Raw genomic sequence first — 128,307 nt, forward strand, 5'->3', positions numbered from 1 at the left:
CAACAATTGTTTTTTTATGGAAATTTCATTATAATACACATTTGATGATTGTAATAATTTTGACTTACAAATCCAGTAAAGTTTCCTGGTGTGATTTCAGATCCAGTCTTGTGATTTCTGTTGATGTTAAGTTCTTCAACTCTAGCTGATCGTAGGCTGTTTTTTCGGCAACTGTCCCAAATGACAAGTGCGTTTCCAGGATTATTACCATCAGAATAAAAACGTGTCTGAAACTGATAATACTCAAGTTAAAAGCGTACCATCAAGAGAATTCCATTGCAAATTTACTTAGCCAAATTTTTTTCGCAGCGCAAAAGAATCTCCTGGTGACATTAGAGTTGACTGTTTCAGTAAAAACTGATAGGTATATTTAAACAGGGTTGCATCAAACAAAACACCAAATGTAACATTTCTTTCAATTTATATCTTATGCTTTCATTTAATACGTATATAAACATATCGAGGGGTTCTGGACCCATCGGTATAAACCGATGTACTTAAATAAAAACTTGATGGCAGGGGGATCGGTAGTGTATTTTATACACTATCTGAAGTCAACTATGATGTCATACTGAAGCTATATCATTTCAGTGCATAGATATGTGTACCGTTTCGTACGCTTCCCCTTGTTTCATATCGATGTACCTACCCAAAACTTGAAAGTGAGAGGTCGGTAGTGTATATTCGTAATCGCTTGAGAGAATTTATCTTCAAGTATACTGTCAAGGTGAAGGTATGACGTATTTATCTTCCTATCATAATCGAGGCCCAGTTATGTCCTATATTAGTTTGTAGATAGTTTACTGAAGCTTTCGTTGGAAATTATTTTGAATTTCGGCTTCAGTTCCTGGTTTATAGAGTTTTTTTTATTACCAAACTGGGCTAATATTCTGAACGCTCTCTAGGGGATAGATAACGCGTTACTTGCACGTATTTTACGTTCTAATTACGTGGTGGGAACGCTTTCTCTACCATCGCGGGAGCATTCAGAATCGCACTGCTGCTGAAGTAGTAAACAGTCAAATTGCTATTTTCGCAAATTTTTATGTATCGTATTATCGGCGCTATGATTTTTAAAGTTTTGTATTTCTGAAATTTTGCGTGTGACGTCTCAAGTTCTCTTCCGCTTCTTCTCGGTTACTTTCACCGATTGGTCCGTTGACGGTAAATAAATCGCAAATCTTCCACGGCTCTTTTATCATTGGTTGGATCAATACTTTTATTAAAATATTTTTTTCGTACACTTTCAAGAAACTCTGCCGTATAATTTGATGCTTTAATTTTTACCGCGCGTAAGAAAACATTTTTTGTATCTAATTTCCCGTAGGGCTGAAGTTCCTCATTTAATGTTTAATCCAATTATCCAGATTTCTGCATATCCGGATAACGTCTGGCGCTCATTAATCCGGATAATTTGAGACCTGTGAAGATCTATTGTGACGGGTTCCCGTGAATAGTTCTCGCTCTCCAAGCCCAGGTCTATACAGAGCCTGGCTACTGTGTGGAAGGCGAGAGTTTACATTTTTCTAAATCTCCCCCTCCAAGCCCAGATCCGTAAAGTATCGGGCTATTAGGTTGAGGGCGAGCTCTTTAACATCCTTAGGTTTAACCAGTGGTCCCCCGAGCATGAGGCTCTTTTTATGATGCAAAGCAACACATTCACATAGAATGTGTATAGGTGTTTCCTCATCTGCACTACAGAACCTACATCTAGAAGTTTCGAAAAGGTTCATTCGAGCAAGGAGTTTGTTCAATCTGCAGTGCCCTGGGCGGGCTCTAGTGTTAACCCTCACTTGATAAAGCTACGACACTACTGTAATTTTTCTACTGAAATTTGTATTACTGCGAAAATCGCTTTACTGAAACTTTATCAACTACTTTTGGTTTAAAATCTTCTCCTTATATTGCTTTTTCAAATTTTAAATATTACTTGCCATACCTGTTATTCCTTTTTTTCTCTGCTGCATTGACATGTTTTTATACTTTTAAACTACTTTTAATTACTTATATTGTATTTGTATATAAAATCAATATATTGCTGATTTTACTATGTGTCATTAATTTTGAAGATGCTTTTTAAATTGACATACATTTATTTTCTTATTTAAAGATTCTTTAAAGATTCTTCTCATCGTTTCTTTGAATCCCTTAAAATATGTAAGTGTATATTTTTGTTTTTCTTTTTTAAAAAAAATTTATTATTTTATTTTACCTTTACATCTAAGCATTTTTTCATTCTTTATTTTAATTCTTAACTTTTAATTACTTTTACAAATTTTCTTAATTTTTTTACTTTTAATTTTCTTTTAATTTTTAAACAATTTTCAACAATTTATGTTTATTTTCCTTCTCTTTTTTGTACTTTAATTAATAACCTTACATATAATTATTTTACAATATGGAAACTTCACTGGTCCATTAGAGTTAAGTCTAACTGTGTAAGATATTAAACTATGTAACTGTACTGTATGTTTCCTGAATAAAAGAAAATAAAATACATTTTAATTTAATTTTCAACTCAGGGGTGATATTCCAAACGATCTTGCGGCCGTAGAAAACACTTTTATCTCGCGTATTTACGTACAAAATACAATAAAAGTGTTTTCTACGGCCGCGAGAGCGGTTCAGAATAGCACCGCAGGGCGCTTGGCCACATTTAGTTAGGGATAAATTTTTCTTTTTTTATTTGTAATATGTATCTTTTCAATGAATAAATGCCGTGTTTTTCGGACCATAGGACGCACTTTTTTGCTCTGAAAATTCAAAAACAAATTAGGGTGCGTCTCATCGTCAGCAAAATACTGTTAATAAATAATATCTGTAACTTTAAACACCTATTGAAAATCAGCAGTGTCCATAAACAACAATTAGAATAGCTGCCATTAGACAACTGTCGTAAGTTTGTGGTAGATTACTAAATTACTGCATTCATGGCTGGTAATTACTTCTGCATTTACATATCATTATTGGTATTCACCTGCTATCTGCGGTCTCCATTTTGTCATGTACGATATAAACAAGACGGATCGGTAATGGAGGTATATTTAGGTTTAAGTTTCAAAACAGAACCACTAATCATTGATACGTGTAAATATCTCACGACTCGTGCCCGTCCAATTGACAACTGGGTGATAATTACCTCAGTGTCCACAGTTGACCCGTCAAACCATCTCTCATCTTGGGCCAAACACCGTACACAATACGCACGCTCCTTGTTTGCTAAATTAACTCAGACACTAAATTACAAACTCGCGATACCCAAAAATACGGCTTTAATTAATATATAATTAACGTCAGTTAACTGATCCAGAATTAAGATTCCAAACGTGTGTGTTAAACATGATTGACAATCTAAAAATACGACACAAATCATCCGACAAACTGCACGGGAGTTTTCCAACTTTATTTAATTATTTGGAAAAAAACAACAGTTTTTACATATATTGCATACAGAAAATAGAAATATATAAAAACTAAAAATGTTAAAACCGTCAATACAAATTTTCCACAGTGGTGTAAGCTATCGATTAAGTACATTATAGGTATCAAAATAAAATCAATTTAAAAATTGAGAAATGTTAGGCACTTAGAAGTTGCAAATAAAATAAAAATACATTTATTTATACATACTTCTGCAGGGTTGAAACGAGGAGAATGAAGGGAAGGTGTCTGATACTGCGCCGCGCTCCCCTCACTTCTCCCCTGCAGAAGTAAGCGACCATTTGTTTTTTTTTTAAATATTTTATTTACAAAAAATTTCTTTGTTCTAAATATTTTTTTAAATATGCTAATATGTCTTCTTGCCCATACTGATCATCGTGGTTTCGGATGTGACAGGGTTTAAAGAACACCCTGTATTGTAATAAATATAAAGTAAATGGAAGTAAAATTAATTTTAATTTAAAGTAGGTATAAGAAAAAAATATAGTTATTTTAAAATAATGTAAAAGGTAGAAAATATAATAATGAACATACATACATAATTACTGACATCGTATAACTAAACGCGTGTACTGTCTATAAGGAATTTTCAATATTTCATATAGGAGAGATGAAAAATGTCTGCGTGACCGGAGAGAACAGTATTATAATAATGACGTGCTTTGAAGAAAAAGTCGTTTTTCCTTGAGTTAGTCCTAGGTACTGGCAAATTAAATGTAGTATGGAGTCTTGTTCTGTTGGGGACAAGATATTCTAAAGAACTTGTGAGCAAATGGTTGTTTATACTGCTATTGTAAAAATATTGATCGCCCATTGAATTCTTACAGGAATATTTATAAAAAAATATTTTTACTTTTTTTGATAGCAAACCTTTGAAAAATGTTCTCTGTCGAAAAAATACCATTTTAATAATAATTATTAATTTCGAAACATTTAAATTAAAAAGCGTTTTTACCCTGGAATATTTCATATTTCATCCCTGGATAGTAATTATTTATTGAATCGGTATTAACTTTGTGGAATAATAAGATTAAATATTAAACACTTTGTTTCAAGACAACTCGAGTTTATTTTGAAGCACTGCTAGTTTCGAAAAGCACAGATTCTTCCTTATTATTATTCTTATTGTCATTTATTTATTTACGGACGTATTAAGTCTATTTAAAAACGGTAAATACATTTCTTTATAATATATACTGGTACAATTGAAATAAAATACAACTTAAGAAAATTAATTAAGGTTAAGACAAAAATGAGGAACTTTAGCCCTACGGGAAATTGGATACAAAAATGTTTTCTTAAAAAAACTTAGAGCATTCAATTGTACGCCAAAGTTTCTTGAAAATGTACAGAAAAAATAATAAAAAATATTTTGATAAAAACGCACTACTTTAAATGACGTCACTGGTTCATATGAATCAACCTATGATCTGAGAGCTATGGAAGATTTCCGGTCTGCTTGTCGCTTCTGGACCAATGGGAAGAACTGAATGAGAATAAGCGGAAATGAACCTCTGACGTTACACGCGGAGTTATTTCAGAAATACAAAACTTTAAAAAATCGTAACGCCGATAATACGATACATAATTTTTTTTTTAAAAATGACATAGTTTAAATTTAGAAAAAAATACACGAAAATTCAAATTCCACCTATAAACGAAATATTATAAACTTGGCAAATAAATGTTTTTCGCAAGAGGCAAAATTAGCAGTTCACAATGAAGCCCTGATCTCGACCCTGGTGTATGGGAGCGAAGTATGGACTTTGAAAACGGGGATGAAAGTAGGCTGAATGTTGAATGTAATATCTCAGGCGAATGTGTGGTAAAACTATGCACGATAGATGCACTATTATGCCTGTCCATTTATTATAGGAGCAAAAAATTCACAAACATTTCTTGAATACCCAAGAATAGGCCATGCTTTTGTGGGATTTTTTTGTTTACTATTTTTACTGTTTATATGTATTTCATTGCCATGTATTTATCCTTTATTTTTTGAATACTCTGTTTTACCTCTTATGTATATTGTAAAAAAAACAAAAAAACAATCACCGTTCCGCTTATGTTTAAACATCCACTTTTCATCATATCTTCCATCTGTTGACCTTTGTGATGTAAAAGAGCTGGTTGAGAATGATCTGGCTGAATGAGGAAGTTCAGTGTCTTTTATTATTTGTTAATAGACTATTATACTAAGCCAAAAAAATACAAAAAAATTGCGTATCTTATTATCAGCGCTATGATTTTTTAACGTTTTGTATTTCTGAAATAACTCCGCGTGTAACGTCAGAGGTTGTTCTCTATTAGTTCTTCCCATTGGTTCGTTTACGGTAAGCCAACCGGATATCCTTCCCAGCTCTCCCATCATTGGTTGGTTCATATGAACACCAGTGACGTCAAACAAAGTGTGAGATTTTTTTTTTAATATAAAAAAAATCGTACATTTTCAAGAAACTTTGCAGTCCAATTAAATGCTCTAATTTTTACCGCGCGCAAGAAAACATTTTTGTATCCAATTTCCCGTAGAGCTGAAGTTCCTCATTATTTCACCTACTACGCAACTCCTAAAACACTTTTTAATTTTTATTCTTCTTATATCAGTAATCTTATATTTAATCAATAATATTTTGAACATGTCAAAATGTTTGTAGATATGGCTGGAATCCACTGCATGGGGAGGAGTAAACACACTGACACTAGTCAATGACAGAATACATCCCCGTAAATGTCTACAGTTCCACATTCCCCTGTCACAAAAGTTTTCCATCTTTCTTGCAATAAATTTCATAGTAATAATGTGTATCCGAATAAGTTTATATTTTGTTTGTCTGTGCTCTATATTAATTTGTTAAGTATTATAATATATTAAAATGTAATTGCCTAGCTTGGAACGGGGTATGTACCCTTGTTAGCTGGGCAAAGTGAATATGGAATTGTATTTTGATAAAGAGTGTGAATAAATAAATAAATAAATAAATATTAATTACCTTGGAAAATGAATTGGTGATTTCTGTTCCATGTTTTTCTTATTTCGCCGGGATTTCGATGACTATTTCGCCCGATGATGACAATAATAGTTAGGAATCATTGACGGCGGAGAGATGTGCGTGATCGGGCGATAATTTCCACATTCTGAGGTATATCACCAGAGTAAGTAAATAAGTTCGACTTTTCCACCGTCATTGCCAACATTTGTGTCCGGCTAATACTTGTGATCATGTGACAAGACATGGGGCCATGGGGGATCAGTGATCGTGAATCGTGACATTCGTGACCATTGGCAAAAAGTGGCCATTTTTACCTAATGCATTAATAGAAAATAAACATAAAAAATAATGTAAAAATAGATCATATTGCTCCTAAAGGCCATAAACTTGACAAACTAGAAATTCTCGAAAGGAATAGATTAAAAAATAAACCCGACGTAGAATTACTTAATGAACAGATAACACACGTGCATTCTCCATTACTTTACCCATTGAAATATATTTTTGCTAATGACTTTTTACCCTTTGTTTTTCAGAAATCATAATTGACAAAAATCACACTCACGAATGATGGAACACTAAAAATAAAAAAATTAAACTCATTAAAATAGCATTATTTCAACTCATTAGTTAACCCGAAAAAAATTGATTATGATCCTTTAGATAAAAATAACTTTATTTGATTTACTTTCATATGATTTTGAATTATCTATCCCTTTTTTGTATAAATACATTGAACTCCTTAATAAAGATACCAGTCTCGAAGATGTCGCGAAAGCGATGAAACCGGTCATTGGATATTCTAAATTTGTGGATTAAAGTATCACTCGTCTTTTGTTTATATAATAAATTAATGCGTATGAAATTAATTTACACACTAGAGAAAGAATTTGAATTATGCTGGACCCATTAATAAAGGTGCAAAAGGCAATTATTAGAGTTCTATTCAAAAAAACATTTATGTTGTGAATCGGAATCATTATTTCATCCATCAAGTGTTTACAAAGAGACTTTTAGAAGACATTTATAAAAACATCACCATCCATCACCCATACGAAAAGCACCAGATGTAAAACTAATGGCAAAATAAATATTCCACAGATGAAAACTTATTTTGCCCAAAGTTATTCAATTTTTTTAAGCTCTCGTGTATATTTTTATTTTTTTTATTTTATAAGGTAATTCAACAAAGATACATGCTAGAAAACATACAATTTGAAGGTATTTGTCGGTACAATAATTTCACGAGCATATATATCTTCAAGTATAGAATAACACAATATAGATAATAATAATAATCATGGTTTATTAACAAAAATAACAATTACTTTATCTACTACATACACGGTTAGGTAATAGATTTCCCTGGATCATGTCTAGTCTGCCTAACTAGGTAGGTACAACCGCAAAATAAACAATAACTTTACCACCAACTAGTTAATTTATTATACAGTTATACAATATTAATTTATACCATTTATTATTTAAGAATGTTTTTTAGTAAATTTTCCGATTTTTCTCTAACAATTTTTTTACAAATTTATTTAATTGAATCCGGGTCATGGTTTTGCAATATTCGGGGAACATGTTAAATATTTTGGGGCCCAGAAACCTGAAATTTCTGTGCCCGAATTCAGAGTTTGTGATAGAATTACATTTGTTGTTTTTTATTTATTTCTTATACAGTATACAATAAAATAAAAAATAAGTTATACGTGTGTACTTATAAAATAATTAAGAGATTATTCGCAAAAGTTGGGTGAGTATCATGAAAAATAACAATTTTGTTTTTTCGGCTGCATTTATTATATTCCCGACACATGCGGGCCATAGGTGTTTGCCTGTTTGGTATGTAGCATTGCTTGAAAACAAAGGCAGTTTTCAATAAATAAAAAAATATGTTTCATCAGATTTCACATATTATTTCAATAGATTTGCGTTTTAATGATTTACACAAATATTTCAATTTAATTTTTGGGGCCATTTTCAACATATTGTAAATAACTCGCCAGTCAAAATTGGATCAGGGTGGGGTAGAGTGGGTTTGAACCTCGGACCTCTGATCCGTAAGTCAGTAACACTGGCTAAAAACGTGCCATGGTGAGTGCCGGGGGAAGGGATGGCTACTCTTATGTCATAAAAATAAAATACACACGGTTTTTCAGGGCCATACCGCGAAACTTCATAGGAGCATTCCTCGTGGTATCTAAGCTTTAAAAAAAATCCTAATATTTTTTTCCAAAAATGTTTTTTTTAATGATCTCAAAATGGAGTAAATCTTTAATTCCTCTAACTAGCATCCCTTCCACAAATCCCTACCCCTCTCCAACCAAAAAAAAACGTGATAAAAACGTATTTGACCAACGAAGCGATACGCACCAGACGCGGACAAGGGAAGAGGCTGGGTAGGGGTTTTTGAGGGGACTGCTTGTCCGAAAAATTAGGGATTTACTACATTTGAGTTTACAATTTTTTAATTTTTTTTAAATGACTTTTTGAAAAAAAATTATTACGTTTTTTTTTAAAGCTTACCATGAGAAATGTTTCTCTGAAGTTTCGCGGTCTGGCCCTGAAAAAACGTGTATTTCAAGAATTTTTAGAAGTTTTCCTGAAAAGTTTAGGCTGACTGACTAATGGGACTTCTCAAATGACCGATTATATTCTTCAGGCTTAAAAACAACAAACCATTTGTAATTCTCAGAATCAGATGACTATGGTTGTGATTTTTACTATAGTTATGGATTATTTCATTATATTCGTCAAGCTGTAATTAATAAAGTAAAATTGACAAATTATTATAGGCCTGTTAGGGAGAGCTGGCGCAAGCAACACATTTACACATTGCGAGTATCAGTGAATAAGCGCATGGTATGACGTCGAACGACGCACGACACACACGCATTATGAAAATACTCGAAAAGTCTCGTGCAAGACAATTACTGCTTTACTCGTTGCTAATGATATGATCATAAAATATATACCGGTTGCTCCTGCGTTCGTCCAAATTTCGCTGCTGTTCTTAATAGTAAAATTATAATAATATATACTCAATATATAGTCTCCGTGGTGTAGTGGTCAAGACGCTTGACTCACGCACGGAAGATTCCGGGTTCGATTCCCGGTGAGAACACAAAAAATTAAAATGTGATTTTTCTCAAACCTGATGAAATAGCCTGATGAAATAATAGTACCTATACAATTTATTTAAAAACACGATCAACATATAAGACATTGAGCTAACTTTTATGCCAATTCATATTCATCCCACACTGTGTTAATGGTGAAGAGATCTACAAAAAGCCAGAAGATCTATCTCAAAGAATACCAAGTTGTGTGACAAATTGACTAATGAACACATTCTGAATATTTTTGTTTTTTTTCTGTCAATTTTTGGCGTATAAAACGTATTTAGTCAAATTAATGCATATAGCTGGTTTTCAAGGCGCAACAACGATATCTTTGATAACTTCTTTATTGAAATCGTTTATTAGAAATACGTTTTTACACATACATAAATACCCATATTATAGGTTTGCCAAATGTGTATTTTCCATCCATTATAATGTGTGGAAAATACACATATAATTTAATTAATTTACATAGAACAAAATATAAAAACGTAATGGTAGGTAAGTACAGAGAACTTGTTTATCTATAAGTGTACTTGTAACTTGTATTATGCATTTTAATTACATTGTATTAATGTGTATCATGATGAACACGAAATATTAAATAAAAATGTACTCATGTAAAAATAAATAAATATATTAAATTTTCCAAACCCGTTGTTTTTTTTTGTATACACAACCCTCTAATCCAACAGAATGTTTTAAAAGATACCATATTTGGTTAGAATTAAATTGACCTCTTTTAAACCAACATGCTGTATATTACGTTTTTTGCTATAATTTTTTTTTAACTATGTCTGTTACTATGTTTCTTACAACGTATTTTGTTTTTACTACGTATTTTACTGGGTTTCAAATATGTTTTTAACTATGCCTTTTACTATGTTTCTTATTATGTACCTACTTTTTTTTTACTACGTATTTTACTGAGTGTTCAAATATGTTTTTCACTATGTCTATGTTTCTTACAATATATTTTGTTTTTACTGGGTGCTGAAATATGCTTTGAATTATACAGGGTGTTATTTAAACCCTGTCACATCCGAAACCACGATGATCAGTATGGGAAAGAAGACATATTAGCATATTAAAAAAAATACTTAGAACGAAGAATTTTTTTTAAAAGAAAATATAAAAAAAAACAAATGGTCTCTTGCTTCTACAGGGGAGAAGCGAGGGGAGCGCCGCCGCGTGGTTGACGGTATATCAGACTCCCTCCTCGTTTCTCCCCTGCAGAAGTAAGAAACCGTTTATTTTTTTTAATATTTGCTTTTGTAAATTTCATTCGTTCTAAAAATTAATTTTAATGTGCCAATATGTCTTCTTGCTCATACTGATCATCGTGGTTTCGGATGTAACCGGGTTTAAAGAACACCCTGTATATCTTTCACTATGTTTCTTAATATGTATTTTGTTTTTTCTATGTATTTTATTGAGTTTTCAAATATGTTTTTTACTATGTTTTTTTATAATTTATTTTACTATGTTTTTCACTGAAACATTGTGTCTACTACCATTATTATCAATTACTGTTTTTTTTTTTTTTTTTAACTGGCTTAAAACGGGTTAAATAACCGTAGTTAGATAGTCAAAGCAACTTTGTATAAATGTGTAATTTTATGCATATAATACTTATGATGATAAATAAAAAATATATAATAATAATGCATTTCCATGAGTTTTGCGAGCGTGCTAGCCCTTAATAATCGACGTATACGTGTTTGTTCGGTGTTTATCACTGAATTTATAGAGTTCAAATAAAGATAATATGTAATTATTGGGTATATTATAATTATTTATAATCATCGCTGTCAGTGTGTGTGCGTGTGTCGTGTGTCGTGTGTACGCGCTGTACGCAGTATACGAGTGTGTTACGCGTCCTTTAGCGTCGGAGGTCGTGATAAATTTATCAATTCCTGTTTCTTTGCACAGATTGCGCATAAGATTACTTTTGATGCAGTTACTCGATCACATTTCTCTTGTATTTTATTTTAAAACGGATATTTATCTAATCGGTGTTTGTGGCTAACTTATTTATCATTTCAGTTTCAGCTTCCGCCGGACAATGTGACAATGTATTCCTATTACTTGTTGGTTCTTTTACTCGAAACATTATTTTTTGCGAATTTTCTATCAATAACAGAGGCCAAATATGTAAGAGGTTCAGGTAAATGTTTTTAAAATATTGTTTATTAGTTATATTATCTCTCTGATATATTGTACTGGATTCTTAGTAAAAAAAAGGCAAAATATTGCATGGTAAAAAAACTCACGTTCTTTCGTCAATAGTGATGTTTTCAATATTTTTATTTATTCTATAAGGTAATTCAGCAAATATATGAGGTTTGTAAACAAGTTTGGCCAAAGAATACTTCATTATACAATTACTAAAATTTTCAATAAGATTCCTAAGCAGATCTTTAAAAAAATGTTGACAAAACTTTTAAGAAAAAAAATAAATAATGGCTAATATGTAACGAGGCTTTATATTGATTATTATTTTACGTTTAGTCGTCAATTAAAATTTTTGTAAATAAATTTTGTGTGAAAAAATACGTATTCTTTTAGTTCTTAATAATGTTTATATTACTTTTTTAATTTATGTATATAATTTCTGTAACTTTTTTCTTTGTTTAGTGGGTTTCATTATTTTCTGTTCATGTTAAAATACTTTTTAAAAAAATCTAAAAAAAAAATTTTCAAAAACATACAATTTTAAGGTAGGTATTCGTCGATATAATTTCACAGGCATAAATGTATATTAAATTATAGAATTACACAAAATAGAAAGAAATACTTTTTTAAAAAAAAAAATATTTAGGATTTATAAATTTGTAGAAAATAAAAATACAAATCCAAATGTCTTATACCATAAAATAGTATACAATACAATGAAAAAAAGTTGTACTTACATGTACACTTATTTACTAAAATTTATTTTTGAGAGATTATTCTCAAAAGTTGGGAACTTTTGAGAATTGTCTCAATATCTACTAAATTTTATAATTGGTAAATATAATAGTTTACACATATATAAAGCTCAGCCTCATCAAGTGAGAGAAGTCTCGACTTCCACACAGTAGCCAGGTTCTGTATAGACCTGGGCTTGGAGGGCGAGAACTATTCACGGGGACCCGTCACAATAGATCTTCACAGGTCTCAGTGACTTCAGGAGCTTAAAGCATAGCACTGACCCCCACCTCTAAGAATAAAAATGACGTGATTTTTCATAAAAAATGGCTACAAAAATCAGTCTAATATTAGTATTTTTAATGAATTATTAGATCTTATTATTAGTTGCAGATGGATGGAGCTTTCAGCCAAACGATCCTTGGGTGTTAGTGGGGGAAGAAGTCATGTTTTACTTCCATCCCTTGGATCCTAGGGCAGACCCCCCCGCACTATGCTCTGTTAGTTCCTCGAATCGTACTTTTACCGCAGATCCAACTTTTCCAGGAGGAAAGGTAAAAACTGCCTGAAAAATTTGTTCATTTTTCAAAGAAGTTACAGTGGAACCTCGCTTAGCAATCATAATTCTTCCCAGAATCTTACTCGTAATTTTAAACACACAACAATGTTTCCGGTATTTATTGATTTGTTTATTGTTCTATGAACCTTTTACAAAATTAGAATAACAGCAGTGAATAAATTACAAACTAAAAATGTATACATTAGTAGAAATAACATCTGTTAGATATAAAAATATCTACCTACATAATGAAAGGGTAAATTAAACAATATAACAGTTAAAAGCTGTTTACACGTGAACAATACGATTTTATTTTGTCTTGGGACTCAACCATTGTCCATGTGTAAACAGCAATTTGTAGGACAAAACATCGAGACATTGTCACCATGATAGATGGGTAAGTTATTTCCGCGGAACAACAACTACCTCCACTACCACGCGTGGCCCCATTGTCCTCGTGTGAACGCACACGGACAGGACCTTATGACAATAGCGATTTGCATATTTTTTAATATGATTAATAAAATGAAGGCAAAAATAATTCCTCTTTAACAATTCTAATACATCTTGGTATAAAATAAATAATGTTTTTCGTAAATTCACTTGTAATAATCACTGTAGTGTATTAATTTTCACTGAGCTCACTTGTGAAGTGCGACTGAATTTTCGTATTGTTCCAGCGTTCTGTCCTGCGCAGTCCAAGCTGTTCACCAAACTGGGACAAGACAATATTGTCATATCTATTGTAGTGTACATGTAAACGATACTTTATAAAGAAGAAGAAAATAAAACTTAGGTTTCAAATGATTAAAAATTACAATGTCAAAAATTCTCACAATTAATTCAGTATGCAGTAATAACAGCTTGCCCACCACATACCGCACACCGCATCTGAGGACATAAGTCTCCTTGGCGGTGCCCACATAGACGGAAAATTTGCTCGTTGCCGAGCAAGAAAAGCAGCCCGAAGCAGCTCTCTATAATCTGGTAGTCTTAGTATGCAGTAATTACTAATTAGTTATAAATATATGAAAGGGACTAAATAAAATGCTGTGAAATGCAATGCAAATCCATAAGCTTTTCGATAGTCAATTCCTGTCTGTGCTCTTCCATAGCTCATAATTTTTTTTGCTATCCATCTTCATTCCAATGAGGTTGCTTAAAGATAACAATATCGTTGTAATGTAATGTATTTATTTAGATAATTGTAAAAAGAAACTTAAACAACTAGTTATAACTTACATTCGAATCAATAAGTACAAAAATAATTTCAGTTCCTATATTTATTACAAATTATCAAATTCAGACACATTATATTTCCTAATTGGTTCGTATTTTCCATTCTTCATCTGATTGAATTATTTGAGCAACTTTGTGTGAGTCATCTCTCTGTTTCTGTTCATACAAGGGTTGATTATACCATTATTTTTTGTTAGTTTTCATAAATATTATTTTATTAGTAGGCATGCTATTGTCAATTACTTTCCTCACAGAATGATCTGCTCTATAATTCACTTCAGGTGTTTCATTAATCCAATTTTCTTTTTGATGCTCCAGACACATTTTCAATTCGCTGTAATTTTATTTTTGCCCATTTTATTGCATGTTTTTGACACCAATCTTCGAAGAAATCCCATAACAATTTCTCTCCAATCCGTGCCTCATGTCTGAGGATGGTGATTACGCCTGACTCCAGGCATGGCTCGTCTGTGGACAGTCTCCCTCCATCTGGAACGGTCTTGTGCTCTTCTATAGGCATTCGTCAGTGATGATTCTGATAACTCAGTGACTGTACCGCTCCATCTTGTTGGTTGACATCCACGCGACCTTGTCCCTTCGACCCTTCCCAGGAGAATAGTTTTCTCCAAACTATCAGAATCTCCCCTGGAAATATGCCCAAAGAACTGCAGGATTCTTTTCTCGCACATGGATATCAATCTTTCTCCTATGTCCATAACAATTTACGGTCTTGATTTTGAATGACACACAGCTGCATATGTTCCTGTTGACTACATGCTCAACATGCACAGTCTCAAACCAACCGTTCAATGCCCAAGGTTTTACGATCCGGGACTTCCCTGAGCCAGGTTCCACTGTATTAGTTATTAAGTGACTGTAAAATAGTAGTTCTAGGAATATATTTTCTTTATGGTAAAATAAAATGAGCAAAACAAGCAAAAAAACTTGTCAATTATATTAAATGTATTTATTTTAGATAATTGTACAAATAAAATTTGAACACCTAGTTGTAACTTAACTAATAAAAAATATATGTACAAAAATTATTTCAAAAACAAAACATTGTTATAAAATCCAGACGCTTTCTGATGACACTCTATCTACCTATATGGGTGTTTGTTTTTAACAAAAGTCATAGCCATCCCACGAAATGATGCAATAGACCCATCATCCTTGATCTCTTTGGGCAACGCATTAAACATCTTTGAGTCCTTTATGATACAGATTGTTTTGAGTTGCCTGGATTCTTGTTTTGAAGAGTCTGAAACCTTCACCTCCCCTTATTGGATAGCGACGAATTGCATTATTACGTTAAATATCGCAAAACATGTATTCAGGCAACAATTTATGTATTAACACTAAAGTACTTAAAATTACTGATTACTTTACAAAAAGCATGTTCAGTACCGTCAACATATGCTGAATCTTTATATATCTGCTACATCTCAATATTGTCCTCATTCCCCTATTCTGAGCTATCTGCGTGACATTATTTTGATTTTCAGTGCTCAGAAAGAGAACACTAGAACAATGATTTAAACCCGGCAAAACAATTGCCTTGAAAATTAAATTACTTGTATTTAAACTGAGATGTTTTCTTATTCCATTTAAAAATATAGCTACATACCTTCTTAGAAGAAAATAAGGGTCGATTCTTTAATGATGTTAATAATAAAGATTCAGTAAAGATGTTGGCAGCTTGAAATGCTGCTTAAGAAGTATTATTTTTGTATATTGTTTTCTGTTTTGTTTATTTATTTTTATTTTCGTCTGTTATAAGAGCATAAATTTACAGGATTATGAGATATTATCCGGATTTCCAGATAGAATTCATATCAGTGGAGACGGTTCTAATGGCTGCATAGCGAGGATAAGAAATTCTTCCCATATTAGTGATGACAAATGGAAGTTTCAAATAAAGGTGAATAGCAGAACCGACAAGGAAATATCAATAGTTAGTGTCTCAATTATTGGTAAGATCTGAATTATTGGTAATTATTCAAACGAACTTTCACACATAATGACATGATTTATTGAATATAACTATAAAAACGAAAAACTTTTTCAACAGCAGTTATTTTCAAATTCTACATGAGTTTGGAAATTATTGGATTGGATTATCTTATCACAAAAGTATAAAAACTGAAAGCAAATTAGATAGCTAATTAAAATGTAGATATGAATGACCGAGAAAAATTAAATAAAAAATAATGATTACTAAATATGCCCTTTTTTGAAAAATATTCCAATCGCTTTTTTAGATTCTCTTTCTTTTAGAAGAATACAGTTTTGTGTTTGAAAATGAACCAGAATTCTGGGCGAGTGTTTTTGACTCAATGGCTACTTTTTGGTGAAATTTCTGAAAATGGAATGAAGAGTCAAGAAAAGTCTGCCTTGTAGTATAGTTTATAGGTGCGTTTGTCTACCCTACTTGAAGTAAGTACCAGGATCAATTCCTGGGAATATCGACAATTAGTATTTTTTTGTAAGATGGGTTTTCACCGCAATATAATTTACCATACTTATAGTGAAAAGGGCAATAAAGGCAGTAAAGTTAAATTAAAATAAAATTTCAGTTTACAAAATTGAAATTTTTGAAAGAGTAATTTGTTTACTCATAAAATTCCCCGTGGTCTTCAAAACGGTTTTCGAGTGTGTGGAGAGTAATATTGCATTGCCCTGGGGGGCAATATTGCGTAAAACTGATCACCTTAACTTCCAGTAACAGATTATTTTTTCTTAGATAAAAAATAAATATTTGCGTTCTTATTATTAACCAAATATTTAATTTTGAGGGCCATTTTCACCGAGTTGTAATTAACTCAGTATTAGAAAATGGGAATTAAGTTGGGGTAGAGTGAAGTGGGATTCGAACTATGGACCTTTGATCCGTGAGTCTGAGACCCTAGCCACAGGACCACAAGCTGATTTTATAATGATCAAGATATATTACAGTATTTTAATGCAGTACCCTATGCACCATAAGGGTTTCATGATGATAATATTTTTTTTCTGTCTTTTTTAATTGTTTTTATTATTTTTTACTAATGAAATGTTAACAGCTTGGAATTTGTATTTAAGATCCGCCAGATAAAGAAATAACAGTGTCAGTTACAATAGGATCCCACGTTACCATAAACTGTAAGGACTTAATGAAGTATACAGCTCCGTACTATTGCAGGATCTATGGTAACAATGGAAAACTTATGAGTTCTGACTGTTCTACTATTGTGGATCCAGTCAAACCTCAACATATTGGCGACTGGACTTGCGCTATTGCTCTATTTGGTGCAATGCGAGAACTTAATTCCACCATCAAATTGATTGAACAGGGTGAGTTATTATTTTTTATTATTTATTACTGTAAAGAAAACACGCAATAAACTTTATCTGGAAAAAGTCTTGTATTTATTGTAAATAACTGTGATAAATATTAAAAGTTCAAATATTTAAGGTTTTAACCCACATTTTACAGCCTCCAAAGTATCACTTTGAACTTTTAAATCAAATAGAACCAAATAGATTTTAAATGTCTCAGCATCTCTTATAATCAAGTACATATATTTTTTGATACTCATTTATTTATCGTAGGAGTGTTCCCATTTAGATGTTTTTACTCATTTAAAAAAAATATGTATCAAACCGTAATGTTCGAAAAAGCGGTTTCATCATTTCAAATATGTTTTTAAAAAATGTGTGCATCTTATACACATTCTGGCAAAAGGATTTAACTCAATGGACTTAAATCCTTTTACTAGAATTGGTTTAAAACTCATTTGAAATAATGAAACCGCTTTTTATGTTTATGTTATTTATTGTTAAATCTCTTTGTTGTAATGAAGATGCTTGGAATAATACTCTGGATTATTTAAACTGGCTTATTGTAACTTAAATAAACAAATATACAATGTAATTCTAAGGTTGGAGGTGTTTAGTAGAAGAGATAAATCTAGAATGAGCTTACCAGAATATGTGTGTATGCATTCAAATCACTAGATATGTCTACCATACTCAGGCTTCCCGCCGTAAACGGGAGGCCACCTTCCCGGGCAGGGCCAAAAGGCAAAGCCAGAAGGTTGGAGCACGACTACGATTCAACCTCAATAGCCCCGAAAATGACTTTCCACGTGGTCCCAATTGTTTAAAGAGGCGAAGGTACTCAGCAGGCAGAGCGGAGCGAAGACCAGAGAGTGAGAACACACACAAGCTGGAAAGACGGAATAAAATGCCATGTTTACTTTGTCAGGGATCAGAGCTCAAGTGATTTATTAATATTAAAATATAACCTTTTAAAGTATCGGGCTCTCTGCGGTGCGGGCTGTAACGATGCCTGGTGTGGAGTAGAGTGGCCTGGAGTGAAAAGGGTCGTACTATAGGTACCATGTCAGCTATAGGTCACGTAAATACTAGCGCGCTCTGCTTGTACGGGCTATTTCGCAGATAGCCGCAATACGCAAAACTTATATATTTTCTTAATTTCTATATCGGCCTCTTTTGGGCTTATAAAATGGCAAATTATCATAATTTATTATTTTTATAATAGTTTCTAGACTATAATTTCATCGGTATCACTGAGACCAGACTCGAAAGCAAACCTTCATCTCTATTGAGGATCCACCACTTGGCTTACAAATACCGGGGTTTCTAGCTAATTTTTGCTTTAAATTTGCGTGTCCGGAACAACAAATGAATTCCGAATCGATAAATTCTATTGTAAAAATCCCTCTTTGTCTACTTTATTTTCTCATACTCAACCTGCTTACGGTGCTCTTCGTTTATTTTCTTTTTCTACTTTTATATTTATATTTGTAAAAATGTTTGACCGGATGTTTGTACTACATTTATACTTTCTTATTAATGTAACTTCTGTAGTTTATCCTAATAAAAATAAAAAACATTTTAGAAAGAGAAAGTTTGGTGAAAAATATTACATTACAACAAGACCATTTGGTGCTTGAATGTAAACTGCGCATGTCCTCTTCGAGTGTCACGTGGTGTAGAGTTCAATCTCCTCACGGTGACAGGATGCTGCTGTCTCCTGGACTGATACATGGAAGATACTCGGCTCTCTCTACACGGTACTACTATTTTTTCAATTGCTTTTTTCATTGATTACATTGATACTTATGATTTGGATTAAATTTCTGCTTGGATCTAGTGGTTAGATTATTCAATTCAACTCAATGTTACACATTTAAGTAGTAGAGAAATAATATTTCAATAAGAATATTTCCAATTTAACCCCAAATTGCTTCATGATTATGCCAGGCCACACATTCATTTGTTAGTTAAGGACATGGTGCTGCAGCTTGGTTGGAAAGTTCTTAAGTATCCGGCAAATAGCCCTGATCTTGCCGCTTCCGACTACGATCAATGTTCGTCGATCAGTCGTTATCTATGCAAATCGACCTGATAGGTACACACTTCCAAACAATCGAAGAGATATGAAAATGGGTTTATGATTTCGTCGTGTGAAAACTGTCATTATTTTCTTCGCACAGAATCCATATGCTCCCTGATAGATGCCGCAAAGTCATGGATAACAATGGCGAATATTTTTTTTATAAATAATTGACAGGTTTTTATTTACAAATCAAGTTTGAATATCGTAAAAAAAATACAAAATATATCACTATACTTAATGTATCTTAACAGAAACAAACAAATCACGAGGAAGATGTATCAGATATATCTAAATGGAGTTAAGGGAATATGGAAATCTCTTTTCTACAAACATACTCAAAATATATTTATTGTTTTCCGATTTTTTCTAGTCTGATGTCTGGCAGTTCTGTCAAGTTATATATAGGATATTTAGTATCTCTCTCTCTCTTCAATCTGTGCCTCATGTCTGAGGATGGTGATCACGCCTGACTCCAGGCATGGCTCATCTGTGGACAGTTTCTTCTGTAGGCATTTGTCAGTGATAGTTCTGATAATTTAGTGATCGAGCCACTCCATCTTGTCGGTTGACGTCCACGCGACCTTGTCCCTTCGACACTTCCTGTGAGGATAGTTTTCTCCAAACTATCAGAGTTTCCCCTAGAAATATTAATATACCTATGCCCAAAATATAATATTTATACAAAATATTGTCAATTTAGTAAGAAATACTATCATACATAATGCTTACTGCACCGAGTTCTCATTTCGTACATGTTTTCAAATATCTTTTTAGACTTGCCGAGAAAAGTTGTGGAATGGAAATCAAATTACCGCTAGATCCAGCTACGGATTATGGACAGTGGAGAATGGAAATTGGAAAGGCAGCCGATACATACACTGGATGCTTTTTCTACCTCCCCGACGACAAAGGTATTTTATTTTTATCTTTACCAACGTAATTTGATTTGGATCCATCATTCCATAACTGAAACATTTATTTCGATAATGTAGATACTCAAATTAGGATGTCTCCGGAGCGATTAATTTGCTTACTGATTAGAGTTAAAAACTAATTTTTTTTTCAACCCTCTGGATACTGATAATGTTTTTTACAATTATTATACCGTGTGTTGTTCTTCTTTCTTGCCAGTCTTTTGAACTTCACTGCAGCGTCCACCATGTCATCAGTATGGTCATTTTTTTATGATAAAAAATTTGTGCAAGAATTACCCATCTGTCTTTTCTATAATAATTTGTGTAACATTTTTTCATTCGAATGCATTACCTTTAAGTGCGGTAAATATTCTTCATACATCATGACCCTGGAGAAGTTTCATTTTCATGTATATTTCCTTTTTCTAAAAGCTTTTATGACAAATAAAAACATTGCATTTACATAATTCTAAAGAATGTGTTACTTGATAGATGTGATTTTGGAATGTACAAAAAGCTTTATGGCAAAATATATTTTTATTTAATATTTTTTATCATAGAGGTGTTTCCCAGTGCCTTACCTCCAGGATCAGTACAGCATGAGGTGGTAGAGGAAGGGAAGACCCTGACAATCGGCTGCTCGGTTCCATGGCCGGCCGCCTACTGTTATGCGCTTCAGCCCGATGGAACTCCCGTTCAGACCGGCAGCATAAAACAAGAAGGGTTACTGAGAGTCGGTGTCTGCTCCATCAAGGCTGCCGTAAGCTATATCCAAAACTGTTTTGCAAGAAGAGTTAAAAAATACAAAAATCCTATTTATTTATTAATGTTTCGCTAAACACATCAAGTTATGCCTGCCTCTTATAGTAGCTGTGGCGCACTCAAGGGTGCGGGGGTTTTGGAAATCATAACACTTTCCGAAATTAAAAAATCAATATCACACAATAAAAAAATCAAACCAATTAAGCTAATGATTGTTGATTAAAAATTATTGTTTGTTCTAGAATGTGACAATGCAACAAACGGGAATGTGGACATGTGGACTGTCCTCCAATGATGGAACTAAAGATCTTCTCTTCTATACAGATGTTGGTAAATTATATCAGTTTGCAACTCCCCATTAGGAACTTCCAAATGGGAAAAATTGAATTCAAAATTTCAGAAAAATATAGGTACACATATCTAGTAAAACAAAATATAAATAATTTTGATCTTTCACAGGTGGAGGTTTATAATAGAAAGTTTCAGGCTGAAAAGGGAATAGTGGAAGCTGTATCAGGACAGGTATTGACCTTGTTATGCCGTTCCGCTGTTCAGCGTCCCCTTCGATACTGTCGTGTAACTCCTCCTTCAGGGACGCCATACTCCTTATTTCCTAACACTACTAATTATTCCAGGTATCGTTTTACACCCACTGTTACAAATATCAATTCAAAAGCTTTGCAATAAAAACAATATTTTATATCTTATGAAGAGGTTGTACATGATAAAATTATTATTTCGTACTTGTAACATAGAATATATAAAGACTTTATTAAGTTTGTAATACAGAAATAATTCAATTGAAAAAAAAATATTTGTTAAAATATTCGATTTACCAAAATATTTCAATTTTGGGGGTCATTTTCAACAAGTTGGAACTCACTATTAAAAAACGACAATCAAGTTGAGGTAGAGTGTAATTTGAGCCTCGGATTTTTGATCCGTGAGTCCACAACACTATTCTTATTCTTAGTGGTGGGAGTCAGTGCTATGCAAGCTCCTGACTTCACTGCTACCTGTGAAGATCTATTGTGACGGGTCCCCGTGAATAGTTCTCGCCCTCCAAGCCCAGGTCCATAAAGAGCCAGCTACTGTGTGGAAGGCGAGAGTTTACATTTTTCTAAGTCTCCCTCTCCAAGCCCAGATCCGTAATGTATCGGTCTATTGGGTAGGTGGCGAGCTCTTTAACATCCTCAGGTCAAAACCAGTTGTCCCCCGAGGATGAGGCCCCTTGTTTACATCATAATGTAAACAATCACATTCACATAGAATGTGTATATGGGTTTCCTCATCTGAGCTGCAGAACCTACATCTAGAAGTTTGGGAAAGGTTCATTCTAGCAAGGTATTTGTTCAATCTGCAGTGCCCTAGGCGGGCTCTAGAGATAATCCTCACATGATGAGGCTGAGCTTTATTAGGTTGAAGGCAAACCATTGCGAGTACCCTTTTACCAGTTCCTTTGCATGGTTCTGACCCAGAACACTAGCCACAGAACCACAACCCAATTTATAGTAAAATTTGACTACACAACTGTTATTTATTTATTTTATTGGGTAAACAAACAGTACGTACATAATATATTGACAACTTCTTTCTACTCGTATATTAGTGTACACCAATGCACACACCAAAAAAATTGTTTACACTTTAGACAAGAAATAATTAATTAAATATCTGCTTCTCTCAATAGTTCTATAATTTTTGACTCTTATTATGATCTCTTTAGGCTATTTATTTTTTCAAGATTATCTTACTGGGGTGCGGGACTTGAGTTTGGAGAGTGCGGAGTGAGGATAGAACGTGCGTCACATGAAGATGTAGGGATGTGGATGTGTGCTACGTCCTTTGAACTTTTCAGCTCGGAGGAGTTTGCAACAATCACAGTGGGGAGTTTAAGTTAGTTTACCACATAAGTTTATTCTTAACTTCATTCACAACTTATTCTAATATGATTGTGATGATATGAAATATTTAAATAATAATCAGCCAAACTTAAATACCTTAGTAAGTGTAAATTTAAAGGTCTCATCAGATAACTATTTTATGTAGTCTTTGTATGGTAACTTTCTTAAATGTTAAAAATCTTTAAAAATGTGGCTTGACCCGAGTGCCGTGTCACATCTAGGAATATTAATAGTTTTTGCAGCCTTAGTGAAAGAGTTTTAATTTTGAACTATTTATTTATTATTATGAAAAGGCAAAAATAAATAATTATTTACATTAGTGACTTTTCTGTTGCTAAATTATTGCATTTGCCAAATCTTCGATTGAAGGTTGGTATTTTGTACATTTTTTTTTTTCAATCATTGTTCAAGTTTTCGGTAATCATTACAACTTACAAGCATTACAAATATCTTGTTCATAATGAGACTCTTCCTCATTCTCCAAATGATTTATTTTTAGATACATGAGTTTAAAGTTGGCGAACTCTCAAGCTCAGATTCTGTCTTGAAATTCTGTAAGTTGCAACTATTAATCATCACATTGCATACATTCGAAAGCATTTAATTTTGTAGTACTACAGACTATTATATCCGGAAATTTATACGTTTTAGTTGTTACATAAATATATGACCAAAAAGGGTGATTTGATTATTCTAGGGCAAAGATTTTCCGTAAAGAATGCGTGTCACCTAAAATATCTTGGCCACTTATAATATGATGTTACCAGTGTAAAAATCAGTTTTATTTATGATTTTTGTAGATTTCTATAAGACATTTTTATTGATATTCCCATAATATATAGTAAATGATAAATAACTTCTTAATCACATTTTCAGAACCTTCAACAGCATTTACCATTGGCATGAGTTTGGCGGGCGTGATTTTTATATCCATCATTCTGGGCATGCTAGTTATTGGGTATCGCAAGAGACAAGCACAGAGACTAAGGGAACAAGACAGGACGCCCTCTCTGTCTCCTTCTAGCTCATCAGATGCGCCCATAAATTCAACTCCTAACTATGCGCTGTATGGAGCCAGAAACTCCCCGGTCTGTAGATTAGTAAGACAGACTTGAAAAATATATGATTTGTGTGTTATCTGTCAATAGTGATATATTATCAATTTTATAAATAAATATGGTTGAATTAAATCAAACAATATTTTTTTATTATTTCAATACCCTTTAACATGGAATTAAAAATAGTCCAGAAAGAGCGTAAAATCATATTTTAATACATCGATCTGTGTCCAAAAATCCCCCACTATGCCCTAATTTCGCCGCACGCATTTGTGAATAAAAAGCAATTGGTTAATTTCTCTAAAATTTTATTGTGCACGCGGAAAAATATTTCCGTAGATATATATAGATTCCATAAAATATATATCAATAGATTGACACAACAGAGAAGATAAGTAAAGGGTCATTTAATAAAAGTAATTGGGTTAATGAACTTTGAACTTAAAATATAAAACAAATTTTATTTGACATAAAACGGATATTTTTATATCATGTTAAATAATATTTGATGTTTTAAAGATAATGTCGGTCAAATGTCCACCACAGAGTTGTTTAATCCGAGGTCTAATTTTCATTAGTTCTCTCATTAGATGAGCAAAGTAGGGTAAAAAAATTTACTACCCGGGCAACACTAACGAAATGCTCATTTTGTTTTCTTCGACAATCTGACAGATGGAAAAATAATTCAATTTTTAAGTTATGTATTTGCTACTTACACATTCACTTGCTAATTACATATGAAATGTGATCCCATCCTGTTTCTTTAAGATCTTAGAAGTATTTCTACACTTTAAAAGGACACAACACGGTATAGTTGAATTCAAATCTGGAGTTGCGTACTGAGCGACGTCTACAAAGAAACTAATGAGTCAAAACGTAAAACTACTCATTTATGAGTAGTTTAGTCACCTTCTGGTTGATGCTTGTATGTGGTTTCTGGACTATTCTTAATTCCATGACCCTTAATTATTTTTCATTTAAAGCATTTCAAGTTTTTTTCTGGCATGCATCGTTCACATTAAAATGCAGTATTTTGTGTAAATATGTTAGAATTTTGATTTGACAAAAAGTTTATTTATTCAGATAAGAATAACAAAAATAAGGAAGTTCAGTGGTTTTTTAAACATATATAAATGTATATATGTATCAGAGGAGGTTCCTTAGTATGTGCATAAGTGCAGTGCACTGCCTAGTAAAAATATGTGTAAATAAATTAGTAATTTTACTCAAAATATGTTATAGATACAAAGAAACAGGGATTCATTGCAATATTATACTCGTAAACATCATAATATTCAATACTAGCGCCAAAAGATCTAGCGATCGACTCTAGCGGACGATTTTCTCATCTTGTCTACGCATGCGCAATCGTCCCCGTGCATATTCTGCTTTGCACAATTCTTTACCCTGAATTTGTATGAAATATACCATATCTCCTAAAATTGTCATTTGAGGGAGACAGACAATGCTTCATACCGGTGAATCGTGCGTTAGAGAGAAAAGATAATATACACTCGGGGCATTGCCAACGCATGCGCAGATATGAAGTTTGAAGTTTGTTTGTAATGTTACTTTGAACATGTGTAATAACATGATATTAGTATGAATTTAGTTGATTTAGTTATCTATAACGTGCGTATAATGTTAGGCGAATTTAGCGTTCCTGGTTTCAATGCGCGGGCTGTCATACTATTGCTCGTTTATCACGTCAGACCTGTCATACTGTTATAATATTATTGAACTTAATATACAAGTTGACAAAGTGTAAAGAAATGCACTGCCAATGTTTTCGGTCAGGAGCCGCCAGTGATATGGATATATAAATATTGTATTATCAGCGCTATAATTTTTAATGTTTTGTAAATTTGAAGTATCTCTACGTGTGATGACACAAGTTTTCTTCGATGAGTCCTGCTGATTGGTAAATTGGCTTCCTGTAAACCGGAAATCTAAAACAACACTTTATCATTGGTTGATTTGGAAGAACTATTAACGTCGTTTAAAATAGTTTGTTGTTATTTTTTTTTTATGCATTTTTAATAAATTTAGCTGTGCAATATTTAAGCTTTAATTTTTACTGAGCGTAAGAAAACATTATTTATGTCCTTCTTCGTCATTGTAGGTTATTCATTTAAAGTCATATAAGTTCGTAAAATGTTACAAGCAATTTTATTGTCAACCAATGATTACCATTAATGACCTTTAGAATTGTATTTAAGGTCGGTACAGGGTTTTCTAAATGCTGATCACCATGTTTGAAATTTTCTTATTTATAATGTGTGATCCACATGCTTGCCACAAGCTGCTTGGCAAGCGCACGCTGCCAAACGCCACCATCCCCACGCTTCAAATGCGTAAATTATTCAAAGAAGATTAAAGATATATCCTGAGCGAATGTATATCAACTCAAGCCTACAGTATATATCTTTATTCTACAAATTCCTTTGATCTGTGCACAAAATACCGATACTGTCCCAAACTGTGGCAAGCCAAACCCCTAATTCACACTGCGTGTGCGTGTGCAACGGATTTTCAATTTGACTTTTTTTGTATTATTATACTAAAATAAATAGCTAAAATCATACATTATTTAAACATTTATTACAGCATTTCTTAATACAAAATTGGCATTTTATTTCTAGGCTTAAACAAACTATAAAAATACAAACAGGTAAGCAGTTTAGGTATGTTAAATGAGGGTCGTATTTGCGCAATTATGTTGCTGAACATCATCAAATGGAGCATACACAAGTTTTACAAGAAAGAAGGAATCCAAATTCTATTCAATTTGATAGTACCAAATAATTCATTTAATTTAACCAAATTAACTTGAGTTAATCTGTAAGCACAGTTTTTATGCTGTTACTTTTCTAGAATTGACCCTTGTGTGGCTATGATGTCACATGAGTCTACATATAGTACAAGACGGGACATTTAACGAGCCTAAATTATATGATTAGTTTTACATTGAATTTGGTTTTAAAATACAGATATTTAAAAACATAACATATTTTGCTCAATGTAATATGACATTACAGCACCGTCTTCAAAGGGATTTTTAGCACAACCTTTTAAAAGTGAAAAAAAACCTTTTTGCTGGTCAAAACAAAATCTTATCCTTATGCAGTATCTATATTTAAGTTTATCAGATGTAAGAATTCACATTGTATTTAGCCTTGCATTTCAGTAAACAGGTGGTTAAATATATTGAATAGATTTACAAATTACAATGGGGATGAAGAACACTTTAGAGAAGGAAATATGGAAGTCTAGGCATTTTTAGGGCTTATGACCTGTCATTGGCTGGTTTAAGTAGCCATTTTACACACTGTCTTTTGCCATTTTACCTATATTTGAACATCCATATTTCTTCAATTCTTCCATTTGTTCTAATCCTAATGACTCCCTAGGGAATAAAATCCAGTGTTTTGTCTACAAACATTTAGACAAACTCAAAATGTTGTAATATGAATAGATATTTATATATGTAAGGGACACGGTACAAACAGGCTCTTTAACAAATAACTAATTTTACAGGAGAACAAATAGAAGAATTAAAACCTTGTTTGTGGGACTCTGGGTTCGTGTATTTAATCTAAAGGGTTTTTAATTGATGCAATATATACTTTTACATACAATCACCTAAAAGAATAAGTAAAAACATCTGCCTTATATTTTTTAAAACATTTGAAATGGATTTATAAAAATTAATTGTATTTTCGAAATCAATATGGATATTGTGGAGAAATATTTTCGTACATAATTCTTAGAATAAAATTGTTCAAAAATATGTCAATGTGTGACGTCAAGATTAGTGATGATGTTCTATTTCAATATAAACGGTCACAAACAAAGGGGCGTGAATGCAATGAACCGTTTTTGCGGGAATTTAAAATTATAAATTTACACTAATAAGAAGAAAAACATATTTTTTTAATCAACAGTATTTCATAGACCCTTATTAATTTAAAATTGTAAAAAAGCGATATTTCCATATTGACGCATTTTGACATTACTTTGATGTTATTTTTTTGCCTGCTGTAAGATAGGGAGCCACATTTTGTTAGTTTTGAATATACCATTTTATTGAAATCATTCAGGAAAAAAAATGGCATTAATATCTCAAAAATAAAAAAAAATGCAATAAGATCCTTTTACCCATGTACCCTTTATATACGCAATTGATATTATATATATAGCGCCATTTTCGTAATAAAATACCTCAAGGGCGCTTTACATAGTGATTCTATTGTTAAATTAATTTAATTGAAGCTTTTAAATTTGTAATTTAATTAAAACAATTTATTTTGTTGTCACATGCTACGGATTTATTCAAATGATTTAGAGAACAAGTGGGTTTTAAGTTTTTTCCGAAACATCACTTCACTTTCATAGCCTCGCACCTCTGCTGGGAGAGCATTCCATGCCATAGGGCCTGCGACCGCAAATGCGCGTTCACCAAATTTAGTGCGCTGTTTGCGTAGAGGTGTAGTAACTTTTCCTCTCGCCGTAGACGTAGCTGATCTAAGCGTGAGACGCCTGTCAACTTGGCCGAAATTCAGTAAATTCTTTCTTAAGTCCATTTTATCAGAAAGATTTCTGTTTTTAGTAATATACATAATTGAACAAATTTCACAAAATGAAAATTGGTATCAATAGATAAACAAAAATAATAAATTGGATATATTTTACATCTCTTGAACAATTTGCATTTTAACATTTACACTAATTGAAGTTTCTGTCTACGACATATCTCAAATCAATAGAAATATTTACTAACATAAAGGTAATAACATAACATTGGTTGACAAGTAAGGTAATGGATTTGTAAAAATTAACTCTATTTGGTCAAATCAGGTACGGTTATGGATAACTATCGGGAAAATGAAGAGTTCAATGAACGCCAATCTATATACAACCGTAAACTGCAATACTTGCAAACCTAGTGGATTAAGAAACAATGGGGAAAGCAATTTTACAACCAATGATAGCTAAAGGAACTGTGGCCAGTAGTTATTTATCAACAATTGTTTTAACTTGTGAATAGGAAAGTGTTAAGTTATAAATAAATATGAATGCATTTTAATAAATATTTATGTGACCTCAGGTGACTATCTTTTTTACCTGTGCAAGCCTGTGATTGACGCTGATCGAATGAGCAGCCTAATTTTTTTTTAGGACACGGGGCTACTTGCCTGAGAAAAAATGTAGTTTGATTATTTGTGAATGCAAAATAAAAATATTGCAGATTGAACTTCATTTATAAACTTCCTCTAATTAATTTCTAAGGTATTCTCTATTTTGAAAAATAGTTTTTAGTACGCTAAATTATTTTAATTTGTTATTTTTCATTTTAGATTTCACGGCCATTCAGATGCTCAATGAGTTTTTCTGGATTATTATGTGCGTCGTTTGCATTATTTTACAATGTTTTGTATCGCATTACGGCGTCAATCATCAGAACTTTATCGACAGTATAAACAGAGATAGTGGGATGTTATTATTTAAAATTATCCTGTTACACAATTATAAAGAAAACACATAAAAGCGTACACTCTGAAACGCCTCAAATTTCAAATTAACAAGCTGCATATAGCAATGATTGCGACACAGTACAAATCATAAGTACATAATGCTGTATTGCGATCTGAAACATCGAAAAAAATCACACGACACACGGCATTATAACTTTAAAATCTCATTCTGAACCGGTATCATTGTTTATTTTATGCATATCATGTACAAATAACATTATGTTTTTTGCTAGGAATAAAGTTTGTTAATTAGGTACAAAAATAAAATTATTTACAATTATTAACCTAGTACATTAAATATAATATTACGTATGCATCATATTTTAAATTAAAATTAAATGATTAAAAAATAAATCGAATTTGAAATTGCATGTTTGGACTATATCCAAAAATCTTTATTCTATTTATTGTGGGCAAATGTTGATGAGGAAGTTCAATGCTACAGGAAATTAAAGGAACTACTTTAAGTGTCGTAAATTCAGGTCAACGCGTATTTAAAATAGCCAATTATGTGCTGAGATAGATTTTGGGTTTCCGGGTAGCCATGTTTTGAAGGGTACGGGATTTTCTATTTTAATGACAGGAAAAATCACCGACTTGAACTCGCGACGTCACAGGCGGTGTAATTTAGAAATTACAAAACTTCTGAAAATCATAGTAGTGTTAATATGATAAATAAAGATAATAAATATTTTAAAAATCGGCCAAGTGCGGTAATCTATTGACAAATAAAAAAATACAGCTTCAATAAGGAGACACGTTAATTTAAATAATCTCAAAAATGTAATTCTTAAAACGCTTTTTTGAAATTATAATAGTTCAAGTTACATATTTTGTGGGTAAAAAATTGCAGAAATTTTGATGTTTACTGTTGATTATTATGATACATACCTTTATTATTAATTTTATACTAAAATAACACCTGCTGTTAGCAAACCACTCCGACACTTTACAAAATATAATATTTAAATATAGTACAAAAGTTTCACTTAAATAAATAAGGTCACAATGTCTGCGGGAAGTTCACTTTTGGGTATTGTCTGTAAACATCTTACACTTCTTCAGTTTTTGTAAAAACAACTTATATTAGTTTTTATGAAGAAAAGTTTATTTTTGCGTTAATGAAAACACTGCAAGTTCTTGGAACTCGTTGCGTTCAGCAGGCTTTACCGGATGTCAGAGATCTGAAACCAAATACCATAGAATTTAGAATGAAAACCTTAGTTAATTAACTCCAGCTTTCAAATGTTTATTTATTTTATTAATGAACTATACAATCCATTGGTAAATTTTTTATTTACAAGTATTTTTTTTATTGCAACGAAAAAACTATTAAAACTAGGACCCCGAGACAGATCTGGTCTATTTTAGAGATTGTTTAAATCATGAAAGACTTGCATAAAAAAAGTTCAGATCCTGTCTCGAATTTACAATAAAGCTAGGGTTTCCTAGGACAGCGGTGCCCGTATCTTAACGACCGTAGTGAACGGTGATGCGGTGGACAGCCGTCGTGGCGGTGACTAGAGATTGGTTTCTTAGGAAAACGGTGTTGTTAAATGTTATCAACACCGTTTTCCTAGGAAACCACTCTCTAGTCACCGTTACGACGGCTGTCCACCGCATCACTGTTCACTACGGCCGTTAAGATACGGGCACCGCTGTCCTAGGTAACCCTAGCTTAAGACACAATCGAGACATGGGTGCATGCAAGCCGTAATTTGTGCTATTCTGATCGAGAAACAGGGCATCATTATTTTACAAACAGCAGATGGGAAAAAAAACTCAAAACTTTGTTTTAAGTACATATGTCCAATGTTGAAAGATTACTACTGGAGTTTTTCATGATGATAGATATTACAAAAGAGATGAAGAACGTGTTGTTTATTTATCTATGAAGTATGGAAATCAAAAAGTCTTTTCAGGCATTGAATACTAGATAAAATAATTGTTTGAATCTTACCCTCAATGAAGAGAAAAACAGTGAAAACTCACTGTACGAGGGTTTAAAATTGTGAAATAAATTACCCAAATAAAAGGAAAAAGAAGGTTTAAAATTTTGAATATGTTCTAGATAAGATTTTCACAGCTGTTCAGATGTACGATAGGTTTTTCTGCGTTATGTCATGTGTCGTTCGTGCTGTTTATCGATGTTTCTGATCAAATTACAGTATCCATCATCAGGATTAATGTTATTTGTGTAGATATATGTGTAACGTTAAGTACTTAGGATTTGTATCGTTTCACAGTCGTCGCTGTGTATAGCTTGTCAATTTGAAACCTGTGGCGCTTCACAGTCTACGCTTTTATGTGACCTAAATTTTATGATTATTATTTATAAACTATGGGAAAAAGATTATTGAACAGTATAAATATACTATCCATGTTAAATTGTTTTATTTAAACACCTGAATTCCGAAATATCTCTTCATTTGCTTTATGTAACATAACGTTGCAGCACCGTTTCGAAAGGATTTTTTTGGAACAGACTTTTATGATTTAAATGTGATGTGAATTAAATGTTTACTAATAGAAATAACTTAATGAAGCAAAGTAAGACCCGTTTCCATATTCCCATCATTAAAATGTTCTTCATTTCTTGCGTGTTCCTCGTAACAATCTCAATTGACTCTCTAGGGTGTAAAATCTAGCATCTACCTACATTTGGACAAAACATTTTCTAGTACGTTTGCTTACCCATAGTTTCCTGTTGCAGGTCCAGCTTGTAGGTGGGGCTGTCGTAGGGCGGCAGGGTGTTGTGCGTGCGCGGGGGCGCGCCGGGGGCGCAGATAGGGGCGGAGGCAGCGCGGTGGCGGCGCAGCAGCAGCAGCAGCAGAAGCAGCGAGCACATGGCCCCTAGAGCCGCTAAGATGGCCACGGCCACTAGCGAACTGTAGTAGTCCCCGCGGTGGCTGGCCGAGCCCTCCAGCAACTTGCCTGTAGGAAGAAACAAATATTCATCATGATCATTTATTAAATTCTTCTCGGTTGTTTGCTCTCGTCAGAGTATTCGAGGGCAGATGGTCACCCCCTACAATTGTGTTTTCAGAACTTATGTAACTTACGAGTTACTTGAAAAAGTCCAAAGTGCTATGAAAATCCCCAAACAAATAAAAAGGAACCTTAAAAACACTCGAAGAATTTGTATATCTGGGTAGTATGTTTACTAGAGATGGAAATATGGACAAGGATATTGAAAGGAGGGTTAGTGCCGGTAACAGAGTTAATGGTGCCTTAAAGTCTGTCGTAGAAAATAAGTGTCTATCGCAAGAGGCTAAATTAGCAGTTCATAATGGAGTTCTGGTACCAACCCTAATGTATGGAAGCGAAGCATGGAGTTGGAAAAAAAGGGACGAAAGTAGACTGAATGCTGTTGGAATGCGATCCTTCAGGCGAATGTGCAGAAAAACAATGTATGATAGGTGCCCTAATGTCAAAATTAGAGCAGAATGCAAGGCTGAGTTAAGCATTATCGACAAAATTAAGAAAGGTTTTTTGCGATGGTTCGGTCATGTGGAGCGAATGAATGATGAAAGAACGGCTAAAAAGATTTATGATGCGAATGTGTCTGGTTGTAGAAGTCGAGGAAGGCCGAGAAAGACATGGCATGATCAAGTACAACAAATTCTTGAAAGTGGTCATGTGAAAAGTCGGAATAATCGACGTGCGTGCATGAGAAGATGTATGAATGTGAAGGAAGCAAAGGAAGTGTGCCAGGACAGAGTAATGTGGCGTTCTATCCTCTCTGCCTACCACTCCGGGGAAATGGCGTGATGGTTAGTTAGTTAGTTAGTTAGTTAAAAACACTCGGACTCACGTCATTAAAAGAATGACAAAAGAGAGGAGACTTGATAGAAACTTATAAGTTACTTAACTATTAATATATCTGCCCCCTGCACAAGTTGTATCAATTAAATCCCAACATCAATTAAAGGGGTCATAACTGGAATCTCTATCGTCCCCAATTTCACCTCGATCCTAATAAAATCCTTTTCAGCAGGGTGGTTTCAGACTGAAATAAATTGCCAACCTAGTTGTCCATTTCATTTCAGTCAACCGGTTCAAAAACCGTTCAGATGCTATTTGAAGGAAGATGAACGCAGACAAAAAGCAGTACTTAGGATATAGGGGGCATCAGCAAATAATAATAGTAATTTACATAACTTGGAAAGGAATTCAAGATTATATACCTTCTTGCACTGAGGCCTCCTGAGGAGCTGGTTTCCCGGGTTTGGTCATCACATCCTTCACATTACTTGTCTTTACTTTACCATTAGTCAGGTACAACTCCAACCATATGCGATACCTGAAAAAAAATGGGTCGAATTTGATATTATATTTACAACTAACCCAATTATTTTAATAAATACATGCTGTGTCATTCTGCATGACATATTATTAAGCTTTTGGTTAAACCCAACGATTCTTAAAATACATGACAATATTTATAGTAAACATCAGATTTAATTTAATCTTGTGTGATGAGAGTTTTAATTGGCAAGTTCAAATGACATCATTGTGTAAATATATTCGTATATGCATACTCAAAAGAGAAAAAACCATGCATTCTTCTTTAGATTTGCTTGAAAGTCAAATCATTTTACATATTTTGTTTGACATACCAGAGAATGTTAAAGAGCTCGCCCCATACGCAATAGTCTGATACTTTACAGATCTGGGCTTGGAGGAAGAGATTTAGCAAAATGAGAACTTTTTCCACACAGTAGTCCGGCTTTTTATAGACCTGGGCTTGGAGGGTGATAAATATTCACAGTAACCCGTCACAATAAATCATCACAGGTCGCAGTGACGTCAGGAGCTTGTATAGCACTGACCCCCACCCTTAAGAATAAGAATGACATACATGCATTGCTTATCAGCTCATGGTTATCTTAAAGTACCCTCTTTGTTTCCATTGACAACTCCCCTTCATTTCCTTCTTTAGTATTTATGCGGCTCAACAGTGGAATCATCTCCCATCTGCCATCAAAGAAGTTTCTACGATACCTCTGTTTAAATCACACCTTAAAAAACATCTTTCTCTTCCTTAATTAATTAATTTATTATTATTAATTTCACCTCTTTTCCTCTCTTTTGGTTCACATTTCCCGTTTATTTAGGATAATTTATATGGCGCCATTTTAGTGACAATCACCTCAAGGGCGCTGAAAAATAAGCATCCCAACACGCCTGGCAGCTACAGAGGGCATAGGCAGTTGGGAATCAAGTTCCCCATTTCCAAGAAATTACATTTTAATAATTATATAGGAGCTAGATTACAACACGTCTTGCAGCTACATATCTCAGTGACATTTCGAAATCTACCCATTATTTACACTGTATAAAAAAATTATATTAATTAGTAGCAAAAGAAGCGTTTTTAATTTATGAATTACCATTTACAAATAGAATCTAGATTACACGTTCTGCAGCCACAGAGCTCATGGGCGGTTAATAATTTAGGCCCTATTTACAGTTAAAGTTTAATTTAGACATAATATGAAAGCTCATATCACCTAAAGTCTTGTCTTGTCACAAAGCGCATCAAGTGGGATTTTAGCATCTTATAAATTATTTTTTAAAGTTTACAATAAAAAAATACAATTATAATATATCGAGCAAAGTACCAGTGAGTTTGGATGATGCAACAGCATGAAAAGTTAACCGTAAAAAACTACATGAAAATAGCATTACTTAACATATAATGGTCAACGAGATGATGAAAGCGGTGACTGATAACCAAAGGGTGGGTATTTTAGGTGTACCGAGTATGTTATCCCCTTCCTAGTACATAACTGTAAAAACATTTGGCTCACAGTTGCTTGATTTCTGGGAGATGGTAGATGTGCATGTGTGTAAGTACTGTAGGTACCAAGGGATCTATTTGCTTTTTTGTCTATTTTGTTTGTTTTTATGAGACACATGTTTCATTCATTTTCATTTTTATACATATTGCTAATTCTATTTTTTTTCTATTTTTGTATCAAATTTTTAATAGCAAAATTTATTTTATTGGTTGGTTAGAAGAAATTGCCATTTGCCATTATTGCCAAATAGGCTTATGCCTGTCAATGTACAAAAGGTTAAATAAATAAAATGCCTGGCACCATAAAATAATGCACGTTATCCATGGCATATATTTTTTTTCAGTATGAGATGATGCTGCAGTGTTGACTTAAAGCTATAGTTTCCATGGTATTACCGTGTGCCTGGGATGAGCCCTGTGATGTTTGCCATGGGGGGAACGTTCCGAGCAGACACAGCGAAGGTACTGGAGTCTGAGCGAGCCGCCTCCGCCCTCCACACAGCGCGCCACACTCGCACGTAGCGCTCGGCTGGGAGGGGAACCCCCGTCCAGCGAAGGATCAGACCCCACGCTGTCACATCCGATACTTCCAGAGACACTGACCAATCGTACATATCTGAAACACGTAATTAGTTTAATCAATATTTTTTATAACATCAGCTGACAAAAGTCATGTATGACTGAAGATGGTAAAGATGACAAGGACATAGAGAGACAGAAAAAAGCCATCAATGTCCTCTTTATATTTTAGGTATACCACAGAACTATTGCTAATTGAAACTTTGAAACATTAAAATGGTTCAATTTCTTAATGCGTATGAAAACAAAAGAGCAGATAATTTTACCTGTTAGTTGTGGAGTGTTGAGTCTGACCATGACGGGACTCTGTAGCTCCGTGTGTTGGCCGAGGAAGGGGATGAAGAAGATACCGACTTCGTAGGATGTGTTTGGTCGCAGACCTTCTAGCTGGTAGGAAGTTACAGCGCGATGAATGAGAGGTGTTCCAGAAAACACTTTGCCATCGACTTCACGATACCTGTCAATCATTTGAATGATGTTAGAAATCGTTACATATGAAATGATAACAGCTCTTTTTGATATTGAAAACCATTTCAATCTTCAACATCTGTAATCTAATTTTATAAAACGTAAATTTAAATAAGCACCTAAGTTGGACTCCATCGATGTAAAGCAGTTCATCTTGAGTAAATGGTCTCCAAGTAATCTGAGCAGAGGAAGAGTTGACCTGACCAACTGACAGATTGGGCTCTATTGGAATAACCGGTGGCATTGTGGCTTCCTCCTGATAACAAATAGATACATTAACATTTTTTAAAAGTATATTTTTTTGGAACATTATACATCAATTTATTGAGTACAGAGACACAGTTGCTTATAGTGACACAACCAGAAATGACCCATGCCTGTGAACTTGCCCCGAATCACTACAAAATCCATGTTGAATCGAGGCATTGAAATAAATAAATAAAAAATGTATATTCCAGCTTATTAGATTTCTAAGCATTATGCTTTGTGTGATTTTCTAGTAATATTTCTAGAAAAAAACATAGGCACAAAACGTATCAGAAACATTAATCAGTCAGCAAAATAAATGACTACAGTGTCATATTAACCCTGGACACCTAATATTCATACAAATCTCATTGAACCTAACCATTCGTCGATTCGGCGAATGATTTTTGTGGTGGATATTTCTAATTAAAAACATATATTTTTGTTATTTTTATTTTACACATATATGAAACAAACGTCGCTAGACATAACTGTATCTTGAGAGACCGTGACATGCGCTAAGTTGATAAGCGACAACACGATCATCGTCATGCGCGGAAAAAAGATACAGCGTATTTGGTATCGCGTATTCATCGATGTGACGAAGGTTAAGTGTCTAGTGTTAAATATACACATGCATCATCAATTGCTTATCTACGCCCAGTTGTGCATAGGGCACTGTATTTTTTAATCAAATGCAGCATCTCACAATCATCTTTTACAGGAAGATAATATGATCAATCTTACACTTCAAGTGCCAGTCCAGTGACAATGAAATACTTTTGTGGAAAACTACCTTTAAAAACAAATATTTCATGTCAATCTTACAGGGAATCAAACCTTAATCATGGTAGGTGAATGGGCCAACAGCTGCACTATGAATTTTTACCTGAAATCAGCCATTGAGTCAAAATCACTCGTCCGGGGTTCTGGTTCTATTTTATGCACAGCCTTCATACGCCTGGACACAAAAAAGCTCATACTGTTTAATAAAATAAGTGGAATTTTTGCCATGACACAGGTATATCTAGTGAGGCAGGTAAATAAATTTATGGGAAGTAGTCATTATCAATGGAAGATTTGAAAGTTACCTCGAGTGGCAAAGTTTTGACTGTGTAGATAAGACTGCGGGGGACGTAAGGGAGCTGGCGGAGCAGTAAAGCGGCCTGCAGGCGGTACACGGTAGACGGCTCCAGGCCCCCGAGCTGGAACTCCAACTGCGGCGTGGCCAGCAGGTCCCCCGGGGGGGCGAACTCCTGCAGCCGCCACGATGAAGGGTCGGGGTTACTGCAACACAATTAACGCTTGTTATGTCTAGATGGTGAGAAATATAAGGCAAAACTTCAGCGGAGTTTCACCACTCCCCAACAAGAAGACACACATATTTTGGAGCATCAAAAAAAGTACTTTTGAATACTAATTTTAAATTTTACAATGGGTCACTGTGAATCGTTAAAGATACTAAAATAAAGCGTAATAATAGTATATATTATTATAATGTAATTTCTGTTTCCATGTGATTGTATTTTTTATTGATTATTTAAAACACGGTTCTTTAGTCTACCTTATAATAATGATGTAATAACTTATATTTACATATAAGCTATTAATTTAAAAATACTTGGTACACTTCTACTTATTTATTTGACCAATTATTGAAACATGTGTAGGTGGTGTACTTTAAGAGAGGATTCCACTCTGTTCCATTGAAATATTGCATATTGTATATTTTTCAACTTATTTTTAAATGTACCTACACTTAAGATAATATTTAGTTTTATATAAATTATTCTTACACTGTATAATATTCACCATTCTGAAGATGCCCATTAGAGGTTGAAAGCGCCAATTGGTCAAATAAATAAGTGGAAGTGTACCAAGTATTTTTAAATGAATAACTTATATATAAATATAAGTTATTACATCATAACAATGGAATTCCATCAAGAATTGTCAATAAATCATTTAAATAAAATACCTTATAATAGTTTTAAGTGTAAAAACCAACAAATCCTGTTTTACAGCTTTCAAAAAAATAACTAAAACTACAATGACATGAAATATAAATGTTTGACTGGAAATCAAAACCGTATAATTCAACTTAAAGATATTAATTCTCAATATTTTTTACAAAAAGTTTTGATAAAACTCTAGACTGATAAAAACTAAACACTTCAAACAGTTGATAAAACGACAATCCTTTAAATCAACGCACACATTTGGGTAGAAGAGTACGCCTTTGAGTTTTGTAAAATAGCTAAATAAAAAAAATTGTTTCATCAACAAATCATATGTTTTAAATTACTCTCTTAAATATTCCAACAAACCATAGACAATATGTAATAGTTGACATAGTGTACCTGGAATCTGTGTATCGCAGCTGGACCCTTCCCTGGAGGCCGACCATGACGGAGGGCAGGCTGAAGACGAGACGGAGGGAGGTGGGGGAGGAGGCCTCCAGGGCCACCACCTGCAGGGCTCCCTCCCCGGCTCCCCCGGCCCCCGGTGAGGGCGGCGGCGGGGGAGGAAGGCCTCCGACACCTACGCCAGTATTCAAACTCACTTAATATCTCATATAGATAATATTGATAGCTAAAAATATTACTAAATAATTTATTCACTATGGTATCTACAGACACCCGTCATAATAATAGATCTACACAGGTCAGAAATCTACACAGGTCGCAGTGACGTCAGGAGCAGCAGCTCATTTAGAACTGACTGCCGTCTTTCAGAATGAGATTAAATTTATGCATAACATTAGACTACTTGTAAACTTTCATTCTAAATCATTGGGTGTAAGAAAAAAAAACTGTCAAATGTACAAATGTAATGTATACCTAAAAACCCAAACACCGCTAAGAGGAAAAACGGTTTTACTTTTCTTCATACAAGCACGGTCTCATATTTTCTACCTGAATCACTAAAGCAATGCTTTTTTACACACTAGATATATACCATTGGCGTGTCTCTATTGTTTTGCTTTTTTGATCAATTGTTTTTATGGGAGCTAAGACCATCCAAAAATCCAAAAAATGGCCCAGATTTAATAGACATCTTTGGACGTACGGTATATAAATATAATATATAATTTTATAATTATATAAATAATAATCGCAGGAGGCTAAACTAGCAGTTCACAATGGAGTTCTCGTTCAACTCTAATGTATGGGAGCGAAGTGTGGAATTGGAAAAATAATGATGAAAGTAGGTTGAATGCTGTCGAAATGCGATCCCTCAGGCGAATGTGTGGTAAAACTATGTATGATAGGTGCACAAATGTCGAGATCCGTGAAGTGGGTAAGGCTGAGACATGCATTATTGACAGAATCAAGAAAGGGGAGCTGCGTTGGTAGAGGTAGATAGGTACATGTAGAGCGAATGGACAGCGAAAGAACGGCTAAAAGGATCTACGATGCAAATGTTGATGGATGCAGAAAACGAGGAAGACCGAGAAAGACATGGCACGATCAAGTCCATCAAATATTTGAAGATGGACATGTCAAAAGTAGGAATAATCGGCGTGCGTGCATGAGAAGATGTATGAATGTAGAGGAAGCGAGGTCTGTATGCCAAGATAGAGTGTTATGGCGTTTTATCCTCTCTGCCTACCCCTACGGAGAAACGGCGTGATGGTTTGTTGTTGTTGTTGTATAAATAATTTTAAAAATCCAAAAAATTACCGACACCGAAAACTTTATTCTGATCTTAGAGTATATACTATGATACTCTTTCTAAAATAACATTAATAATGGTTCAGTTTTGAGGTACGGAAAACGGGGCAGCAAAATATTGATTTTGTCGATTTTATTTGTGAAAAGTCAGTCCGTCGTGGAATGGCCTTTTTTGTACTTTATCGGGGAGGCATTGCAAAAGTGAGAGAAAGACAACGCTCAAATACTCATTTGTCAAAAATTTTACCCACCACATATCCTCTTAATAAAATAAATAAATAAACTCCATAGAGACATACAACAACAAAACAGGTCTGTTTAAAAAATGCATTTGCCAAAGTCGAGTGTTTTGAAATTTTTTATAATTTAATTATGTTACATTTGTATACCTACCCACGTAGTATTAATTTGTCTGGTTATATCAGATCTCTAAGGGTAAATCTGTGAGCATTCTCATTGAAAAGAAAGATTATTAAAAATAAATGCTAAGAACACAATTTTCACAAATAATAATATGGGGGTTTTTTTTTATTTATAGATTTATTTATAGATACATAATGTGATAGTACATGCATATTTTTTTAGAAAATAATGTCAGGTATTTGCGCTGACTTAATATTTCTTCAACATTATGGTGCCCATGCTTAAATTGTGAGTTATTAAATCATGCTATTGTATGATGACATTATAAATTTATTAATCGGAAGAAACTTTCCTTTGTGAAACTGTCCATAGCCAGACTTACATGGTACCATTTGTTTTTATGGTTCGAAACTGTGATTTGATAAACATTTTTTATTTTTATTTAAAAATACACAGATCTCAAAATTTAAATGTGTAGAAGCACGATAATCTTACCTTATAGTGTTCACAAAACATGTAGCTATAAAAATTACGTCTAATTTTTAATTAATTTAAAAGCATCTACATTTATTTACATAATCTACAAAGTATACAGTAAAATTCTAAGTATCAAATATATTTAACTGAGAGAGCATTTATTTAAAAATTACAATGACGTTTTTTCTACCAAAAGCATTATTTGCTCCCATGAATTACTAAGCAGCAAAATGTATTAAAAAAATTATATTATGTATGGGTAGTTTAGATGTGTGTTGATCAAAATGTCATGTTCTGTTTCTGTCAAAAGTATGTCTGTTATGTACACACCGTTATTATTCATTATAATATAACCTACCAAATACAACGGAGAGGAAAATATATTTACAAAATGTACGATTCACTCACCACCAAGATGTGTATTTTTCAACCAAAGGGACCCGGGACATTTCAATTAAAAGGCATTATTTACATAGATAGCAATAAAAACTGAATTATTAAAACAATCTATACATAGGAGTGATTTCTCTGTCTGCAGGTTGAATGTAATTATAAAGTTATGGTCAAGTCGTTGAAGATTTAATTAATAAAACTTTTTTATCATTCTCAGACTTTGAAATTTACTGTTCAATCTTGTCATTTGTGGATAAATATTTTTTAAATTATGGCTTGAGAATAAAAATTATTGCTGCCTATAATTGGGTATTAGTGAAAGGCAGAAAACAGCCATTGGCTTGACCAGCATAATTCTGGCTTGATGAAACATATTCTCATTATAAAAATGTTGAATTTACTTTTAAAACAATACGAAGTGATGATACTTAATACCAGACTTCAATTGACCAGTTTATTTGCAAAATAATATTGAAATCAGACCTATATCCTGCAGATAACCTATACTACAAAGCACCGAGAGAGTAAAATGTTTTTCCTTGGAGCCTAATAATCCCACTGCACCAATTATTGTTCCCATGTAACTGACCTGAAGGTATCTGATTGGAAGAATTATTTCCCTCGGTTCCCGGTTGTTGGTTAAGTGGTAGTTTGGGTCTCTGTGGCTGAGTCGTGTATGGTACATAAGGTCCTTGATTATTATCCGCCTGTTGGATGTGTTGAAGTAAATGTTCTATGTGTATCGGGGATCCATCTGTATACACGTGAATTGTTTCCGGCGCTTGAGGCGCCTGGTTGCCTCCGGAGAGACCGTTGTGGAATAATCCAGCGCCCGGATGGGTCAACTGCGGGTTATTGATGTTTGGATTTCCGTTTATATTTGCCTGGTGCAAAATGTTAAGGAGATCTTGGTGGTTTTTGGTGGCTGATGGATTGAAAAAGCCCGGCCCGGGACCGTTAGGATTGAATGGAACGCGTACCGGATTTCCCGATAAATACGGATCATTGATCGGGTACTCATCGTGATCTGTTTCCTGTTGCGGTTTCTGTTTTTTAAATTGCGTATCATTTGGAGTAACGCTGTTAGTTTTTTTTGGGTTATCTTTTAACTTGTTCGGTAAAGGATTAGAAAAATGATCGAAGTTATCGTTAGTGCCAGATTCGAAAGGATATTGTTTATCTTTATGTTTTTTTATGAAAGGGAATGGACCGAGATCATTAGAAGGAGGTTGAGGTTTGTGGTCGGGATCTGCGAAGGGACCCGGATATTCGTAACGTTTTGTATCGCTCTTGTCGGACTTCCCCCCTAAAGGATTGTGCGGTGAGTGGGGAACAAAGAACGGACTCATGTGACCATTAACATCTACGGGCATCTCATCAGACTCTGGATTTGTCATTTTTTTATGCTCGTCGGGATCAAACCCAAAACTTTCCTCGATGGCTTTGTGTAAATCTGGGGGAGGTGTGACAAACAGTGGTGTGGAAAGTAAATTGTTTTTGTCCGTTTCATTTTGTCTGTACAAATTGTTTAATCTGTCTTTGTTGTAGTCAGTCTCGTCAGTTTTTGGCTGCAGTTTACCTGTAAATGTTAACACAATACATTTATTTACTTATTAGGTTAAGGGTGAAATTAAAATGTATTTCAGATCACACAAAGCGCGTGTTTATATTATTTTTTAAAGTATTTCTTTGCTAAGTTATCGAATTTTTTATAAAAGTATCACCAAAGAAATACTAAAAAAAAATATTTTTATTATCTTTGAGTGCAAAAAAACGTGACAAACACCATGTAAATTGTGATATTGTTTAGTATTGCAAGTTTATACTTTCTGTACAGGAATAGTACAGTAACTTTTATATGGCTAATAAATTCAGAAGTTTTAAAAAAATCGGTTAAAAACATACATATAATTTGAGAATCATACTTTTACTCAAAATTCAGCGGTTAAAGATCTAGGACAACATACTGTACCGTAAGTAACCTAGATGAAAATATTTTTTTAGTAGAACATTTGTAAAAATACCTTCATCCATCAGAGTTGCTAAATAGTAATAAAGTGTTAAGATTTGTATAAATCTTGTGATGTGAGGTTAGGTTAGGTTAGGTTGTCTAATAAGATGGAGGGGACAGTACCGTTAGTGACGCAAGCCCACTCCTTGCAGCACGTGTCTCCCGGCGGGTGTGCGGGTGCGGGGCGCGCGGGGGGTGTGCAGTGTAACGAGCGCGGGGGCAGAGCCGGCAGGGGAGCGCACACGGCCTGGCACTCCACACTGCCCGACTCGCAGAAGCAGCGTTGGCCGCAGCCAGATAACTCGATGGGCACTTCGGACCAGTTGGGAATACTACGAAGTAAATTATTTTATTATTAATCCATCTAAAACTGATACTTTATTATTTAGTAAGATTTGTGAATCTTTTTTTACTAGATATACGGTGATTCAATTTCAAAGCTAACATTTAAGTCCGAGAACGGACGCAGCAGCCTCCTATGATGAGCGTTTCGAGGGTGCGGCAGAGGACCGGTCTTGGATACTTCGGTTGTATCCGGTGTAACTTAGGGATGCGATATTAACAAGAGGAGGCGAAAGTGGTAGCTGACGATGGGGTATCCTGGAGGTGTTTGGTAACAGCCACAGCTCCACTTAGAAGCGGATGTATAAAAATAAGAGTATACTAACACATGGTCCTTGTACTGGCACGAGCCGTTGCTGAGACACATCATGGCCGGGGGGCAGCAGCGAGGGGGCTCCGGGACGAAGCTGGGTGGGGAGGGGCCCCACTTCTCACACGTGGGGTCCACCAGCTCCAGGCCCTCGTGGGAAGGGCACACTAGCGCCATGCAGTGCACGCGCCCCCCCGCCAGACACACGCACAGTTCCTCGCACCCATTGTGGAATTCCTCGTCTAGGGACATACCAAATATTAAATAATTAATTTCTACTCTATTTACTCAAATGTATTTTTGTTCAATTTTGAAGTTTTAAAATTCAGAGTTTCACTCGTTTATTGAAAGGTGACATTGGCACGTGTGGCAGTGTTTTGAAAGAAACAAGAAAGTTTAAACAAATTTTGATCAATAATGTATTGTTAGCAGTAGGTATCAGACTTTGAACACAGACAGCAAGATGTGGAAGGCCATCAAATACAGTTCTAGAAAATGTTAAAAAGTAAAAAATTTGGTTTTGAAAGATAACTGAAATACTGTTGGGGAGTTGCTGAGATTCTTATATCTAATATTACTGTAGCTGTGTACTGTAATGAATCAGGAGGGCCCTAATACTGAAGAAACCTGATGAACATGACTATTGTTTCGGGAGCTAGGCAAGCAGGGCAGAGAGCAGTAGAGAGCCTATTTCGCTGCACTAATGTTTAGCTTCTGTCGAAGCTCCACATTTAAACCAAAATATGCACATATGCGCTGGAACTTACGCACAGAGGAATATTAAATCTAAACAGTCATAAACATGTTCGTTGACGAGTTTTGTGTGACGCATTTTGCAAAAACTTCTAGATAAGTTACTGGCGACGTTGTACTTGGACTTGTTCATGTTGTGTTTACAATTCAAACATAATAATTATGGTGTACTTAATTACTACTTAAAATCTGCATTAACTTACCTAATTTCCGCTGTTTTCCATTAAGAATACAGCCCCCTACTTCTTCCAATTTAGAGATATCGTTTTCATCCTTATGTTTTGGTAGACTAACAGTAAATCTCTTTCCTGTTTCCGTGGATCGGAGAATGTAATTCCGTCCTTCTTCCAACCCATGGAGAAGTCCACGTGTCAGCTGCACTTGGGTCCACATACTTCCACCGTCCTTACTCAACTCCAAGTGGAAAGAAACTCCGGAAGAGTTATCGGTTCTAGATATAACTTGAACTGTTCCGTTAGACAAAGGGTTGACTGAGATTATTGGCTCTACCTTTACTGCAGGTAGCGGTAAAAATGGAGTCTGTTCTCCATTCAACTTGTTTTCTAAATCATTTGATATCCTATCACTTATGGATGCGGGAGTTGTAGTCGACATATTCATCTAAAAGGAATTAAAAAATATTCCTTCATTATTAGTTTGGTGAGAAAATAATTAACTATCACTAATGGAATTCTCGATATTAAAAATAAATTACAAAAAATATTTGAAAACAATATTATTTCATACTTATATATTGAAGGCATTTCTTAAAATTGTATTGATGTTAATAGTGAATGATGAATGATCGCTTATCTCCATTTTGGTCAATTTATCAACATTTTTTTAATGTAATAATAGATCATAGAATTAAGAATAGTCGTAGAATAATAATAATAATAATTAATTATAATAACAAGCGTAGAATCATATTTTAAAACCCCCCACATTGCCCCACTTTCACCGCGCGCATGCGTGAAGTTGCCGCGTAATGTTGCCAGATGGCAAAAAATATAATAAAACAAGTTTTATTTTACATAAAACTGATACGTAACTGTTACGTAATTTTTATGTTTTAAAGATAATGTCGGTCAAATGTCCACCACAGCGTTGTTTAATCCAAGGGGTACAATTTTCATTGGGTCTCTCATTAGATGAGCAAAATAGCGTAAAAAAATTGTCAACCCTGGCAACACCAAAATAATGTCCATTTTGCTTTCAATGACAATCTGACAGTTTAAAAAATAATTAAATTTTTAAGTGATGCATTTGCTACTTACATGTGCATTTACTACTTACACATGAAATGTGATTCCATCCTGTTTTTTTAAGATCATAGTTGAATTCAAATCGGGAGTTGCGTACTGAGCGACGTCTACAAAGAAACGAATGGGTCAAAGCATAAAACTACTCCTTTAAGAGTAGTTTAGTCGCCTTCTGTTTAATGCCCGTATGCGGTTTCTGGACTATTCTTAATTCTATGTAGTGGATCTTATTTTCCAAATGCAATTATGCAAGGATTTAATATGTAAGCCAATCTTACTAGTTCTGTTGTGGTATCCATGACAGTTGTAGTGGCATTAGTGGTAGCGTTGTGTTTGGAATCTTTGTTTGTCCCTTCTTCTTCATCCTGAGTGACATCGCACAGCTGGAGCTTACAGCACGCATCCTTTGGGTCTTGGATGTTCACACAATCATCACGCTGCTCTAAAACAGGGCACCTGGAAATACATCCAGTAGGTTTTAATGACATTTACGGCTTGATTTAAAAAATAGTGTTGAATGAGATATTAGGTCGGATAAATATAAAATCATCCTTGTTCTTGTGGATTGAAAATTATGAAAAATAATTTAAGGGTATATCAAAAAATAAGTACATAAATAGTCTGACGAAGACATGGAAAAATTAGTCTACACGGAGAAGAATGAAAACCCAATTTTCTCCATTGCATTGTATGGAGTGGAAGCTTGGACACCGAGGAAGAAAGAATGACATATGCTCAATGTGTTTGAAATGTGGCGCTGGAGACGGATGCTATCTACTCCATGGACTGTAAGATGCACAAACGTCTTTTAATTGTCCATTCACTCTACATGTGCAAACCGACGCAGCACCCCTTTCTTGATTCTATCGATAATGCATGTCTCAGCCTTACATAGTTCGCGGATCTCGACATTTGTGCACCTATCATACATCGTTTTACCACACATGTATTATTTTATTTTATTTTACACTTTATATACATATACAATTTTTATAAATACAAGGCATTATATATAATATTGCCTTAAGGCAATTTCTTCCTACCTACCCAAACCAATCAGTTTCAGAAAATAACAAGTACATGGACGTATTAAATCTTACAATTTTAACAAAATAAAAATATGTAAAAAATTAACATTATACTATGAAGAGAGGAGAGGGGATGGGAAGGAAAGAAAAAGGATAAAGAAAGAACTTAAATATTTAGATAGTGACATTTCAATCTTGACTTAAACGTAAATAAAGAAGGGGCGTCTCTAACATTGGTGGGTAGATTATTCCACAATCGAGCAGCTACTACTGTGAAAGAGGAGGCAAGAAAATTAGAGCCATGAAAGGGTATTAAAAGGGTTCTCTCATTACTAGAACCAAGAGATAGTCCATGTTGTGATAGAGGTTGGAAGAGCTCTTTCAGATAAACAGGCAAAGTGGGATTATTTGAAATATTGTGAAGAAGTGATAGAATGTGAATGTTTCTTCTATGCCTGATACTGAGCCAGTGTAGTTGCGTGCGATATTCAGTTATGTGGATGAATTTGTGAAGATCAAAGATATAACGCATCCAAACATTCTGTAATCGTTCTAACTTATCAAGTAATTCAGAGTTAGCATCTGGATAACATACATCCGCATAGTCAAGGAGTGGAAGAAGCACATTCACCTGAGGGATCGCATTTAGGCAGCATTTGACCTACTTTCATAATTATTTTTCCAATTCCATACTTCGCTCCCATACATTAGGGTTGCCACTAGAGCTCCATTGTGAACTGCTAGTTTTGCCTCCTGCGGAAAACATTTGTTTGCCAAGGTAGATTTCAGTACACCGTTCACCCTGTTCCCGGCACTCACCCTCCTTTCAATATCTTCTCTGTCCTTCCATCCCTAGTAAAAATACCTTCCAGATACACAAATTCTTCTACCTGATTCAGAATATCTAAAGCACATAAGCAGATAGCAAAGACAAATACATAAAGCATTTATTTGAGAGAAAGAGATGAAATCTAATTAGATCACTAAGCCAGACGCACATATAATTTTTATAAGATGAAAAGAGACAGTGATTATCAGGCGATTATTTCCTAACCTCAGGTTACCTGAAGTAAAGTAACCTCGGGTTACCACACAGTGACTCGAGGAAGTTTTTTCCCGCAGTATGTTAAAGGTTGATAATCTTTGCTTATGTCTGCTTAGAAAAAAGTTTTCATATAAATCTTCCAAATTTGCGAGCTTTCACTAGCAAAAATTATATGTTTACTCGGTTCAAAGACGGGCACATTAACATTGGCTTATTTTAATTATGTTTACATTCAAACGCACTTTACTTTTCTTAATAATATTTTAGTATGCAAAGTTTAACAGTGATATAAGATTCCAAAATATTTGTAGCATAATTGTTCATATAAATAATGGGTTATGCATATTAATTTTTATGGGTAATGATAAATTTTATTATGTGACCCTTAGATCAAACGAAATTGAACTTATGTTTTGCTTTGTCAAGTACTAATAATCTTATAATTGAAGCAATACTTGGAATATAAAAGATGTTACTAAATAATTTGGCCGCGAAGCAAAGTGCAAGTCATAGTTGTTAATACCAGCACCATGTTATAAACTAGTTTTAGTATCACTTTAATAAAAATCGTTGTGCTATTTAATCTTCTTAATAGCAATGACTCGTTCATAATCATTCTCGATGTAATATCAAATACCTACTGAAAATTTATGTGTAATATGGTGGTAGACATTTTGGCAAGGAAATATCGTGAAAAGGCCCAAACTTACCTTTGCTTATGAGAGAGTAAAAACAGCTTTTACTTCAGTAATTAATGGTAGTGAAGTTTTTTATCATATATATTTTATTTAAATAATAGAAAGCTGTATGAATATATAAGTTTTACACACATAGGTTATTTAAAGTCCTAACAAAAAATGCCAAAATATAATTTTTGACATTAGTGGAGTTATGAGTTTTAAAAGATAGGGTGACGATTTGGAAGTATACAGAGCTTACGACTTGTTGTTGACTGGTTTAAGTGATCACATCATACACTTTGTAACATTTACTAATGATTATCCGTATTTCTAAACACTAATAGCCCAAATATATTTTTAATTCTGTGCTTCTATTCTTGTAATTAGGAGTCAGTGCCAAACGAGCTTCTGACGTCACTATGTAACAATTTAAATTCAAATTTATTTATTTATTTTACTAAAGTAACATTACAAATAACAAAATATTTAAGGCGTTATATTGGGACAAAATATTACATAAGGAACCTTTGAACAATGGTTTGACATTATTAAGGTGTAATACTCTCCAATAGCAAGAGTATTTGCCTCTTAAACATTGTTTTACTGATGTGAAAGGTGTCGATCTACAAAGTGATAATGTTCAGCTGCCTGGCTGCTCTTCCGATCGGCATACCCAGAGATCTGCGTAGATCTATTGTGGTGGGCCCCAGTAAATTATTTCTCACCCTCCAAGCCTAAAGGCAGGATTACATTGTTATGTTGTGTCGTGTCGTGTTGGTCTGTTGTGATGGCAAGTTAATGAAGGATTACATTGTTATTTCTGAACTGTGACTTAATGCGTTAAAGAAACATTTTAATATTATGTGATTTTGTTTACATTCGCAAAATCATTATCGTCGTTATTTCCATATCTGCACCAAGGGGTGCTTAGAGCACTGCGTTTTTACCTCGAATGCAGTACATTTTGATCATCTGCTACATGAAGGTGAGGTTAAGTACATATTTAGTTCATTTAAATCCACAGTTTTGAAAATAAACTATTCCCAGTATGCTTAAAAAGATAAGTCTATGAATCGTGAATATTGCTAGTGACAATATACGGTCTAGAAAAGCCAGAAACTAAAATGCACGCAACGATCCATGGAAAACTGATGCTCGGTGTATGTCTAAGAGACAGAATAAGAAACAAAGAAATAAGGCGCTGAATTGGAGTCGTGGATATCATGGATCGTACAACTAAATTAAAATAGCGGTCAATTGGACACTTGGTGGGGCAAAATGATGGCATGTCGGCACCCAGAATTATTAAGTGGAGACCATGGGCAAACAAAATGTTGGAAGGTCACAAAAAGATGGGTCGACGACATTGGCTCAATAGACAATAAAACATGGATGATAAAAGCGAGTGATAGTAAGTAGTAGAGACATTTAGAAGAAGCTTTTATCCAGCAGTGGAGAGAAAAGGGCTGATAAAGAAGAAAAGAAATCTTCTCAGGACATTATAAACTATCATTCTGGCAATTTGGGTTTACGTGTATAGATTTTTATGGCCACTGTTATCAATATGTATTGTCTTTTCAGGTGATCCCGCGTATGTTATATATAGTTTATCCCGAATATAGCTTTTGCAATCGTAGCTGAAACGTTGGAATGAATCCAATCTAGATGGGATCACCCAAAAAACACAATACATATTGATAATTTGATTTCGGTTCATCAAAATGTTTTCAATTGAACAAATAATTTACATTACTATAAAACAATGTTTTATTTGATCATACCTGGACATACAAGATATGTTTCCCCCGGCTACGCATTGGCAAACCTTCTCACATCCTTCGTTGAAGTTTTCTCCAATAGAATATGTTTTATTTCCAACCACACACATTTCTGTACCTGAAAACAATGAAAAGTCTTAAGGGGACACATGTTTAGACTTTTGCCAGTTATCGGCAATAAATATGTTTGTTGTTATTTCGAATTGTTTGAAGAGACTTAAGTAGATATATTTTAGAAAAGTAATATTTGTTCCTGACTAGAGCCGGAGCTCCGCTCAGATAAAAATTGACTGAGCGCCGCTCCGGTGTGCTCCGGCCCGACTACACCACTGGCTATTAGGCAGGGAGCAAGCTCTTTAACATCCTCAGGTTTAACCAGAGTTCCCTCGATGGTGAGGCTCCTTTAATGATGCAAAGCATCACACTCACATATAATGTGTATAGGTGTTTCCTCATCTGCGCTGCAGAACCTAGATCTAGAAGTTTCGGTAAGGTTCATTCTAGCAAGGTGATTGTTCAATCTGCAGTGCCCTGGGTGGGCTATAGTGATAACCCTCACTTGATTTCGGCTGAGCTTTATTAGGTCGAAGGCAAACCTTTCCGAGTGCCCTTTTTCTTAATAATTCAGTCAATTTACCAAAATATTTAAAAATAGTAGTCTTACTTGAATCAGCAGCGCAAACTAAAATGGCGCAGCATGGGTCTCCCACGGGTTTGGCGGAGCAGAGAGGGTCCTCGACTGCTCTGCCTCTTCTGAAGAAGGGCCCCTTGCAGCGAGGCTCGCAGTCCAGTCGCCCCCCTGACAAACACGTGCATACTTCGTCGCAGTCCCTTTCTACCCGGGAACCCATCTAAAATACAATTGAAAAGAAATATAATTGTAATAATCAACGGTCCAATAGATAGATTTTACCTGTTTTTAGACTTTTTACAAATTTTCAATTTTTCATCTCAAAATTGAGTAATTATTTGATTTTTTGGACTAGCATCCCTTCCACAAACCCCTACCCCCCTCAACGTTTTCTTACGCGCGGTAAAAACAAGAGCATTAAATTAGAAAATTTAGCCCTACGGGAAATTGGATACAAAAAATGTTTTCTTGCGCGCGGTAAAAATTAGAGCATTCAATTTTAAGGCAAAGTTTCTTGAAAATATATAAAAAGTATAATAAAAAATATTTTAACAAAAACGAACTACTTTGAACGACGTTACTAGTTCATATGAATCAACCAATGATAAGAGAGTTGCGGAAGACTTCAGGTTCACTTACTGTCAACGGACCAATCGGCAGAACTGACCGAGAATAAGCGGAAGAGACCTGAGACGTCACACGCGGAGTAATTTCAGTGATAAAAAACTTTAAAAAATCATAGCGCTGATAATACGATACATATAAATATTTCTGTTTTAAAACTGGGTTAATTAGATGGTCTATTAACAAACAAAAAAATTTAAAAAACCACTGAACTCATTGAACCCGCGGTTTATGAAATAAAAGTTTTTTTTTAAAATATTTTTTTGTAATTTCATTTTTATATGAACAAGACCGATAGGAAAACTTTGGTCTGTAAAACGGTTTTCGTGTATGTGGAGGGAGTGCTTTTACTATTGTAAAAAATGATACAGGAAACAAAGAAAGCAGGAGCTTAATATGGCGCTACCGCTATAGAGCCGCTCATACGGACAAAAATCATTCTAGGATTATCAAACACGAAGTTAGCTATAATTTACAGCAAAACAACGGGCCGTAGGTAAAGTCGTCGCCTTTTGTAATCCGAGCAACCATGCCACTTTTCTTAGAAAACGGTGTTGGACAGACTCAATATGGTCAATATAAGTAAAAGAGCTGAAACCTTTATCATGTGGATGAGATTCATCCGGCTGAACCAATTCGCCTACTAGGCAACGCCTGAAAACAAATTTCCATTTTTTTATACTTCGTCTTTTACCAGGTAGTTAATCCAACAGTCTGCAAGCATTTTGACGTACTCAAAACATTGTTGAAGAATCTAATTATTTATTTGACCAGTTTAGGAGATTTTTGATTGGTGATTTTGGACCTTAAGATTTTTCTATGGCTGTAGGTGTTTTCTGCAAATTGAGAAACCGTTTTTGTGATCGACACCATTTTCAGAAGGTGATTAATACAGTTTTTTAGACGAAAATGGTCTGGCTGTTTTTAGCGGAACATAGAATCGACCTCACTGCACCCGGTATCATTTTCGAAATTTCATTTCTTTCTCATTTTTTCAAAATTGTGGACTGGCTGCTTTCCGCATAACTACGTTCAAATTATGTATTAATCTGTTTAAAAATCGGGAAAAAACGAATACGGTATGTTGTGGTCCCGTGGCTAGTGTTGCGGACTCACGGATCAGAGCTCCGAGGTTCGAACCCCACTCTACCCAAACTTAAATTCCATTTTCTAATAGTGAGTTATTTACAACTCGTTGATAATGGCCACAAAAATTGAAATATTTGATTGTAATTGAATTGTAAGAACAGTAATATTTCTTTATATAAAAAAAAACAAAAAAAACGGTTTGGTCAATTCATTATAATTAAGTGTTCTAAATGAAAATCATCTCGTTTGATTTCACGTGTTCATATTTATTTGACGTTTTATTATCAGTGTGGCCAGATATTAAAGAAAGTGTCAACGCATGTCTAGGGGGTAAAAAATATTCAGAATACCACCCATGGTATAATGAAGGGAGTGCTTTTACTGTACTGTAAAAATAAATAAATAAAATGTACAACTATAGAATTAAGAATAGTCCAGAAACCGCATACGCACATCAAACAGAAGGCGACTCAACTACTCATAAATGAGTTTTGAATGAGGAACTTCAGCCCTACGGGAAATTGGATACAAAAAATGTTTTCTTGCGCGGAGTAAAAATTAGAGCTTTAAATTGTACATCAAAGTTTCTTGAAAATGTGCGGAAAAAATAATAATAAACATTTTAATAAAAACGCACTACTCAGAATGACGTCACTGGTTCATGTGAATCAACCTATGATCTGAGAGCTATGGAAGATTTCCGGTCTGCTTGTCGCTTCTGGACCAATGGGAAGAACTGAATGAGAATAAGCGGAAATGAACCTCTGACGTTACACGCGGAGTTATTTCAGAAATACAAAACTTAAAAAAATCGCAGCGCTGATAATACGATATATAAAAATTGTAAAAAATAATTTTTGACTTAGTTTAATAGTCTATTAACAAATAATACAATTTAAAAAAACCACTGAACTTCCTCATTCAGCTATGCCGCGTTGTGTTCTTTTAAAGGGTACAAATACTGCTAGGATCTTAAAGAAACAGGATGCAATCACATTTCATGTGTAATTAGCAAATGAATGTGTGTATAACAAATGCATTACTTAAAAATTGAATTATTTTTCGATCTGTCAGATTGTCGAAGAAACAAAATGGAAATTTCGTAAGTGTTGCAAGGGTATTATTTTTTTTTACCCTACTTTGCTCATCTAATGAGAGAATTAATGAAAATTGGATCTCGGATTAAACAACTCTGTGGTAGACATTTGACCGATATTATCTTCAAAACATAAAATATTATTTAACATGATATAAAAATATCCGTTTTAAGTAAAATTAATTTTGTTTCATATTTTTAGTTTAAAGTTCGTTTATTCAATTACTCTTATTAAATGACCCTTTACTTATCTATTCTGTTGTGTCAATCAATATTTCCGCGAGACATTAACATATTGCTTTTTTTTTACCTTACTTTTGTGTTATGTTTTTTTTCCCATCAAGCAGCATTACGCTGCGACCTCGCGAATGCGCGCGGCGAAAGTAGGGCATAGTGGGGGAATTATTGGACACAGTCCGATGTATTCAAATATGATTCTACGCTCCTTCTGGACTCTTCTTAATTCTATGTGTATGACATACCTACACGTATGTAAAAACCGATGAAAGAAAAACTCACTTTGTACAAAATCCCCGAGTCGATACATGTAGCTTCAATAACATCTTTAGAACTAGATGTGGATGGCACTAGAAGAGGCTCAAACGACTTGGCCGAAGCCACGAGACCCGGCTTATTTAATATCCTCTCCTCGCCGATCGGCTTCACGCTGTTCACTTCGGTACTGCGTTCGCTGATTTTATCGACCTTTGGCACAAATCCCAGGTCCATATCGTCGTTGTCCATGCTGACGTCGCTCAGATCAACCTTAGAGCTCCTGGCCATGTTTTCCGGTTTCTCCGAAGAAGTATTAGCTATCAAATTGGCCGCGGAACTTGCTTCCACCGTCGATACGTTCATGGACCTTCCTTGCTTAGAAGACGGGTCCTCGTATTTCGGAGCCGGGAGCATTTCGTCTTCCTGCATCATGTTGAGGGCTGGGATGGGTGTCGAGTTGAGTACTCCCGGCGAGACTGTCACCGCATCTTTGGCTTTGGCAATTTGATCTTTGGTTTCTTCCGACTCTCTACTCGAGATACTTCCGGTCTCCGCTGGAAGGGGAGTTGGTAATAAAGGCCCTGGAAATAAGGAAAAAATATCGATTAGATCCCATTATAGATGTAGAGAGAGAGATTTAATAATATGACATAGATCTAATATAACAGGAAGGATGAAAATACATGCATATCTTCATCTTGAAATCAGAAATATTTATTATAAACATTGATTAATAATAAAAATAATGTGACCTCACTGGGGTTGCCCGTGCCGAGGACACTTAAAAATATACTTTTTTCACAGTCGTAGCTCAATCGCAAATAACTATCGACGTGCTAATAAGCGATGTTGGCAAGCCAAATGTCAAGAAAAGCAGTCGCCATAGTATTTGTAATTTAATTTTCACTTTTTTGTATTAGATACTCCTTACTATTTTGCAAATGCAATGTATTGTATTATTTTTTATGGTAAACGCCGATTTTTCCCCAATGATCTGTATTTATTTACGAGGAAAACAAAAAACAAACCGACACGAGCGTTGACTTAGAGATTACACACGCGTTGACTTATGACTGCGATAACTTAAGCATGTTCATTATTGTTGTGCATTGTGATCGCTCAAATGCTTAGCATGTTTTAAAGCACGTCGATAGTTATTTGTGATTGAGCTGCAGGTCACCTAATTTTCATTATTAACGAATGTTTATAATGTGAAAAAAAATATAAAAAATTGGTGGGTTTTGAGTTTTTTTCTGTAAAAGATCCATCCAACACTAAAATTTTATCATCATCATTCCCTTTCCGCACCTAATGGTGCATAGGGCTCTGCATTGGTACACCAATCGCAGCGTATCTTGATAAGTTTTGTTACATAAAGGTAAGATGGTCAGTCTTAGGCTTCAGGTACCAGTCCAGGGACTATGAAATATTCTGATGTGAAAACTCCCTTTTAAAGAAATATTTCATGTCAACCATGTCGGAAATCGAACCCGAGACCTCTCGCATGGTAGGCAAACGCGCTTACCATTTCACTTCTTTTCAATTCTTACGAAAATTTGATCAAATAACCTCAAAATCGCAATCGCTCTATGCTCACGATACATCTATGCATAGTTTTTTTTATTTGTCAGCTCTGCTTATAATTTCAATAAAAAAAATTTAAGAATGACTGAAGATATTTTTTTATTAGTTAAATTCTTAAATTGAGGTACCTACTCTAACAGATTTACATTTAAGTACCTATGAGAAATTAAAGAAGGATTCAAATTTTTTAGTGCAACGGAACAGGTGCACAGGAAGTAGTGACTAAGTTATATCGCTCAGCGAACCGGAAATCGCTGTGGGAACTTGTTTTTTACCTACATAGGTCTTCCTGATGATACTATTAACTTCTTCATTAAATTAGCATAGCTAAACGTAATTTTACGAGGTCAATCAAGTCAATTCACTGAAAAGTTCATTTTGCCGCAAAAATCATTCAATATTTCCGACTTCAAATAAAAAGGTCCATGTCAAGTATATCGATATAAGAGTTTGGATAGTAAATATTTAAAGCTTAACTTTGTGATTTTTCACTTTAAATCATTTAACTCTATACGTATTCAAAACTTGTTTACTTAAATAAAATTTTGTTTTTATAATACAAATAAAAGACGAGTGCTACTTTCATCCACAAATTTGGAAAAACCAGGGACCGGTTTCATCGCTTTCGCGACATCTTCGAGACTGGTATCTTTACTATAAGATGCAATGTATTTATACAAAACGGTAAGGATAAAGTAGTGAATTCTAAATTATATAATAATAATTTTAATTGAGTTATTTTAGTGCGAAGAAATTAATGAAGTGTTTCGAGGTAACTAATGAGTCGATATAATGAAATTTTCATTGTTGCTCAGGTTTTTTATTGTCCTGAACCTAAAAAACCTGAACCACAATAATAAAATATACAAACAATATTTAGACTAATTCATGTATCATTATATCAACTCAATGGTTACCCCGAAACTCTTTATTAAAAGGGCCTTCATACAAAAATGAATCAATTAAAATTACCGTCATGTCGAATCGGGTTGTGGTCCCGTGGCTAGTGTCTCGGACTTACGACTCAAAGATCCATGATTCGAATCCCACTCTACCCCAACTTGATTACCATTTTCTAATACTGAGTTATTTGCAGCTTGTTGAAAATGGCTCTCAAAATGAATTATTTGGGTAAATCATACGAACGCAAATATTCCTTAAAAAAAAAATTTTTGGATTCTCTTTCCTCTCCATTTTGTATAAATACATTAAATGTTATAATAAAGATACTAGTATCGAAGAAGTCGCGAAAGCGATGAAACCGGTCACTGGTTTTTCCAATTTTGTATGACTCGTCTTTTACTTCTATAACAAATTACAATGAACTTCCATCACGAATTTTCACTTACAAACTTGAATGTTTTCAAATTATCTTTGTCTACCTACACAATAGGCTTATAGGTTAGTTATGGGAATAATTTAAAGAAATAATAGATATTTATACAAAGATTAAACTTGTGTTAAAAGAAACAAACATTATGACTGTACATCGATTAATGTTTTTTAGCATAGATCGAGAATGTCTATACGAAATAATGCTACAGTTTCAAATCCCTCCAAAATTGATTAGACTTGTCAAATCAACAATGTCAGATTCAAGATGTCAGGTCAAAATAGACGGAGAACTAACGGAAGAATTTGCAGTATCCCAGGGATTAAAACAGGGAGACAGCCTGGCCCCATTTCTTTTTAATATTGTGCTTGAACATGTCATAAGAAGAACTCTGATAGACACTAGCTCCAATATTTGTTATAAAAGTAGTCAACTTGTTGGATATGCGGATGATATCAACATTGTCGGAAGATCAATAACAGCCATGAAAGAGGTATTTGATCCCTTGGAAACAGCTGCACGAGGTGTGGGACTGCAAATCAATGTTGATAAAACAAAAATGATGACACAGAGCCGAAACCCATCGCACAGAGCAAGAGGCTGTGTCCAATACAAAGATAACTACTCCTTCGTAGTGGTCGAGCAATTCACCTACCTGGGCTCCAGTATAACTGAGAATAATGAGGATCCAGCAGAAATCAGAAAAAGAATCACAGCAGCCAACAAAACATACTTTTCTTTGCTGCCAGTGTTCAAATCACGTAACGTCCACAGGAAAACCAAAATAACCATATACAAAACAATTATACGTACTGTATTGGCATATGGGTGTGAGGCGTTAACACTGACAGTAAAGATGGCTGAAATGCTGGACACTTTTGAACGAAAAGTACTCAGAAGAATCTGCGGACCAGTGAGAGAGAATAATCAGTGGTGCATTCGGTATAACGAAGAACTGTACAATATATACCGGGCGACTAGGCCCCGAGCATCTCGGCACATATGAAGATGCTTAGATGATGGGCCGGACATGTACAGCGAATGCCTGACTCACGTGTCCCTAAAACAATAATGTGCGGACACCCGCGAGGAAAGAGATTAGTGGGAAGACCCAGGCTGAGATGGGAGGATGAAGTGAGAAAGGATGCAGCGCAGTTTCTCCAGGTGGCAAATTGGAAGACGGCGGCTGAGGACCGACAGAGTTGGAGGCGAAAGTTGCAGGAGGCCAAAGCTCGATATGGGCTGTAGCGCCATCAGAGAGAGAGAGAGAGAGATTTTTTATTTACAAGTAAACAATCGGATATTCCTCAAATGAGTTAGGTAAATTTATGTTTTTAGTCGATGAGAACATGAACATTAAACAAGAAATAAAAAAAACAGGCGGCCATTTTGTCAAAGGATAAAAGTTTGATTTTTTTAATTTTGAGTTGTACAAACATAATTTTATTTAAATCTGAGTTGAAAAAATATGTAGTATAGCAAATAAGTTATTTCTTAAAAAGTGTGAAGTGTATTTATCATTTATTTTTATATTACATTTTTAAGAGTCCTCATCTCTAGGGAAATAGTATAATGTATATTTACTGATATTAATAATAAATGTTGTATGTACTTGTTTAAGATTAAATGATTAGTTTGATTAGAAAAATACTTTCCACGCTAATATTGGGAGGATGGAGACAAATTTCACGACGAATTTCCGAACAGCAAAAAATTAACACGAGAGAAACAAATATTATGCATAAATTTTCCAAAAATATTGCTACCCATATAGAAATTAATTCTGTGTGGTCCAATATTTTTACCATCTATTTTGTATTTAAGTAGTAGATACATTGGCATCAATATAAATTCAATTTTATTACATATAGATACTACATGCATATATAGATAGATAGCAGGGGCGAACGGTGTATAGAAGCCATTATGCGCAGCTTACCATTATATTTGAACATCCATAATAATGTTTTACGGTAAATTTATTTACAGAAAAACAAACAAATAATTGCTATTTCTTAAAAATCATTGCCACCATTTCTACTTTCCTCCAAATATAAATAAAAATATTAATAAAGCGCGCCCAGCGCCAGCAATGAGCCAAGGAACTAGCCAATTACTCCAGATTATTTCTTCATACAAATAAGTGTACTATATTTTGAACATCTTAAACCCAGTGGTGGGATTTTTCTCCAAGAGTAAACCTGCAGATTACACAAATTCTTTGAAGATTCTCGATTTGGAAAACGGCATTTCAAACATTATTTCTTAAGGACTATTTTTCTTTGAGACGATACTTTTGACATGTGACTCGCAACACACGTGGCGCTCGACTGGCATTATTCATTTCTAGAACAAATCGGCCAGTTGACATTTCAATCGTTATGAGAATACCTAATGCTAACTGAATTCATTGTGTTATTTTTTAAACACTTTTATGTAAGTTATGCGTTAAATGAATGGATAATATAGCTACACAATATAATATATGAAGAAGTTACGTCGCTTGAGTTGATTTCATAGATGAGAGATGTTGTATCACACAGAACCACAGAAAAAATAGCAATTTATAGTATATATCACTTACATAATATTATGTACCTACTACGTAGGTACAAATAAATAACATTTTTTTATGGCTTACCTTTAAATAAAATCACCGTTTGCTACTGATAGATGGGTACAAACAAAGGTTTTAATCGAACCATGTTGGGAAACACAAACGGAATTCGTACTGGGGGATATTATAAATTATTAAGACAGTTGTTTTGTTAAAACGTTAATTCATTTTGACAACACAATACACAAAAAATAAAGGAAATTCCTATGAAGCGTCCCTAACCCTGTGAGTTTTATTTATTAGTACCTAGTTCAGTTAAAATATGCATGGTATATACTCGAATTTATTCCGACATTTTTTATTCTGCTTAGCACTTGTTAAGTTATGTCACGAGAATATTATATCAAAGGTCCTGATGAAAGCGAAATGAGCTAAGAGTAAAAAATTCGACAAAAACTTTATCTAAATTCTTGGTTTATTTTATTACATAGTACCTACATCTCGGAAACGGTAAGCTCGAGCGAAAGAGTTGTTCTCGGGTAAAGATACCGTAAAAAATAGTAGAAATTTGTTGACCTCATCGTGTACGGGTTAGTACGTTTGCCTGCTATGCCTGAGGTTCTGGGTTTGATTTTCGGCAGAAAATGAGAAACTAATTTCACTGAAATATTTCATAGTCCCTGGACTCGATCCGAAGAGTAAGACTGATCCCCTTGCCTTTACGTATTAAATAATCAAGATAGGCATCAATTGAATACCAATTCATTGCCCTATGCACTACTCGGTACGAATAGGGAAAAGTGATGATGGTAAAAAAATCAATAATAATCAATTGTTTTAATATTGAAGAATGATGTTTTACAATAATTTTGATAATTAATATTGCGAGTTTTATTTTAATTTGTATTTTATTAGTGCTTACATGTGTAGGTGTCTATACTAGATGTGTTTTATAGTATTTATACTAATTAATAATTTAAAATTTTTACTTTTATTTCATTTTGATCATGTAAATTGCTAATTTTATTTTAATGTGTATTTTATTCTTGTTTATCTGTGTATATAAGATGTGTTTTATATTGATTAATGTTTTGAAATATTACGTATCTCTTTTAACCTTATTTTTAAATGTACCTACACTGAAGGTAATATTTAGTTTTATATAAATTATCCTTACACTGTATAATGTTTACCAGTCTTAAGATGCCCATTAGAGGGTAAAAGCGCTAATCGGTGGAAAAAAATAGTGGAAGTGTACAAGTATTTTCAATTAGTAAATTATGTAAATATGAATGATTACATCATTACAATGGAAATCCATCAAGATTTGTCGATAAATAATTTAAATATTTTTTAAAATTATTTAAATGTGTGTTTTATGCAATTGATGAAATATAAGTAGTGTTTTTTTTTTATTTAATGGTAGGGTATTTTAAGTAATATTTTTTATTGTTTGCAAACCAAACAATTTTATCGAATCGAGAAATCGTGTTGTGGTCCCGTGGCTAGTGTTGCGGCCTCGCAGATTAGAGGTCCAATGTTCGAACCCCACTCTACCCCAACTTTATTCCTATTTTCAAACAGTGAGTTATTTATAACTCGTTGAAAAGGCCTCAAATTGAAATATTAGGGTAAATAACGGGAACGCAAATATTTCCTTTTCTTAAAAAAATAATTTAAATCACCCTAATTTTACCGTACCGGGTGAATTGTGAGTTTCGTAATTTATCTCGATAATGCCACTGATTTCCAGAACATATTATATATTACAGTGTATGTGTGTGCACTGGTAAATTTATGTGTTACTTAAGTAATAATTAGGCAGTTTTGTTAATAAAAGAGCCGTTCCAAAACCACGAACTATCACACGTGCAACATTATTATTACTAATTACTAATTATGTACAGCAACGCAACATGATATACGTTAGCTAGTAATGTAATGGTTATTCGCTGCTTTAATTAATTGTTATTTCTTTTTACAACCTATTTGATATTGGCCCGCCATTGAGACAATGAATGACATTATTAAAACATATAACTTTGTATTATTATTGTGTTTTTTAAATATTTTTATTGTAAACTTTTTAAAATCATTCTTATGTTGCTGAAATTCCACTCGTCGATGCGCTTTGTAGCTGCAAGACTTTTTGTAATGTTAGCTATCATATTATACAAATCATATCGTGTAAATATTATCAACTATCAAATATCTAAATTTAGTAAATGGAGTCTAGAATTTCAACCGTCCATGCGCTCAGTAGCTGCAAGACTTGTCGTAATCTAACTTCTATTTTTTTTTTTTTTTTAAAAAGAAATATTTGCGTTCTTATGATTTACCCAAATATTTAATTTTAAGGGCCATTTTCAACGAGTTGTAAATAACTCACTATTAGAAAATGGGAATCAAGTTGGGGTAAAGTGGGATTCGAACCACAGACCTTTGGTCCGTGAGTCCGAGACACTAGCCACAGGACCACAACCCGATTCATTATAAATGTATTTTTTATTTATTTTTTTAATACATCACCTAAACTCCAAACTCTAAAAATGTAAATAGGGGCTAGATTTCGTACTGTCCATGCGCCCTGTAGCTGCAAAACGTGCTGTAATCTAGCTCCTATATATCATAATTGTAATATATAATACGTCTATAATATAGTCAAAAACGTTTTTATCGTTTTTTTTTGTCGGGGCGGGGTAGGGGTTTGCGGAAGGGATGCTAATCCGAAAAATTGAAGATTTACTCCATTTGGAAATCATTTTTTTTTTCTTAAACGACTTTTTGGAAAAATTTTATTTGGGTTATTTTTTAAAGCTTACCATGAGAAATGTTCCTATGAAGTTTCGCGGTCTGGCCCTGAAAAACCGTGTATTTTGAAATGCTGTTGTTTTCCCTAATACACAAAATGATAAAATCATAATAATCTTTATGACACCCAGCAATCGTTCTCCTCAAAATAACATTTAAATGTAACTTACGTTATCCAGTCTAACTTGATTAATAGAAAAGGCTATTTTCATCCTTGACACCGAATGATAAATACGCAACACAATATTCTCATAAATATAATCCATTATTTACTTATTTATTTAAGTGTTTATTGCTCATTAAAAATAATCTATTCAATTTGATAATTATGGATGCTGGGTCTATCGCATCGTTTGGTGGGATGGCATATAGAGCCGTCAATAAGGTTCTGAATTAATAAGAAAAAATAAATTATAACTGTATATAAATATGTATTAGTTGAAGAATTAGCAGTAGTGTTTTTTTACAACTATCTGAATACATACGCAGATTTACGTACGCGGGTAATCTAAATAACTGACATTTTATTTTATTTTATTTGATTGAAATAAACGGCACTTAGTGCCTTTTACATGTGAAATTATAATTCAAAAATAATAATCAAAATTAATTTATACTAAAGAATTATTTACAAATTAAGAACCAAAAAAAATATGGCGTTTAAAATTATATTACCAGTTATAAAAATATTAGTAAAAAGGAAAATATTTGGAAATATTTTGAACCTGTAAAAAAAACTAAAAAGCAATACACATTAATACTAAGGTAACTAGGATAAATATACATCAAAATTCATGCTGATATAAAAAATTGATAAAGAGAAATATTTTGTACTTATAATATCTTAATTCCTAAACCAAAAACAACTACTGCACAACATCATTATACTTACAGGGAAATATTTTTCTTTAATGAAATGAACAAAGATAATAAAAAGTACAGTCAGGAATACAATATATTTAAGAAAGAAGTGAAAAGTTACATCTATAATTATTCTTTATGTAACACTGATTAAAAACATCGTTTATATCTTTTTTGTAATTTAAATATGTTATCCAAAAAATATTATTAATTAAAATAAAATAAACTATTGTAAGACGTCACTCCCCATTATGTACACAAGAGTTGTTTATTTCTTTGACGTAATGGGAAACGTTAATGTAAATATATGTATTTGATTAATGTAAAAGATTGTATTTAGTTGTAATATTGTATTTTTATTTGCTATAAATAAAAAAATTTAATAAAATAAATCATGGAAAGAAAAGAAAAAAAAACATTAATAATAAAATTTAAACAATTTTGAAGAACAATAAATGATAAAAAAAGAAGTTATCTAGAACTGTTAGGTACTAGTTTCTCCTATCCATGAAATACGGGAGAAGGGCCGTCCTGTATGTGCTAAACTTAACATGTAATGAGTCACCAACGTCTCGGTACTTATTGCCTAGAGCGTGAATCTATTGATGACTGCATTTTTCCAATTTAAAGTCCACAATATTAGTAGGTTTCCCGAGTTGTCCTTTTTGGTACATTAAAATTAATTAGTGATAAAATTGCAGGAATATCAAATATATAATGAATTATTTTATATAAATTATGTAAGTCGGTTATAATTTTTATGTCGCTCAATCTTAATAAATTTAAAATATCCAATAACAAATTATACTCTAAAAGTTCGATACTAACACCTAATTTAAAATTTATAAATCGCAAAAACTTATTTTGGACCCTTTCATTGCAATATTGGTGCCTAGAATAATGAGGAGCTCAGATTGTAGAGCTGTACTCTAAAATGCGTCTAACAAGTGATAAACAATTAAAGTATTTATTAGTAACAAAAAACAATGTCTGGCATTATTCGGAAAATTCAATGAAAGCATTTTTCAAGCATTTCCTCAAATAAATAAATGGTGAAAGTAAAATGAAAGTTCAGATTCGACATAAACAGGTAAAATAAATGGCGAAATGTGTCTATTGTGAATTTAAACACAAAGTGAAGTCATTTGACATAAAGCGAGAAAGTATTTATTTAGTGTCGGACCCATAATGTGTAAATTTGAAAATATTTTAATTATTGCTAGATGTGACGGAAAAGAGAGAAACATCTAATACGCGTAGGAAATGCATGAAAAATAGTTTTTCCTTTATAATCTAGTAGACCCGTCAGACGTTGTCCTGTCTGAACGTTGGCTTGCCTGCTATTAGCTTGGAAAAAGACTTTTCATTGATAAGTAGGGACCAAGGTACTTGTTTATGGTTGAATTCCAAAACATAAAATAATCATTTTTTCAAGTATGGCATTCTTTTTGCAAACGTCAAACTCCGGTCTTCTCACCAACAGAGGGGTGTACTAATGTAGGAATACGATTTTTAATAATGTATTGAATTTAATATTATTTTTGTGTTATCAAAAATCCAGTAAAAAAAATGAATGGGAAGAAATTATAAGGAATTTAAGGAAAGAATTGGATTCAGATCCACAAAAAACCAATGCTGTTTGTAAAAATTTAAAAAACAAACTATTTTCATACACTAAAAAAGAACACCTTTCAATTTTTTTTGTAAATGCATTGTCCTCGAATGCAACCCTGGTAGATCGATAAATAAAACTTTTATGCTCCTTACGTCCCTTTAAGATATTAGATTGAAGATTTTAATATCTACGAACACGCACAGCGCAAAGATCTATATTTCTCTGAAACCGCACGTAAATCGGTTAAGCCGTTTAGGAGGAGTTCAGTGACATTTGATGCGCGTATGCGGTTTCTGGACAATTCTTAACTCTTTGCATGCACATATATTGTCGTTCGCTTTGTTCTGATTTCCAGTGGTGAAAGCGCATTGGAGAGTGCAACAATAACAGCATGTTTTGTGTTGGCGATATGTACTTCATACACCGTGCACCGTTACCAAATATGACACTGCGTGAATAGCCATGCTGATCGTATTTGGAACAATAGGTTCCAATTAACATTGTTGCAATACCAATCAACCAAGCTCGAGAGATAGTGTCTTGTAGCAATTCCAGCGGGGGCCTGTGTTTCTGGACCGGAAATCTTTTTCCGGTTGCAATCATGATCTCCAATGGTTGCCGCAACTTCATAACACTATAATTTATTATCTATTACAAACACGTGGTCAATAAACCTATAACGTTGCAAATGTGATCATTTTTATGATTTTCTTCATACATTTTCGAGAATTTCTCCGTACAATTAAATACTCTAATTTTTATTTAGCGTAAGAAAAGATTTTTGGCATCCAATTTTCCGTAGCTCTAAACTTCCTTATTTACCAGCGATTCTTATGTTCATCCAAGTGTTTTTCCGGATATTTGTTTTAATCTTTAAATCATATAACACAAAGTAGTTTACAAGTATAATACGTCTAATTACATTCCCAGGAGTTACAACAACTCAATTTAGTTTAGCACCTTAATAACTAAATATAGCACAACAATATATACGCCTAAAACCTTTTCTTACACAAGCAGAATAAACATATATAAAAAACGCTTTTAAGAATAAAAAAAGTAGTGAAACTACTAAGGGAGATAAGGTCATTAACATCAACAAATTACAACAGAGATGGAGATTACTTTAAATAAGGGAATATGGAAGTCTAGGCATTTACAGGGCTTATGACCTATCATTGGCTGGTTTAAGTGGCCACTTTACACACTGTGTAACATTCACCATTTTGCATATGTTTGAACATCCATATTTCTTCAATTCTTCCATTTGTTGATTTTAGTGAAGTTAAAGAGCTGAAACCTTTATTGTTGCGAAGAGAATCATCTGACTGAATTATTTCACATACTAGGCAACGCCTGAAAACCATTTTTCAATTTTTAAACTTCTTCTTGGACCAGTTGGTTTCATTACAATATTTGAGTTTGTCCAAATGTTCGTAGACAAAAGACTGGATTTCACCCCCTCGGGAGTCATTACGATCAACAAATTACAACAGAGATGGAGAATACCTTAAATAAGGGAATATGGAAGTCTAGGCATTTACAGGGCTTATGACCTGTCTAGTATGTGAAATAATTCAGTCAGATGATTCTCTTCGCAACAATAAAGGTTTCAGCTCATTAACTTCACTAAAATCAACAAATGGAAGAATTGAAGAAATATGGGTGTTCAAACATAGGCAAAATGGTGAATGTTACACAGTGTGTAAAGTGGCCACTTAAACCAGCCAATGACAGGTCATAAGCCCTGTAAATGCCTAGACTTCCATATTCCCTTATTTAAGGTATTCTCCATCTCTGTTGTAATTTGTTAATCGTAATGACTCCCGAGGGGGTGAAATCCAGTCTTTTGTCTACGAACATTTGGACAAACTCAAATATTGTCATGAACATCACATGCCATGCAGATGATGCTGCCATAGTGATGATGAGAACATTTCCATCTCAGTTAGTAAACATCTGGATGCCTAAGAAATGTAGTACAATGAACGCATGATTATTGGAAACATAATCCGTATATACAAAACGTGTGTCAGACCAAATTTTTTTCGCAAACCCTTTCTTTCGCTGGTCATTCCAGACACATCTTAATTGAATAATACGTGTAAATAAAACGCCATAATATTCAGTACAGACCGACAGTTTGTAAAAGCAACGTGTTGTTACGTAAGCGGGGTACTAACTGCTAAGCGTTAGAATGATGTTTTCTTGTTGTACATTGTAGCAAGACCCACTATAATGAGAATGATACAACGAGCCAACAGACAAACAAACCTTTACAATGATCCATTGTGCTTTACATTGGTGTTTAAGGTTGTGCTTGTTCAATAATGCCGCACTCAATTTCTCAATATTCACATGAAACATGCCAGTTATTAGAAAATGTTCTTTGATCTTTGAACTTATTTTAGTTAAGCCATAAAGATTTTGAAAGAAAAATTTCAACGCAGTAAACGTAAACTGAACTGAACCAATGAATTTTAAAGAAAACTTTGTTGCATTATTATAATATTAGAAGCTTTAACACTGTGGTCAAACATTTTACAAAATGTTATTAAATATTTGTATAATCCAAATTTTTACCAAATAATATAAAACCTGGTTTTTATTCAAATAACTTTTATTTTATTATTGCTTAATAATAAAAACAAAAATAGTTCAGGTGTTTATCAATTAAAATGCGATTCTTATCTTTCAGTTTACGTTCGAAAAACATTTGGACATTTGGATATTCGTGTTAAAGAACATATGAAGTGTCTTCACAATAACAATTTCTCCGAATTCGCAAATCATCTAATCAATTTTAATCATGACTCAATATCGATACAGGAGTTATCTAGTAGCAATTAAAATGCAATTCTTAGCCTTCAACTTACGTCGGAAGAACATCAGGCTGGTATTCCAAACGAAATTATTGCGCGGTATAGTGCGTTTTTACGTACTAAATACGCATTATAGCGCGCTGTAAACCCGTTCGGAATACCAGCCCAGAAAATTTGGATATTCGTATTAAAGAACATATGAAGTGTCTTCACAATAACAATTTTTTCGAATTTGCAAATCATCTAATCAATTTTAATCAAGACTTTAATAAAAATACAGGAGTTAAAATCTTACATACAAGTAATAAAAGGTTAAAAGTAAATAATATAGAAATATTTCACATAAGGAAAGCTTTAAAAAATAATGTTCCTTTAATCAATAATCAAACGACCTTTCAATATAGCTCATTAAACGATATTCCATTGTAACGGTCACCCTATCCACATTATTCTCACGCCCTTGCCTTCATCCGCTCCCTCTTTTTTCAACTATTCTCACAACATAAACTATTTTCTTAACCTAATCAGCGCATGTTAGGGTTGCTTATTAAAATGCATGTCGTGTTGGTTTTATATTTTTATGCAACAATGAGGAACTTCAGCCCTACGGGAAATTGGATACAAAAAATGTTTTCTTACGCGGGGTAAAAATTAGAGCATTAAATTGTACTGCAAAGTTTCTTGAAAATGTACAGAAAAAAATAATAAAAAATATTTTGATAAAAACGCACTACTTTAAATGACGTCACTGGTTCATGTGAATCAACCTATGATCTGAGAGCTATGGAAGATTTCCGGTCTGCTTGTCGCTTCTGGACCAATATGAAGAACAGAATGAGAATGAACCTCTGACGTTACACGCGGAGTTATTTCAGAAATACAAAACTTTGAAAAATCGTAGCGCCGATAATACGATATAGAAAATTAAAAAAAAAAAAATATTGACTTAGTTTAACAGTCTATTAACAAATAAAAAAACTACTGAACTTCCTCATTATGCTGAAGGTGTTTAGTGGGTTTTGCATGATGGTTAAATTGGTGTCCTGACGAAGAAACGGGTACGTCTCGAAACCGGTAGACAAAGAAAAGTCGTTAAGTGGTTATATACAAATATTCAATAACATTTTGTACAACTTTTAAGTTGTTAGGATACTTAAAAGCTAGAGATTGTTCCGAAATTCTTATCTAAAATCTCAAATACAAACATCTAACATAGTAATGTTAGCCCAAGACCAACATTGATAAGGTAGGCTCTTGAAAAAGAAACAGACCCCTGGACGAGTGTTTTCAATTCGATGGCTGCTCTCAGATAAACACCCTGAAAAGGGAAATCTTGTGGAGATAAGTCCGCCATTAAGTGTAGTAGTTGGCGTGTTCACCCATGCTTGAGACTTTAGGTTTGTTTCCTAGCAAGATGGACGTGAAATGAATATTTTAATTGTGATTTTACACTTCAATATTCCATTGTTCGTGGACTGGTACCTGAAACTTCAGGCTGATCACTGATCACCTTTCGTCTAACAAAAATTATCAATATACGCTGCAAGTGGAGTACCAAGCAGTACCCTATGCACCACTGGATGCTGATATGGAAACGATAAGAATCCTTTTTCAATTAGGAGTATTAGTATAAGGAAAAGATAATGGTATATTAAATTATAATAATGGAGCAACAATGGGTGGCTTCAGCCAGACGACAGAATTTGATTCAGGATACGGCCCTAACCGATGTAGGGAGTATCGCTTTACCCACCGTTAAAATACTGGGAGTCTTACTTAACTCTGACCTTTCTCTTAACGCTCAAATCAGTAGAACGATAAGGTCATGCTTCTACCAGCTGGGACAAATTAAAGGCATACGCAAAAATTTGCCGATTGATGCCGCCCGTCAATTAAAAAATGCGTTTGTAGTGTCTAGAGTCGATTATTGTAATGGTCGCAGGTCTCCCAATGAACAAAATGATTCGCCTACAGTCTGTATTAAACGCTGCAGCAAGACTTATTTTCGGAATCTCTAAGTTCAGTCATATCACTCCACTACTTCCGGAATTACACTGGCTAGGTTTTCCACAGAGGGTGGAACACAAACTCTGTTGGCTTATGCATAAATTACTGCACAACTCTGCTCCGGAATATCTAAGGGAACTATGCATTCCAGATGAACTAGCTGACAGGCGTCTTAAGCTTGGATCAGTTGCGTCTACGGCGAGAGGAAAAGTAATTATACCTCTACGCAAACAGCGCACTAAATTCAGTGAACGCGCATTTGCGGTCGCTGACCCTATGGCATGGAATGCTCTCCCAGCAGAGGTGCGAGGCTGTGAGAGTGAAGTGATGTTTCGGAAAAAACTTAAAACCCACTTGTTCTCTAAATCATTTGAATAAATCCTTAGCATGTGGTGACAACGTACATTGGGCTATGTATAGCGTGTGAGCTCGCCAATATATGACAGTAAAATTTTTATTGTCTTTGAATTTCCTAGAGTTTTAACCATCGAAAAAAAAGAAGATTGCTAATAAAATCAACAGACAATGGAAATTTGATGTGTATTATTTTAATAGATAAACAGGAGTTATACAAATACAAAAATAATATTGTAACTAGGCAGCTACCTACACGGTTAAATTTCGAAACACCACGCAATTTCTTATCTCGGCTACGCTATGTAAAATGAAAAAAAATATTTAAATTAATAATTTCATCACGTCATGAAGTCGCCCCTGGGTAGCGCCTGCTAACGTCAATCAACAAAAACATCCTCGTTTTTATAACAGTATTTCGGCTACGCCATGAATTTCTTATAAAAAATGTCAAAACGTCACAAAGCCACTCTCTGAGTGTCGCTACTGACATCATTTACAAAAACATAATTATTTGTGCTTTTTTCAGGTACGCAACACTTTTTTTAAATACACCTACCTAACCGATAAAATACTATTAGTAATTAAACCAAGGTGTGCTTTAAAGTTCCGTATGGCCAAATAATATTATTTATTATTAGAATTTTATTGACATGTAGTTCAAGCATTGCTGCATTCACGTTGCTTTACTTCTGAGAGCTCCGCTGCTATGTTTTTCTATGGTTATGTTAATGTCATCTGTCATGTATTGGCGAGCTCACAGGCTATACTTACGCCCGTACATTATTTTTCTAAAATTACAAAGTAAAAAACTTAAAATAAAATTTATTCCTTTACATAATCACTTTGTAAAGCGCCTTTGAGGTATTGTATTACAAAAATGGCGCTATAAAAATTACTCATAATAATAATAATGGTGGCGTAATGTGGGTCAAATAATATTTATTATATTCACGTACGAGTATGTTTTACCACGAATGGATCTTGTGAACATAATAATTATCTACAGTCGTATGTTGCTAGCAGCTGCAAAATACATATTGATCTGTCAAAAGTGGTAAGCTATTAATTTTCTTCAGGGTCGATATGATATATATCCTATGACTTGCAATAGATAAACATACATGATCAATAAATTGAGGCCAATATGATATTTTCACGTTAAAGTGTTTATTTATTTATCTAACTCTTTATAAACACATACAACGGTAGCGAGCGGTGAGTTTATAGATAGGTAAGCTACAAAAATTATGATAAAATGTCCATAGCGTTAGTTTAGCACATTAAAAAAATCAGGTCTATTTTATGTTTAACATGTTACAACAGAGATAAAGAACAATTTAGAGAAGGCAATATAGAAGTCTAGGCATCTACGGGGCTTATGACCTGTCATTGGCTGGTTAAAGTGGCCACTTTACACAATATGCAACATTCACCATTCTGTCCATATTTAAACACCTATATTCCTTCAATTCTTTCATCTGTTAAAGCTTAAGAAGTTAATCTCACCCGCATAAATAAAGGTTTCAGCTCTTTAACTTCACAAACATCAACAGATGAAAGAATTGAAGAAATATAGATGTTCAAATATGGACAGAATTGTGAATGTTACACAGTGTGTAAAGTGGCCACTTAAAAATATATATATACAGCCAATGACAAAAAATGTTCTTCGTCTCTGTTGTAATATGTTAATGTTAACAGCTCCCCAAAGAGTTGAATCCAATCCTTGTCTACAAAAATTTGGAGAAACTCAAAATATTGTTGATATTTCATATTTGATAAATAATCCATAACAAATAGCACTAGCAGCTTATAGTTTCAGTTAAAAAATTTACTTATATAGCACAAACATTTGATTAACAAAAAAAAATATAATTGTAAAAAGCTGGAGCTGTAAGTACTCGAACCCCGCGCCCTAGTAGACAGAAAGCAACGACACATCCACACGGCTAGTTCATGTTCTAAACAAACCGGCGAAAAAAATATTTATGAAACCGTATAATTTATTAGCGTTCCGGTGCATCTTTGTTTAATGTGATTCTAAACAAAAATATTAATGTAATTATTTATAGATTTTATGTTTTTTTGTTAAAAAATGCCATATTTACGTTTATTTTCAATAGAAATTTCACAAAACTTGGTTCGCGGAAACCGTACACCTTTCTGATTGTAACGAATACCATAAAAATATAGTTTCGGTCCATTTTAAAAAATGAACAAAAAAAAATCTTTTAAGAGTTAATAACTCCCTACTTCCTTTGGATATTGTCAATTCGATCAAAATATTGTCGACTTTTATTTAATTTATTTTATTGTTGAATAAAAGAAAGTTTATTATATAAATAAAAGACGAGTGATACTTTAATCTACAAATTTGGAATATCCAGTGACCGGTTTCATCGCTTTCGTGACATTTTCGAGACTGGTATCTAAAGATATAAGTATTAATAAATTAAGGAGTTCAATGTATTTATACAAAACAGAGGTTAGGATAGATAATTTAAAGTTATATGAAAGTAAATTAAATTAAGTTATTTTCATCTTAAGATCATTTTTAATTTTTTTTCTTCGGGTTGTCTAATGAGTTGATATAATGCTATTTTAATGAGTTTAAGTATTTTATTTTATTTTTAGTGTATTTGCAAAGTATCACTCGACTTTTATTTATATAATAAATTACAATGAACTTCCATCAAGAATTTTCACTTACAAACTTAAATGTTTTGAAAGATAGTTACAATTTTATTAAATATTAAATTATTATTATTTCATTCTCCGCCTAGTGGTGCATAGGACCTTTATAGGTATATCAATTAATACCTACTCACTACACCACGAGATTAACTTAATAATCTTCATTCGATTTTTTGTAGAATATTGTTTTGATACTAACTATCAAACACACAATAACACGTTTGTGCTGACCGCTAGAAATTGCTGTCCATATCCAATAAACGCATCTAATAATGCGATTTTGAAATCTTACAGCTAATAAAGATTGTCGTGACGTGCCTATGATAGTTAATAAAAGCTTTGCCTGCGGTCGCCATTAGAAATAATGGTATAATAAACACAGTATCATTATTATTAACCATTGAATGGTAGGCATTTATTGATTTCCCCTCGTTTAGATCATTCCGTTTCAGGGCGTCTATTCAAAAAATACATTGCAAATAATATTTTGAGTTTGTCCAAATTATTGTGTATAAGGACTGGATTTAACTCGGAGCTGTTAACATTAACATATTACAACAGAGATGAAAAACGTTTTGAAATAATTGAAAATAATTGAATGAATTTGAATGAATTTGAAATAATTGAATGAATTTATGGAATAATTTAAATAGATGAATCTCACCCCCATAAATAAAGGTTTCAGCTCTTTAACTTCGCAAACATCGACAGATGAATGAATTGAAGAAATATATACGTTCAAATATGGGCAGAAGGGTGAATGTTACACAGTGTGTAAAGTGGCCACGTAAACTCATCATCACTATGGCAGCATCATTTGCATGGCATGTGATATTAATGACCTTATCTCCCTTAGTAGATTCAAATTTTTTTTTTCTTAAAAGCGTTTTTTTTTATACATTTATTCTGCTTGTGTAAGAAAAGGTTTTTGGCGTATATATTGTTGTGCTTTATTTAGTTGCTTTGTTTCTTTGTTGTTCACAATATGTGTTATTTTCTAAATGTTAAATAATTCATGTCCCGAATCGAGTTGTTGTAACTTCTGGGAATGTAATTTAACGTATCTTACTTGTAAAATACTTTGTATCATATTATTTATGAATAAAAAAATATAAAAAACCAGCCAATGACAGGTTTTAAGCCCTGTAGATGCCAAGACTTCTATATTACCTTCTCCTAAATGTTCTTTATATGTGCTGTAATATGTTAATCTTTTATGCTTGCTAATAATTTAATTTTACTTAATCGTATTAGATACGTTTTTTACTGTTTTGCATACAAAACATAATATTGTATTATTTACTATAATAAATTACGATTTTGAGCACTGAACTGAACTGAGTAGCAAAGCGACAAATTATTACCCACAATTATTATAAGTTGCAAGCTGAATAATTATAAAATATTGTAAATGTATTTGGGTTGCGTTAGTCCGCTCGTTAAACTCCTTTAAGAATCAAAACAATCTTACGAAGGTATCCGTGTAAACAAAAAACCTGTTATTTTTTTACAATTTCACAACCGTGTATAGAAGCGATTATGCGCAGCTTACCATTATTTTTGACTAACCATTATAATGTTTTACTGTAACTTTCTTTACAGAAAAACAAATAAATAATTAACATTTATTTTCAATCATTTCCACCGTTTGTATTTTTATCCTAATATAAATATGAATTTTAATCAAACGCGCCCAGCACCTGCGGTGAGCCAAGAAACTAGCCGATTATTCCATCTTATTTTTCATACAAATAAGTATACTATATTTTGAATGTATTAACCTCAGTGCAGGTTTTTTCTCCTAGATTTAACTTGCAGATTACACTAATTATTTGAAGATTTTTGATTTGGAAAACAATATTTCAAACGTTGTTTCTTAATGACTATTTTTCTTTGAGAAGGTACTTTTGACATAAGACCATAATTACTTTCATGCGTCATATTGCAGGACATATAGCGCTCCACGCGGCCGTTTTTAGCACTATTAATTACTAGAACAATTTGGCCAGTTGACATTTTAATTGCATACCTAATATCGGCTGAATTCATAGTGGTATTTTTTATTTATTTTTAATGAATTATATATTAAAGTAATAGATAATATATCTATATAATATAATATATCACGAAGTTACATCGTTTGAGTTGATTTCATGGATGAGAGTTGTTGTATCGCACAGAACCACAGAAAAATATCAATTTATAGTATGTATTACTTACATTATATCATGTACCTTTTATGTAGGTACAAATATGTATTTTTTATAGATTACCTGTAAATAAAATCACCATTCGCCACTGGCATCAATGTACCGTCGCAAATGGCGAGTAATTTAAGGGGAATAGTAAAAAAAAAAATGAAAATTTAATTTATGCGTTTTTTGCCAAATTCCCGTTTATTTTTTATGATAATATACAAAAAAAAATATACGGACTGCCGTGCGTTTTTTATTTGCAAACAATTGACCAATTTGTATTTATGTGGTCACAAGCCCCGAGTCCATAGGACTAAAGTCCTCTGGAGAGGTGGACTGATTTTAGAAAATAATACCAATAACACATCTTCAAGCACTTGAAAACAGAGGCGGTTCCTTAGTATGTGCATAAGTGCAGTGCACTGCCAAGTAAAAATATGTGGAAATAAATTAGCAATTTTATTGATAGTAAAAATATGTTATAGGTAGCTACAAAGAAACAGGGATTTGTTGCAATATTATACTCGTAAACATCATAATATTCAATACTAGCGCCAAAAGATCTAGCGAGATCGACTCTAGCGGACAATTTTCTCAACTTGTCTACGCATGCGCAATCGTCCCTGTGCATGTTCTGTTTTGCACAATTCTTTACCCTGAATTTGTATGAAATATGTAATTTGTCCTAAGATCGTCATTTGAGCGAGATAGACAACGCTTTATACCGGTGAATCGTGCGTAGAGGGAGAAGATAATATACATACTCCCGGCATTGCCAACGCATGCGCAGATTTGATGTTTGAAGTTTGTTTTCAATGTCACTTTGAACATGCGTAATGGTATGATATTATTACGAATTTAGTTGATTTAGTATCCTATAACGTGCGTATAATGTGAGGCGAATTTAACGTTCCTGGTTCCGATGCGCGGGCTGTCATATGTCATACTATTGCCCGTTTATCACGTCAGACCTGTCATATTGTTATAATATTATTGAACTTAATATACAAGTTGACAAAATGTAAAGAAATGCACTGCCCATGTTTTCGGTCAGGAGCCGCCAGTGCTTGAAAATTAGTTTTTTTATAATTAACAAAAGTATAACCCATTTTAGGGTTAAATATCTCACGGGGAAATGCGTCCCAGATCACAAGTTTTTATTACATAAATAAGTTATTTCTATATCTACCTGTATTTTATTAGTTAGGTACCTAAGTATGGACTCAGGTTTGTTTGTATAATTTACCTATGTTTTTTGTGGCGACTTACTCTCTAACTATAATATAATTCGGTCATTATGGCTAAATGGACGATGTGAGTATATAATATATAATGACCGCGTACATCCTCTATTACAAAAACGGACGATTACATTATTGGAAAACTAAATTGTCTATCAAGGTTTTTCGCTTTAAAAAAAATAATAACAGGTTTATTATAGAAACAAATGACGAGAGATCCTCTTGTTAATCCACAAACTATCAACAGACGGAAGAGTTGAGTAAATGTTGATGTTTTAACATAGACAAAATAGTAATTGTTACACAGTGTGTAAAGTGGCAACACAAACCAGCCAATGATATGTCATAAGCCCTGTAAATGCCTAAACTTCCATATTTGTTATTCAAAAATGTTTCCCTCTTTATTGCAATAAACTTTTCAAAAATGGTTGTATGCCATACGTCCGAAGACGGCAGATAAAGCTGGGCGCTTTTAAGAGTTGTTTGATCCTGGCTCCCATAAGAAACAATTTATCTAAAAAAACAAAACAATAGGAACACGCTATTGGTAAATATCTATAGTGTGTAAAAAAACAATCGCTCTAGTACTCAAAATCCAGGGAGAAAATAGGGAAATACGCCTTTCCTCTTTTTTACTCCCTAGAGCAGTGGTTCTTAACCGGTGCTCCGCGAGCTTGTTGCAAGTGCTCCGTGAAATTATGAAAACCAACATTTTTTACTGTGCTATTTGAGTTGCAGATATAATGGCTAGATGGCAGCACCCTTGAAAAGTGAAGTTGTGTTTGCTCACCTCACAACAGTGCCAGCGGTCAAGTACTCTATCGAGAACCGTTGCTCGGTTTCTAGCACTTCCACCCAGGGGATTTTCCTTGCGTTATTGCGTTTATATACGTAGCTTATAGACTGACCCTGTGATTAAATAATCCTTTGTGTGTTGATTTCGATAGTGTTGTGTGTATGCTGTTTGGTTAAGCCACATGTGCACACATTGATATATATTATATATCTAGCACATTTGCTAGGATGGGGCGTTCGGATTTGTTTACTACCTACGGGACCCTGGTTAAGATGTTGCATTTTTCCTACCGTTGGTACCTATATCGTTCCGGCGCCAGAACAACACATGTGGTTTCTCATATTCTCACCGCGATCGCAAAAATATATTTTGCCATCAATAAGTATTAAATCTACTGTGTGTATAATTCGTCAAGTGCCCCTCCTTCCTGACAGCAAGGTTGGATCGGATCCTGACTGCCGCGACAGAAGTACCAGCAATAGAGGTGCCAGAACCCAGAATAAGGTAAGAATTGCAATCATTGTATTTAGGGTTCTGTAGTAAAGTGAACAAAGGATAACGCATCCAACGAATCAGCCATTTTCAAGCGTGCAACTGCTAACGGGCAAGTGGCGCGATCACTGTGTATAACATAAGTTCATATTTAATTTTAAAAAACAAAATATTACAGTTTTCAACCTCATATTTGTGTGAGCTAGGATTCTCGACACTTACCAATATTAAAACGAAGAACGCGAAAAACTTAGTGATTTGGATAAAGAAATAAGAGTAGCTTTATCAAATTTTAGACCTAATAATCGCTGAAATTTGTAAAAGCTGACAAAACTCAGGTGTCACATTAAATCATTTTCGCCGAGAAAAGTTTTATTGGAGTATTTATGTTTTTATGTATTTTTTAACTTGTGTGTTAAAAATAATAAGTTTTATTTTCAATAAAAGTTATCTTTGTATGTTTTTTGAATCATTAGTTTTGGTGGACCACGAATTTTCCTTATGATAAAAGTGCTCCCTGACTTCAAAAAGGTGCAGAACCACTGCCCTAGAGAGTGGAATGCAACTTTGTCTATGAGCATTAGGACATAGTCAAAAAGTGTTTACTCGTCAAATTCGGCATGACCAATAAAATCATTATTAATAGCCACCTGTGATAAAAAAATATTTTTGATATAAAAGATAAAAGCACCAATATTTAGGTACGAAGTTTTGTAAAAAAACCTAAAATCAATCTGAACGCTTTATTAAATTCATTCTTGTCGAATGGATTGGAATTAATCATTGTAACATCAATGAATAGAGATACCCCAAGGAAATGATTAGAGATCTTGATTACGTAATGTATGACGCATGCTAGGAATCTGAGATCCCTCGGATGTATCCAAATACCTTCACACACACACAGAGTGTACAATGTACACGTCCACATCCACAGGTAGGGTAGGTGTAAGGTGGGTTCACAATGGCCAGACCGAATCCAACTGTACCCAATATAACCCACGTGCTCGATAAGATTAAGTAAAAGGAATTGATGGCACTCTAGTGGTTTATGGATGTCTGTTGATCTATTGATTCGCTTAAAACAAGACTCGTCATTGTATCTAAGTGTTATGTCATCAGCATTATTTTTAATTTGTTGGTTGACACCTACCCAAAATAATGAGGAAGTTCAGTGGTACGGGAAATGAGATGTAAAAATATTTTATTACACGCGGTAAAAGTTAGAGGATTTAATAGCCTGGAAAACTTTTATGAAAATGAACTACTTTGAACTGTTCTTAAAAATTGACCAATAATAGTATTGTGATATATTTCCGGTTTCCTGGAAGCCAACTCACCAATCAGAACTCTCCAAATATAAACTTTCCATTCAATTTGTCAAACTCACATGAAAAAGGCAATGAAAGCCGTAAAATTGAATTCAATAAAAATTGCGGTTTTCGAAATTGAAAGTTTCGCAGTTTACACAATTTTTTTTTGTAAGAGCGTAACCGATGTGATAGTTCTTTAAAACGATTTTTGTTTATGTGAAAGGAGTGCTTTCACTGACGTATGAACCTACGCTAATACAGTGCATTTTTTTTGTGTTTGAGAATCTGAAAGACAATTTTTTTTTTTTAATTTCCCAATTATCATCATCATCACCATTCCCTTTTCACACCTAAGGGTGCATAGGGAACTGCATTTGTACACCAATCGCAGTGTATCTTAATCATTTTTGTTACATGAAGGTAAGATGATCAGTCTTACGCTTCAGGCAGCAGTTCAGGGACTATGAAATATTCTAGTGCAAAAATACTATTTTAAATAAATATTTCATGTCAACCATGTCGGGAATTGAACCCGAGGCCTCTTGCATGGTAGGCAAACGCGCTTACCACTACACCACGAGGCCGACTATTACAACAACGTAAAAAAGACCGTTTTAAGTTAATACGTATTAAGCTGTATTATTCATGGTCCTGTCTTACAATATAATATTCGTGCTATAAACTTTTTAATAATTAAAAAAGGAATAGCCCACGCTCAGACGCTGAAGTCTTTGTGGGCATTTTTTCCAATTCATGTTTTAGCTTAATTTTAAGTGTATTTTTGTAATTATATTTCTATGTGAATAATATGTGTTTGGAAAAATAAACAAATTAAAAAAAATATATTTAAAAAAATTCGCCAAAAAAAAAATGGTGCAGAAAGTTTTTAAAATTCGTATTTACCCGGTAAATTAATATTAAATATATAAATTAAAAAAAATATTTTTCACACATTATAATAATTTGATATGATAAATTTGCACGTTAATTTCAATGATGGACAATGTTTTTTTAAACATAAACTATTATCGCCATTACATATGATTTTGCCTGTTCAATCCGAATATTTCATCAGAATTTATTTACACTACATCGAATTGGTCTTGATAAATCGATAAATTTTGGGCAATAATTAATTGGATGACTTGAGGTTGCCCGATAACAAGTAAATGCAGGGTTTTAAGTATGCTCCGGATTGACGAGCATAATGTCAATTTTTAACTGTTATTAAAGTGAATGTGTATTCTCTATTATTACTAGTATCAAACTTTAACCAACCGAATCTGTGAACCACTCAAACTATATACAATATATTGTTTGGCGTTTAAATGCCAGGCAACTGTGTGAATAGTCCTGCCAACTTTCGTTACGTGTATGGTGAAGTGAAACCTCTAAAAAGAAATATAACCTCGCAATAAAAATAAAATGAACTGTATTAAGGGTGAAAAGTTGGAGATCAAAATAAGGTTTTGATCCCACGTATCTGCTGTTTATCATGTGTTGAGAGATTTTACCAAGATATCAGCCATATTGAATCGCATTACAGGGGAAAATAGAACGAAAACATGCTTGTGAACAACTATTGGGACCCTAAAAGACACAAACCAGCAATGGAATATAGGTAAAATCCAATTATCTCCTCAAAATATCAAATTTCGAAAAATTCTAACGTGTTTTACTTAAAAATCTTACGTGCTGTTAGCTTAGTCTTCGTCGTATCATCCAATCAGAATCGTATTTTTCTCTCATTCCTTCTCAAACGATACGAACGAATTAGTTTTAAAATAAAGCCAAAGGTTGGGAATTAGCGGGGAAAATTCTATGAGAGTCGTTCTTAGTTTTCATAATATTATATTAAAAACGTTAAATTTTTCAATCAGTGTTTTTTTTTTTCATTTTAATAACATATACAGCACAATTGCCTTTTAAGAAACTAACAATAAGATCATATTTCGTTGAATTATTTACAAATTTATTTATTTTCAAGATTAAGAAATAAAACTTAAAATTATATAAAACATTCAGTAGAAATTTAGAATAAACGTAAAAATCAAATGAAATAATCAAATATTTTAAGATGTAACAAGAGAACACAACTGGAGGCCCCGTAGTTCTGACATAAACTGCCGACGAACCTAATGCCTTGTAAAATAGGCAAGCGTGGTTAAGGCTCTCAGGAGGCAACCGCGTACATGGCCAAGCCAATCGAATCGCCTCCGCTTGGTGACAGTTGTCACCGGAGTTTGCTGCGTCCGTTCTCTTATTATTCATTCCGCACAAAGTCAAACCAGCGCATTCTTTTGAGACACCTATTCTCAAAACTCAGTATTTTGCTGTTTTGGGCCCTAGTGAGGTGCCACGATTCGCATCCCCATCACTTTTTACAAATTCATCAAATTTAAATGTGTTTTAAAGCTACACAGAGGTACTTACTTCGACAGGGTTTGCTGTAGAGTGAAAAATGATGGAATAAGTAAATATGTTAAATTTTGTAGTTATAGAAAAAAAACAATTAAAATGACACAAAATGTAAATCTAATAACACTTTTACGTAAAGTAAATACACAAAACAATCAATGGATGTCACTTTTTTTTTAATGTTTACACAATTGTCTTTAAAATAAAGTCCCGCTGAATTGTTTAAAAAACAATATTGCAAAACCCATGTACTGTGTAACACTTCATGCCTTGATGCCCAAAATCCCCTGACTATGTCAAACCAAGTCATCGAAGGGGTCGAGAGTTCGAGAGAGGGTCGAGAGTCAAATACCTGGGAGTTTATGCTAGAGAAAATGGCAGTTTTCAAAAAGAACTGGGAGTGCGGATAGAGACAGCAGGAGCCACATTCAACAGTATGAAGGCTGTCGGGAGATCGGATATTTACTCAGTGAAAACCAAGTGCCCCTATATAACGCCTGCATAACATCCTATATAGTGTTATTCTTTTTTTTAAAGATATTCTGATATCAAACTCAAGGTATTATGCGATCGTTCGCTACGTATGTTTGGATTGTAAGTAATCGCTTTCATCGTGCCATCATCAGTGAGGGTATTTTGGAGTTAATAGATAAAATTATGCATTGTGAACCCGGCCTTGTGAGGTTTATCCCCTGCCCTCCCCTGCACTCCCCCGCCCCGCGCCACTCACCCTCAGGTCACGGAATGCGCGAAGCAGGTAGAGATCGTCTAGTATAAAACTCCGCACAAATCCAGAAAGATCTATTTTGCAATAATATTTTTTTTATCTGTGATACTTATGTATTTATAACATAACGTTTTTACTTGCGTAAAAGAAATTGCGTTACACGCAAAACATGAATTAATTTTAATTCCAGAAAAAAAAATATATTTTACGGTGCAAAAAATTTGTGTATTTTTCTTATAAAATATTAATATAATACACATATCTATATATTATTTGAAAAAGTTAACTAATAAAACTAAACAAAAAATTTACTTACATCTTGAAAACCGTAATATTTAAAAGTTTAATACCTACTAAAATACTGAAAAATGTACAAATTATTGAATTGTCGGTCCCGAATTTCTCAAAAATGTATCGGGCATTGATTACAAAAGTATATTATGGTTCATAGATTTAAAAAACTGATTTTATAGATTTATTTGACAAGCATTATCGTCAAAATCATGAACGGAGTGATGCGTCGGTTTGGACGTCTAGAGCGAATGGACAGCGAAGGAACGGCAAAAAAATACGACGCTAATATTGACGTACGCAAAAAACGAGGAATACCAAGAAAGACGTGCCATGATCAAATTCAACAAATACCTGAAGATGAGAATTCGGGATAATTGTCGTGCGTGCATAAGAAGATGAAAGGAAACAAGGCCTGTATGCAAATACATATTAAAGTGGCGCTCTATTTTCTCTGCCTACCCCTATGGAAACACGGCGCGGTGTAATGGTTTGTTTTTTTTTTCTAATTTGACGTTTCATTTTTTTTACTAAAGTGGATCAGGCGGGGTTTGATACTAGACGACACTATCTCCTCACACTGTTCTATGTACCTCCTACCGTTCTCTACCCCCTCCCTCTCCCCCCGCAGACCACCACCGCACTTCATCGATGGAGATGTTGCCAACGGCGAAGGAAGCCGACATTCCTAGAACAATTATTTAAATACCACGTGAAATTCTTACTAATACAAAAGAAATAACGATCAAAACTTTTTCGAATTCGGCATCAAATTCGTTTTTTTTACATTTATACCAAATTAAAAAAAAAGAACAATAAAAAATATTTAACCGCAACAAGAACGTTAAATTTATTATAATCAACAACCACTTAACTTTTATTTTTTCTATTTAATCAAACAAGTTATGTAAATTTCGTAATGTATTGAGAATGAATTAGATACTCCGTAAGTTTCTCAATGTAACGAAAAAATAAACATATGAAATAAATACTGATAGTGGACAATACATTATAGGCTAACCTCAGCCCGAGTTGAGTTTAAATCTGAAGTGCAAGCAGGTTTCCTACAATACATTGGACCCTCTATTCTAACAATTATTATTAATTATTCTTCTATATAATAGTACCTATATTAGGATTTATAGATTTTGACACGGAATTGCATCTATGTCTGTGACATAAAAAAGTAGCCGGAAACTAAAATGCACGCAACAATCTATGGAATGACAAATTTTCGGAGTATGGCCTAAGAGACGGAATAATAAATGAAGAAATTTGACGCCAAACCGGAGTCGTAGATTATTAATAGTAATACATTTCGACAATTTTTGTAGCGCCGTTTTCGTGAGTAATCACTTCAAGGGCGCTGTACATTATATTTGATTTAAAAAAAACTAAAGGCTATCTATAGGCGAACTCTTAATTACAATTTACTTGCAGACAAATTTTACAAATCACGTAATACACATATTTTTTTATTTTTTATATTAAATCACACCAATTTTTTTTTGTACTCCCAGGAGTTACAACAAACTCATTTTGGGACAGAATAATATTTACATAAGGCATGATAATAATAATAATACATTAATAAGTAATAATATGTACATAAAACTGAAAATAAGATAGCAAACAAAGAAATTAAAACAATTCATATTAAAAAAATAATATTAAATATTTACAAATAATAAGAAATAAATATCCGAGGAAAAAGAAGAACTTAAAACTAAATTTCACTTTCCAATTAAGTAATTTTTTTAATGAATCCAAGTAATTTTTTTAATGAATACAGTCATTTTTTGGCGTTCTATAGGACTCCGGTAGCCTGTTGTACTCACTACAAGCAAGGTACAGCGGAGACCTTAGACCATACCTTGTCGTGCGTGATCCAGGTACGTGAATATTTTGACCCTGTCGCATATTATACTGGTGGACGTCACGATTGAAGGTATATATTATGTTTGTACTTCTAAAAAGTCGCACTTTTCAAGTCAGGAAACGATTTTACAAATCAACAAGTTTTTTTTCTTCAGAAAAGCGATTCTATTGCACAATTTCGAACTTCTGAAGGTAGAGCATTCCAAGCCAAAGGTTCGGCTCTTGCGAAAGCCCTATCGCCAAATTTGGAGCTCTGGTTACGTGAATGAGGTCACCTTCACCACGGCAAAACAGGAAGCGGAGCGGAGAGTGAGGCACCTATCTGCCAGCTCGTCCGGAACCCAGAATTCCTTAAGGTATTGAAGAGGCGTGTTATGCATTGCCTTGTACATTAACCAACACAGCTTGTACTCGACCTTTTCTGGAAAACGTAGCCAGTGAAGATTTAGAGGCGACGCCGACGGTGAGATGCGATAGTACTTTGATACACCAGAGATTAACCTGGCAGACTGCAATCGCTTCATTTTAAATTTAGATAAGCCGGCATATTATATATTCCATTGCAGTAAACGACTTTTTTCATTAGGTCACTGTTGGATACACTTAATTTGCCTTAGCTGGTAGAAAAATGCACTGACTGTCTTGTTGATTTGCTTAAAATTTGCTTAGATGTCACGGATTGAACAGAAAAATTAAAACGGAATGGCCAGAACACTGACGATGACAGATAGACACCCAGAATAATAAAGTGAAGACCGTAGGCAAACAAAAGAGGTGTTGGTAGGCCACAAAAAAGATGGATTGACAAAATTGCCTCAATAGCTGGTAGAACATGGATAAAAAAGCAGTGGATAGAAATAAGTGGAAATTGAAAGAAGATTTTATCCAACAGTGGAGAGAAAAGGCTGGAGAAAAAAAAGAAAGAATGATTATCTATAAAAATGTCCACTATATTGTACCTTTATTATGATTTTACAGTTCTTGCATTAATACTAAACAAAACGATCATTATTATGAAGTTACGTCAGACAGCTTGAGTGGATACCTCCCTCTCTATTGAAATATCTCAATGCAAAAATTACACGTGTTTACCATTCAAATAAATTAATCTTAAAACATTATACTTGATCCCTTGTATGAATTTCAAAGGCCTTTCATCGGATCAAATGATATCCTGAGCTTTCCTCGCTAAACCGTGGCATCGGTGAATAGGCGTGCAATAACCATTACATTCATACCTTCCTTTATTATTCAGCGACTCGAAAGCAACGCAGAACACACATGGATAGGACCCTACGAGACGGTATACGGCTCATGCTCGACTATTCATATTTAAATGGCGAGGCTCGAAGAGAACTGAGTTGCTGATTAATTCCTTTGAACAGAAATTCATTTGTTTATCGACAGGGCCGGTACGGACTGCTTCAGAAGAAGAAACTTTAAAATTCAATGAAGCAGTGGATTGTTTGATAGAAAGTTACGAATAAACTTCAAATTACTTTTAGTTACTATTAATAATGTCAAATACTTACGATGCTAATGTTGGTGGAGACATGGCATGACCGAATCAAACAAATATTTTAAGATGGGCATGTCAAAAGTCATATGAATGTAATGTAAGCGATGCACGTATGCAAATACAATGATATTGCGTTCCATCCTCTCTGCTCACCCCTACGGGAAAACGGCGTGATGGTTTGTTTTGCGTAATACAGAGAAATTAAAATGATAAAAATTTTGCTGTTTATCAAGCTTATTTCCTATTTTCTAAATGATTGTAATAACTTATTAAGACAAAAATTTAAAAAATAATTCATGAGAACGCCAGTATTTCATATTTGTTCGCCTATGCGAGATTAAAGAAAATAATATCAGATGGCTTATGATTTGCGAGTAAATAATACATTATTCAACTTTTAATTTATTCCTAATCAATGTTTTGATGTACAATTGACTTAACAATGTTTCGAATGTTTGTAGACAGGCTGGATTCTTCACAAAAGTCAGCAGAAGGAAGAGTTAAGGAAATTTGGATGTTTAAATATGGGCAGAATAGTAAATGTTACACAGTGCGCAAAATGGCCTCTCAACCCGGCCAATGACGGGTCAAAGCCCTGGAAATGCCTAGACTTCCAGATTACCTTCTCAAAAATGTTTCCCTGTCTGTCGCAAAAAATTTAGATACAATGAACTTTTTTAACTTTATTATTTACTAATTGAATTACTATAGTCCTTAAAATATAGCTTGATTAGAATGACAGCTGTCAAACTAATTTCATTAGTGATGGGAAATTACTGATCACTGACCAAATCGATTTTATCAGTTATTTCATGCAATCATGAAACTCTGTTTCCGAAAATTGATACAAAAAACGCAAAAACAAGCCTATTATAGTGTGTTTGACACAATTATTCACCAAAAAATGAGACATTTATACCTTTTTCATGAACAACATCAAATGAATTTAATTTTTTTGCGATCAATTTACATAGATCAATTTGTCCCATCTCTAACGTTTTTGCAAAATGATGTAACCTTGTAAGAACGCCGTTAATAATTAGGTTTAGTTTGGTTTTTTTTTAAGTTTTAAAGCTGATTTTATATATTAATGTTGATTTATGTTTCAAGCATTGTATTGAAAAAATAAATTAACACGCCAGATACAAATGATTTTTCGTGTGTTAATATAAATAACTTCTTTGACGTTACTACAAAGTTATGTCGTCACTTTTTCTGACAACTGTCATTCTGCAAAAGTAATTTTCACAAAACACGCATAAAAGGTTTGCTAAACATTTAACAACAAAAGTGTTTCGTGATCTAACGGACATCTTGCATTATACCTGCCATTCAGCGCCATCTTCTTACAGAACAGATAACGAACATGCTAGTAGTTTAAACATTCATCGTTCGCGTTTTCCACGGACATAATGATTTATGATCCAAAACTCGAACAGTTATAAGTTATAATATGTTACAAGATACGCTCGATATAAATGCACTACACGTTACAGATCTCTATGTTGACAGCTAACAACTATTATTATTTATATTCTTGGAGACCACCAGCTGTTTTTAGGATGACACGGTCACCTAGATTATCAACTAATTTATACAATTCATAAAACCAGACAAAAAATATATAATTCAGTACATTACTTCGAACACGGCTTAAACAAACAGTTACTTCCTCTGTGCTGAGAATTCTATCGAATAATATTTCAAACACCTTTGTTTTAATATAATTCTTAAAACATTTTATGTCGGGAAAATACGTTGTAAATATGAATAGTTAATTTAAAGGTGAAAACGTATTGAGAAAATACATATATCATATTGTATAGAAATTTGGCACAAATTAGATTTTGTGTGTCTAATGCGTCAGATAATTTCGCCAGAAATATTAGTCACCTTCAAATATACATATTTTTTCTTGGATTATAAATAAAAAGTGTTAACATTTCTAGAGTGTGAATTTCGCAAATAATACAAGTATCTCGGCTCACCTTTTTTAAATAGAAATATTTGTGTTTTCATGATATACCCTAATATTTTGATTATATGAGCAATTTTCAATCAATTGTGGACAGTACAAATCAAGTTAAGAGCGCGGTTCGAACCTCAGACCTCTGATCAGTGAGTCTGAGACCACGGTTCTTATGTTTGGTTTACCAAAATTACCACCCTCCACCAAAACATCCCTACTACTGCTACTAATACTACTACTACTACCATCACGCCATTTCCCCGTAGGGGTAGGCAGAGAGAATGGACCGCCACACACGTCTATCCTGGCATACATTCCTAGCTTCATTATAAAACAAATATTAATTATATTTTATTTATATATTCATTTTTTTCACATTATAAACAATGATAAACAATATGTCCTCACGGGGGTTACCCGTACTGAAGACACTTAACAATACACTTTTTTTATAGTTTTTACATGTCTGAATATACAAAGAAGACTCAGAAGAGACAGATAGAAGTTACAAAGACAGTTATGAACACTGCGTATTTATGTTTATATTCAATATGTGTAAATCTACATTATTTACATTTAAAAAAGCACAATAAAGGAACAGCAAAATAATATAAACTATACGTTTAAGGAGCACTTGATTCAATATTGGTTTGGGCGAATAAGACAATCCATTTTATTTTTACCCACCTCCACTATCCATTTTTTATAGCCTTTTTGAACATGTTCTCGTTCAAAGGACAGCAGAAGTAAACTATAGATGTTAATTGCATATAACTTAAAATTAATTTGAATGAAAGTGGTATTAGTTTGAATTTGTTTAAGCTGTCTTTGTGTTGAGGATGTATACTTGTTTTACATTAGAAATTGTTGAGATTTGTGATTTAAAGTTTCTTATTTTTATTAATGTATTTTAATTTTTTAATGATTTTTCTTTTCTTCAAGATAATTAGTTTCGTCATCGGCAAAACCTCTTGCCTCGTCCGCATTCATACACACACCGCCATTGGACTAACAAAGTGATAATGTGGAAGTGATGATAATGAATTCATCGTCACGAACCCATTCATTGCAAGTTCTTTGATCGTCAGTTCTCTATTAGTTTTCTATTAGACAAACGACAATACAAATCGGATTATAATAGACCCAGAGCACGAACGGAGATAATATATTTCCTATGGAAAAAATTAAAATTAACAATGACGTGTTTAGATGTAAGATCACAAGTTTACGCACATTTTGTTAATGCAATACAAAGTTTCAGTTATTTGTACTCTTTACAATTAAGAATATATACCAAAAGAAAAACGACCACTTATTTTAGACACATGTTAAGTTACAATACTTTTTTTCTTTTAGGTGTTCTAAAAAGAATAAAAATCCGAATACTTGTTACAGGAATTTTTGAGCTTTTCTAATAAACATTAAACCACATGTTCACGAAAAGTGGACTGTATAATGTAAAACGAATTTCATTCAATTTTGTACAAAGTTGGGGGATTTGAATCGAGGAAAGAAGCACAGAAATGGACCTACCTTTGATGCGATGAGGGTGATATTTAATATTTGTGAACTGGATGATGAAATTCACTATGAATTATGATATTGAATGATTTACTATAATGCTAACTTTCACAACGACAAATGACGATTCCGAAAATTCATTTTAATGCAAGGTCACCGGGAGTTTCAAATAATTTACGTTCATTAGATGCAGATAAAAGAAAAGTGGAGAAGGATAAACTAGAAGACATGTTTGCAAAGAAATAGTCGCAAACATTTTCATATTACAAGAATATGACAAAGGAACATCTCTTAATGCACTTTCTTTACTATTTATTTGATATGGCATTGATAAAGTACAATTTAAGCCCCTGAGTCAAAATGATGGATCACTTCTCGTCAGTGGTACGGCTCTTCGTGTGAAAGTGAAACTGACTATAATGGTGACAAATGCATCACAAGACTGGGTGAAATCAAATTTAATAGGCTGACAAATGCTAATCTTACTGTTACAAGGCACACTAACGTCTCTAATGGACATCCAAAGTGTAAAGTTATATCAAATAATATTTCAAATATCTATTTCATACCATTTTTTATTACTTACAATATTTCAAAAGGTTTTGAATGTTGTCTATGTGAATGCCTGGCGGTGTTGTGTTGATGATTCGGTTTAGTCATTTTCTAAATCGCGTCATTTAAAAGAGGAACAAAAAGACGTTCGTCGTCGGAATTGTTACGAAAGTCATTGGACTGGTTCATTAGCGAGGTATTTAAAAAATAAATTCATGTTTTAAGTAGTTTTTTTCAAAACAATTCACTGATTGTTCACTAGCTGTAAATCAATACATCATGCCAACAAAATGAGTGAGACTTTAAAATATTCTCAGCATTAATTAACGGTGAACTTTTAAATTTGGCGTGACGTTACTTTCATATAATAATGTGGTTAAATATCATTCTTCTGCGGGCGATTCCCAAAATAATGGAATGAAGATTCTCGCGTAATTAATAACTACAATTTACAATTACCTTTCAGTTTTCGACGCGGAAGGTTATTGGAACTTCCGTGAAGAGGTCAGTAAGTACGTAAATAAAACAAACAACAAATAAACGTAGTTATGCAGAAAGCCGCCAGCCATAGAAAACTGAAACTGAGATAATAGCACTTTTGTGACAAAAGTGAATAATACAATCTACATAACAGTTGGACTGTTTTTACTTAGACAAGTGTTAAATAATACATAAATTCGTTTTTTTATAATATAAAAATAGATTTAAAACTTACACTAAAAATGCATTATGTAACTTAGCAGACATTATAATAATAAATATGTACATCCCCCTTCCCCTTCTTATCCTCTCTTCGAGCATCCTTGTTGTAATCCCGCCAAATTTACAATAACTTACTGTACTTAAAAAATAATAAAAAATCTTTGATTATTGAAAAATATTTACGAGTACATGAAAATAACATTTTTATATGTAAAAACTTATATGTATGTAATATATTTTATTTACTAACTTTGTATACTTTGTGGAAATCTGTTATTAGTTCTGAGTTTATACACTATATCTGTTTGATACTATAAATATGTTTGTAGAACTGTTGATTTCCCAAATAAAATAAAATAAAATAAAAAAGAATTTTATTATGTTTCTGACTAGTTTAAATAATGTTTAAAGTCTGGCTGACCACGCAACTTAACAGGTGCATTTTGCAGAAAACAGCCTGCCCTAGTAAAATACTGATGTATATTGTGTCATTATATATTAAACATGATTTTATTTTCTATTTATATTAGGGTACATAATTGTAAAGAATAACTTAATTCATTCGTTAAAAAAACTTTTGAAATTTAATTATGTTAAATGAATTTTTGTTTCTAACTAATTTTTTTTCACACAACCTAAAACATGCATTTTGCATAAAACTGCTGGGTCTAATATTGAATCAAATTTTAAATGTATCTACTTTTAATTACTTATATTATATATGTAAATAAAATCAATATATTACTGCTCTTACTATAATGTGTCATTAATTTTGAAGATGTTTTTTTTGAATTGACTTAAATTTATTGTCTTATATTTCACCTAAAGATTCTTCTCATCGTTTCTTTGAATCCCTTAAAATAAATGTGTATTTCATGTTTTTCCTTTTTTTTTTAAATGTTATTACTATTTTATTTTATTTTTACATCTGAGCATGTTTTTCATTCTTTATTTCAATTCTTCATTTTTAATTAATCTTACAAATTTTCTTCATTTTTAATATTATTTCTATTTGTAAATACTCACTACAAACTACAAACTTTAAAATATCTTTTTTTTTCACTTAAATTTTAATTTTTAAACAACTTTCATTTATGTTTTTATTTTTCCTTCTCTTTTTTATACTTTCATAATTAACCTTACATATAATTGCTTTATAATATGAAAACTTCACTGGTCCATTAGAATTAAGTCTAATTGTGAAAAATATTAAACTTTGTAACTGTACTGTATGTTTCCTAAATAAAATAAAAATAAATAAAATTAAAAAAAGGTGACATTCTGTATTAAAACGTGTTTTTTCACTATAGATTTTTTTAAATAATCCATTTATAAAATTTAAATACTTTAATACTCGAACTTATTTAAAATGAAACACTTTGTAATTTTTACCACATACGAGCTAAATATATTATAACACAACTAGTTTCAGGTATTCTGAATTACCCATCATCAGGTGTAAATATAAAAATAATATATTAAAATCTTATGTGGTAAAAATTACAAAGTGTTTCATTTGAAATAAATTCAAAATGTTTTTCCACAAAGCAAATGCTGAAGCAACGAATAATTAAAATACTTGCGCATTTATCCACTTTAATTTATTTAAGAGAACTAGATTACTGGAGGCATTAACCTTCCTATCAGCATCTATCCGTAAGATTTTTCTAGTGCTGTGGCTGTTTTTTGCAAATTGAGAAATGCCGTTTTTGTGATCAATACTATATTCGAAAGGTGATTACAATAGTTTTTTTTTGTACAAAATCGGCCTGGCTGTTTTTAGCAGAACATAGAATTGACCTTTGCGCACCCGATAACATAAATACCCATTTTTTTCGAAATTGTAGACTGTCTTCTTTCTGCATAACTACGTTAACATTAAGTACCTACATTGGTTTTGTATAAACACGAAATGTCTTCGTGCTTCAGTGTTCAGTCAGAGCAGGATGTACAAGCGGAGGAGGAACAAATCACATATTTCTTAGTACAAATCTAAGCTACAAATCAGAGGCATAGGCATATATATAAACAATATTCGCAGTGCCAAAATTTTCGAACCGTGTATACACGTTTTTCAGGGTCAGACAGTGAAACTTCAGAGGAACATTCCTCATGGTAAGCTTTAAAAAAAATCCTGACAAAAAAATCCAAAAAGTTTTTTTTTAATTTTTTTTCTTTATGATTACAAAATGGAGTAAATCTTTAATTTCTCAGACTAGCATCTTCAATTCATTTTATCTTTCAATTTTAACTTTTTAATATTAATTCTTAATTTTAACCTTTTAATTTTACCTTTTAATTTAAACTTTTAACTTTAATTTTAATTTGAACTTTTAGTTTTAATTTTTAATTTCTACTCTTAATTTATACTTATTCATATGTACATCTACTACCTGCATCCAAGTAATTATTGTTGGTTGTGATTTTTTACAAAGAAATATAAATGTTCATAGAAGCAGAGAGAGAGGGAGGAAAGTAGAGTTGAAGCTATACAATGACTTCTCTCTTTTATGTTCTTTTTATTTAATATTCATATTTTTACTTATTTAGAATTTAATTATTTTCCCCTCTCCTCCTGCATTCACAATAAGTTAGTGTGAAACCTGTAATTGCTCTTACTTTTTTTTATTGTTTTTTTGTACCTTGTATTTATATAAAGACTATGATTTCCTTAATAAATAAATAAATAAAAAATAATAAATTTTGTCTGTTCTTCGCGTAATGTCAAAAGATTCGAGTTTAAATAACCCTCGATAGTGGAAAGCGCTTTTTCCGCTGTTTGGTAAGTTTCTTTCCAAAAGTCTCCATTAATGAGAAGTACAGGGTCATCGACAAAGTTTATTATTTTTATATTTACATTTATATATTGTACTGTATTTTCGTATATTTATTGTTTATTAGTTAAGGTATAACTAGGTGTTAAAATTTTATTCGTTTAACTATTTAAATAAATACATCACATTCCATTACGTTAACGGCATTTTGCGGTTACCAACCGCTAGAATTGTTAATATGTTTTTTCATATTGTTTTTTGTAAGAGTTGTAAAACTCTCGAATAAAATGAATAAATAAATATTGGTCTCTTTAAAAATATGCGATTTCGTAAAATACCTATGTGCATTACGAATTGCCACATTAAAACTGTAATTTCTTGTATTTAAGAATACGCCACTTGTATTCTTTTTGCCAGGTTTGGTTAACCCTCTACAACACAACCGGTTTATGGCAGAATCGCTAAAAGGGGTCAGTCAAAATTTCTCGAAAGTGCATAAACATTCCTGTAAATCTGTCGTAATTCGACAGCTGGGGTGGAATAGGATGCCTCCGGACTTCTTACGTCGAACGACCCATTATGGGAGAGAATTTACTGGCTGTATGGCCCATCTCTCAGTCACTGGTTACTAGTAGCGAGTCATCCACACGATTGTGGGGGCTGAAAAGGTGTGAAATCAATGACATTGCACTTTTGAATTAATTTGTACAGAAATTTAATTTTAACTTTCATAATTTACGTTGTCAATTTTATTGAAATTTGTATTTTATTAGTGTTCACGTGTAATTGATGATCAATAAGTTTTTTTTATTTCTAGTATTTTTTTTCTATTATTTACTAAAAAATACAATATTTACAAATAAACCAAAATTATAGGCTAATTATAGTTTTCTATATATAACTAAATACATTAGCAAAAAAATAGAAAAAAAGCGTACCCGTGAAAGGCCCTTCGTATCATTCCATTTGTAAGAAAATAAAATATTACAATAATAATGAAATAAATAAATAAGAAAAAAGTTTTTTATTTACTCGGTCTTAATAAATCTTTACGCCAGCTGATCCATACGGAGTAACCCCTGCCTAACCTTCTGCCAATTAGTCCGTTGACGTGCCGTAAACCGGAAACCTTCCGCAACTCTCTTATCATTGGTTGATTCTTATGAACTAGTGACGTAGTTCAAAGTAATTAGTTTTTATTAAAATATTTTTTATTATTTTTTTCAAACATTTTCTAGAAACTTTAACTTTGCTGTACAACTGAATGCTCCAATTTTTATTCCCGCGTAATTTTTTATCGAATTTCCCGTAATGCTGAACATCCTCATTATACATACGGTGTTTCAGGGCCAGATCGCAAAACTTCAGAGGAACATTCCTCACTGTAAATATTTTTTTAAATCCATTTTTTTTTCCAGAAACTCATTTTTTTGATGAAGAAAATTTATTATTATAATTTTAAAATTGTGTCTCGGGCCTACATCCCCTTCGAAAATATAATCATTAGTGTCTCTAGTAATACCGCATGGAGTCTCAAATATTGCATCTAATTTTTGACTTAATTTCGCTCAACGCCAATTATTTATTTTACTATTTTTCTTTATTTAATGGCAAACACACTAATCGGTATACCTAACGGCCGACCAACATCTACTCGATTTCCTTTTGCCGATAAATATTTTTTTAATAAATACAAAATCACATTATCATAGAACCGGGTTGTGGTCCTGTGGCTAGTGTCTCGCACTCACGGATCAAAAGTCCGTGGCTCGTACCCCACTCTACCCCAATTTGATTACGATTTTCTAATAGTGAGTTATTTTCAACTCGTTGAAAGTAGCCCTCAAAATTAAATATTTGGGTAAATCATAAGAACGCAAATTTCAATTTTCATTATTTTTATATATATATATAGGTATATATATATATATCAAGTGCCAATCCACCTTAATTGTACCGTGCCGCGTGGTTTTTTACTACGGTGTAAAATAGGCTTTACAGTTCACCATTCAGCCCGCCGACAAATCCTTTTGCAATTAATCAATCAATAGAATTCTAAGTTGTGTTCACACAAAGAATTCACGAACCATTAGCTTGGCAGAACGTCCGAGAGATCGAAAAGAATATTTGTATCTAGGTTATAGGCAACAGGTCGGAAACCTTTGGCGCACGTACTCCCTACACACACCCGAAAAACCGTTTCAAAGACCGTGGACCTGCCTATCGGTTTCGCTAATTAAAAAAAGCAATGCTTTTTTGTCAATAAACGAGTTTATCATCATCATCAATCCCTTTCCGCACCTAATGGTGCATAGGGAACTGAATTTGTACACCAATCGCAGTGTTTCTTGATCATTTTTGTTACATAAAAGTAGGATGATCAGTCTTACGCTTCAGGTACCAGTCCAGGGACTATGAAATATTATAGTGTAAAATCACCTTTTTAAAATAAATATTTCATGTCAATCATGTAGGGAATCAAACCCGAGACCTCTCGCGTGGTAGGCCAACGCACCGACCACTGCACCACAAGGCCGACGAACGATTTACTCTTTTAAAACTTTCTATTTTTCTTTTTCATGATTAAACTTCTTAGATTTTCACGGCCGTTAAGATGCACAATAAGTTTTTCTGGGTTATTATGCCGTGTGTCGTTCGTACTTTTTACCGACATTTCGGATCGCGTTACAGTGTCCATCAACATCAACCCTGATGATGGACGCTGTAACGCGATCCGAAACGTCGGTAAAAAGTACGAACGACACACGGCATAATAACCCAGATAAACTTATTGTGCTTTCTTTTTCATATTTTAAAGATTTTAATTTAATTTAAGTCTACTGCTTTCGCTGCCCCTTTCACTCTTTGTTTGGCAAAATACATGGAATGTCTTTCTCGAATATCATAATTCTTCCTCATGACCATATTGCAAACACGAATGGTAGCAAAAACTATTTTTATATTTTAAATTTTATGGATACCCTTACGGGTTACATACATTTCACTTAATATTTTATTTTTTTAAATTCATATTCTTAAGCATACTTTGTAAAGGTTGCCTGAGTCTTTTGTTTTTTTTTGTCTGGTAGTTTATTGTGTAATTTAAGTCCCTGAATTATAAGTCTCGGCTGTCTTTGTCTCGTTTTAGAAGGTTGTAAATTGCATTTTTCTGATATTCTCGTATTGTGTCCACAAGTTTTAGTTCTTCATCTACAATTACATCAGTGGGTAATTTATGAATAAATTCTAAGGATTCTAGTTTAAAGAGTTCAGTTTCATTTAATTGCTCAGTTTGTTTCAAAAGTTCTTTATAGATAGGGGAGGTCATATACTAACTTTAATATTTTATTTTGCTGTCTTTGTAGTCTGTTTTTATTATTTTGATTTCCTGTTCCCCATGGTAGTTGCATAAAACATATTTTAGTTTTTACATAGGCTTCATACATTAGATTTTTTTCGTTTTTGGAACCAAGTTTTTGATTTTAAAAAAAAGACTCGGTAATGTCACCACTTTGCTAATAAAACTATTGTTAAGAATTGTTTATGTCAATTGTCTGTCTTTTGTTAGTCCAAAGTATTTAACATGTTCAATTTCAGTTAGTCGTTCATTATTTATGTAAGCATCTACTTTATGACATTTTTTTCTAGATTAAAAATGGATAATATTGCTTTTTTTCAGAATGTGTAAGTAAGTTTGTTTTTGACCTAACTATGTTGTCTATTTAGTCAACATAGTTAGGTCTTCGTTTATGTCATTGTTTGTTATACGTCTTTTTGATTTTTATAGAATAGTCTAATGTCGTCGGCATACATAATAATTTTTCTTCTAAAATTGTACAGTGATAAGTCATTTTTCTATAAAATATATAATAGTAGACCCAAAATAGATCCTTGTGGTACTCCAGACAGACAAATTAAATCTTCGTATGATGGGGAATCGAATGTTTCATTAGATGTGCTCTTCTGCAAAATTACCACAACTCACCGTCGCTGTCGTTTTTCGTAGAACAGTCGAAATAATGTCACTTGTAAGGAAATATTTATTAGTTTATACGCTTGATATATGTACGTATACAATTTGCATACAAATCTACCCAACCGTAGACGTCATACTAGTCTACATGGAATACAAGACTTGATATATCCCTCTTTTTTTTAAATGGTGAAGTTGCATTTTTGTAATCTTAAAATACACATTTTTACACCAGGTTTGGATAGTAAAATTTGTATAAATATGCTGGATTTTTAGCAAAAAATATTTAGTTCTATCTATAAATCTAAAAAGAGAGAGCACGAAGATAGAACTCATAACAAAAAAGACAGATACCCTGTTCTGTGACCGGCGTTTGTGTGAAAGAGATTCAGATGGTTATTGGCAGTGAGCCGGAGTGCACGCATGTAAGTAAAATGACCGGCGTTTTTATGATTGAAAATTGATTTTGCTCTAAAGGGGCTAAATCATATATTTATGTTTATAAATTATGGAAAAGGAATTATTGCAATAACATCATGTCCCTTTTTTTTCGAATGTCTGAACTTTAGAATATTCAGTTTTTTTCTTGTGGTAATACTATGTTACATCACCGAGCACAAATGATTTTTTTAGCACAGCGAAAAAGAGTGTAATATAAACTTTATAATATATTTTTTTATTTGTTAGTCATAATGGTTGCCGACCTCCGTAATAGAAGAACCGATCCATTCTTCTCATACGTAAGTTCATAAGGTTCAACGGACTAAAGACCGACCAATTCCTCTCCAATATGTTGAGAGCCTGCGGAACAAATCTGACCCTTGTGCCCGGGTATTTACAGCCTACAGTTCCCTCCGGCCGGCCTGCCGACGTAGGTAGATACTTAGCCGATGCTTAACTAGTATTTCGAAATACGGCTAAGGCATTTCTTAGGAAACTGAATCTCTCGAGATCAAATACCTCTGAAGAGTTATTTCCCATATGTTGAAAGGAAGAACAATTAAGATTTAATTAGGCGCGGAACTAAAATGAACGAATTCAATATTTGAAAACGATCTCGTAGGTTGGAATGAAAACCCAGTTACGTAACGTATTTAGAAATAGGTTATCTAAAACGAAAATTCCTTTGCATATTAAGATAGGTAGTAGATTTTTAATTTCCTGTCTAACATTGAGATTAAACATATTTATCTATCTTTGCCGCTAAAAACAGTTTAAACAACAAACAATCTAGATTCGCACATAGCGTATTCGTTATTTTGAAGCCTAAAACCAAATCAAATCGGTTTTTTAAAAATCCATTTGTATTTAAAACTGTTTTTAATATTATCTCAGAGCTTTCTTTCAGTAAACTCATTTAACATCTTTAGTGGGTACTTCATGTGTTATTCTGAGTTAGATTAATTCTTGTTTTTGGAAATTTTAAACATTCAAAGTTCTCGTTTTGTACAATAGCCGTGGATTTTATAATTGCTCTGCACAGCATACAAGTAACAACTGGCTACCACATATAACTTTTAGGGCTCGATTCATGACCGGGTCAAAATTAAATGTTATAAGATAGTAAAATGAAGTGATTAAAATGCGTTGAAATTTATCTATCAAATGACTACTCTATAAATATGAAAATAATAAATAATAAGCATTTTATTTCAGAATGCAGTAGGTGAATGTGGGGTTGTTAGGCGTTTCAATCGCCTTTTGGATCTGACAAATAAGTAGATGGCCTACCAGTTTGAATAAAAGATACGTCAGATGTCGCCCGATGACCCCTCTCTGTTACTCATTAAATCATTAAAAAAACTAATTATTATGTAAGACCAATTGAAGAGGTTAAATGCTTTGCACGATTACTATTTAAGGGAAGATCAACGAAACCATTAGCCAACTTACTATTTCTTTCAAGTTCAATGTACACATTAAACTAAAAATAAATATGCTTTTCGCTCCACACACAAGTTGCACATTGAACTTAAAGAAAGAATGATGTAATAACTTATATTTACATATGTATAAGTTATTAATTAAAAATCCTTGATACACTTCCACTTATTTGTTTGAACAATTAGCGCTTTCACCCTCTAATGGGCATCTTCAGACTGGTGAATATTATACAGTGTAAGGATAATTTATATAAAACTGAATATTTTCTTAAGTGTAAGTACATCTAAAAATATGTTTGAAGAGATACAATATGCAATATTTTAATGGAACAGAGTGGGACAAATTATTGAAACCAGCTATTCTATGAAAAAATTTATTGTTTTATTACAATGTACAGTTACAGGGTCCAACTAGAGGGACTAATAAGGGTGAGTTTTTAAATTATATCTGCTGATTTATTAAAATTCTATCGCTACTATTTTTTATCCTATTTATTTCTAAAATTTCAAATCAATCTTACTTTGGACCTTCATGTCCTACATATAAATTTTTGATGCTTTTTGATTTGTCAAAATTATGTTTTAACTCGTTTAGATGTGATGCATAGTTTGATATGTCGTTATTTAATCAATGTGAAGCTAAATGTTACCAAGCACATGAAGTGTACCCAATATTTTTAATTAATAACTTATATGTAAAATAAGTTATTACATCATTACAATGAAATTCCATCAAGAATTGACCATAAATAATTTTAATCAAATTAAAAGATATAGTATTTCTGCTCCTAGTTTGGTTGGTCTTCCCAAAAACAGTGGTTTTGCATTTAACCCCAAAAGATTTTAGAAAAACCAGAAAGCAAATAGGGTGCCATAGGTCGGTACAATGCTTACCATGTACATTTTTTACTACATCATATATGTTATTATTAATGTTTTAAAACAGAAATCTTTCAGGGGGAGGTTAACAGTCCAGTGCAACTGGCAATTTTAGCCACGGTTGTACTGCAAGAATTACGAGCTTCTTTGTTTTTCCGACTCTCGTCAGAAACCTTCGGATCCTGCATTTCAGGAGAGAATCGAAAGAGGCAACCTCACTTTCCCGAAACATTTTCATTGCACTGCAGTATCTGGCAAGCCTGAAAATGCATCAGTAGGTGTTAAATGGTGTTATGTTTAGATAAAAATATTATTCTATAAATCTAACAATATCTGTATTAACCAGACATAAGAATAAACTAATTATTGCATTGGTGACGCTGGTGACTTACGCCTTTGACAAAGTATAAAATAACATTAAAAATCAATCATAAAAAACAAAATACAAAACACCTATACACAAGTGAAGAAAATATATATACATAAAATAAAATCAGCAGAAAATAAAGATATAACAAAGGAAAATTAAAAATAAATTATAACATAGGTACGCAGCAAATTAACAATAAATAACAAGTTTAAATATTATAAGTATTGAAGTAACAGATGCGACATATCATAGTATAAACAGTAAAACAAGTATAACACTTAGCACATTTTTATTATTTAGAAAATAAGTGATTAAAAAATAATGATTTTAATTTGTATGATAAATTTTTGTTTTTGTTTGTTTGCTAACATGTGGAGCCGTGGAATTAGTGAGTATTTATCTTAGTTTGAACTATGCAAATCCACATAAAAAGTAGTATTTTGTCTCGTTCCACTCTGTCTCACATACAAATTCACACAATTTAAAATTTAGAGACTGTCAAGAACATTATTTAATAACTTGAAAAGCAGCACTAAATCTGAAATTTCGCTTCTATCACTAATACATGTTACTTTTAAGTGCTTCATTAAACATTTATAGTTTAGCTCTTCAATTGGAATGTTTAATTTAAAATTCATGAATCTTAAAAACTTGTGTTGGACCTTCTCCACACTGTTGATATGAGCAACGTAATGAGGAGACCAAACCGAGGACCCATATTCTAACTGACTTCTTACGAGGGGCATGTATAATATTTTTAATGCATCAACAGACCTGAACTCTCTCGTTGTTCTGATAACAAAGACTATTTTATTTATTTATTATTATCATTATATTACATACACAAAATTATAATTTATGTAAAGTTGCTTTGACTGGGTTATTTACCCCGTTCTAAGACAGTAAAAAAAGTATAAAAAACAGTAATCAATTTATAGAAACAGTTATAAAAATACAGGACAAAGTGAAAAACAAAGTAAAAAATGGAGTAAAAACATGGTAAAAAATGTAGTAAAAACATAGTAAAATCTAATAAAAACATAGTGAAATTGTAGTAAAAATGGAGTAAAACATAATAAAAATGTAGTAAAAACATAGTAAAAATGTAGTAAAAAAAAACGTAGCAAAAAAATGATAAAAACAAAGTAATAAATGCAGTGAAAACATGGTAAAAACCATGAAAATATATAAATATGTCTACAAAAATATTTTGAAACTCAGTAAAATGCGAAATAAAAACAGAATACATAGTAAGAAACATATTAGAAGTCATAATAAAAAAATGAATGTGTGTTGTATAGCAAAAAGCATATTTAAAGAAAGAAAATAAAAAAAATATAAAAAAAAACAGCAAAATACCGAGTAGAAAGAGAAAAAAACAGCATATTAAAAATAAAAATAAAAATACATAGTTAAAACAAGTTAAAAAGTCATGAGGATCTTAAATATTAAATCAGTAAAAAACTAAAAGTATATATTAACAATTTAAATTAAAACATGTGTTGGCCATCTAATAGCCACCATTAACCCCTCAGACTCCCTGCGACCAATTATGGATAAAGCATTGGTTTTTTTTTTTAACTATCGGTAATTTTTTATATATTGCTTTATCATACTTTGCCCATTTGACATTATTTAATTAGTAGATCACGATACAATAAATAATCATCAATGGATTATAACGGTTTCTATTCAACTCGAAGAATAGTTTGACAGGTGGACTGCTTGACAGATGATAGTTGCAGTCTTAGATGTTGACGGTTAGGTACATTAGTAAAAATGGCCGCAAACAACCAGTGTCAATTCTAGAAACAAGAATTATCGAGAGTAACTTTACTTACCATTTGTCATTTATTCTAAACCAGGGGTCTTCAAACATTTAGACTTAAAAAGTTTTAACGAATCATGACACATTTAAATCGTGACAATATTTAGTTAGGAGGATATATATATATATATAAAGCATACACCCCTTTCCTGAGACTGTTCATAAAGACTTGTGTCTTTCTTCAATTTCACATATCACTATTATTTTTTTTTAAACTAACTAAGCGAAAATTTAATATTTCTTTACGATCAAACCGCGAAAATAACAAAACAAAGAAACAGTTGCCTAATATGTAGGTGAAATAATTCAGTTAGATGAATCTCACCCGCATAAATAAAGCTTTCAGCTCTTTAACTTCACAAACATCAACAGATGAAAGAATTGAAGAAATATAGATGTTCAAATATAGGCAGAATGGTGAATGTTACACAGTGTGTAAAGTGGCCACTTAAACCAGCCATTGACAGGTCATAAGCCCTGTAGATGCCTAGACTTATATATTACCTTCTCTTAAACGTTCTTCGTCTCTGTTGTAATATGTTAATATAAACAATGAAATCCGGCGCTCCCCAAACACTAGATTTGGAGATCGGGCTTTTGCCGTCGCCGGCCCCTCTGCCTGGAACCAATTGCCTTCAAACTTACGAAACATCGACAGTCCCAGTTAGTTCAGATCCCAACTAAAATCCCACTTTTTTAAAGTATCATACCCTCAATTTTAAATCTGGAAATATAATGTATGACTTAAGTTTAGTAAGAATGTAAGTTTAGATATACAATTGTAAAGCGCCCTAGAGGTGATTTTTTTCAAAAATGGCGCTATATAAATCAGCCAAATATTATTATTATTATTATATGCTAGGATAGACGTGTGTGGCGGTCCATTATCTCTGCCTACGAAAAATGAAATAAATCTAAGTTTCCATGTTTGTTTTCTAACTTGTGGAGCCGTGGAATAGGTGAGTATTTAGCATAGTTTGAACTATGCAAATCCACATAAAAAGTAGTATTTCGTCTCGTCCCACTCTGTCTCACATACAAATTCACACAATTTAAAAGTTTGAGACTGTTATTTAATAACTTGAAAAGCAGCACTAAATCACAGAAATTACGTGATGGTAGTAGTAGTATTAATTTTTTTTTTCTATGTAGTTAGTTTTTCCGTTTTCCAATATTATATATCATCTTTGTACACCGTACGTGGGATGACAACAGATACAATTGGGCGCATCATTGGATGGCGCTAGCTCCGACAAGAAACGTTTATCAAAAAAACAAAACAACAGAGACACGCCAATGATAAATATCTGCAATGTGTAATAAAATGTTAATTTTCCAGAAACCGAGTCATGCACAATAATTTATCATTATTAGCTCTTTTTAAAAGTTAACATCTCATATATGTGTATTTTAATACAAATAAACAATATTTCGCTTCTTATTTATTTATCCCCATTGTGCGATTTGTTGTATATGTATATAAAAATAACGTATTTTTTCTTTGAAGAAAGTTCCGTGAACTCAGTATCAGAGACGTCCACCGTCCTCGGCGAGTGGAACGTGAATAAATCGACATTTGTAATCTGTCTTTTTTGTATGAAGATTTGTATAGGGTTTTTAGACCCTTAAAATGGCGACAGTTTATATGATATAATGACCCAACAAAACTTATTTTAAAGAAAAACGAGATATTGAGACTTAGAAGAAAATTTAAGCATTCCGATAAACTAAAAAATAAGGTCGTACCATATTTACAAATACGTTAAATACCTATTCGAAAAATGACTGTTTTCAGCGATTTCATAATCTTTGAGAATTTTTTACACTAACTTACAAGATAAAAATAAAAAAAAGATATTGAGCCCTAGAAAAAAGTTTAAATTTTAACAAGGTATTTTTTAAATTTGTCTAGGACTACTAAAAGTACTTAAAATATCCCATCAAAATATCACATTTTAGCATTTTTCAGGCCACTCCCCTTAAGGTTTTGTGGCGGGTCGACAACGACGGCACGAGCCGAACATTGCCGAACGCCGACGTAGAGCGTACGAACGGGCCAAACCGGCTGAGAGAATACTACCGGATTCCGACCTCACCGCACGCGTCTTCGAGGCACAAAATTACCGCCAATTTAGATTTACCAACTTCATTTTATTTTGCCTAATATAGTTATTAGAATCCTTCTTTCAATGTGTTAGCTTCAGTAGTTTAGTTTCGTGAATAAATCTTTGTGTAAAACGTAAGTACCCTGTTTTACTTGCTCTCATTCTGTGCACCCACATAACTTTGTACATCACAAAATTAGGCCACCAACTAGGTGCCGACATAAAAGTGGTATACCCCGACGTTTGAACACGAAAACACAACATTAAACAATCAATCACGGTGACCCCATTCAAATTCCATAAAAATTGCGCAAAATTTCAGACAGAAATATCTTCGCTTGACAAAATTGTACAACAATTACTTTTTTTCGGTCGGTACATGAAAAATTTAAAATTTCATTTTTAATTTGATTGCACTTTTAATTTATTTGTAATTAATCAAGGTTAATCTATTTCAAGGTTAACTTATTGTAAATTAATTAATTTAGTATAATAGAATTATATTATAATAATTATAATATATAATAGAATTAGATTTTTCAAAGACCGAGCGAATCGAGTGAATTTTTCTGTCGGTAACAATCTTCAATGTAAATGTAACTAATGTAAATGTAATTAATGTAACTAGTGAATTGATTAAACTGTGATTAATTTCTTAACAATATTACTCGGCCGGGATTAATTCAAACAGGTGATTCATAATTTAACTAAAATTATTATAAACAAACATAATATAATACGTTCGAGCGACTCGCTCACCAAAAATCGCACGCCGAGTAATACATTCCTACAACACATATAAATTTTATTTTTTTTTATTTTTCTTGAGTCGAACACACAAACAATTCACACGAACATTTACATAGGGTGCCAGATTGAGTAGAGGTACTTACAGGGTACCGGAACATAATTATTTTTGACAAATATTATATGGCGAGACAAGCGTGACGTAGGCATCCGAAAGTTTTCTCCTTGTGAACGCACTGCGGGAGTAAGTTTTTTTTTTACCAGCGAAATCTATCGGAAATATTTTTCAGCTGGCGCAGTCGTTCACAATACTTGCAATTTGTAAAATTTTATTTTTGTAAACAACTTGAAACTATCAAACAAACAGATATTCGGGCGGCTAAGCCGACGAATGTTTAACGTAGTACGTGGACATTAGTATCCATACTTTTTTTCTATATACATTATATCGTGTGACTGTACTATATATGTTTATATTTTTAACCTAGGCTATGCATGTTATTATGTGTTACAGATTTGAAGTTTTACCATAAACATTTTTAAACTTGATATATTGTACAACGGACAATCAAAAGGAATATTAATATTGAGGGGACCACTCAGGCTTGGAGAATACAAATACCTAATAGTTGGAAAATGTGTTCCGCCGTATGGTAAAATAATTATTTAAATTTTCTGTTTTTAATTTTCTTTTCTATAACTTGCACAGTACATACATAACAAATAGTGACTCTGACATTTAAAAAATAAATATTTTTGTTTGAAATTTAAATTTAAATTTAAATTTAAATCTAATAATTTAAACTTAACTTTTTAATACAACTACACTCATTATTGAATACTTTTATTTCAATATTTTAACTTATACTGTAATCATTATTACATACATTTTTCTGAATTTTTTTTTTTAAAAACGAATATTTTTAAACTGTAAACAATGGCTAACAAGGACAACACTGACTTGACAAATATCAACACAGCAAACAACATGTTCCACACGGATAGGATTAGCGTTAAACTACCACAGCTATGGGTGAACAACATCGAACTTTGGTTTAAACAGATAGAAGCACAATTCGAGTTGGCAAACATAGTTTCAGAAGACGCACGTTATAGTCACTTAGTGTCAAAACTTGAACAAGCGCACATAGAACAAGTTTCAGATATTTTACTCATGGAACCGAACCGAGCAAAATATACGAGGCTGAAGGAAGCTATAATCCAACGCATGGGCTGTCCACAGGACAGAAGGAGAGAAAAACTGTTTTCTTCCTTACAGCTTGGGGATCGAAACCCATCCAGCCTACTTAGAGAGATGCGGACGCTAGCAATAGGTTTACAAATAGACGAAACGACGTTGCAATACTTGTGGATACAACAACTGCCCAAGACGATCCAAGCGCATTTAGCCATAAGCGAAGATGACTGGGATAGGCAAGCGACGATAGCAGATCGCCTAATACAGGTGTACACACAGGATAATGTAGCGGTAGTAGGTACCAACAATAAAAATAACATTTGTAGTTTAGAACAGTCCGTACAAGCTCTAACCCATAAGGTAGAGAGTTTATTTCACACAATCAACAAACAGCATAGTCACAACAACAATAACAATAGATTCAAACACACAACAAGTAACAGCAGTAACAATTTCAATAACAACAAATACAACAACAATTTCAACAAAACAAGCTATAGGGCCAACGGAAATAACAAGAAAACTATTCTTTGTTACTTCCACACAAAATTTGGCGATCAAGCTAAGAAATGCGTCACACCATGTGAATTTAAACCGCATCTAGCTTCAAAAAACTAGATGGTCGAATCATAGCGGAGGCGGCTGATTCAACCAACACAACACGTCTCTTTGTTAAAGATCGTGATACCGGTGTGTCATACCTCGTTGACTCCGGATCGGAAATATCATTAATTCCTAGATCTTTACACAAACGCCATGGAGAAAAGTCTAAGCTAATTCTCTATGCAGCGAACGGGACTACGATCCAGAATTTCGGAGTTACCACGGTAACACTGAATCTGGGATGTAAACAAATGTTTACATGGAAGTTTATAATAGCGGATACGACACGCCCTATTATAGGAGCAGATTTTCTCCACAACTTCCACCTGTTAGTAGATGTTAGGAACAAACGGTTAGTAGACAATACAAACGGCAAGATAGTCAGAGCATTTGACATCTCCACAAACAACAACATAACATGTTCCATATCATTAACAGACAAAACCAACATTTACCACTCACTCATATTGAAGTATCCACAACTAGTAGATATCAATAAACCATACGCAGGGCTGGATAAACACAACACAATCCACCATATAGATACCCGTGGCAAACCCGTTATGTGTAAGACTCGTCGGCTGTCCCCAGAACTACTGAGGCAGGCGAAGCAAGAGTTCGATCACATGGTGGCTCAAGGTATTTGTAGACCCTCCAAGAGTGAGTGGGCCTCTCCATTGCATATGGTGAAGAAGAGCGATGGTACTTATCGCCCTTGTGGCGATTACCGTAGCTTAAACGCACAGACGGTACCTGATCGTTATTCCTTGCCACATATCCACGATATATGCAATGACTTATTTAACTGTAAAATTTTTTCCAAAATTGACTTACAACGAGCATATCACCAAATTCCAATTAATGAAACTGACATTAAAAAGACAGCTATAACCACACCATTCGGGTTATTTGAATTTGTAAGAATGCCATTCGGACTATCATGCGCTGCACAAACATTCCAACGTCACATCAACGAAGTCACAAGAGGTCTAGAAGGAGTACACGCATATATCGACGATATATTGATCGCTTCACCAGACGAAGAAACACATGTGGAACACTTAAAAGCTTTGTTCCAGCGACTTCAAGATCATGGAATGGTGGTAAACCCATCTAAATGCGAGTTTGCCAAGAAAACACTGTTATTTCTTGGTTATGAAATTTCGGCTGAAGGCATCGGACCCTCGCCAACAAAAGTGGAAGCCATCACGAACCTCAACAAGCCAGAAACCATTAAGCAGTTGAGAAGATTCTTGGCCATGGGAAACTTCTACCGAAGATTCATACCACGAGCAACACACAAATTGATACGACTACACGATTACCTCAAGGGAGCAAAAAAGAATGACAACAGAAAAGTAGAGTGGAACGAAGTCACTACACACGATTTCGAAGAGGTCAAGAACTCGCTGATCAACGCCACTAAGCTTAGCTACCCAGAGGAAAGCAGCAAGATGTCAGTGTGGACAGACGCCTCAGATTACGCAATCGGAGGCGTGCTACAACAAACCACAGACGGCATCAACTACAAACCGATAAGTTTCTTCTCAAAAAAGTTGAACAAGGCTCAGTGTTCATATAGTACGTACGACAGGGAACTACTAGCCATTTTTGAGACTGTAAGGTACTTTCAACATTATCTGGAGGGCAGAGAATTCTGTATATACACGGACCATAAACCACTACAATTCGTGTTTAGAAGGAAAAGTCACGACAAAGAAAGCCCCAGACAACTCAGATATCTAGACTACATCTCACAGTTCAGCACGGACATCAAATACATAAAAGGAGAAGACAACGTCGTCGCCGATACCTTATCAAGAATCGACATGATCGAACAAGAGGCAAACATATCGTTCGAAAAGATCCATAAAGAACAAAGGCAGGACAACGAACTACTCGCACTCTTGGACGACAAGAACACTGCTCTGAACCTGATCAAAACCAACATGCAGGGACAAGAAATCGTCTTCGATCTCAACAAAGGCAACATGCGACCGTACATCCCAAAAACGCTACAGAGATCTTTCTTCAACCAAGTGCATAACCTCAACCATGCAGGAGCCGACGCCACGACCAAGACCATCAGTCAAAGAGGCGTCTGGAAAAATATGAAAGCAGACTGCGCAGCTTGGACGAAGGCCTGCATACCCTGTCAGAAGAGCAAAGTCAACAAACACACGAGGACACCGATCATCAAGATCGACATGCCGAGACAGAAATTCTGCGTGGTCCATGTCGACCTCATCGGACCTTTTCCACCATCAGAGGGACTGAGGTACTGCCTCACATGTATCGACCGATACACTCGATGGGCGGAAGTAATCCCTATCGCAGATATCCAGACCCACACAATCATCAGAGCCATCTGGGACAACTGGATTGCGAGATACGGCGTACCGGAGAAAATTATAACTGATCAGGGTAGGCAATTCATGTCTACGGACTTTAACTTGTTTTGTTCCAGATCAGGCATAGCACACTCCAACACGACGCCTTACCATCCACAAAGTAATGGCATGATCGAGCGATTTCATAGAACGCTGAAGACGGCCATTAAAGCTCACCACCCTGTTCCGTGGACAAAATCGATCAGCACCATACTACTCGGACTGAGGGCCACACTGCGCACGAATGCAGAGCACTCAGTAGCAGAGATGCTGTATGGGTGCAAACTAAAGTTACCAGCAGACATCCTGGAGCAGACGAACGACTACATTGACCCGGACTCCTACACTAGGCAACTGGTAAATTTCATGCAAAACGTCAAACCAAGGCCAGTCGAGCACCACAATAAAGGTAACGTTTTCATCCACCCGGAACTAAAGAGAGCCACACACTTGTTTCTGAGGGACGACAGAGTGTACAAACCCCTGATGCCGAACTACAAGGGGCCCTACAAGGTCATCACCAGGGCGGAAAAGACGGTAACACTGGACGTGGATGGCGAACATAAAAAGGTTTCGCTGGACAGGTGCAAGCCGGCGTTCCAGACAGCGGAAGAACGAGCCAGTCCAGCAGAAACGGAAACACCAACAGAACAACCGGCATACACAACGCGTAGCGGCAGGAGGGTGATACAGCGTCAGTTTTGAAAAACAGATTTCAAAACTTGGAAGGGGGCTGTGTGGCGGGTCGACAACGACGGCACGAGCCGAACATTGCCGAACGCCGACGTAGAGCGTACGAACGGGCCAAACCGGCTGAGAGAATACTACCGGATTCCGACCTCACCGCACGCGTCTTCGAGGCACAAAATTACCGCCAATTTAGATTTACCAACTTCATTTTATTTTGCCTAATATAGTTATTAGAATCCTTCTTTCAATGTGTTAGCTTCAGTAGTTTAGTTTCGTGAATAAATCTTTGTGTAAAACGTAAGTACCCTGTTTTACTTGCTCTCATTCTGTGCACCCACATAACTTTGTACATCACAAAATTAGGCCACCAACTAGGTGCCGACATAGTTTATTTGGCTCTCCTCGACAGTTTAACAAATGTTAGTTACGAGGTAGCCTACTATAAATTATTACGAGGATTATAAATGACTTTTCAGTTTTCGTTTGGTTTATGAGCCGTAGGTTATAAAACCCTGTTTTGTGCTTTTATCTTTTCGCTTGTCAAATAAGTACTCTTATTGTAAATAACAAAACAATGAACCGCTTTATAAAGTTTAAAAAATAAACATTTTTATTATTATCTTGACCATGACGGCAAAATTTCAATTCGTTACATTGGGAGCGTCCATCAATGTCAAGATGTGAAGTGAGCGAACTGAATTGCAAGAAGTTTAAAACCGTTTTCCGTGCCTAATTTCCTCATTTCGAAATAACATGTTTCAAACGAAAATCCAACACAAATAAAAGGAAGATTTGACCATAAAAACAACAAAACTTCTACCACGATCAAGATATCTTTATTTATTTATTTTTATTTATTCATATTTTTTGCTTACAAACTATAATTAATAATAAAAATAATGTGACCTCACTGGGGGTTCCCGTGCCGAGGACACTTAACAATATACTTTTTTTAAATTACATTGATTCTAAAACATTTAAATTTTTGAGTTGAAGCTTATTGTGATTAATAAAATTTAATAAATGGAAGATCGACACTTTGATCCACTTATTTTAACAGACCAATAACCGGTTCCTCAGACCGGTATGTTTTTTTAATGATAGAACGTCCAGAGTCCTACCACGAGGACTTTATTTTCACAGATGTTTTCGTTATATAAGAACATCAGAAAGAGAGAAAGAAATGCACCACTTTAGGTGCATTTCTTTCTCTCTTAGATCACGCCCAGATCCTTAACATTCGATGTTCGTATCAGATTTTGGTCTTACTATTATTACAAACCGTACTTTATAATGAGCCCTGCTGGCAGGAAGCGCTTTCCAGAAGGACACGATTCTGGTCATTCTATCATTAAAATCCACACAATATTTATACCTAGACTGTGAAATTTTAGTATGCGTGAAGTAAAAATTTGGAAAACGCGGTTAAAGGTGTTTTTTTGACAACTACTTTTACAAAATATTATATTTGAGAAACCCTATAGGCACTTTAATTGGAAAACCCTCCTCTCTCCAAAGATATCGATGTTTCTCAAAATGTCTTTGTGTAACTTGTCATTTTGTCGAAGCATGCGAATTATAGCATTATAATATCCTGTTTTGAAAGAAAAATTATAAACTCCGAATATATCTGTTAGTGCGTTATATTCATATCTTTAATAAGAGATGTAACAAGGTGGTAAATATAGTTCATAATTACTTCAAAATCAGCATTTGTGAGTTACCCACTAAAAACACACACATATTTGTATTTTCCTCCATGAATGCTACAAATAGGCAAGTCGCGTTTCATTCAAATCATTATATTTTTATTTAAAGATTTAACTTTGTAGTTTTTTTTTTTTTAAAGGAATAACCCGCTAATCCTCTATTTTGAGGCTTGTCAGCAGGTGGGATAGAGGGGATATGGAAGAAGGTAATGAAAAATACACCACAACACCAAAGTAGTCAAACATATTTACTAATTTTTAGTACATGTTTGGACACGGTGAAATGTATGTATTATTTCGTAAATAGTATGTATACTACGGTGGTCGTAAAAATAAAAGTGTGTAAATTAGTATTTGCATGTTGGTGTAGTGAGTGTCCCGACGACAGGTACGTTTCGAAACCAGTAGACATCAAATATTTATGATGGTTTAAATGCACGACTTTTTTTTTCGGCCTCGTGGTGTATCGTCAAGATGTCTCGGGTTCGATTCCCGACATGGTTACTGGCGGCCTCCGTGGTGTAGTGGTTAAGACACTTGACTCGCAAACAGAAGGTTCGGGGTTCGATTCCCGGTGAGAACACAAAAATTAAATGTGATTTTTCTCAAGCCTGGGTGTACTGCGCTATAATTCACCGTTGTACCTTGTACCTGAGCGTACGACCGATCATCTCACCTTCATGTAACAACAATGATTAAGATGCGCTGCGATTGGTGTACCAATGCAGTACCCTATTTATTTATTGCATAAATAAGTGCATATTTAATACCCTGGAATCTATATAAATGTAGCGAATGACAAAATGAATACGGAGCGTCCTCTGGTTAGATTAGGTTAGGTGAGGTTAGGTTAGGTTAGGAAGCGGTCTACCGATCAGCTCACCTTCATATAACAAAAATGATCATGACACGCTGCGATTGGTGTACCAATGTAGTGCCCTATTTATTTATTTATTGCATAAATAAGTACATATTTAATACCAAGGAATCTATATAAAAGTAACGAATGACAAAATGAATACGAGCGTCCTCTGGTAGGAGAGTCTCCATCTAACGTGGCTCAGCCTGTTCTAAGATTGAGATTTTTTAAATATTTTTAAGTATAAGTAGTTCTATGCTCCGTTAGGTGTGGAAAGGGAATGATGATGATGAATGCTCTTCTTGATATTCTTGCACAAATGAATATCTAACTATATAGATGCCCATGATATCCTTGCTCAGATAAACATTAATGTACCTCGCCGTAACTTGCGTACCAATCCTGTATTTGCTGTTGGAAATTATAAAACCAACATCGGATTCTTTTCCCCTCTGCCAAGGATCCTCAGAACAGTGAACGAAATCTCACTAAATGGTACTGTCGATGTGTTCCTACAGCAAGGGCAGGCATTTAAGAAGCAAGCGGTGTTGTCTCTCGTGACTCGCGATGTCACACTTGCCATTTCCGCCTAGATTATACTATATACATACATACCTTTTGTTAATTATACAGTTTATTAATTTAGGTAGATTTTAAGAATGTTTAGATTAAGTATTACGCAATAATGCCAATCTATTAGGGCTTCCTTAAGCCTGTTAATTGGCTAAAAAAAAAAAAAAAGAATGCACGACTTGCCTATTTGTAGCATTCATGAAGGAGGATAAAAAAATGTGTTTTTAGTGGACAACTCACAATAAATTCTTGATTTGGATGTTACCGAGTTGTAGTAATTACCCCTTTGGTTTAATCTACGAACTGTGTGTATCTAGATGATGACTTTGTATGATTTTAGATTGGACCGAATAGTTGAACGTTTCAGCACAATAAATCATCTAATAGAACTGTGATGCCAGATAAGTATCCCGAGGTGGAGTTCGTGGGTACCGATCTCGAGACTAAAACAATGATTATTTCTCCGAGTCAAGCGAATTGCTATTATTCTCACGCCGATACCATCTCTCGTCTCATTACAAACATTCTAGACATGTAAAAACCGAAAACTTTAACACGACTTGTGATAGTCGGCTTTTTAATAATAATAATTAATACCGTAATCACTCCGCGGACGGGGGAAGAAGATACACGTGAAAATATTCCTAGAGGGTTCTAGAATGTCCCAGAAGGTTTAAGAAAAGGCGGTAATTAGCTTATGTTTATTTATTTATTTATTTATTATGGATAACTTATATAGCGCCATTTTTGTAATAAAATACCTCAAGGGCGCTTTACATGGTGATTATATTGTTAAATTAATTTAATTGAAGCTTTTAAATTTGTAATTTAATTAAAATAATTTATTTTGTTGTAACGTGCTACGGATTTATTCAAATGATTTAGAGAACAAGTGGGTTTTAAGTTTTTTCCGAAACATCACTTCACTTTCACAGCCTCGCACCTCTGCTGGGAGAGCATTCCATGCCATAGGGCCTGCGACCGCAAATGCGCGTTCACTAAATTTAGTGCGCTGTTTGCGTAGAGGTATAATAACTTTTCCTCTCGCCGTAGACGTGGCTGATCTAAGCGTGAGACGCCTGTCAGCTAGTTCATCTGGAATGCATAGTTCCCTTAGATATTCCGGAGCCGAGTTGTGCAGTGACTTATACATAAGCCAACAGAGTTTGTATTCGACCCTCTGTGGAAAAGGTAGCCAGTGTAGTTCCCGAAGTAGTAGAGTGATATTCGCGTTATTCCAGCTGATTTTTTCATACAAATAAGTATACGATATTTTGATGTCTTAACCCCAGTGCGGGTTTTTTCTCCTAGATTAAACTTGCAGATTACACAAATTATTTGAAGATTCTTGATTTGGAAAACAGTATTTCAAACATTTTTTCTTAAGGGCTATTTTTCTTTGAGATGGTACTTTTGACATAAGACAATAATTACTTTCATGCGTCATATTGCAGGACATATGGCGCTCGACGCAGCCGTTTTTAGCACTATTAATTTCTAGAACAATTCGGCCAGTTGACATTTCAATTGAATACCTAATATCAACTGAATTCATAGTGCTATTTTTTAACGAGTTATGTATTAAATTCCGGATAATTTATCTATATAATATAATATATCACGAAGTTACGTCGTTTGAGTTGATTTAATGGATGAGAGTTGTTCACACAAAACCACAGAAAAATATCAATTTATAGTATAATATATTAATTACATTATACAATTATATGATTTTTTTTACAGCTTACCTGTAAATAAAACCACCATTCGCCACTGTTATATACGTACAAATATTTATAAAATAAATTATTTTTAAAATATTTTTATAAAACCACTTACCGACTTTATTTTCATTTATTTTCAACTAAATCAAATGCCTGGAATCTAAAAGAGATCCGTTATATTTGAAATGTGAGATCATAGCAATTATACTTTCACCGAATCCACTCTCCCGTGAGTGGGTAGCGGGTAGTGGGTAGTGGGTGTATCAAGGCTTTAAAAATCAGTATTTTGTAAAGGTGAGATCTAGATCTGTTCTTTGCACCTGTCTGTTTATTAAAACGAGATGAAGACGATAGTTCACGTATATGTTGATGACAGTTGAGAAGTGTTTCGTGTTGCCGTTCGCCGCAGTACTAATATACAGTGCCGTCAGATGAATAGGGAACAAACTGTCTGGTAAAACAATACTACCGTTGGACGTGAGACTGGAGTTACATATTGCATGTTGCGTGTCTACTGTCTGATCCTTCTGGAGTCACGCGAACTGCATTAATTGCACAATATGGCGCGTTATTTGATTCTGCCACACTCCATCAATGATCGCTTAGAACATGTTACATATTATCATTCCAGTTGCGTTGGCTGCGAGTTACATCACTTTTACAACTTTATTATTAACTTTCTTATACCTTCCCGTACATTCTGTCTGTTTTCTGGCACTTTCTATCTTCGTATTTCTGTATATCTTTGCACGTACATCTTATTGACTGATACAAATATCAATAATAAACAACAACAAACCACCACGCCATTTCACCGTAAGGGTAGGCAGAGAGGATAGAACACCACATCGCCCTGTCTTTGCATACAGATCTCGCTTCCTTCACATTCATACATCTTCATATACGCACGCCGATTTTTCCGACTTTTATGTCCATCTTCAAGTCTTTGTTGGATTTGGTCATGCCATGTCTTTCTCGGTCTTCCTCTATTTCTGCATCTATCAACATTCGCATTGTAAACATTCTTAGCCATTCTTTCGCTGTCCATTCGCTCTACATGCCTAAACCAGCGCAGAGCTCGTTTATTGATTTTGCCGATAATGCTTGCCTTAAATAATTGTACGGATCTCAACATTTGTGAATCTTTCGTACATAGTTTTACCACTCATTCATCTGAGAGATTGCATTTCGACAGCATTCAGCTTACTTTCATTCCTGTTTTTCCAAGTCCATACTTCGCTCTCATACATCAGGGTCGGGACCGGAACTCCGTTATGAACTGCTGATTTTGCCACTTGCAAAAAACATTTATTTAAGTGCACCGTTCACTCTGTTTCTTTTAATATCTTTCTCAGTCATTTTATTCTTAGTAAACATACTTCCCAGATACGCAAATTCCTTTACTTGTTTTAGTATGACTCCATTCACAGTGATTTCACATTTAGTCATACTTTCATTTCTTTCAAAAACCATCACATTCGATTTATCGACATTCATCAGCAAATCGCTTCCCTCGCATACATCGTAGACTTTTACTACCAAGAATTCCAGTTCCTCTTTGTTGTTAGTAAGAAGCACGGCATCATCAGCATACAAAGGACAATTGACATTTAAATCACCCATTTTTACTCCCATTCTTAAGTCTTTCCGTTCTTTCATGCAGTTATCGATATACACGTTGAACAGCCATGGTGACATCACACATCCCTGCTTGACTCCTTTATCAAGAACGTGAAATGTTTAATAGGCAAAAACAAATAAATAGCATAGTTAAATTGGTACTGTTATCACCGAGAAATACTATAATACACAGCATTTTATAATACCATTTCTCTATTTTAAAACTGAATATATATGTGCACGTTATTTGTATGTTTATAAATTTTATATTTGAAGAAAAAACTTTGTGGTTATTCATTTTAATAAAATAAATAAAACAACTTTTTTTTCTACCGACCTGTTTCAAAGCTACACAAGCTTCTTCATCAAGGTATACTTAACTAATGAATTCTTTCTTATTTTATTATGCTGCACATTTGGAACTAATAAATCAAGTCTTTGGTCGACTCATGTCTAGTTTTGAGCGTATCCATATGAAATTACAATTCCCATCAAAAGACAAAAACACTTACATAATTTATTAGTTCTATGTATGTGTGTAGCATAATACTGATAAAATAAAAAAGGATTAAATTTATTAGTTAAGTATACCTTGATAACAATTCTTGTATAGCTTTGAAACCGGTCGGTAGAAAAAAATTATAATAAGTGGTGAAAATAAAGTTGTTTTATTCATTTTATTGTTTGTATGTTTGTTTGTCCGTCACAAGAACTCCTCCGAAAAGGTAAGTAGAAGCGATGAGAAACTTGGACAAGTCATTCTAGATACAATTTCTAGGTCAATGGTGCTATTTTTGCAATTCCCAATTAACTGATATTTTGTGTTGTCACGCAATTTTTTTATTTTTATATACGGTCCCAATTTTGTTTTTTTTATAACTCCTATGAGTGTAATATCTTGTTTATGTATTATATGTTTAATAATAATAACAATATTTGGAAAATATAATAATAATTGAAGACCTCGTTCTAAAAACATCAAATGTCTAAAATTTTCTAAAACGATATTATTGTAAAATACTGTTCTCTATCTATGAGTCCATACAATCATTCTTTCCAAATATTTCGAAAAAAAACATTGGTACCTCAAGTCAGTTAAAAATAAAATGTTTTTGTGAAAACAGCAATTGTTCACATAGATTTTTTTTTTTTTTTTTTTTTTGTTTTTTTACAATAAACTTAAGTGATTGAAACAGAGTATTCAAAAAATAAAGCATAAACATAGCAATGAAATACATATTAATAGTAAAAAAAGTAAACAAAAAATCCCACAAAGGCATGGCCTGTTCGTGGGTATACAAGAAAATGTTAATGAATTTTTGCTCCCATAATAAATAATGGACAGTTATAATATTTTTGTGTATCATAAGAAAGAAAAAATAAAATATTCTGTAAAAGATAGTATGTTTTTTTTGTAGTAATTAAAAAAGAAAATAAAAATAAATTATTTGAAAACAGCGATTTTCCGCATCAATTTGTTCGAACTAACAAAAAATATCTTTAATTGGTATAAGCGCGACTATCACTCACTGTTTGACATTTCAAAGGTGTTCTGGGTTGTCTTTTATATAGGTTTTTAGAAGTAACTGAATATTCTTACAAATCTATATATGTATATATCTTTATATGGATAATTTAACAACTCTTTAAATTGAGAGTTCAACAACCTTATTAGTTTCTTAAAAACTACTATTTTTATTTCAACTATTCATACTATTTTTTTAGTGTGCACAAAAACCACATCGAATATTGTCTAAAAATAGCTAATGTCTCATTAACATTTTATTTTGTATTTAAATATACTAGGTTAAATATACTAATTTGTATTTTAATGTATATCACAATGTTATAATAAACCAGAATGCGCGAAATTCCGCCAGCGCGCATGCGTGAAGTTGCCGCGTAATATTGCTAAACCGCGAACAATATATTATCATAACACAAATATAAGATCATTTTGTATAATGCTATGTAATGTTTTACCAAAAAAAATATTTTACTGTTTCAACCATAATTTTTTGAAAATTTTATAAGGCAAACGTAAAAAAAACATTAAATCATAATTTAGTAAATAAATGATTAAATACCGTTTAATTTTATACTAAGGCTTATAATAAGAAAGCCGGGAAAAAATCGACTACCCTTGCAATACTAACAAAATGTCAACCTTGTTTTATTTAACAATCTGACAGACGGTAAAATAATCGCATTCTTAAATAATATTGAACAAAAATTAAAGTGATCCAGCCATTTTCCGCTTTAGTCCCAGCAGTATTTTGACACTTGCAAAGACACAACTCGGCATAATTGAATTCAAATCCGCAATTACGTACTAAGCGACGTCTACAGATTAAATAATGACCAAAACGTAAAACTACTCATTTATGAGTACATACTTTAGTCGGCTTCAGTTTGATGTGAGTACGCGGTTTCTGGATTATTATAATATTATGATATACCTACATTAAATATATTTTTAATTTTCAATTTAAGTGCAGTACATAAATTTTAAGTTTATTTAAAGACAATTATACACTGCGACAGTGACTACCCAAAATCTACGAAAGCTACCCTTCGGATATTTTTATCTGTTTTGTTGAAACGGTGCTTTATGTTTAATTTTTTATATTGTTTACTTTTTAGCATGAATACTTTACAAATTTACTATTGTGCTCAATGTAAATTTTTGTAAATTCATTGATAATTTTAAGTTGCTAGAATTTCATTCGTCCATGCACTTTGTAGCTGCAAGACGTGCGTAATCTAGCTCCTTCATATCATAATTGTAATATATCATAATTGGAGACGAGGAACTAGAATCCCAATGGTCCATTTAAAAAATAAAATTGTTTATTCAGAAAAACAACAGCAATACAAAAAAATATACAAAGTATTATAAAAAAACATAAAATAAAGCCAAATCAATTTTCCACATAAATACAATTATAAAAATCCAGTTCAGTTAAATATTAATACATGTAAAAGTGCGTGTGTGGGAGTTTTTGTGTGTGACGATGCGTGGGTAAGTGAGTGGAGTGTGGTTTAGGTAAGTATGTGAATATGTGTGTAAGTGTATATGGGTATGAGGGTGGGTTTATAGACAGGGCGAGTGTGTGTTTGATATGAGTAAATCGAAACATCTTAAATTTATAATGTAAAAATATTATTTTTTTATTAAGAAACAGATTTTTTTTCAAATAACAGTTTTTTAATTCTTATTTTAAAAATGGTTTTACTGCAGTTAAATATATTATCTATGCTATTGAAAAATACATTATAATTACGCGCCAAGCGAATCAGAGGAGAGTTCTGTGCATAGTTGGTGCGAACTGTAGGTACATGGAAAAGAGATAGATTCGTGTAACGGGTGCGGTAGCCAGGTACATTAAGGGCCAACTCAAAAACCAGAACAGGACTATCAAGACGTCCATTAAGAATGTTATGCAAAATCTTCATATCTAATACCAAACGACGATCCTCAAGACTCCATGCGCTCTGTAGCTGCAAGACGTGCTGGGATATGTATTTATTGTACAGTGCCCTTGAGGTGATTTTCACAGAAATGACGCTATATATATATGGAATCCTATGTACAATGTGCAGATATCACGCATTGAAAATATTCAAAAAAAATCGTAAAGTTCATGTGTTTCCGGTTGAAACTTGAGTTTAAATCTGACCAGTATATTCATATATGTAAAAAACATCACCTACTGCCTCTGCAAAAACGTCGTGAAATAGCGGATATAATTTATTTACTTAAAATTGCCTCTGGTTCAATTGACTGTCCTGAACTACTTTGCAAACTTTCTATCAATGTTCCTTCCAAAGTTTTAAGAAATAACCCTCTTCTTCACATACCTCTTGTTTCATCTAATTATAGGCAAAATACATATTTATGGCGAACTTTTAATAATTTTAATGTAATTAATAAATCATTTAACATAGATTTATTTGAAAATAATCTTAATAACGTGCGGCGTTTGCTTTCGAAATAACTCGTAGTATTTTTTTCTTTTCTTTTAAATTTACATTTAATTACTATATATTTTATGTTCGAGAATCTTTTTTAACTTACTGTGATGCTACTTGTGAAAACCTGTAATTGGCTTATTTGTTATTTGTTTTGTTATATAAATATGAGATAATTATAGCTGTTGGTTATCCAAATAAATAAAATAAAATAAAAAAATAAATTATCCAACTATATATATATTTAGTTTGTGACATTTGAGGTTTTTAGTACAAGGCCTTCAATTGTAAATAAGTCTGAACTATTGTTTTAATTTCATTTAGTTGAATTGGATTAAGAAACATGTGATATAAGTTGAATACGCGTTGCAAAATGTATGTACGTGTTCATTGAATAAATTTCTATACACCCAACAATAATTATAGACATTATAGATCAGCACATAGAACACGGTTGTTGACCCAATGTTGGGTTGGTATACCTATGTATATGTATATATTGTTATTACAGTGAAACCGTTGAATTTTTCATCGGTATTCTGCGAAAAAGCACTAAGTTAAAATTACTACTTCTGAGATAATTGAAGTTCAAAGTTTTTAATGAAATAACAATTTTTTTATCCTTAACATTACTAAGCCAACTTGAAAAAATGGTAAATTGATCTATTTACTACATTTTATTCAATAGTTTAATAAATAATAACTGAACTTTCAAAACATTTTTTTCAAAATAATAGTGGATTGACATGACTTAGTGCATTTTCGCTGATACATAATACCACAATAAGGTGTTCAAATTGAAGTCACACTGTACTTACTATCTTTGTGAGAAATGTTTTTTTTCTTTAATTAAAAAAAATATGTAATCATTTTATCTAATTTACAGTACCTATTACATTAGGTAAAATAATAATTAATTAGTAAAAAGAGAAAAGAAAGAAAATAATAATTGCCACGTTTGCCCCTGAGTGAAGCATGTAGACATCACTTACTAGACATCTCCAGGTTATCATGTCGCCGACCAACAACCTCACCTCTTCTCAAGTCAGTGCTGCTCCATTAGCTCCGCAGAATTCATCCGAAATATTGTTATTGATGGCCCACCAATACGGCGTCCCTTGTCCCTTGGTGCTTTTTCCGTGAACGAATTTATGTTATATTGACTTATTACAGAAAATATCTCGACTTGTAGTGTAGATAGAACTTAGTGCGTTTTTCCAAATTGAAGAGTATTTTTTCAACGGTATAACCTCATCATTAAGTCAAAACAGCAAAATTTCGACTTAGTGCTTTTTCGCAGAATACCCACGTGTTGTAATTTTTACGTTTGCTACGTAATTCACGCATGTAGATAACCTTTAATACAATAATTAATCATTTGAAATATAATTTCAAAGGTGGGGAATTTATGAACCAGTTGGAAAAAATACACAATGGGGAAATTCGGTGTTTTTTTTATATTTATCAATAGATTATCTAACTAAGCCAAAATTTTTTTTTTTTTAATACGTATCGTACTATCAGCGCTATGATTATTTTCAATTTTGAAATTACTGCGCATTTGACGTCATAAGTTCCACAAAGCCAATTAACGGAAGAGAACTTGTGACGACACACACGGGGTAATATCAAAATTTCAAAACTGATCAAATTAACTGAAAAAATCATAGCGCTGATAATACTATACATATAAAGGTTTATTTTTTGCTAAGTTTCATACTCAATAATAATTTGATTACGTTTAATAATAATTAACAAATAAAAAAACCACTGGTTTTCCTTATTGAACCTTAAGGTTCATATACCTAATAATGCAATAATTTGAGATTTTCCAAATGTTTGTACACATGTTATACAGTGTGTAAAGTGGCCACTTATATCAGCAAACGACAGGTCATAAGCCCTGTAAATGCCTAGACTTCCATATTCCCTTCTCTAAGATGTTTTTGTACTCTTTAATATTGTAATTAATTAATTTGTTTGAAAGAAGAAAGGAGGGAGGGCTGATCAGGGGTTACTCCGTATGGATCCGCCGGCGAAAGGATTTTTAAGTCCGAGTAAACAAAAAACTTTTTCTTTTATTTTTTTATTATTTCATTATAATTGTATTATTTTATTTACTTTTTACGTGTGGAATGATGCAAGGTGGCTTTTTAAAGGTGCGTTTTTTTTCTTCTTTTTTTGACATTGAATTTAGTAATGTTCTATACATTACTAAATTGGCCTATAATTTTGGTTTATTTGTAAATATGTTTTTTTTTGTTATAATGGCTGTTGTTTTTTTTTCATAATTAATATAAAAAGTGAAAAAATCTTGAAAATTTTTTTTTAACTAATAATGGTCTCAGGTTTCAGAAAAATGTCCGTTCGAGGTTTACCCAGAGCACGAATTATGTCATACGCAAAACCTGTACGACTTTTGCTCAGAGATATCTCTCATTTGTGGCACCGAGAGTGTTCAAAATATCAAAAGAGCGTATTAAGCTCTCAAGGACAAAAACCATTTTCAAGAGAGGAGTTAAGGGCTGGATTTTCCTTAGTGGAAGGGATTTGAAACGCCTTGATGATTTTCCGAATGTTTGAGTTTACTCTTTACCATATTGATGTGTCATATATATGTTTTTTTAAATCATTTTTTATGTTTCTGATCCTATATTTTTGATGATATACTCATATGTCTGTGTCAACTAATTGCTCGTCCCAACTCAAAACAGGACTTTTAGTCCCATGGAGTTGGGACTTGTGTCTCAAATAATGTGTAATAAACTACATGTATGTAAATAAATAACTAAGCATGCAGTTGTCTGTGTCCGGGCGGATAAAAAATACAGATGTGTGTGTGAAAAAGAGCCAGAATCCTGGACATGTGTGTTTGACTCTATGGCTACTCTCAGGTAAAAATCCTATAGAAGGAAATCGAGTTAAGATATGTCCGCCTCGTAGTATAATGAATGGCTCGAGAAATGAGGTTATATTTTTCCTTTTTCTTTGCAGGCAATATGGTCCAGAATAATTCGTTGGGCAACACTTCCTTAGGCTCGACTGTAGCTTAGGCTAATGTGAACCAGAATAAAGGTTTTGTAGTCACGGCACCTCCCGAAGATTCCATATGAGCTTTAGCATTTTCTCCACCGAGCATACAACAAAATTTTCTCATTGCTGACAATACTTACAGTACAATCGGGTACTTTTTTATTTAATTTAATAAATTCAACCTAATTAAGTGGTTTAGATAACCCTTAAGGTCGCAATAATGGTCTAAATTTTTTTGTAACCACTAATTTTTCATTATTATTTTTTTTTCCACCGACCGGTTTTAAAGCAAACAAGCTTCTTCATCAAGGTTTACGTAACTAATGAATTAATTCTTATTTTATTTTTATCATGTTCACTAAATACTACACGTAAACTCAATAAATCAAATCTTTTTTTTTACTTACAAGGGTGGTAATTTACTAAAAGAAATATTGTTTATTTGGTTATTAAAATTTTCTTATTATGAATCGCTTTTTTAATTTCTAAGATTTCTATGTTGTCTAATTTAAATATTTTATTTTCAATATGAAGTACTTTTAATCCAGTGTCTTTATTGAAGTTATGATTATTTTCTATCAGTTGATTTGCGAATTCAGATTTTTTTTTTTTAAAGAAATATTTGCGTTATTATGATTTACCCAAATATTTCATTTTGAGGGCCATTCTAAACGAGTTGTAAATACCTCACTACTAGAAAATGGAATCAAGTTGGGGTAGAGTGGGATTCGAACCACGGACCTTTGGTCTGTGAGTCCGAGACACTAGCCACGGGACCACAACCCGACCCGATTATTTAAGCATCTTGTTCTTTTAATCTAATATTAAAGTTTCTTTTAGTTTTTCCAATATAGAGTGAATCGTAATCATTACAATTTAATTGGTATATCCCAGATTTATTATATTTATGAACTTTGTCTTTGTAATTTTTGAACAATGTTCCTTTATTATTAGTTGTGTAGAAAGCCGGTTTAATGTTTGATGGTAGGGAATTAACGAATTGTTTTGAAAAATTGTCATTTATAAAATAAGTTTGAAACCGGTTGGTAGAAAAAAAAATTAATAAAAAATTAGTGGTTAAAAACAAAGTTGTTTTATTTATTTTATTATAATGAATAACCACAAAGTTAGTGCTGCAAAATTTAAACTTTATTTATAGAAAATCATCACGTTTGATTTCACGTGTTCATATTTATTTAACGTTTAATTATCAGTGTGGCCAGACATGAAGGAAAGTGTAAGCGCATGCAAAAAATAAAAACCCCAAATTGATCACTCTCTAGGGCGGAGGTCGGCAAACAAAGAAAGTTTCACTTTTATGCCATTGATTTCGTTTACCGGTTCTAAAAAATAACTAGGATTATTGCCACTAAGAGTTCCAACACGTGGCAAGAATATTGCAAATGCTGTCATTAAATGCATGGGAAAACATCGTACGAGTATTTAACTCGATAAAATTGCAATTTGTTGCAACAGAGAGGGAAAACATTTTTGAGAAGGGAATATGGGAGTGTAGGCATTTACAGGGCTGCCAGTCAGCAAGCATTTGGGCATACTTAAAACATTGTCGATAAAATTGTTTCAATGATGCAGATGGGGCAAAAAAGGTAGAACATATCGAGCAATTCCACCAAAAAATGTCAGTAGAAAAACTTAATTATTATTTAGTTAATTATTGAACACGTATGTTGCGACTTAACGTTATGAATGAATTAAAAAGTAAAGTCTTCTTTCTTCACATAAGGTTTTTTCCATTTTTTAGAAAAAAAGGAGAACCTTAAAATAATAATGAGCGCGCTTCAATTTTAAACATTTTTTTTATTTTTTTAAAATATTTTTTCCAATTTTTATTGTTTAATGTCTCACTCAACACAGGGCTTATATGTACTTTCATCAAGTTGGGAATACCTTCCATTTTTATGTAATATAACTGTAATTATACTTACTTTAACTGTAACGTAACTGTATTGTAATGTAACGATGTAATAATTAAATCAATTTTAACAGCTATAAAAATGGTTCAGGTTTTATAATAATAATTATAAATTTATTTCACTTCATACGCACCTGTCTGTAATCAATAAAGGCATTATTTGCGATTTCAGTGCGTTTAATCTTATAATCCATGTTCATTTTCTAATTTATTCCATTCTGAGTTAACCTGTATTTATCCACCATATCAATTGTATTTAATCTTATGTGGAAAACATTGTTATGAGAAAATACACTGTAAAATCCATAAAGTTTGGTTTTCGCCTTCGCCTTTCGAGGTTTTTCTAAAGTGTAAATTCTGCTTTTCAGTGGAATCCACTTCAAAATAATTAGCTACGTTTTATACAAATATTTTTGCTTCACACGACGTTAAGTGAAATTTATAAAAATCCTATAACATGTATTGCACGGATTTGATTTCGTAATGCTTTTTATTGATGTGAGTATCGAGGCAGTTCCCTATGCTCCATTAAGAGAAAAAGAGACGACGATGATTTATGCCGATTGAATGTATTTCCTGATTGTTTGACATATTTTTTTATCGCTTGTGATTAAGTGTTTGAAAAAGGTTTAGTAATTTTTTTATTCAAAATGCTATTTATCAGAGCGAGAGAAGTGACAATTTCTACTTTATATTATCAACGTGGGTACACTTATGTAAAGGTAAGTGTGTGTGGCGTATACCCAATATCCACTGCATGAAATTTATAACTTTTCTGTGGAGAAAATATCAAAATACTCCGAAAGAAACGACACTACCCAAAAAGCTTTCACATTTCTCAACATTCAACACCAAAATTTTGCAATTCTCGATAAAGTGCCTACGTTTTCCTTTCCCCGATTTCTTACTTTGATGGAATCCGCGAATCGATTCCCGTTAGAAAGATCTACGTAGCCAAATAACACACCTGACGATAAGGTAGAAAAGACCACTTAATGCTTTTGATTGAAAATCTTGGAAAGCTGATCGATTTGTCTTTTTTACGGATTGTCTTGAGCGATGTTTGCTGGTAGTATTTATTTAGCTGAGTTGAGATCTACGGTGTAATGCCGTGACGGAATGTCCTCGATTACAACTTGACATTCTAAATAATGGAGCTTTAAATAAACCAATAAAATGTTTAATAATTGTTTTTGTGCATTTCTTCGTCGTGTATTAATGTTCATACACTATAATTTTTATTGGGTCGTGTTTCATTTTCATATTAGGTCGTTCTCTGATATGACATTTTTACATATCATCGGTCATAGGTTCTTTATTTATTTCGTCCACCGCCCACTTTGAGAATGAAAATTTTTTTTTTAACCAAATTTTTCAAAAAAAAAACAATCTGTCGCGTATCGTAAAAACAACCATAGAAATTACGTATTTGTAAACATCTCATATCCTATTTTTGAGTTCAATTTTTTTAAAAGAGACTTTTTTTTTTTTTACATTGTTTTTGCACCACAACAAGCCAGGAGGCCTAATTACAGTGGTGAATTACATCACAAAGCACCCAGGCTTGAGAAAAATTACATTTTAATTTTTGTGTTCTCACCGGGAATCGAACCCGGAACCTTCCGTGCGTGAATCAAGCGTCTTGACTACTACACCACGGAGGCCGCCGTGTATTTAAATAAGTGTGATCATTTATACTAAAATAAAAACACTTTAAAGGGATAAATCTGATGCGCTTTAACAGGGTTGTCAATACCAAGCTTGAATTTACTTAAAAATAGCCGTAACGCGCAGCCGATTTTTGGCTAAAAAACCCCCAATAAATAATAGGGTAGTTTAGTTCAATTTGAAATATCAGAGCTAATATAAGTTTTTCGAGTTTTTTTATCAGAAATTACCCTCTAGACTGCCTCAACACCCCCCAGTTTTCTCTGGGCCTCCTACTGCCCCCCCTTGAGGCCTTCAGCGCCCACAAGGGGACGTTATCGCCTACTTTGAGAAATACTGCTATAGATCAACCGTTGCGTCGCGTCGCTCGTCGTAATTTCAGTAATATGTAGTATTGAGGAAATTAGAGTGAGACCATAGAGGTATAATCCACGCGAATTGTGTAGTTGTGGGGAACCATAAGTTTTTATATAATTCTTTCTAGTGACACAAACTAAATTTGTAGACATGTTTACTTGGTTCATCGACAGA

The 128,307-nt window shown here is 33.4% G+C and overlaps 2 protein-coding genes across 2 annotated transcripts; one reads left to right on the forward strand and one right to left on the reverse strand.

Moving 5' to 3' along the window:
* The first annotated feature begins 11,388 nt into the window (after window positions 1-11,388).
* On the forward strand, window positions 11,389-25,639 carry LOC148273281 (uncharacterized). Its single transcript, XM_088238928.1, has 13 exons — window positions 11,389-11,453; window positions 11,606-11,726; window positions 12,857-13,023; window positions 16,063-16,240; window positions 17,349-17,600; window positions 19,171-19,345; window positions 20,446-20,582; window positions 21,146-21,345; window positions 21,590-21,673; window positions 21,807-21,982; window positions 23,092-23,243; window positions 24,128-24,644; window positions 24,683-25,639. The coding sequence occupies exons 2-12, from the start codon at window positions 11,633-11,635 to the stop codon at window positions 24,364-24,366; spliced, it is 1,854 nt and encodes a 617-aa protein (XP_088095054.1). The 5' UTR covers window positions 11,389-11,453; window positions 11,606-11,632; the 3' UTR covers window positions 24,367-24,644; window positions 24,683-25,639.
* Window positions 25,640-29,646: 4,007 nt separating this feature from the next.
* sas (stranded at second transmembrane protein) lies at window positions 29,647-55,571 on the reverse strand (the record flags this gene model as incomplete). The annotated part of the gene is made up of 16 exons (XM_088238926.1): window positions 29,647-31,027; window positions 32,538-32,777; window positions 34,031-34,146; window positions 36,043-36,262; window positions 36,492-36,682; window positions 36,813-36,949; window positions 38,031-38,226; window positions 39,300-39,480; window positions 42,436-43,425; window positions 43,981-44,189; window positions 44,526-44,751; window positions 45,466-45,883; window positions 46,803-46,980; window positions 51,059-51,173; window positions 51,720-51,906; window positions 55,015-55,571. Coding segments are annotated over 16 exons (4,169 nt in total), but the record flags the coding sequence as incomplete, so codon positions are not given.
* Window positions 55,572-128,307: the final 72,736 nt, after the last annotated feature.

This window comes from Micrasema longulum, unplaced genomic scaffold (assembly GCF_059751315.1).
Source record: "Micrasema longulum isolate JH-2025_06_02 unplaced genomic scaffold, ASM5975131v1 h1tg002009l, whole genome shotgun sequence".
Classification (NCBI taxonomy): domain Eukaryota; kingdom Metazoa; phylum Arthropoda; class Insecta; order Trichoptera; family Brachycentridae; genus Micrasema; species Micrasema longulum.

Excerpts from the sequence above, each read along its gene's own strand:
- LOC148273281 (XM_088238928.1), top strand. The coding sequence starts at position 11,633 with ATGTATTCCTATTACTTGTTGGTTCTTTTACTCGAAACATTATTTTTT. Across the intron at positions 13,024-16,062 it reads CAACTTTTCCAGGAGGAAAG|GATTATGAGATATTATCCGG; the intron begins GTAAAAACTGCC and ends ATAAATTTACAG. Across the intron at positions 17,601-19,170 it reads CATCAAATTGATTGAACAGG|AAAGAGAAAGTTTGGTGAAA; the intron begins GTGAGTTATTAT and ends AAAACATTTTAG.